At 45.8% G+C, this 144,179-nt stretch overlaps 1 long non-coding RNA gene across 1 annotated transcript; it reads left to right on the top strand.

The window, feature by feature from the left end:
- The first annotated feature begins 124,980 nt into the window (after positions 1-124,980).
- LOC140399720 (uncharacterized) lies at positions 124,981-128,437 on the top strand. The gene is made up of 2 exons (XR_011937813.1): positions 124,981-125,365; positions 128,115-128,437. It is a non-coding gene; the product is annotated as an uncharacterized lncRNA (long non-coding RNA).
- Positions 128,438-144,179: the final 15,742 nt, after the last annotated feature.

Below are 144,179 nucleotides of genomic sequence, written 5' to 3' on the forward strand. Positions count from 1 at the left end.
CCTTCTTAACAACCCTATCAACCTGGGTGGCAACTTTCAGGGATCTATGCACATGGCCACCGAGATCTCTCTGCTCATTCACACTGCCAACAATCTTACCATTAGCCCAGTACTCTGTATTCCCGTTACTCCTTCCAAAATGAATCACCTCACACTTTTCTGCATTAAACTCCATGTGCCACCTCTCAGCCCAGCTCTGCAGCATATCTATTTCCCTCTGTAACCTGCAACATCCTTCCGCACTGTCCACAACTCACCGACTTTAGTGTAATCAGCAAATTTACTCACCCATCCTTCTACGCCCTCCTCCAGGTCATTTATAAAAATGACAAACAGCATGGTCCCCAAAACACATCCTTGTGGTACACCACTAGTAACTGAACTCCAGGCTGAACATTTCCCATCAACCACCAACCTCTGACAATATGCCGCTAACAGATTTGAGTTGGGCTGAAACCGCATCTCGATTGCCGAGCACATGTTGCACTAATGGACCTCTTGACATTTTGTCTTTCTGAACGCACAGTTTGCACACGGTACACATTTTGTCCAAGTATTTCACACAGAGATCGGGGATGATGTCTTTAACTCTCCATCAATTTGTCAAGCAATTTTGTATGCCAAAGAATGAACTAAACTTTCACATTCGCTCGAAGCCAAGGATGTGTTCTGTCCTCGGGAAGAATCACTCAAGATAGCAGAATGGAAAATCAATATGACTTCCAGTCTAAACTCTAAAGGGTGAGTTTCTCCACCTTATCACATGTGGCCCTTGAAACCGCTCAACAGGATTTCCCTTTGATTGCACCATTCCATTCTGAGTGAGCTGCTGATGTTAAATGTGGTGCGTGACCTCCAGTATCACCGGCATTTGACTGGATGCCTCCTCCCCAACCGCTAGCTAGCAGGCGACCTGTATTCTCACATTTGACGCTGCAGAACCATTCTGCAAAGGCCTGACACCGTCATTGATTACATAATGGAGCGTGGGTAGATGAGTCAGGAGCGTGCGCCCCTCAAAACTACAGAGATGATTCTTTCCTGCATATTGGTGCATCCGAGTTCCTCCAGGCCCGTGCAATGGTTGGAGAGTTTTCTCAGCCCCCTGTGAATAATGTTTAGGTTCGCAAGATTCTTGGAAAGTAGTTGGGCACAATTATAACACCGGCCGGTTGACGCTAGTCCTGGTCTGGTCGGTAGCGCGGGATGTGTCCTGTTTGTGGGTTCACCATGTCTCTTATCTGGAACGGGTCTCTCGTGATAAGGAGGGGAATGTAGTTTTATTCGTATCTCTCTGTGCCCACCGTCATTTTCCCAGATTGCCCAGTATCCCTGAGTTGAAGCAACACAATATTGCCATTTTGGGGGTCCCCGTGGCCTGAGTTTCCCTTCGCCGTGCTCGGGTTAAACGGTGGAGGATCCATGTCGCAGGGTGTGTTGAATCGGGAGGATCAACAGATTCCCAAGCTTTCTGGCCATTTCGGGCTGCATGTGAGACAAACGTATTAGTCAATCTGGTATCATTTGTGGTGCGCGTGTCTTGTCAGAACAAATAATTTTGTTCCGAGTTTTGATCTCTCGAAACTCACCCACAGCTTTTATTACAGAGATTGCTACAATGATTATCACTCTCTCCTTTCGTATTCATCTTGTTCAATGTACAAACCTCAATTCCTCGGCGTCACTGTGATATCCATGGCTGATTGTTAGATTTTAGTCAATGTCTGATGCAAGTCCTGTCTCATTGAAAATAGTTAACTGCACCTGCTTTTTCACTGCTCAGTTTGTTATTATTCCCTGAAGGACATTAGTGAACCAGCTGGGTTTTTACGACAATCGAAAATGGTTTTATATTCACCATTCGGAATTTAATTCTTTATATTTACTGGATTCAGTCCCTCCAAATGCCCTGATTGCATTCAAAACCAGGACCACAGAGCATTACCCTGGGTCCCTGAATTACGACTAACTGCGTTTTTCAGATAATGGAAATCGGATCAGCCTCCTTGGAGCCAAATTGTTTCCCTTGGGGGATTCAACTTTCTTTAAAACGAGACTCCTTTCAAGGTGTTCTCCCATTGCCTCTTCGGCAGCATCGCTTTGGCAACTGAGAGAGATCAGCGGCTCCAGAGGGTGCGAGGGGAGAGATTGAAATCTGACATTCACAACCTGGCATGTTACAACAATGGCTGTGAATGTGAGAACAATGGATTGGAATAATGCAACAATGTTTCAGAATCTGACAACAGTGGGTAGGAATGTTCCATCAATGGATGAGAATCTGAAAACAGTAATGGTTGATCATAATCTGAGAACAAAAGACTGGAATGTTCCAACAGCAAACAAGGGTTTTTTGGCTGCGCTTTACCAACTTTCTACATTTTATAAATGGATGTCATTGGAAAAACGGATCTATTGGACACTCCAAGTTATTCAGGCGGGTTACTATCCCTTCCTTGCTGGTTTCGGTGTCCCTGGTAAGAAACTTTATGTCTTTAATGCTCCAATCCATTGTTAACCACGGTATTTTGCTGTCATTTATATTTGGATGTGAAAATGCATTTTGTGAAGTTCAATCTGAAACACCTTTACCTCTCCATCAATGTAATGTCACTGATCTGTCCAATGTCTGAGCCTTAAGAAAAGACAGTTCACAATCTCTGCAATTGCTTTCACGTTGAGGTGATTTCCGTTCCCACATCATCTCCAGTACCAAACCTGTCTTCTATCACCTCCAAAATATCACTTCCCCAATTCTGCCGTCGAAAACTCCTCAACCATTGTCAAAATGTAAACTCAAGAGCTCCAATGTCATCAGCGAAACACTTCAGATTACCAAACTTTGTAACGCACAGAACATCCATATCTCTGTAATCTGAACTGCATATCACAGAAGATCAGTTCAATCACCATTCTGATGCATGATTTGGACTGGGGTGGGCACAGTAAGGAATCTTACAGCACCAGGGTAAAGTCCAACAGGTTTGTCTCGAATCACTAGCTTTCGGAGCGCAGCTCCTTCCTCTGGTCCTTCCTCACCTGATGAAGGAGCTGTGGGCCGAAAGATAGTGATTCGAAACAAACCGGTTGGACTTTAATCTGGTGTCGTAAGATTTCATTCTGATGCAAGCAGACGCACATGTATTCCCTTTCGCGCTGCTCATTGACTTTTTCCATATTTCTGTAACATCTATCCACTTACGGCTGTTCCCAATCCCTTTTTGAAGTTAATTTACTTTTATATATATATCTTCTTTGTCGCAATCTCCGGCGCTCTCTGTCACCAAGAGAATGCGCTGAGACTGTTACGTGGCTGGACGTGAGTGCTTTCGAGCTGGGTAAAAAACAGCGAGTTCAAGTGGTGAGTTCTAACGGGTTATAAGGGGGTAATTAGTAATTAAACTGATCTTTAATTGAAAGCTAAATCAGCCCTCGAATCGGGTAATAGAAAATTAATCGTTTGGCGAGTTGTATTCCTGAACAGGATGCAGCTGAGTTACACTCAACTGTATCTATTGGAATGTGCAACTGGTTTAATTCTGTTTCCAGAGCATTGGATTTTGAGGCCGCTGAACAGGGAAGACAGTCGGTATTGTTTGTCTGCACTGTTTGTCAGTACTGTTTTTCTGCACTGTGAGAGCTACTTTCAAGACAGGAGTGCTTGACAGTTGGGTGGAAAACACGGAGTTGGGTGAAATTGGCAGACGGTGAAACGGAAGGATCGGACGCAGAGCTGAGCAGGAGATTATCCAACAGATCCAGGGAATGTAAAGCGGTTTCATGATTCACTGACACAGTCTTCCGACTTGGGGGACGATGAAGTGTGCCATCACAGGAAGATGTGATTTTCTTGGCGAATAAGGAATCTGTTCAAATTTGAAAATCCATTTTAAATTTCCTGTTATAAATTGCGTTCATGTTGAAGTAGTGGGGGAATATTAAAAATGTTTTAAAAGTTAAAAAAAATAAAATCTAATTCAAAAAACTAGAGATTGAGGGACGCGTGGTGTGTGCTTCCGGCATGATGTAAGAGCTGATGGGCCCCATTGAGGTTCCTAGTGACCACATCTGTAGTAAGTGTTGGTTGCTTGAGGAACTCCGGCTCAGATGTGATGAGTTGGATTCTGAGCTTCGGACGTTGCGGCAGATCAGGGACGGGGAGAGGTACCCAGACACTGTGTTCCAGAAGGTAGTCACACCACTTAGGCTCACTACCTTGAATTGAACCAGTGGTCAGGGACAGACAGGAGCGTGTGGCTGCTATTGTGGCAGGTCGAGAGTTACTAACTTCAGTCATGGAAGTGTCTCAGCTCTTGACCATTTCCAACAGATACGAGGTACTTGCTCAATTGTTGATGGGGACAAGGACTGTAGGGAGGATGAGTTAGCTGACCACTGTGCCGTGGTACTGGAGGTCATTCAAGCGTGTAAGCAAAACGACAAGTGGTAGCAGCAGTGGATTCAATGATTAGGGAGACAAAGAGCATCCTTTATAAGCAGGACCAACAGTGCCACATGGTAAGTTGGCTGCCCGGTGCCAAGGTGACGGACATCTCTAACTGGCGTGAAGTTATATTGGAGTGGGAGGGGGAGGATCCAGTTTTAGTGGCCCACATTGATACGGACAACATAGTAAAGACAAGGAAAGAGGACCTGTTTGTGAATTATCATGAACTAGGAACAAAAGAATCGAACAGGTCCTCAAGGGTTATATTCTCTGGATTACTGCCCGAGGCATCTGCAAATGGGCACAGGAATGAGAAAATTCGGGAGATAAACAGGCAGCTAAACGAGCGGTGCAGGTGGCGTTCCATTTCATGCGGAACTGGTATCAGTATGTTGACAAGATGGATATGTTCCGTTGGATGGCGTCCACCTTAATTGGACTGGGAACATTGTTCCAGCGGGAAGGAGTAAATAAAGTGGTCACAGGACTTTAAACTAGCAAATAGGGGGAAGGGAATGGTAAAACTACAAGATGTATAATGGTTAATGGGAACCAGAACAGCAGGTCAGCATGTGAAGAGAAGGTAGAAATTAATAGAAATAACAGTCAGGGCTCGTCTATCCGCTGGGAAGGCGGAAGGACACGGGAACAAATGTTAGGTGACTGGGGGAGCGAATGCTGTGGATGAAGCACATTGTTACCAGAGATTAATGAAGGAGGTCAGAATGTGTGAAAAGCAGAGTGCGCAATAAAATCGTCCAAGCGAAAGACAAACCAGTCGGACATATTTGGACAACGTCCCCTGACAACGCGTTCCAGGCACTCACCACCTTCTGCGTAAAAAACCTGCTTCGCACATATCCTCTGCACGTTGCCCCACGGAACTTAAACCTATATCCCATGGTGCCTGACCCGTCCATCATGGGAAAGAGTGCCAGCCCATCTACGCTATCTCTGCCCCCCATAATATTGTCGACCTCCATCAGGTCATCCCTAAACCTCCGTCTTTATAATAAAAACATCTATTCAGCATCTCCGCATAGCTAAGACCCCCAGACCAGGAAAAATCCTGGCAAACCTCCTCTGCACCCTGTCCAAAATCTCCATACCCTTCTGTAATGTGGCATCCAGAATTGTGTGCAATATTCCAATTGCAGCCTTACCAAGGTTCTATCCATGACTTGCTAATTTTTATACTAAATGCCACGTCCAATTAAGGCAAGCATTCTGTATGATTTCCTCACTACGTTGTCCACCTGTGTTGCCATTTTCAAAGATCTCTGGATGTATGCCCAGTTCTCTCTGATTTTCTATATTCCTAAGTTTTGCTATTTACGGCATATTTCCACTCTATGTTAGACCAACCAAAATGCATTAATTCGCATTTATCCTGAATAAAACCCATTTACCATTTCCCTATCCAAATCACCAATCTATATCTGTCCTGCTATGTCCTCTGACAATCCTCAACACTATCTGCCACTTCACCAAACTTGGTGTCATCCACAAACTTACTAATCAGACCAGCTACATTTTCCCCCAAATCGTTCATATATACTCCAAACAACAGAGGTCCCAGCACAATTCCCTGTGGAACACCGCGGGTCATTGCCTTCCAGACAGAAAAAAAACCCTTTCACTGCTACCCTCTGTCATCCGTGACCGAGCCAGTTTTGTATCCATCTTACCACCAGACCTCAGATCCCGTGTGACTTCACCTTTTGTACCAGCCTGCCATGAGGCACTTTGTCAAATGTTTTTTTTAAATAAATTTAAAACACGAATACATTTTTTTCCAATTACGCGGCAATTTAGCATGGCCAATTCATCTACTCTGCAATCTTTTGGTTTGGGGGGCAAAACCCACGCAAACACGGGATGTATGTGCGAACTGCACACAGAGAGCGTCCGAGAGCCGGGATCGAACCTGGGACCTCGGCATCGTGAGCCGGTAATGCTAATCACTGTGCCACGTGCTGTCCTTTGTCAAATATTTTACTGAAATTCATGAAAACAACATTCACCGCCCTCCCCTCATGAATCATCTTTGTCTCCTCCTCAAAAACTCGATCAAATTAGTGAGGCGCGACCTCTCCTTCACAAAACCATGCTGTCTATCGCAAATGAGCCAATTTCTTTCCAAATGGGGGTCAATCCTGTCCCGGAACGTACTGTCCAATAATTTATCCCCTGCCTTTGCGAGGCTCAACGTATAATTTCCTTCATTATCGCTGCTGCTTTTCTTAAATAGAGGTACCACGTCAGCTATTCTCCACTGCTGTGGTATCTAACCTGTGGTCAATGAGGAGACAAAGATGTCAGTTAATGCCCTAGCTATTTGCTCCCTTGCTTCCCTCAGTATTCTGGGGTAAGCCCATCCGGCCAAGGAGACTGGGATCAACTTTAATATATTTTAAAATACCCAATACTTCCTCCTTTTAGATTTCAACATGGCCCAGATTATCCACACACCCTACCCAAGAATCGGCTTCCACAAAGTTATTTTCTTTGGTGAACCCTAATGAAAAGTATTCACTTAGTACCCTTCACCTCCTCTGATTCAACATATAGATACCCCCACTCACCTTAACTGGTCCAATTCTTTCGCTGGTCACCCTTTTGTTGTTTTACGTACGAATAAGATGCTTTGGGATTCACCTTAATCTTCCTTGCCAAGGAGATTTATTGGTCATTCCCAGACCTCTTAATTTCCATCTTGATCACCTTCCCACTTTCTTTATACTCTTCTATAAAGTATCGAGGTTTTCATCATAAAGGATTCCCACCAGCCAATAGCATCTGTGTCCTTTCCGAAGCAATCACCTAAGAATGTGACTGGATTCGGTGACATATAGAACATAGAGCATAAAACAGTAGAGCACAGAACAGGCCCATCGGCCCTCGATGTTGTGCGGAGCCGTTGTCCGAAAACAAGATCAAGCTATCCTACTCCCTTTCATTCTTGTGTGCTCCATGTGCCTATCCAATAATCGCTTGAAAATTCCTAAAGTGCCCGACTCCACTATCACAGCAGGCAGTTCATTCCACACCCTAACCACTCTCTGAGTATAGAACCTACCTCAGAAATCCCTCCTATATCCCCCACCCTGAGCCTTATAGTTCCGCACCCTTGTAACAGCTACATCTACCCGAGGAAATAGTCTCTGAACGTCCACTCTATCTATTCCCCTCATCATCTATACACCAAAGAAAAAAGCCCGAGCTCCCTCAACCTTTCCTCATAAGACCTATCCTGCAAACGAGGCAGCGTCCTGGTAAATCTCGTTTGCACCCTTGCAATGCTTCCACGTCCTTCCTATAGCGAGGTGACCAGAACTGCACACAATACTCCAAATGTGGTCTCACCACGGCCATGTACAGTTGTAGCATAACCCCGCGGCTCTTAAACTAAAGCTCCCTGTTAATAAACGCTTACACACTATAGGCCTTCTTCACGGCTCTATCCACTTGAGTGGCAACATTCGGAGATCTGTGGACACGAACCCCAAGATCTATCTGTTGCTCCACATTCCTCATAATCCTGACGTTGACCCTGTAATCCGCATTCACATTTTTTCTACCAAAATGAATCACCTCGCACTTATCAGGGTTAAACTCTATCTGCCATTTTTCTGCCCAGCTCTGCATCCTATCAATGTATCATTGCAGCCAACAACAGCCCTCCACCTCATCTACTACTCCATCAATCTTGGTGTCATCAGCAAATATACTGACCTACCCTTCAGCCCCCTCATCCAAGTCATTGATAAAATCACAAATAGCAGAGGACCCAGCACCTGTGTACCTGTGGTGCACCTCTGATAACTGGTCTTCTGTCTGACAATTTTCCATTAACCACCACCATCTGTCTTCTATGTGATAGCCAGAGACTTATCCAATTGGCCACATTTCCTCTATCCCACACCTCCTTACGTTCTTCATAAGCCGACCATGGGGAACCTTATCAAACGCCTTACTAAAATGCATGTATACGACATCAAATGCACTACCTTCATCTACGCACTTAGTTACCTCATCAAAGAATTCAATCAAATTTGTGAGGCAGGCCTTCCCTTCACGAATCCGTGTTGACTATCCCGGATTAAGCTGAATCTTTCCAAATGGTCATAAATCCTATCCTTCAGGGCCTTTTCCATTAACTTACCGGCAATCGAAGTAAGGCTAACCGACCTATAATTACCATTTTCTTGAACAGAGGAACAACATTCGCCACTCTCCAGGCCTTTGGCACTATCTCCGTGGACAGTGAGGACCCAATGACCAAAGCAAAGGCTCTGAAATCTCACCCCCTGTCTCCCAAAGAATTCCCTCACACGGTCATTCCTCCCTGCCGGACAGGGACATACATATCAAGGACACACAGTATTTGTTCCTTGAACAACCTCCAGTTTTCATTTGTGTCTTTCCTTGACAATGTCTTTCCCATCTTATGCTCCCTAATTCTTGCATAATCGCATCATAATTACCCCTCCCCCAATTATAAACCTTGCCTTGCCGTATGTCCCTATCCCTCTCCATTGCAATAGTGAAAGTCACCGAATTTTGGTCACTATATCCAAAGTGCTCTCCCACAAACAAATGTAACACTTGGCCCGGTTCATTACCCAGTACCAAATCCAATGTACCCCCCTCCCCCTCTTGTCGGCCTATCCACTTATTGTGCCAGGAAACCATCCTGCACACAATGTACAAACACTTGCCCATCCGAACTGTTCGACCTATAGAGGTTCCAATCAATATTTGGAAAGATAAAGTCACCCATGACAACTACCCTGAGACCTCCACCCCTATCCATTATCTGTTTTGCAATTTCTTCCTCCACAACTCTATTACTATTTCGGGGCATATAGAAAACTGCTGACAACGTGACCGCTCCTTTCCTGTTTCGAACTTCGGCCCATGTTAAGTCAGTAGGCAGATCACCTTCGAACTGCATTTCTGCAGCCGTTAAATTATCCTTGATTAACAATGCTAGTCCTCCACCTCTTTTACCACCTTCCCTACTCTTACTGAAACTTCTATACACCGGAACTTCCAACAACCATTCCTGTCCCTGTTCTAACCATGTCTCCGTAATGGCTACAACATCGTAGTCACACGTACCAATCCACGCTCCATGTTGACCCAGCTTATTCTGGATGCTCCTTGCATTGAAGTAGACACACTTCAACCCACCTTTCTGTCATGCGCTCGTGATACCCTCCTCAGTACCTCACTACTCTTAACACTGGCTTCTGGACTACAGCTCGTTTCCCTTCTCCTTGACAAATTAGTTTAAACCCCCCGAAGAGCCGTTATTCATACAATCAAAGAATTCACTGTGCAGAAGGAGGCCATTCAGTCCATCACTCTGCACCGGCCTTGGAAAGAGCACGCTACCCGGGCCCACGCCTTCACCCTATCCCCGTAACCCAGTAACCCCACAAAACCATTTTGGACATTATGGGGAACTTAGAATGGCCAATACACCGAACCTGCACGTCTTTGAACTGTGGGAGGAACGCGCAGCACACGGAGAAAAGACCCATGCTGACACGGAGAGAACATCAAGACTCCGCACAGACAGTGACCCAAACCGGGAATCGAACCTGGGCCTGGAGCTGTGAAAGAACAGCAACAACCACTGTATACCGTGCCGACCTAATATATGAAACGGATCAATAATCATTCTGTCAAACTAACAGTTTTCTCTCCATCCAGATGCAGAATTTCACTGTTTATTTTGCTTCCCTCCAGCTAATGTAGCTACGATTGTGACCCTGACTCTTCGGAATTGTGGACTCTCCAGATGTGTCACTCGCTACCTGCTGGCCATGGCAGCAGCAGATCTACTGGTCATTATTATCGATCTAATATTCAGACACATCCCGATTGTTTACTGTGGGCGGTTTTATTTCCTGTGGTTTATCCCTGTGTGTAATATCCATGCTGTCTTTCTTTATGCAGCTACGGACTGTTCTGTCTGGTTTACTGTGTCTTTCACCATTGATCGATTTGTGGCCATTTGTTGCCAGAAGCTGAGCAATAGACATTGCACTGAGAAAGTGGCTGCTGTGGTTCTCGGAACCGTGGCTGTGCTGAGCTGTTTCAAAAACATTTTTTGGTACTTCATGTTGTCAGACTCGTACTCGATTCGTAACAAACCCTTCTTTTGTATTCTAACATTCGCCAAACAAGTATCTCCTGTTTGGATATCCATCGAGTTCCTGCATCATATTGTGACCCCGTGTGTCCCATTCGTCCTGATTCTGTTGCTTAATGTTGCAACCATCAGACACATAGTGGTGAGCAGTAAAGCCCGCAGCCGACTTCGGGCAAACAATGCTGCGAAGAGTTCCAGAGACCCAGAGATGGAGAGTCGAACAAAATCAATCATATTGCTGTTCGTTATCTCGTTGAATTTCATCCTGTTCTGGACAGTTTTAATGGTGTATTCTATATGGAGACGGACATATTTTTTGATAGATGATTCTGCATTGATGAGTGATGTTGTTCTGGAAATTGGCTTCATGTTGCAGCTTCTGAGCTGCTGCACAAACACTTGTATTTATGCCGTGACCCAAACTATTTTCAGGGTGCAGTTGATGAATGTACTGAAATATCCATTTGTTTCGATTTTTCGATGCATTCAGAGATGTACAGAAATGAGTAATTGACAATTTGGAGAAATTAATTGCTTGTTTCAATTTTCCCATCGCTGTCGTTGGGAGAGAGCGGACCAGAAGTACTCCCATGGGAAAAAAGTCGGGGGACCCACTGTCACTGTCGCAACATTAGCAGGTGTTGCTCTCTTTGGTTGGCTCTGAATTTGACGGTCAATATGGTCGCCTTCCTTAATCCTAATTATGTTTGCTCTAGAGTATCCAGGTATCTTTCGATACCGCCACAACTTTCAAACCCGAATACTGATCAAAGAGTCGGTACACCAGTTAGTTAATTCAACGTCAATATTATTTATTTACACACACAGTAATATCTACTCATGCAGGAAATACTACAGACTGAACCAACACTACTGCTAAACCCTATAATTAGCTTCGGACGCCCACTAAGTCAGAGGAACAATGGCCGTTAGTGTCCAAAATTGCCCTTAGTGTTGGGTGGGGTTACTGGGTTATGGCGATAGGGTGGAGGTGTTGACCTTGGGCAGGGTGCTCTTTCCAAGAGCCGGTGCAGACTCGATGGGCCGAATGGCCTCCTTCTGCACTGTAAATTCTCTGATAATCTATGATGTTCTATGATCTATACATTAATCAGGAAGAGAAAATGGGATTGCAGATGCTGCATCACGAATCTGATATGGAGAAGATTGGAATGTTCGAAGGAGGAGAACAAAGACTGAAATTGAGATACTCATGTTTAACTTGCATGCTTAAATGTAATATACGCACCTTAACGAGCATTAGTTGTGTTAAGTAATGGGAAATATATACAGTTGAAAGACTTTAAAAAATGACGTCAACGTTGTCTATTGCTAGATCATTGTTCAGGGAAGGTGTGATGAACGTGGACATTTCACCTACATTGTATTATAGGCATTTGGTGCAGTAAGGGGTAAATGTCTGGGTTAGTGTTTGCTTGATTGCTGCAGTAGTGTTTTAAACACCCTGGATGCATGGCAGCTAAGCTTGTTGCTCCGAGAGTCTAATTAAAACATTGTATAGGTTTGGGCTAATGGGTTTTATGTATTTTAAAAGCGTTCCGGTGGAGCAGTTAATTAGAGACAAGGTGTTCACTTTAATAATATTATAAAGTTCAACCCAAGAGTTGAAGCAGTCAGTTGTTACCGGCTTCAAGAAAGTTACTTTTAGCTGGAAGGTTTCTGAACATTTGAATATTTGAACATCTAGATATTCTGCATTATTCTGGCAGGGTGTCAGATCATTTCTTTGCACAGTCTCAAAAGATCTCTTCAAAGTGGAGTGTTCGATATATCTCAACACAACAATATTCCTGAACGCTAACAGCAGTTTAATGTCCTTTGGAATCTGAGATAATCTTGCTGCTTGAGTGAAAATAAAGATCATAGTTCAGGATTATTGTGTCACTGTATTAATTAGCAATGTTGAAACGGGAATTGTACTTTATTTTCTTTTGTTATATGAAAGAAATTGTGTTGGTAATACATTTTATTCCTTTTTTATTCATTCATGGGATCTGGACTTCGCTGGTTGGACCAGTATTGATTTACCATCGCGAATTGCCCTTTCACTGAGTAATCTGCTCGTCCATTTCAAAGAGTATTGTCAGAGTCAACCACATTGCTGTAACTCTGGAGTCACATGTCGGCCAGGCCATGTGAGGACGGCAGATTTCCATCCCTAAAGGACATTAGTGGACCAAATGGGGGTTTCGCGACAATCGTCAATGGTTTTATTGTCGTCATTAGACTTTTAATGGCAGATTATTATTGAAATCAAATATCACAATCTGCCGTGGTGGGATTCGCACTTGGGCCCCAGAGAACTGCCCTCGGTTTCTGGATTATTATTCCAATGTGCCACGTCCTCCGTTTGCTGAGATAGCCCCCGAGGACAGGTAGACTTTCCTTACAGTCTTAGAAAATTAAAACAAATTATTGGCGTTCGTGTCCAGTATCTTAGCCATTGTTTGTGTCTAATCCATGATCGTAATGGAAGGTCTGATGAAGGAGCTATGCTATGAAAGCTACTGATTCCAAACAAACCTGTTGGACTTTAACCTGGTGTTGTCAGACTTCTCACTGTGTTCACCCCAGCCCAACACCTGCATCTGCACATCATGATCGTAATAAATGGCACGATTGTCCCAGTCAGAATTTAATGAACATCTCCCGGGCTCCAATTGACCAAAGGCTTCATTGGACCAGCCGTATCAACACTGTGGTTGAAAAAAAGCAGGCCAGATATGATAAATATCACAGATCCTCCTTCCGCACATTCTGATCCCACACCAGGCCCCAGCAGTGGCGAACACACTGCAGAGAAACCCCAGTATTGGATTTCAATTTCGTAAGACTGTGAGTAAAGGATACCTCACTCCGGTAATAAATGCATCAATAAATAGAGATATGGTATATGAAAACAAACTTTATTACAACACAGCATCAAAATGTCTTTAACACGACAGAATAATATAACTTGTAATTTTCGCTTAAGCAATGCGAACCAATACAGTGAATAAAATATCTTCAACTGCCATCATTATTCTCAATTAAACAACACAAAAAAGAAAAAGAATTGATTGATGACACTTGAGCCAAGGTGAGATTACATGTTGATGATCCACTGTTCGAAAGCATCGTCATTTCATGATTAAACTGTACAGCTTATTTCAACCTTTAGCACTGCACCACAAGATTTAACACAACTCAAACTTTCTTTCTGTGGCTTCAACAGAGCAAGTGCATGAACATAATAGTTTGGTTCTAAACTATCTGAGTTATGCAATATGGTTTATTTTCAATTTTCTCCAGAAATCCCCTTTTCACAATGTAAGCCTACTTGTGACAATTAAAGATTATACTCATTTTATATTCCTTAGTTAAATGTTCCCTCGTTCTTCTAAACTCTCGAGAGTGTACGTCTAAACTGTTTAACCTTCAGCTTGATTACGCTGAGCTGCTTTAACAGCTTATTGCGGCCTACTGAGTATGTTTAAACTAATTTAATTCGTACTTCCAGAATATAAAATGATCTCTGAAAGCCGTTATTGGAGGATTTACAGATTCCAGGAATCAAACTCTGCATCCAATTAAACATGTTTTATAGTTTCTTCCGTTATGATCATAAAACTATCAGCTGCACTCAAACAATTAACTCTACCTGCATTTCCGGAACTAGATGTCAATATAAGGATCATGAGCTTTTTTTAAGCTCCGATATGGCTTTTTTCTCAGTAAAACATTCCCCTGACAGGACTGAAACATGTTTCATTTACAAAGCGACCAGTACTATTTCGATTTTTTACCACGTGTTCTGACGAACTAATGTGGACCTCATCCTCCAGAATGATTACAGTGACCATTTTAAAACATATATTTTATTGCAAACACAAACAAGATTGTGTTGCAAAAAACACCCACAAAAACAATCATTAATAATAACAATAATTTATTGTCACAAGTAGGCTTCAATGACGTTACTATAAAAGCCCCGAGTCGCGACATTCCGTCACCTGCTCGGGGAGGCCGTGTGCGGGAATTGAACTCGCGCTGCTGGCCTTGTTCTGCATTACAAGCCAGCTATGTATCCCACTGTGCTAACCCAGCCATTGCGCATCGTCTGGAACATATTACCCCTTAATCTCCATTTTCTCACACCTCAGACAAGTTGGGCGTGGTTCGCCGGAATCCGCCCACACTGCTCATTGGGATGTTCAATCCCTGGAAAGATCATCCTCATTAGAGCATATGTCATATGTTCCCTATGCACCCCCTTAGATTGAACATCATAGAATAGAAGAGACTCGCTGCAGTCCAGAAGGAGGCCATTCGGAACATCGAGTGTGCATGGATCATTTCAAAGTGCACGCTGCCTAAGACCCCTATCCCCGCAACCCAATATCCCCACGTAAGCATATTAGAGACCAAGCGAGATTTAACATGGCCAATCCACCTAACCTGCAAATCTATGGACTGTGGTAAGAAACCGTGAACCCGGAGGAAAGCCACGCAGACACGGGGAGAACGTGCAGACTCCGCACAGTCAGTGACCGGAAGTGTGAATTGAATTTGATTCCTTGGCGCTGTGCGGAAGCAATGCTTACCACCGTGCCACCGTGCGGCCTCGCAAATGAGGACTGTGCATTAACGCAGTACTATATCTTACTCTATCCCCTAAAACTACCTCGGTCCCCACTTCTTCTCCCCTCCTGCCCTTGAACCTTTGCACTCACATCGCCCCTTCCTCTCACAACCAGGTATAAATATCACAGATCCTCCTTCCGCACCATGTCTGGCGCTAACAGCTTATCCAGCAGTATTTGGAGAAAGTAGGCAGCTCCTACCGCGCCAAACCCGAAACTGCAGATATCGGAACTCGCCCCCCTGCGGTAACTCAAACTTCTTCAGCACCGCCAAACCTGCAAACTGTTCCCCTAAAAATAGATCCCTCACCCGCCATACTCCTGCTTCTCCCACCTCTCATAGATTGCGTTCATCCATCCGGGAACAAACCTATGATTCTCACACAAAGGTGTCAGTAGCGACTGCAGTCACCTTGATATGTGGCGTCACAGCTCCAGGGCCCAAAGTTCGATTCCCGGCTTGGGTCACTGTCTGCATGTTCTCCTCGTGTCTGCGTTGGTTTCTTCCAGATGCTCGGATTTCATCCCACTGTCCAAAGATGTGCAACTTAGGTGGATTGGCCATGATAAATTGCTCTTAGTGTCCAAAACGGTTTAGGGGCTAATGAGTTACGGGTGTAAGGTGGATGAGTGGGTATAAGCAGGGTGCTCTTTCCAAGGGCCTGTGCAGATTAGATGGGCCGAATGGCCTCCCTCTGCACTGTAAGTTCTATGGTTCTATGAGACAGCACTTTAAAAGCGGAGACATCTTCCAGCAGCTGTTATAAAGCACTCAGAAACAAATGCTTAAATTGCACACACTTGCAACATGCCCTATGCAGAAGCCACTCTTGAAACAGCGAATTAACCAAGTGATATAAGTACTGATTTGTCCCTGTTGCAAAACACCGCAGAGCCTCTTGTGTTCAATGGTATCCTTCCTGGAGGCAATAACAAAACATGAATTCACTGTGTTAGAATATTACAATTGAGATGAGCAAGGTGTTTTCCTGTCCTGTGTAACTTTTCCGCACATTCTGAATGTGTCCTCTGAATGAGGAGCACGTCTCGCTCATCTTCCGGGGTTTTGCCAAACCCCGTTCTCGGAGGCGAAAAATGATCCTGAACTTCTTCATAGAAAGTGTCATACAGATTGACATAAACATACACTGAAGCACGCACACACACGAATGCACACATTTACACGCAGAAACACCCACACATATACACAAACATATGTGCAGACAAAAAAACGTACATGCACGCACACAAACATACGCACGCACACATGGCACACACACACACACAAACACACGTATACATCTACACACACATTCACACACATATTTAACACGCACATCTACGCACAAAACCATGTACACATACCCACACAGAACATACACCTCACACCTGTGCACGCAAATATAGCAAACACATAGACACATACAACGTGCTCATACGCATACGTACCCATGTACGCAACACACACACACAGAACAGACACACACATGTATATATTTATAATATATGTGTGTACATACATATGTTGATGGATACACACGCAAATAGAACCAATACTTGAAGGGAGCGTTTTGAAAACCTGAGCACTGGGTAAACGTAATGACAAGGTGCTGAACTACCCAATTGCGATTGAACAGGAAATAGAGTGGACATTTAAAAAAAGGAAAACAGGTTTCATGTAAATGGTACAGGTCGGCCTTCCAACTTGGAATGCGCAAGACATTCAACATCATCAGGATTTCAACTACGTCTGCTATTGGGAAAATGAGAATGGAGATAAGGGAAATGCATCACTGGACAATCCGGCTCATCATAAAACATGTGACCTGGAGGACAATGTCATTTCATACAATCTGGAAAGTGACTTGCCATATTGAAAGCGGACCTTCACTATTCTGCCCCTCACCAACATTCGGCGTAGTGCATTACAGTTAAATAAAAGCTAATCCTAATCTAAATCCTGCAGTCAGTTTGACAGCAACGTTGTTCTGACATTACAGGAAATGCAGGTGTTCAACATTGCGGTTCAACCCCACTTTTCGCATGGGCAACTTGATTGGTCAATAGATTGTCGCCGAGACTATCACACCTGTATTCCCTGACGTATATGCCGCTTGGGTCATTGAATGTTCCCTCATCTCGTACCTGAATGGTCGACACACATTCTGAGATATTGGGCATTAGTTATTAGCCTCATCATCCGTTCGGAAACTGCCTTTGCCATGTCTGTTGGTAAGCCCTATAGGAATCAAGTTAGGCATCTACTCGCTGGCGCTCATCAGAATAACAGAGAGCCGATGGAGGTCTACAAAAATTAGGAGGGATGAATTAACTCAATGTCGTCAAATTGTTCCCCCTTGGGGGAAATCTGCAACGCGGGGTCACAGATATAGGTTGAGAGGTGGTAGATTTATAGTTAGAAGAGGAGGAATAACGTCTCGCAGAGGATGGGAATTTGTGGAACTCGTTGCTCATAGTGCGGTGTAGTCTGTGTTATTAAATAGTTTCTAGATGGATGTCGATATATTCCTGATTGAAAGCACACAGGGTTAAGTGGATGTGGAGAACCAGGAGGGAGGGTGATTTGAGACCAAGAACTTATGACTTGCATTGCTAGCACACGACCTGTCAATTTCTGACAACGATCCCGGGTATGGAGTGGTTTCCCATAAGGAGAGGGCCTGTATTCAATGGAGGGAAGAAGAATGAGAGGCGACCTTATTGCGACATATTGGATTATCAGGAGGTTTGACAGGGTATCTGCTGAGAGAATATTTGCTCTTGTGTGACTGACGAAGACTTGATGGCATAATCTCTGAGTAACTTGGCGCCCAATTGGAACAGAGATGAGCAGCAATATCTTCTCACAGAGGGCAGTGAATCTGTGGAGTTCTTTACCACAGAGAGCTGTAGAGGCTGGGTAGTTAACTGTGTTCAACGCTGAGATCGGCACATTTTTAATCTGAAAGGGAATCGTGGATAATGGAGATAAGGCGGAAACGTGGAGTTGAGGATAATAAATTCTGGGCAACCATTATCTCAATAAGTGGTGGAGCTATCTCGGTGGGCCCTACGGCCTACCTCTGGTCCGACGTCTCATGGCCTTATTTTGAATCAAAACACAATTTGTAAATTCAGTGATGAAAAGAATTTGGGTGAAATGGCATCATTTGAAAGGATGATTGCATTTGTTGAATCATAATCCATAAGAGCTATTTAATAATTGGCATGGAAATAAAATATTGAACAGATACTGTTGAATAGTAAAATAGAATTCAAATGACATGACAATTTAAAAAAGGAACAAGGAAAGATGGAATTCCGGAGCAAGGATACAAAAACAACTGACTGGTCCAATTCAGTGAGATCCAGAAGGCACAATAAATTAATTAACAAACTTTGGTTTCAGTTTCGATGGAGTGCATTGAAACGCACAGAAATAATAGACAAATTATATGGAAGCCAGGTGGAGCCACACTTTTGGCATTTTCAGTTCGCATGTTACATAAATAGGGACTGGCCTTATCCAAAGTGTAGGAGAAAGAGTCTCATTGAAGAATTGGAAGTCTATGCCAAACATGAAAAGATGAACAGACTGAAATAATTGCCTTTCAAAGCAATTGAGAAATTTCTTGAGAGCCCATTACTATTCCAATAGTAGAACCAGAGGAATAGGTTTGCATTCAGGAGAGAATGAGCGGCACATTCGCAAATTGGGTTAGTCCCGCTGCCTCACTTTGCTAGGTTCAATTCCCACTCTGGGTGACCTTGTGGATTTTGCGCTTCGGCCCGTGTCTTCGCGGGTTGCCTCCGGGTGTCCGGTTACAGGCAACAGTCCACACCTGTGCAGGTAAGGTGGACTTGCCATTTCTTTTTATTAAAACAGGAAAAAAATGTATACAAGGCCAAACGGTACAAACACTAATGTTGTATTGGAGAAAGAGGGTACACTCCCCTCTGTACCAACGCACGAAGAGGAGAGGGTGTAGGATACTCTGATTATTAAAACAGTTCACAATACAGATGTACAAAAAAAATCCGTACAAGCACTAAACTTTGCGCTGGAGAGACGAGATACCTCGCCCTGTACCAACAGAAGGGAAATACAGGGTTCTGGTGGGGGGGGGGGGGGAGAGGGGCAAGGAGGGTGGTGGAGAGCCCCCAATGGGCCATTGCCTGAACTATCTACGGAGGCAGAAAAACAAAATAATTTATGATGTGCCAAATTCCGGGAGTCCCCCAGCTGAATAGCCACTTAGTGTCCAAAGATGTGCAGGTTAGTTGGATTGGCCATGCTAAATTGACACTTAGTGTTCCACGCTGTGCAGGTGAGTTGGATTGGCGGTATCTTTTCATTAAAACAGTAAAAAATATATGCAAGGCCAAACGGTACAAACACTAATTTTGTATTGGAGAAAGAGGGAACGTTCCCCTCAGTACCAACGTACGGTGGGGGGGGGGGGGGTATGATAATCTGATTATTAAAACAGTCCACACACATATCTACAAAAACAAATGGAACACGCACTAAACTTTGCGCTGGAGACCAGATACCCTCGCCTCTGGACGAATAGAAGGTAAATGAAGGGGGTGTAGTGGGGAGAGAGGAGAAAGGACGGTCCTTCGGGAGGGAGGGTGTCGGGGTATTGGCGCCGGCAGAGGGTGTGTGTGAAAAAGACACTGCCAGAATTATCTGCGGCCGCAGAAAAATAAAATAATCTTGAATTAAGATGTGTCAGATTCCGGGAGTCCCCTGGAGGGTAATTGGATTGCCCATGCTAAATTGCCCCTAACGGCACCAGGATGTGCAGGTTAGGTAGATTGGCCATTCTAAATTGCCCCTGAGGGTCCCAGGATGTGCAAGTTAGGTGGACTGGCCATGCTAATATGCCCCTTATCGTCGGGCGATGTGCAGGTTAGGTGGATGGGTTATGCTAAATTGTCCCTTAGTGTCCCGGGGCGTGCACGTTAGGCGGATGCGCTGGGGAAGTTTGTCTTGGTAGTTGCTCTTTCAGAATGTCGGTGCACACTCGGTGGTAAGAATAGCCTCAATATGCACGGTAGGTGCAGGTTCCACCCCTGAACCAGAGAAGAAGGATAGCAGGGCATTAAGTTGGGTGGCCGGCTGACCGTCTGTGTTGTACATTCTGCATGACTGAATGCTATTGAGTATTTGAATAGACATTACTGATTTTGTAGAGGGCAGCAGAATAACTTCATAGTCGTATCTTTTTGTGATAAGTCGTTTACTTTGTGTTCAACGACGATTAGCACCATGCCAACGAGCAACAAGACACTCAGGCAATGCCTCACCAAGGGCACCGAGGTGGGAGGGATGTCTATGAAAGGATAATAAAAAGGGTTTAGTTTCTTTTGCCCCAGCCATCCCCGGACAATGGGAGTAACGCTGACACATCGATTCCCTCATCTATTTCAGGCATTGTAAAGCTACTGACAGTTCAACTGTATGAAAAACAAGAGGTGTACCGAATTGATTGTGTCATACTCAGCGTGGTTGAACGCTCGATTCAATGGTGCAGGGTTATTTGCTGGATGTCAGTATCGGGAAGCACCTGGAAGTGACCACTGACTATCTGACAGAATGAAATCTGGGCAACGGAATGCTCTGGAACGTTGGTATTATATTGATCGGCGCTTAGAAGAGTGATGGTGGATATTCTAGAAACAGAAAATACTGAAGATTAGATAGGGTAGAATCGGAATCAATGGTTCCAGTTGTGGGGCAGCCCAAAACTGGTGGGCCATAGTTTGAGCATACAGATTTATGTCTGAGATGAGCAGAAATGTCTTTACCGAGAGCATGATCAATCTGTGGAATATTTGAGGCGAAAACGTTGTCTAACTTCAAGAAGGAACATATACGAAAGAGCTCTTGGGACAAAAAGGATCAAGGATTCTGGAAGGAAGGTAGGACCAGGACACGCCATTTATGATCAGCCATGATCGCAGTGCAAGATGGAGCAGTTTCAAATGGCCGAAAGGCCTCCAACTGCATCTGTTTGCTATGCATCGTTCGGTGTATACTTATAGGCTCTCTCCAGCCCTCTTCTGATATTGTGCACAGAAGTCAAGTCTCCTCTTGGACAGTTTTCTCAAAATCAGCCTCCAATCTAACCTCATAACTGACGTTTCTTGTCCCTCGTACCATTCTTGTGAATCCCTTCTGCAGTCCCTGTACTACAGCAAACAGAACTGAACAGAGTATTCCACCTGAGGTCAAACTCGAGTCTTATATACGTTCCGCATAACTCACTTGCGCTTGAACTCTGTGCCATTCGTAATAAAGCCCAGAACACCAGACTCTAAATTATACTTTCTCTCAACCTTTCCTGCTAACCTCAATGATCAGAACACTTATGCACCCAAGTCAATTTGCTCCTGCACAGCCTCAAACATTGCAGCTCTTAGCTTATGTCGTCTGCCCATATTTTGGCAACTTAAATACACGACTCTGCATTGGAATTCGCCCGCCACCTATCTGTTCACGAGACTACGTTGTCAGTGTACATTTCAGCCTCTGGTCAGTCCTCCTCCCAATTTTCAATGATTCACTGTTCTGCAAAATTCAGTTAGCTTAGAAATCATTCCCCCTGAACAGTAATAAAGTCAGTCATAATACATAAGTAAAGCAATTCTTCCAGAAACTTTATCTACAACCTGCAGCTTTTCCAGATCACTGTGTTCGTCGAATATTTGAACATCCCTGTTTAAATGCTCATTTTCTGACTGTCACCCATATTGTGAATCGAGGGCTACCATTTTCCAGAAGTTGAAAGAGATAGCTCAGGGTAAATTTCTCTGGATTGGGATGTTCCCCTTCGATCCGATTCATCTATTTTTAAAAATCTAATCTACAGTACAAAGCCCTGCTAAACGGGCAAAGGTTCAATCGTTTATATACTTGCGGGGGCGCACCTCATTCCACCATCTCCAAAGTTTCAACAGAGTACAATTATTTTTACTATTGTTTTGTGAGGGATAAATCGCTTCTTCGATGGAAACTGTGCCGAACTCCGATTGAATTCAAAATAATAGTTGTTTATATATTGTGGCCGATTCACCGAATGTATTCAATGCTGGAAATGAAATGGCAAGTTTCATCTCTCCCCGTTGAGCAGCGTCGAATGGCTTCATCCAGTCATTACCTGCTATGAACTCTACCTTCAAAACAATGATGCGGCGATTCAAGTACGGACAGCGAAGGAAGTTGAATTCAGGAATTCCCTGAAAGCTAGCGGCATATAAATTGAATACTACAATACACGTTCCAACGTTTGCTATTAGGTGGCCATACTACCTAGTTGGTAGCCATGCATGTGACTTGTAGTTGAACTCATTTCCCCCCCCCCCCCTTATTAACTATGCCATCATTATTTGAAGATGACGGATGAGGGAGTCAAATTGCTACTGGCAATTAGATATGCATGCAAATGATAAGGCAACACAGTCGCCCACCCGCAATTGTTCCTTGCAGATATTCACTACAAGTTAAATAATTTTAAAACTAAATCAATCTTCTATTTGACTACAGTTGAAACAATGGGAAAGACATTGATATAAAGAAACGTACCTGGCATTGCCATATGCAGTTCCTGATCATTCTCAGTCACCACAACATCTTTGCTCCATAGAGAATCCGCCCAATTTCCGAAAACATCTGTTTGATACCGGCAGCCATAACTTCCCAGAGAATCACTTCCCGTAACGTTGACGTTGAAGGTCGCAGTTCGCTGATCGCCATTCATTTGATGAGATTGTACAGGTTCCAGGCTCCGGTTTCTGTACAAGTGGAACATGCCCCCGGAGGAGCGAATGTCCCCATTGCAGGAAATAAGAACAATTTCGCCGCTTGAAGTAAGTGCGAAATTTTTGAATTTGTTGATAGCCGGTTGAGAAAGTCGATCTGCAACAGGGGAAAAAAAAATCTGGAACGTTTTGAAGCACAATGACAAATAAAGAATCTTGCGTGCAAAAAATGTTGATGAATGTTGGAATTTCAGATACATTGTAGTCTATGTGGTTAGTGCAGTAAGGCGTCAAGGTATAGGTTAGTGTGTGTTTCACTGTTGCAGTCGTGTTTTTAAAACTCCTGATTTGAAATACAGCATAGGCGTTTTTGGAGAGAGAGGATTAAAGCATCGTAAACGCTGGTAAATGGACCTGCATTTTATTAAGAGGGTTCCTTTCAGGGTTGTGAATTAGAGATATTGTGATCAGATGAGTAAGATGAAGTAGCTAATGGGGGGAGCCAGGGCTCCAAGTAGTCAGCTGTTGAAGTTTCCAGCGTTAGTCATTGGCAGGAAAGGGAACTGATCATGTTTCTGAAGAAACTCAGCCGGAATATCTGCATCACTCTCACAATGTGCCAGGTCTCTCTCTTTCAAACAGTCTCAAAATATCTCTCTTTCTCAAAGTAGAGTATTCAAGACATCTCTATGCAGCAAATACTTGTGAGTCTGCGAACTGTATTTAAACGTGGATTGTGACCTGAGATAGCTTTGCTGTTTGAGTGGAAGTGAAGGTACAGGTTAAGGGTTATTGTGTCACTACATTGATTAGAATTGTTTAAGGAGTAGTTGTAAGCTATTTTCTTTTGTAATGCCAATTACATTTTAATACTGTGTTCGCAATAACGTTTGTTTTAATGTACCGTACCCTTACTCTTCGTGAAATTCCCCCTGGAGCGAAATATCCTTTCCTCACTGCCTTACCAATTAATAGAACAATCCTTATGGTATCGCAGATACCGTTGTGGTCTGTCCAGAGGCGTAATAAAATATTTTTGCGCTCGAACGCATGCCCTATCCCTAAACAATAGCAATGTCGTCTAATGGCTCAGATAAATTATTTTGATAAGCTACCTCCAATATTTATCGAAATGGGATTGCTCAGATTTGACCTCCTCCAGCGCTTTTCGCTCCAATCCAAGCATTCACAACTGTAGATTCCTCCAATGACCACGGTGTCGTTATATTCAAGGTGCATCTTGCACTGTCCTTCGTCATAATCCCTTCGATTTGTAGGATTCCGGTTGTGATAATATTGGATGCTTACGGCAGGACATTGGCAACGACAACTCAAAGTTATCTTCTCTCCGGTAAAAAAGTGTCCGTAAGGCGGGAACGAAGTTAAGTCTGGCATCGGTAAATCAACTGAAGTCAAACAGATCACACATTGAATACATTTCTCCAATCGGCGTGCCAATCAGACAGCAGACCTCATTATTGGTTAACCATTAAGTAGTCTCACATTGAAATAACACAACGGTTGCAATGTTGCTTGATCACAGCTTTTAACATTGCAATGAATATACTTTGCTGTAATAAATGTACTATGTTTTATTAACGATGGAGAGTAAAGCTTCGTAAACGGTCTTAAAACAGAACTGGTTTCAAAATCAGAAGATACTTGGCAATCCCAACATCTTGAGAATGACATGAGCTAACGTTTCTAGTCTGGATGGCTTTGCCAAAGCTGGAGAGAGCTGGAAATAGCGCCAAATGTGTAAAGATGTGGGCGGGGGAATTGGAGCAGCGCTTCTGGACAGGAAGCGTGCTTTGTGTGTAAATTTACAAAGATATCCTGGTCAGAAAGACAAAAGCAATGTAAATGCGGGTGATTGTGCACCTCAGCAAGATCCACCACCACTTTAGCCGGCTGGTGGGACGGGTAATCCTGCTGCTGTCTGGCATGCGGAGTACCAGGAAACTGGTGCAGCGGGACGGAGAACCCCGCCCCCTGGCGAACCGGCCGTTTGCATGTTTGTCATAGGCGGTGTGGGGTGGCTACAATGGAAAAATCTCAGTTACTGGCGGCGGGACGAGAGAATCCTCTAGCGAACGGTGCGCCACCGTGAAACACAGGTCTGGGGAAGCAGATATCCCCTGTGTGCGTTAACGACGCTGCAAATCTTTAAAATGTACTTGTACTAAATATGGATCTACCAATCAGGTTGCGTTTTTAACTCAAGGACATTTCATTAAATAGATGAAAAATAATGCGGATCAATTTTGAGTTGATGCACAACTGTAGCTTATAGACATGCCCCTCAATCCAATGGGCACTGTACATATATGTATGCCGAGTGTGGCGATACCAAATGCTTATTTAAAACAATATCTGTTACATTAAATCTCAGATGTCATTGGGTCTTCCTGGAAGAATAATTGCAATTCCACCACTTTGAATTTTCTCTCAAACCCGTGATTTTACTCTGATCCACACTATCCCGGGAAAGCTTTGTCCTGTCACTTTCTTGGAAACCTACTCGCCTTTCCTCTGGTTCCCGAGATGAGCATAGCCGATGAGGTCTTTAAGGCAGCAGGCATTTTCATTGTGTTCTTGATTGGACAGCACTCTCACAGTTAGGTGCCAGCCTTGCGCTCACTCGATATAGAAAAACTTACATGTTGTTGGATGATGCATTTAGTGCAGAGCAAAATTGGGTTGTCGTGCTGTTAGACCTTAACTTGATATATAACGTTTCATTCCAATACCTCACTTCCTTACCAGGAATCTGATGGGATTGCGCATCTGCAATCGGTGTCATTTCTGCCTCACACACTGACGTGCCTGCAGTGGTCTAGCTGCTATGTTACAGCATCACATAATTTTTCCGGCATTATTGAAGACCATTTTGCCCAATGATTCACTGTTCTGCAAAATTCAGTTAGCTTGTGCATCCTTCTCGACCGAGGGGTGTCGAATTTTGGAAGCATGGAGGGTGCTAGAGAAGAATGCTACTGGCCTGCCCGCCTGGTTGAGTGTGGTGGCCAGTGCGACGTCTGACGCATCGCTCTCTACCTGAAAGGGGATGGACTCATCCACCGCATGCATTGCGCCCTTGGTGATATCGGCCTTGATGCGGCTGAAGGCCGAGCGGGCTCATCTGTTGGGGGAAACTGGTGGTTTGAATCAGTTGGCGGGCTTTGTCCGCATAGTTGGGGACCAACTGGGCGTAGCATGAGAACAGCCCCAGGCATCGTTTTAGGGCCTTGAGGCTGTGGGGAGGGACGAGTTATGTGAGTCGGGTTCGGGCCCTAGGACTTCATTCGCCATGACGTAGCCGAGGATGGCCAGTCGGATAGTACGGAAGACACACTTTTCTTTGTTGTTTGTAAGGTTGAGGGATTGGGCGATTTCGAGGAACCTCTGAAGGTTGGCGTCATGGACGTGCTGGTTATGGCCGCAGATGGTCACATTGTCCAAGTACGGGTATGTCTCCGGCAAACCGTACTGGTCCACCATTCGGTCCATCGCTCTCTGAAATTCCGAGACCCCATTAGTGACGCCGAAGGGGAGTCTGAGGAGGTGGAAGAGTCGGCCGGCTGCTTAAAAAGCAGTGTAGTGGCGCTATTCCGGCCGGATTAGGAGCTGGTGGTAGGCTGCCTTCAGGTCGACCGTGGAGAATGCACAGTACTGTGGGGGAAGGATACGCATCCAGTTGCGTGTACCAGTCAATTGTCTGGATGTAGTCCACAACCATCCGGCTCTTTTCCCCGGTCTGGACGACCACCACTTGCGCTCTCCACGGGCTGTTATTGGCCTCTATGATCCCTCACTCAACAGTCGCCTGACCTCTGACTTGCTAAATATCATGTCTAGCGAGTTGTACCGCCTGCTCCTGATGGCAATGGGCTTACAGTCCGGAGTGAGGTTGGCAAATAATGAAGGGTGGAAACCTTGAGGGTCGCGAGGCTGCAGACTGCGAGGGGGTGGCAAGGGTCCGCCGAACTGTAAGGTCAGGCTTCGGTGATTACACTGAAAATCCAATCCAACAGTAGGAGGGAGCAGAGGTGGGGGAAGACGAGGAGCTTGAAAGGGGTATACTCTGCGCCCTATATTGCGACGTTGACGATGCAGTACCCCGGATCTGGACCGAATGAGACCCGGAGGCAAGGGAGATTTTTTTTGTGAGGGGGGGGGGGGGGAGGGGGGGGCGTGTAGGTGTGGAGGGAGCAGCACCTTTCCGTGTCGGAAAAAGACAAAGCTCTCCTTGCTCCCGTAGTCGAAGAGGCAGAGGGGCTCGTGCCCGTTCACCTGGACGACCATCATGGAGTTCCTCTGTGATTTTAGCTGCGACTGGTCGAGGGTCACCGCGCCCAGCTGTGGGTTAGTCTGCGTGGTCGGTGGCGTCGCAAGATGGCGCCCCCCATGTGTCGCACGTGTCGGACGGTATCGAAGATGGCGACCAAGATGGCCGGCCCCATCGGTCGCACGTGTTGGTCGCTGCTGGGGTCGGCGGCCAAGATGGCGGCTCCCACGACTCGCATGATGCCGATGACGCATCCGGGCAGGCACGCAGGCACATTGTGGGTCTGTGGGGTCTGTGGGGCTGTCAGTCGGGCCAGGTGCTTTTTCGATTTCTGGGCCTTAGATCGCCACAGACAGACTCTCGCGTAGATCCCCTTTATTCCGCAGTCGCTGCACATCGCCGTGCGTGCTGGGCAGCGCTTCCAGGGGTGTTGGCCCTGGCCACAGAAGTAGCATTGCGGTTCTCAGGGCTGGGCTGGTAGACGCGCAACGCAGGCCTGCGGCATAGGTGGGTCGGATGGGGGCCGTGATGATAGTGTCCAGGAGTGAGTCGTCGGGCCCGCGCCCACGGGGAATGCGCTGAGGTTCTGGTAGGCCACCTCGAGCGAGGTCGCTAGCTTTACCGTGTCCCACAGGTCGGAGGTCCCGTTTTCCAGCAGGCGCTGCCTGATTACACTTCGAGCGGTCCCCCGCCACGTAAGTGTCCCGGATCTGTGAGTTAATGTGCTCCTACGCCGTCACATCTCAGTATCTGCAGTTGCTTGCGAGTCGGGTCAGGTTTTCCAGACACTCGTCTAACGATTCTCCGGCCCGTTGACAGCGAGTAGTGAGGAGGTGCCTAGCGAAAACTTCGTTCATGGGCTTCACGATGTGTGCCTTGAGGTTTGCGACCGCTTCCTCATACGTGGCCACTTTCTCAATCATTACTGATTACCCGAGCATGGAGGATTCGCAGTTTGAGGGTCTCCGAGGGAGCCGTTGCTGCGGAGACGATGTAGTCCTCGAAGTATCGAAGTATCGAAGCTAATGTTCAAATATTTCCTTTGCTTCGGACACGCGTGCGTCGAGTTCGAACCTGTCTGGCTTTAGAGCGACTTCCATGGTGCTGTCTATGACTAATAAAATGATGTACCAAAGAGAGGTTGCGAGAGCGAGTGAACATAAGGCTTTATTAGTCATGACCTTGCCTAGCCAGAGTCAGTAGTACAAATGAATGCCGCCCACAAGATGTGGCCTATATAAGCCCTGGTGTGGGCGGAGCCAGAGGCGGAGCCATACCGGGGTTACAGTACAGTACCTGGAAGCAGTTCATATCACCGCTTCCAGGTCATAGGTCACAGGTTATGGTATTATGCATGCATTACGGTGAGTACATTCACCACACCTGGTAAGAGAAGAAACAGAACAGCAGGTAATACAGCTGACCATCCAATGTTCCGATCTAAAAGCAGCTTTGAGAGCGCTCCACAGCTCCACGAAGGAAGAGAGGCAGAGTGCCGTCGACCATGCGAAATGCCGACAAAAGTTAGAGAAGTTAAATTCACTACTCTCAAGTGTAGAATGGCTTCAGGTACACTTTTGAGTAGGATTTGGATCAGGTAGATGCTCCCGATTGGGAAGAATTAAACGAAAGCGCCCAAAGATGCGTAGCGGACACGGGAAATCCAAATCGCCCCCCCCCTCCACGCACCAAAAAGGAAAGCACCACAACACCGACTGCACAGGCAGCACACACCCCCACTCAAAATTCGACCCCCATGAATCCAGTTGCCACCCAACGCAAGTCATCGGATCAGGATGAGCCTGATATAGTTTACACTAACCCACTGTCCATAACACTATTAAGAGACGCTTGCACCGAAATTAGTCCATTCCAGCCCACCGCAGACCCGCACAGCTTCTCTGAGGAGGTGCGCCAACAAAACGTTATGTACGGTCTAGACGAGAGAGAGGAAGTCAAGTTCACAGTTGTGAGCCTTAGCCAGTCCGTCACATCTGCTTTGCTAGAACCCAAAAATGTAGCAGGAGGAACCCTATAGGAAATGAAAACAGCCATATTAGATGCCATCGGGTATAACAAAGGAGATCCAGTCGAGGGTTTAAATCACTGCAGGCAAAAGAAGGGAGACCATCCGACTGCATTTATTGGTCGCCTATGGATTCATTTCATGGCAGTTTACGGACAATTGAACTGCGCACACGTAAATGAGGAAGACACCACTGAATGGGCCCACACCTTAGTTCGCACGCCACAGAGGCAGGCCAAAAGGCTTGTGTAAACTACGACCCCGCAGACCACACACACAATGAAGTTTGGGTATTGAAACGACTTTCCAGGGCAGGGGAACAATCCCTACAACGGCAGACAGATCAGGACGAGATAGAAGGAAACATGCACCCAGTTAGGATTAGCCAGGGCCCAGCATGGATAAACTAGGGTAGACACGAGGGACAGCACCCCAGGCAGCACGAGGTTGTTACAATTGTGGCCACATGGGACATTACGCCCGCGAATGCCGACAACCCCCCCCCCCCCCCCCCCCACCCCGAACCAGCACCGTTACCAACAACCGAATCCCCCACCTGGGAACAATGTTAGGCCCATGCATAATGGTAGCGTCCGTTCAGACGACTGAACGGTCAATTCCACAGATTGACTGTGTTCGGACTCCCCAACTTGGGTCTGCGACACACTCTGGAACAAGTCAGGCAGACCAATAGTCACAGGCACATTCCAGGGACATCCAGTAGAATTTATTAGGGACACAGGAGGATCCCGCACACTTTAAGCTCCTCCACCGTGTTACAACGTGACAAATGGCCCAGCACAGACACCATCCCCTGAGTGGATTTACCGGCCACCTACAGCAAAGATACATCACAGCTCCCGTGCCCATTCAGATAGGGAACATTAGCACCAGGCACCCCGTTGTTTTAGTCGACTTGCCAAACAGCCGAGCACATTCTAGGCATTGATTTTATGAGCTCCCATAACCTTTCGTTCGCCCCAGTCAAGCAATGTGTATGGCGAATGGCCAGAGCAGCAAGGGCTCCCGCTACGCTCACAGTAGAGGATTATGAATGCAGGATTTGCTCAGTCGGAGACAATTGGTTTAATCCGCAAACAATTAGTGCAGACCAGACGATTAGAGAGGCCCTCATAAAACACTAACGATCGACTACCGAGAACTTAATAAGATAACCCCTTTATCAGCCCCCACTGTTCCCTATCCCGAGACCATGCCACGAGTCCCGAGACCATGCTCAAGAAGGGAGTACAGGCAAAGTACTTCACAGTGCTGTACATCAGCAATGGCTTTTGGTCCATTCCGTTAGACCCTTCTTATTCCTTATCTCTACCCATATAGCCTCACTGCCCTCTGAGGTGCCCTCCCGTAGTACTGCTGTGATATCCTCCCGAACCAGTCGCGCAACACCGTCGCCCCTTTTACATCCCCCTCTATCCCGCCTGAAACATCTAAATCCTGGAACGTTTAGCTGCCAATCCTGCCCTTCCCTCAACCAGGTCTCTCTAATGGCAACAACATCATAGGTCCAAGTACTAATCCAAGCTCTAAGTTCATCTGCCTTACCCGTAATACTTCTTGCATTAAAACATATGCACTTCAGGCCACCAGCCCCGCTGTGTTCAGCAACTTCTCCCTGTCTGCTCTGCCTCAGAGCTACACTGTTCCTATGCCCTCGTTCTCCCTCAATGCTCTCACCTTCTGACCTATTCCTACCGTGCCCACCCCCGGCAATACTAGTTTAAACCCTCCGATCTGCTCTCGCAAACAGACGATCTGCTCTCGCAAACAGGCACAAAAGTGGAATACGTGGCGTTCCTATCGGAATTACTAGGCCTACTGCAAACCATCGGATGCAAGGTCAACCCCAAAATGGCACAGATTTGAAAGGAAACAGTTTTTTATTCAGGAACCGTCATCACCCACGGGATGAGAGAAATTGAACAGAAACGAATCGAGTCGATCATTAAATTGTCCCTGCCCCAAAATGCCACTGCACTCCGGTCATTCCTGGGTTTGGTAGGATATTGCAGGAATCATAGAGATGGTTTTGCCACTAAAGCAGCCCCACTCTCAGAGCACCTTGACAAGAACGCCCCATGCTTCCGAAGCACACAGACGTCATTGGTGATTTAAAACGCGCCGTAAGAACAGCCCCCGCTTTACAAGTTACGAACCCAGACTCGCCCTATGGCATCGAAGTACCAACCACCGACGGAACCCTATCAGCAGTGCTCCTGCAAAAACTACATGATCGCCTAGGACCCGTAGTCTTTGCCTCAAGAGTATTAGACCCCGTAGAGCAATGCGTCTCAGCCTGCGAACGGCACTTGCTTGCAGTCTTTTGGGCAGTACAGGCCTCCACCCAGTAGTGATCTTGACCGAGCACGCCCCCACGCAACAATTAAAGGACGGTTCAGTCAGCCAAATCAGAGCAGCTCGCTGGACACGACTGTTACAAGGCAGGGACATTACAGTGAAACGCACCAGGACCGGCACATTTCTAGCTGATAATCTCCAATATGCAGGTTATGCAGGACCCGGCATGAGTGCCAGATCATAGCAGCCCAATACCACACAGGACCCTTTATCTCGAAGTCACTACACCCACGAGCAGGCAGTAAAACACAGAATTTCCAAACCACAAGAAATGCTTTAAAAATTTATGTCGACGGTTCCTCCACAATCGACAATGGAGTTACGATAAATGGTTGTGCAATTTACGTAGAAGACGTGCAGGGATGCCCACCGGAAGAGATCTGTTTAAAATTGTCCGGCCACCTAGGTTCACAAGCAGCAGAACTCGCAGCCATAGCCTATGTAGTTCAGCACTCCGACTCTTTTCCAACCCCCGCAGACATACACTCAGGCAGCCTGTATCTGTGCAACAGTTTAACAGAATTCCTGCCCCTATGGGAATCTCGAGGCTTTGTTTCAGCCGATAGAAAACCCCTACCCTCTGCCCCGTTGTTAAAGCACATTCTCAAGACAGCCTCAGACCGCACATACGGTATCATTAAAGTAAGAAGCCATTATCGCTCCTCCACACCCGATAATGTAAAGGCAGACGCCAGAGCCAAAGCAGAATCACACCATGGTCACTTCTGACAGCCATCCGAAAGCGAACCGATACACTCAGTCAAGTTTTCCCAGACCAATATTGAGAATCAATTTCAAGCCTAAAAAGCAGACAACACTCTCAAACAGGTTTTAGACGGCAACTTCCCAGCCCCCTATGATAAATGGAAGGACGCACTGACTGCACAGGACGGCATCGTTTTAAAAAACGGAATTTATGTGGTCCCCACCCAGGACAGAAACCAGCTCATTTACCAATTTCATGACGGCCACGGACATCAGGGGATAGACAATACCATTGCCCATTTGTGTTGGTGGCCCGATTGAAAAAGCGATGGAACCCATTATGTCGAGAATTGCCTTAACTGTTCTCAGAACAATCCCGAACACCCCTGGACAAATTTGCAAATTGACTACATTGGCCCCATTCCCCCTTGCAGTAACGGGTTCAAGTACATGCTGGTTGTAATCGACACCTTTACTAAATGAGAAGGAGCATTTCCCTCACGGACCAACAGAGCCAAGGCCACCGCTAAGGTTTTGACCGAACAGATATTCACACCCTGGTGTCTTCCCCGCAGCATTGACTTAGACCAAGGGTCCCACTTCACTGGCAGAGTCATGCGAGACGTTTTAACATTTTTTGGGATCAGGCAGAAATTCCATATAGCATGTCACCCCCACTCGAGTGGCATTGCCGAGAGAATGAATCGAACTTTAAAAGGGACCATTAGGAAGATGGTGCAACAGGACAATACCACATTGCTCTCATGTTTATTCGTTTCCAGTTCCACAAGTTTCACCCCCCGCACTTTCATGGCCCGGCGGCCCATGCAGCATATTGCATATTTATTAGGCTTCGATCTTCAAATCCCCACAGTAACCGCCCTCACCCACGGAAAAAACAGTCCAACAGGTTACAGCTAACATTAAAGCGGCACAACTCGCTGCAGCTGTCCGATTAAGCGCGAGAAGGAAGCAGAGTAAAGCCTGCTTTGACAAAAGCGTTCACCCCGTAGAGTACACAGTCGGTCAGCGAGTAATTGTTTCACTCCAGTTATTTCCTCTCCTCCAAATCTGCAGGACCCTACTCCATTTCCGACAAAGTGAGCCCCTCCGTGTAAAAGATAACGTACCCCAATGGTAGAACCGGTTGGTTCCGTAAACAAACTCAAAGTCTACGGATCACAATGTAACCACTCCCACCACATCTCTCTGGCAATAGGAGACGATCACGCCCCGCCCATCGACAGCCCAGTCCGACCCCTATGCAAACACTCCCTCAGCCATGCCGGCATTGATCCCTTGTCCACGCCCACAGGCCCGAACCTGTTTCCGCCCTCAGGCACGGACTTTCACTTTGAACTTGACTCCAACGACAACGAGAGCCTCCCGGATTTGAACACCATCCCTGAACACCGGCGTGATCTCCTGCCCCCAGTCACCCCAGCTTCCGGGATGACGACTTAGATATATTTGAACCCTTTTTGCCCTGCCCCTGCCAACATCACAGTCACCGCCCAACCACAGTAACTTGCCCTCCACTGCCACCGCCCCTACGCCTCACGACAAAAAAACCCTCTTTGGCACCGCGACAACTCATGCAGACTAGTAATGCACGACGATTCGAACCATCCGACGGCCCACGCGGCCAAGGCACAGAAACGGCAGACAGGAGTCTGGCAAACGGGAGATGGTGATGTTTCAGATCCTGACTCTCGTTTCGGTAACGCATTTACAACACTGTTTGGTACAGAACCCTAAGGTGTCCAGATGATGAGAAAGAGCCACCACCTTAATTTTAAGGTGTCCAAATTTCTGATGGAGCCTGCCAGCATTTTCCTTCTTTTTTCCACTACATGGTTTTAATTCATGTCGCCCGACACACAATCACTCTTCTGATTCGCGGGTATGATACGCAATGTCAGTTAAAGGCACAGTTTGTTGGGAAACAAATCACTGTTCTCCCAGTCTTCATGACAACTTTCCACACGACTACAAACTCTTACCGTCCACCATGGTCACCCAGGTAGGGAGTAACGACACTGACTCCCTACCTGAGCATCCAAAATTCATCTAGTCAGTTAAGCTCGGGTAGTGGTGTAACGGCACTAACCCAGCACTACCCCAGGATTCCACCCATTCCGACCCTGCAGTGGCCCACATGCACCTCATTTCCCCGTCACGTCATACGCTCTGGAATGGTTCTCTACACTCTGCACTGATTTTGGCAGGCCTCAGTTCCACCTTTTCTACTCTCCCTTTGGTTGTGGTATAAAGAATGCATTTTGCCACGTTCTGCACGCTCACCCCTGCTTTCCTTTACCTCCCACGCCCCCCTGGTCGCTCCCCACCTACTATTTACACATATTCCTGGAGCAGGCCACAGGCTGCAGGGTTGCTGGGAGAGGTGAGTGCATATTTAAAAGAGACTTCAGTTCCTGGAACAGGCCACAGGCTGCAGGGTTGCTGGGAGAGGTGAGTGCATATTTAAAAGTGCTTCGTTTACAGGTCGAGTGGCAGTTGGAGACTTCAGTTCCTGGAGCGGGCCTATTGGCTCATTGGAAATCTGGCAGGGTACTAAAGGTGTGGCAGGAGTGCCCTTAGACATGGAGTGCTGATTGGAACAGAGTGCATCTGAGTTTAGGTGAGTGACTGAGTTCGGGTGAGTGCCGAGAGAGGGCTGTGTTTTTGTTGGTGTTCGGGTTTATCCTTGTGGTTCTATAAATAAAAATGTTTTATTTAAAGTAATTAACAAGTTGAATATGGTTTGACAGGTGATGTGCTGTTGCTGTATGATGATGGAACTGGTGGATCCCATTGAGGCCGTCAGTGACCACATCTGCAGCAAGTGTTGGCTGCTCGAGGAACTTCGGCTCAGAATTGATGAGCTGGAGACCGAGCTGCACACAATGCGGCACATCAGGGAGGGGGAACATTACCTGGACGCTTTGTTTCAGGAGGCAGTCAGACCCGGTAGAATAAGTACTGTTAATTCGGTCAGGGACAGAGTGGTGCGACTGCAAGGGAGGCAGGTAGGGGGATCCAGAGTTTAGGAGTTGAGGAGCCTCAGCCCTTGACCTTGTCCAACAGGTATGAGCTACTTGCTCCCTGTGTGGATGAGGAAGAGGGCTGTAGGGAGGATGCGTTGACTGACGACTGCATCGTGCCTCCAGGAAGCCATTCAAGAGGGGGGAGCAAAAAGACAAGTGTGGCTGTAGGGGATTCTATAATCAGGGGGATTGATGGGCATCCTTTGTAAGCCAGATCGTGAGTCCCGCATGGTATGTTGCCTGCCCGGTGCCAGGGTGAGGGACATCTCTGATCGGCTTGAAAGAATTTTGGAGAGGGAGGGGGAGTATCCAGTTGTTGTGGTCCACGTTGGGACAACAACATAGGTAAGACTAGGAAAGAGGACATGTTTGGGGATTATCAAACACTAGGGACTAAAAAAAAGAACAGGTCCTCCAGGGTTATAATCTCTGGATTACTACCCGAGCCACTTGCCAATTGGCATAGGGTTGAGAAAATTAGGGAAGTTAACACGTGGCTAAAGGAGTGGTGCGGGAAAGAGGGATTCCATTTCATGGGGCATTGGCATCAGTACTGGGGCAGGAGGGACCTATAGCCTTGGGACGGTCTTCACCTGAACCATTCTGGGACCAGTGTTCTAGCGAATAGGATAAACAGGTTGGTCACAAGGACTTTAAACTAGTAAGTTGGAGGGAAGGGAAGGGCAAAGCTATGGACAGTATAATGGTTAATGGAGAGCAAGGCAGCAGGTTACGTGACAGGTTATTATGCAGAGATATGGGTTCAAAGACAAGGAAAATTAGGAGAAAGGGGAAGAGGAAAAATAATTTGCGAAAAGTTACTGATCAAGGTGTTAGTATTCATAACAAAGACATTAAAAAAGCATAAGTGTACTTTACCTGAATGCTCGTAGTCTTCGGAATAAGGTGAATGAGTTGATGGCGCAAATCATCGTGAATGACTATTATTTAGTGGCCATTAGTGAAACATGCTTAAAAGATGGTCACGACTGGGAGTTAAATATCCAAGGGTATCAGACTATACGAAAGGATAGAATGGACGGTAAGGGCGGTGGTGTAGCTTTGTTGTTTAAGGATGGTATCCGGGCAATAGTAAGGGATGATATTAGTGCTATGGAGGACAAGGTTGAATCAATTTGGGTGGAAATCAGGAATAGTATGGCGAAAAGGTCACTGATAGGAGTAGTCTATAGGCCACCAAATAGTAACAGGATGGTAGGACAGGCAATAAGCAAAGAAATAACGGATGCATGTAGAAATGGTACAGCGGTTATCATGGGCGATTTTAATCTGCATGTCGATTGGTTTAACCAGGTTGGTAAACGCAGCCTTGAGGAGGAGTTTATAGAATGTGTCCGGGATAATTTCCTGGAACAGTATGTAATGGAACCTACAAGGGAACAAGCGGTCCGAGATCTGGTCCTGTGTAATGAGGCAGGATTGATTAATGATCTCATAGTTCGGGATCCTCTTGGAAGGAGCGACCACAATATGGTGGAATTTAAAATACAGTTGGAGGATGACAAGGTAAAATCAAACACTAGTGTTTTGTGCTTAAAGAAAGGCGATTACAATGGGATGAGAGAAGAACTAGCTAAGGTAGACTGGGAGAAAAGACTTCATGGTGAAGCAGTTGAGGAACAGTGGAGAACCTTCCGAGCGATCTTTCACAGTGTTCAGGAAAGGTTCATACCGACAAAAAAGAAAGACGGTAGAAAGGGGAAAAATCGACGGTGTATATCTAAGGATGGGAGGGAGAGTATCAAATTGAAGGAAAAAAAATACAAAGTGGCAAAAATTAGAGGGAGACTAGAGGACTGGGAAGTCTTTAGGGGACAACAGAAAGCGAATAAAAAAGCTAGAAAGAAGAGTACGGTAGACTACGAAAGTAAACTTGCTCAGAGCATGAAAGCAGATAGTAAAAGCTTCTACAAATATATAAGACAAAAAAGAGTGGCTAAGGTAAATATTGGTCCTTTGGAAGATGAGAAGGGAGCTTTAATAATTGGAGACGGGGAAATGGCTGAGGAGCTGAACAGGTTTTTTGGGTCAGTCTTCACAGTGGAAGACACAAATAACATGCCAGTGACTGATGGAAATAAAGATATGATAGGTGAGAACCTTGAGATGATTGTAATCACTAAGGAGGCAGTATTGGGCAAACTAATGGGGCTAAAGGTAGACAAGTCTCCTGGCCGTGATGGGATGCATCCCAGAGTGCTAAAAGAGATGGCTAGGGAAATTGTAAACGCACTGGTGATAATTTATCAAAATTCACTAGACTCTGGGGTGTCCCAGAGGATTGGAAAGTAGCAAACGTGACACCACTGTTTAAAAAAGGAGGTTGGCAGAAAGCAGGTAATTATAGGCCGGTAATCTTAACTTCTGTTGTCGGGAAAATGCTGGAATCACTCATTAAGGTGGAAATAGCGGGGCACCTGGAGGGAATTTGTCCCATTGGGCAGACGCAGCATGGGTTCATGACAGGTAGGTCGTGTCTGACTAATTTGGTAGAATTTTTTGAGGACGTTACCAGTGCAGTAGATAACGAGGAGCCAATGGATGTGGTATATCTTGATTTCCAGAAAGCTTTTGACAAGGTGCCACACAAAAGGTTGCTGCATAAACTAAAGATGCATGGCATTGAGGGTAAAGTGGGAGCATGGGTAGAGGATTGGTTAACTAACAGAAAGCAGAGAGTGGGGATAAATGGGTGTCGTGGGGTCCCTCAAGGATCAGTGTTGGGCCCGCAGTTGTTCACAATTTACATAGATAATTTGGAGTTGGGGACCAAGTGCAATGTGGCAAAGTTTGCAGACGACACTAAGATGAGTGGTAAAGCAAAAAGTGCAGAGGATACTGGAAGTCTGCAGAAGGATTTGGATAGGTTAGGTGAATGGCAGATGGAATTCAATGTTGCCAAGTGTGAGGCTATCCATTTTGGGAGGAATAACAGCAGAATGGATTATTATTTAAACGGTAAGATGTTAAAACATGCTGCTGTGCAGAGGGACCTGGGTGTGCTGGTGCACGAGTCCAAAAAGTTGGTCTGCAGGTGCAACAGGTGATTCAGAAGGCTAATCGAGTTTTGTCTTTCATTGCTAGAGGGATGGAGTTCAAGACTAGGGAGGTTATGCTGCAATTGTATAAGATTGGTGTGGCCACATCTGGAGTATTGTGTTCAGTTTTGGTCTCCTTACCTGAGAAAGGACATATTGGCACTGGAGGGAGTGCAGAGGAGATTCACTCGGTTGATCCCAGAGTTGAGGGGATTAGATTATGACGAGAGGTTGAGGGACTGTACTCATTGGAGCTTAGAAGGATGCGGGGGGGGGGGGGGGTATCTTATTGAAACATATAACATTATGAAGGGAATTAATAGGATAGATGCGGGCAGGTTGTATCCACTGGTCGGGGAAAGCAGAACTAGGGGAAGTAGATTTAGGACCGAGTTTAGGAGGAACTTCTTCACCCAAAGGGTTGTGAATCTCTGGAATCCCTTGCCCAGTGAAGCAGTTGAGGCTCCTTCTTTAAACGTTTTGAAGAAAAAGATAGATACCTTTCTAAAGAATAAAAGATTCGGGGATATGGTCTACGGACCGGAGAGTGGAGCTGAGTCCACAAAGATCAGCCATGATCTCATTGAATGGCGGAGCAGGCTCGAGGGGTCAGATGGCCTACTCCTGTTCCGAGTTCTTATGTTCTTATGACACAATTGGTCGCTATACACGCTGCTAAACGCGAATTACCTCTGAACCCTGGGACGAAACTCTATAACACAGGCCGCCCTGCAATTCGGCTGGTTAAGATAAGCCTCAACAACCATTGGTTGCAAGTAAAGAAACGGCTGGTCGAATACGTTGTCCGCCCACTTCCCGCATCGACCACAAGCTGCGAGAATCTCTGTATTTTAACAATTTGCATTTCTTGTCTCTCGGCATGGTATTTAAAAAAAACTGAGGGAGTCACACATGGTGACAGTCATAACGGGCAATTGGAGTAAGGAGAGAGGGACTAATCAAATGAGATATCAACCGAATATAATAACTGATGCTCTGCTTGCTCCCCCAGGATTACTGGGAAAAGAGAAGACACAGGTTGAAGCAAGGACTGCTGACATGCGTTTGGATCATCGCTGCACCTCTGCAACTGTGCGCGCAAAGGACTGTATTAGCAAACCTCACACCAGCCCCGAACAGTACCACACAATGTTCTATCTGCTGCAACAAGCCACCACCAGCCCCGCCACTACACCACACAGAAAGACAGACATTGATACCCCCACTCGGCGCGAAAAGATTGCCAAATGGAACCCCCTTTCACACATAGTAGAGGCCCTTCCAGTAATTGCAATAATTGGCAGTGTCATTCAGGCACTCCGACTCCGTAAATGGCGAGCAGAAGCTTTCCACTTCCCGCAGGAGCTGTGAGTCAGAGCGGAGATTTTAAAAGATCGCGGCCTAGTTTTGGGAGCCGTTTGGAGGAGGAGGAGCAGTCTCTGTCAGGAAGAGAACCTGAGAACATCTAAGACACTCAGAAGGTAAGAAGGTAAGTCAGTGAGTTTTACTCATTTTTACTTTTATACCTTTTTCAAATTGTGTGTGTCGGGGGGGAAACTGAAATGACATCACAGAAAAGCTGTGACCTGAGTGGCTGGTTGGGAATCTACACTAAATTAAAAAAATTAAGCATTGGTAACTAATTAAACAGAATTACGTAACTATAATTTAGAGGGGTATCTAAGCCAGAGATCGGAGAGTACTATATTTAGCTTTCGCATTTATATTAGAAATCTAGTGCTAGGAAACAGATAGTTAACAGTAACTTTGAAAACATTAAAAAAATGTCTAATTTAAAAAAAAAAAACTTTTAATTTTAATTAATTGACGCAATGTCAGTTAGAGGGGTGCAGTGCTCTGACTGAGATGTGGCAGGTCCGGGAGGCTTCCAGCGTCCCAGATGGCTTCATCTGCAGAAAGTGCACCCAACTGGAGCTCCTCAAAAACCGCATGGTTCGGTTGGAGCAGCAATTGGATGCACGTAGGAGCATGCAGGTGGCGGAAAGCGTCATAGATCGCAGTTACATAAATGTGGTCACACCCAAGGTGCAGGCAGAGAAATGGATGACCACCAGAAAGGGCAGGCAGTCAGTGCAGGAATCCCCTGTGGTTGTCCCCCTCTCGAACAGGTATACCCCTTTGGATACTGTCGGGGGGGGCGGGGGGCGGGGATAGGCTCTCAGGGGAAAACAGCAACAGCCAGAGCAGTGGCACCACGGCTGGCTCTGATGTTCAGAAGGGAGGGTCAAAGCGTAGAAGAGTAATAGTAATAGGGGACTCTAGAGTCAGGGGCACAGATAGGCGCTTCTGTGGACATGAAAGAGACTCCAGGATGGTATGTTGCCTCCCTGGTCCGGTCTCCCAAGATGTCTCCGAACGGGTAGAGTGCATCCTGAAGGGGGAGGGCAAACAGGCAAAGGTCGTTGTACATATTGGTACTAACGACATAGGCAGGAAGGGGCATGAGGTCCTGCAGCAGGAGTTCAGGGAGCTAGGCAGAAAGTTAAAAGACAGGACCTCGAGGGTTGTAATCTCGGGATTACTCCCTCTGCCACGTGCCAGTGAGGCTAGAAATAGGAAGATAGTGCAGCTAAACACGTGGCTAAACAGCTGGTGTAGGAGGGAGGATTTCCGTCACCTGGACCACTGAGAGCTCTTCCAGGGCAGGTGTGACCTAAAAAAGAAGGACGGGTTGCATCAAAACCGGAGAGGCATAAATATCCTGGCAGCGAGGTTTACTAGTGTCACACGGGAGGGTTTAAACTAGTATGGCAGGGGGGTGGGCACGGGAGCAATAGGTCAGAAGGTGAGAGAATTGAGGGAGAGCTAGGGAATAGGGACAGTGGGGCTCTGAGGCAGAGCAGACAGGGAGAAGTTGCTGAACACAGCGGGTCTGGTGGCCTGAAGTGCATATGTTTTAATGCAAGAAGTATTACGGGTAAGGTAGATGAACTTAGAGCTTGGATTAGTACTTGGAACTATGATGTTGTTGCCATTACAGAGACCTGGTTGAGGGAAGGGCAGGATTGGCAGCTAAACGTTCCAGGATTTAGATGTTTCAGGCGGGATAGAGGGGATGTAAAAGGCGAGGCGGAGTTGCGCTACTGGTTAGGGAGAATATCACAGCTGTACTGCGGGAGGACACCTCAGAGGGCAGTGAGGCTATATGGGTAGAGATCAGGAATAAGAAGGGTGCAGTCACAATGTTGGGGGTTTACTACAGGCCTCCCAACAGCCAGCAGGAGATAGAGGAGCAGATAGATAGACAGATATTGGAAAAGAGTAAAAACAACTGGGTTGTGGTGATGGGAGACTTCAACTTCCCCAATATTGACTGGGACTCACTTAGTGCCAGGGGCTTAGACGGGGCGGAGTATGTAAGGAGCATCCAGGAGGGCTTCTTAAAACAATATGTAGACGGTCCAACTAGGGAAGGGGCGGTACTGGACCTGGTATTGGGGAATGAGCCCGGCCAGGTGGTAGATGTTTCAGTAAGGGAGTATTTCGGTAACAGTGACCACAATTCAGTAAGTTTTAAAGTATTGGTGGACAAGGATAAGAGTCGTCCTAGGATGAATGTGCTAAATTGGGGGAAGGCTATTTATAACAATATTAGGCGGGAACTGAAGAACATAGATTGGGGGCGGATGTTTGAGGGCAAATCAACATCTGACATGTGGGAGGCTTTCAAGTGTCAGTTGAAAGGAATTCAGGACCGGCATGTTCCTGTGAGGAAAAAGGATAAATACGGCAATTTTAGGGAACCTTGGATAACGAGAGATAGTGTAGGCCTCGCTGAAAGAAAAAGGAGGCATTTGTCAGGGCTAAAATGCTGGGAACAGACGAAGCCTGTGTGGAATATAAGGAAAGTAGGAAGGAACTTAAGTAAGGAGTCAGGAGGATTAGAAGTGGTCACGAAAAGTCATTGGCAAATAGAGTTATGGAAAATCCCAAGTCTTTTTACACGTACATAAAAATCAAGAGGGTAGCCAGGGAAAGGGTTCCCCACTGAAGGATAGGCAAGGGAATCTATGTGTGGAGCCAGAGGAAACGGACGAGGTACTAAATTAATACTTTGCATCAGTATTCACCAAAGAGAAGGAATTGGTAGATGTTGAGTCTGGAGAAGGGTGTGTAGATAGCATGGGTCACATTGACATCCAAAAAGACGAGGTGTTGGGTGTCTTAAAAAATATTGAGGTAGATAGGTCCACAAGGAATGATGGGATCTACCCCAGAATACTGAAGGAGGCTGGAGAGGAAATTGCTGAGGCCTTGACAGAAATCTTTGGATCCTCACTGTCTTCAGGGGATGTCCCGGAGGACTGGAGAATAGCCAATGTTGTTCCTCTGTTTAAGAAGGGTAGCAAGGATGATCCAGGGAACTTCAGGCCGGTGAGCCTTACTTCAGTGATAGGGAAATTACTGGAGAGAATTCTTCGAGACAGGATGCGAGCTGCAGCGACCACATCTGCAGTAAGTGTTGGCTGCTCGAAGAGCTCCGGCTCAGAGTTGATGAGCTGGAGTCTGAGCTTCAAACACTGAGGCACATCCGGGAGCGGGCCACTTACCTGGACACTGTGTTTCAGGAGGCAGTCACACCTGTCAGAGTAAGTAGTTTAAATCCTGCCAGTGGCAAGGGACAGCAGGGTATGACTGCAAGTCAGGCAGGTAAAGGGAACCAGCAGTCAGGAACTCAGGAGCCTCAGCCCTTGACTCTGTCCAACAGGTATGAGGCACTTGCTCCCTGTGTGGATGGCGAACAGGGCTGCAGGAAGGACGAGTCAGCTGACCAAGGCACCATGGCTCAGCAGGCCATTCAAGGGGAGGGAGTAAATAGGCAAGTTGTAGTTGCATGGGGATTCTATTATCAGGGGGATAGATAGTATCCTTTGTGAGCAGGATAAAGAGTCCGGCATGGTATGTTGCCTGCCCGGTGCTAGGGTGCGGGACATCTCAGACTGGCTTGAAAGGATACTGGAGAGGGAGGGGGACGATTCAGTTGTTGTGGTCAATGTCGGTACCAACAACATAGGCAAGTCTAGGAAAGAGGATCTGTTTAGAGATTATAAAGAGATAGTATTCAAATTAAAAAACAGGTCCTCAAGGGTCATAATCTCCGGATTACTGCCCGAGCCACGTGCAAATTGGCATAGGGAGGCAAGAATCAGGGAAGTTAACACGTGGCTGAAAGAGTGGTGTGGAAAAGAGTGGTTCCTTTTCATGGGACACTGGCATCAGTTTTGGGACAGGGGGACCTATACCGTTGGGATGGTCTCCACCTGAACCGAGCTGGGACCAGTATTCTGGCGAAAATAATAAATAGGGTGGCCAATAGGACTTCAAACTAAAGATTGGGGGGAGGGAAGGGAAAGTCAGGGAACCAAGAGGTGAAGTAATCAGTGGGAAGCGTAGCTGCTTAGGTATACAAAAAAAGCACGAAGAGACAAAACTCAGGAGAGGTTGCGATAGTCCCCATCCCACAAAATATGACACAGTGTATGGAAAGGATCAGTAAACCAAGGTCCACCACACTAAGAAAACAAAAAGGGACGGTCAATAGAGAATTAAAGGTGCTATATTTAAATGCGTGCAGTGTACGGAACAAGGTAGATGAGCTTGTGGCCCAGATTGTGACTGGCAGGTATGATGTGGTAGGCATCACAGAGACATGGTTGCAGGGGGTTCAGGACTGGCATTTAAACATCCAGGGATTCACAACCTATCGAAAAGACAGGGAGGTGGGCAGAGGGGGCGGGGTTGCCTTGTTAATTAGGAATGAAATTAAATCAATAGCACTAAATGACATAGGGTCAGATGATGTGGATTCTGTGTGGGTAGAGTTGAGGAACCACAAAGGCAAAAAAACCATAATGGGAGTTATGTACAGGCCGCCTAACAGTGGCCAGGACCGGGGGCACAAAATGCAGCACGAAATAGAAAGTGCATGTCAGAAAGGCAAGGTCACAGTGATCATGGGGGACTTCAATATGCAGGTGGACTGGGTAAATAATGCTGCCAGAGGAGCCAAGGAAAGGGAATTCATTGAATGTTTACAGGAGGGCTTTTTGGAACAGCTTGTGATGGAGCCCACGAGGGAACAGGCCATTCTGGACTTAGTGTTATGTAATGAGCCAGACTTGATTAAAGATCTTAAAGTAAGGGAGCACTTAGGAGGCAGTGATCATAATATGGTCGAATTCAATCTCCAATTTCAAAGAAAGAAGGTAGAATCAGATGTAAAGGTGTTACAGTTAAATAAAGGTAACTACAGGGGCATGAGGGAGGAACTGACGAAAATCGACTGGGAGCAGAGCCTAGTGGGAAAGATAGTAGAACAGCAATGGCAGGAGTTTCTGGGAGTAATTGAGGACACAGTACAGAGGTTCATCCCAAAGAAAAGAAAGGTTATTAGAGGGGGGATTAGGCAGCCATGGCTGACAAAGGAAGTTAGGGAATGCATCAAAGCAAAAGAGAAAGCCTATAATGTGGCAAGGAGTAGTGGGAAGTCAGAAGATTGGGAAGGCTACAAAAACAAACAGAGGATAACAAAGAGAGAAATAAGGAAAGAGAGGATCAAATATGAAGGTAGGCTAGCCAGTAACATTAGGAATGATAGTAAAAGTTTCTTTAAATACATTAAAAACAAACGGGAGGCAAAAGTACATTGGGCCCTTAATTTTGTGATGGGAGACAAGGAAATAGCTGAGGAACTAAATAAGTACTTTGTGTCAGTCTTCACAGTAGAAGACATGAGTAACATCCCAACAATTCCGGAGAGTCAGGGGGCAGAGTTGAATATGGTAGCCATCACAAAGGAGAAAGTGCTAGAGAAAATAAGAGGTCTAATAATTGATAAATCTCCGGGCCCAGATGGACTACATCCTAGAGTTCTAAAGAAACTTACAAGATAATGAATGGATTAGATAGGGTGGATGTAGGGAAGTTGTTTCCATTAGCAGGGGAGACTAGGACCCGGGGGCACAGCCCTAGAATAAAAGGGAGTCACTTTAGAACAGAGATGAGGAGAAATTTCTTCAGCCAGAGAGTGGTGGGTCTGTGGAATTCATTGCCACAGAGGGCGATGGAGGCCAGGACGTTGAGTGTCTTTAAGACAGAAGTTGATAAATTCTTGATTTCTCGAGGAATTAAGGGCAATGGAGAGAGAGCGGGTAAATGGAGTTGAAATCAGCCATGATCTAATGGTGGAGTGGACTCGATGGGCCGAATGGCCTTACTTCCGCTCATATGTTTTATGGTCTTATGGTCTTATAGGATCTACTCCCATTTGGAAGCAAATGGACGTATTAGTGAGAGGCAGCATGGGTTTGTGAAGGGGAGGTCGTGTCTCACTAACTTGATAGAGTTTTTCGAGGAGGTCACTAAGATGATTGATGCAGGTAGGGCAGTGGATGTTGTCTCTGGACTTCAGTAAGGCGTTTGACAAGGCCCCTCATGGTAGACTAGTGCAAATGGTGAAGTCACACGGGATCAGGGGTGAGCTGGCAAGGTGGATACAGAACTGGCTAGGTCATAGAAGGCAGAGACTAGCAATGGAAGGATGCTTTTCTAATTGGAGGGCTGTGACCAGTGGTGTTCCACAGGGATCAGTGCTGGGACCTTTGCTGTTTGTAGTATATATAAATGATTTGGAGGAAAATATAACTGGTCTGATTAGTCAGTTTGCAGACGACACAAAGGTTGGTGGAATTGCGGATAGCGATGAGGACTGTCAGAGGATACAGCAGGATTTAGATTGTTTGGAGACTTGGGCGGAGAGATGGCAGATGGAGTTTAATCCGGACAACTGTGAGGTAATGCATTTTGGAAGGTCTAATACAGGTAGGGAATATACAGTGAATGGGAGAACCCTCAAGAGTATTGCATGTCAAAGAGATCTAGGAGTACAGGTCCACAGGTCACTGAAAGGGGCAACACAGGTGGAAAAGGTAGTCAAGAAGGCATCCGGCATGCTTGCCTTCATTGGCCGTGGCATTGAGTATAAGAATTGGCAAGTCATGTTGCAGCTGTATAGAACCTTAGTTAGGCCACACTTGGAGTATAGTGTTCAATTCTGGTCGCCACTCTCGCAGAAGGATGTGGAGGCTTTAGAGAGGGTGCAGAAGAGATTTACCAGAATGTTGCCTGGTATGGAGGGCATTAGCTATGAGGAGCGGTTGAATAAACTCAGTTTGTTCTCACTGGAACGAAGGAGGTTGAGGGGCAACCTGATAGAGGTCTACAAAATTATGAGGGGCATGGAAAGAGTGGATAGTCAGAGGCTTTTTCCCGGGGTAGAGGGTTCAATTACTAGGGGGCATAGGTTTAAGGTGAGAGGGGCAAGGTTTAGAGTAGATATACGAGGCAAGTTTTTTACGCAGAGGGTAGGGGGTGCCTGGAACTCGGAGGTGGTGGAAGCAGGGAGGATAGTGACTTTTAAGGGGCATCTTGACAAATACATGAAGAGGATGGGAATAGAGGTATACGGATCCAGGATGTGTAGAAGATTGCAGTTTAGTCGGGCAGCATGGTCGGCACGGGCTTGGAGGGCCGAAGGGCCTGTTCCTGTGCTGTACATTTCTTTGTTCTTTATTCTTTGTTTACCTGCTCCTCCTGATACATATGAGTAAACGTTACCCACACAAGTAAATTCTTTGAAGACATCTGACACCTTCTTAACAATTATTTCTTGAACAGGCTGTGCAATCGTTTGCGCCTCCTTCGCTTCCCGTGGGCCTTCCTTTACCACTCCAACATACCCCACTGTTTTATGACATCAGCCTTCCCCGTGCTTTTCTTCAACCACCAACACTAGTTTATTACAGTGAAAACACTTGAAATGGCTTATTTCTTTTCCACCCTCCTGGAGTTATTTTTTCATCTGAGGTGAACTCTCTTTATTGTCTCCCATCAGATCACCTTTATCTTTACCACTTGAGTATTTGCCTCACAAACCTTATCGAGTTCTTTGAGAAGGTGACTGAACAGGTAGACGAGGGTAGAGCAATTGATGTGGTGTATATGGATTTCAGCAAAGCGTTTGATAAGGTTCCCCACGGTAGGCTATTGTAGAAAATACGGAGGCTGGGGATTGAGGGTGATTTAGAGATGTGGATCAGAAATCGGCTAGCTGAAAGAAGACAGCGGGTGGACGTTGATGGGAAATGTTCAGAATGGAGTTCAGTTACAAGTGGAGTACCACAAGGATCTGTTCTGGGGCCGTTGCTGTTTGTCATTTTTATCAATGACCTAGAGGAAGGCGCAGAAGGGTGGGTGAGTAAATTTGCAGACGATACTAAAGTCGGTGGTGTTGTCGACAGTGTGGAAGGATGTAGCAGGTTACAGAGGGATATAGATAAGCTGCAGAGCTAGGCTGAGAGGCGGCAAATGGAGTTTAATGTAGAGAAGTGTGAGGTGATTCACTTTGGAAGGAATAACAGGAATATGGAATATTTGGCTAATGGTAAAGTTCTTGGAAGTGTGGATGAGCAGAGGGATCTAGGTGTCCATGTACATAGATCCCAGAAAGTTGCCACCCAGGTTGATAGGGTTGTGAAGAAGGCCTATGGAGTGTTGGCCTTTATTGGTAGAGGGATTGAGTTCTGGAGTCAGGAGGTCATGTTGCAGCTGTACAAAACTCTGGTAAGGCCGCATTTGGAGTATTGCATACAGTTCTGGTCACCGCATTATAGGAAGGACGTGGAGACTTTGGAGCGGGTGCAGAGGAGATTTACCAGGATGTTGCCTGGTATGGAGGGGAAATCTTATGAGGAAAGGCTGATGGACTTGAGGTTGTTTTCGTTAGAGAGAAGAAGGTTAAGAGGAGACTTAATAGAGGCATACAACATGATCAGGGGGTTAGATAGGGTGGACAGTGAGAGCCTTCTCCCGCGGATGGAAATGGCTGGCAAGAGGGGACATAGCTTTAAACTGAGGGGTAATAGATATAGGACAGAGGTCAGAGGTAGGTTCTTTACGCAAAGAGTAGTGAGGCCGTGGAATGCCCTACCTGCAACATTAGTGAACTCGCCAACATTGAGGGCATTTAAAAGTTTATTGGATAAACATATGGATGATAATGGCATAGTGTAGGTTAGATGGCTTTTGTTTCGGTGCAACATCGTGGGCCGAAGGGCCTGTACTGCGCTGTATCGTTATAAAAATAAAAAAAAAATAAAAATTCTCATGTCCGCAGTTTCTATCCCTTACCGGCTGAAACTGATGTCAAAAACCAATCTTTGATGTATGAGCTAATTTATAATTATCTGCCATTTCCGCTGCTAATCTCGCAGTTTTAACCCTCTCTCCGTCCATATGAGTTCTCAGTACCTCAGGAATTGAATTTTTAAACTCCTGCAAAAGTATAATTTCTCTGAAAGCTTCCTCCGTTTGGTCTATTTTCAAAGCCCTTATCCACCTATCAAAATTACTCTGTTTGAGCCTTTCAAACTCCATGTATGTTTGACCAAATTATTTCCTTAAATTTGTAAACCGTTATCTGTAAAGTTCAGGCACTAGCTCATCTGCACTTAAGATGGATTTCTTCACCTCTTCATACGTTCCAGATACCCCCTCCGTGCAATCACTTCACTCGCTCTACCTACCAGTTTTGTTTGAATCAGTAACATCCACATGTCCTGTGGCCATTTCATTTGTTTAGCTATCTTCTCAAATGAAATGAAAAAGGCTTCCACTTCCTTCTCCTCAAACCTTGGCAATGCTTAGACATATTTAAATAGATTCCCACCAAGCCTTCGACCATGACGCTCTTTCTCACTATCCTCATCACTATCATCCAACTGTACGTTTCCCTTTACATCTGGCAATTTTAACTGATGGTCATATTTCATGGCCATTTTCTGAAGTTCAAACTCCCTCTCTTTATCTTTTTACCTGATCTGTATCTCACTTTCTTTTTCTTTTTGTTCTGCGAGGGCTATTCTTTCTTTTCTCCTTTCTTCTCTCTCCTTTTCTTTTTCCTCACTCTCTTTCTCTTTCTTTGTCCTCTCTCTTTCTCTTTCTCTTTCTTTTTTCTCTCTCTTTCTCTTTCTTTTTCCTCTCTCTCTCTCTTTCCCTTTTCCCCCTCTCACTCACTCTCGTATTCCAGCTGCTTTAATTCTTTCTCATGTTCCATTTGTTTAATTTGCAACTGAATTTTTGCCATTTCCAATGAGTCAAACTCTATCTCAGGCAACTTTAAATGCTTAACCACCGCCATAATTACCTCACCTTTTCGCATTTTGTCAGGTAATGTTAACTGCAATGTTCTTGCCAAATCTAACAGTTTGCTTTTCGTTTCTGTCCGTAAAGTACTACGTGTAACATTCTCCACCCCAAAAAACTTCTCAGCCTCTGAAAGAGCCATTGTTCACAACACTCTCCCCACTTAAACTAAAATACCATACTGGAAAAGCAACAATCCTTCACTGTCTTTAAGTTCACAAAAGCCAATCCAATAGATAGACGTTTATCCCCCTCGAGCTCCCAATTGTTATGTGAGAGGCTTTTTCAGAACCCAAAATGTATCATGGAGTTCAACCAACCTCTCCCTTTAATGGATTTGTTGCTTTTCCTGGCACACGGCATTTTTCTAAGAGTGGGATTACAATTATGGATACGTGAGTTTTTAAACACAAAACACTGTTTATTCTATGAACTCAACTTAACATCTGAAATTAACATTGGATCTATTAACACCCATTACTTCAAAGATAACTCAGAAAATATTGCAACAGTAAATAATTCCTGAAAATGTTCCTTTAAAGCTCCAAGAGACTTAACACCTTTAAACAAAATCACATCAGGTTAACGGCTTTACTTTAAAACACCCAAATTATCCAGAGCTAGTCTTTGATGGCAGAGATCCAGCTCATTGCAAAACACAGGCACACACCCAGCTCTTTTCAAAACTGAAACTAAAAACCTGCAAATCTAAACTGCAAAATGGCTGATCTGACCTCAGACCCACCCACTCGCTGACATCACTGTTTTCTTAATGATACATTGCTTAAACATCCATATCTTAAAAGTATTCTCACGTGACAATATGTATATATATATATATATATATAATGTGCATCCCTCTCAGCGTGTATCTACATCTCTCCATTTCTCCCAAGTGTATCTCTCTGTATCTGTCCCCCGCTATATCTCTGTCTCTGTATCTCTCTCTATCCACTGTGTCTCTCTTTCTGACTCTCTATACCTCTCTCTATGTACATGTATCTCCCTCTGTCCCTCCCCCTCTCTCTCTGTATTTCTCTGCATTTTTATCTCTGTCTCGCTCTGCTTGGAATCTGTCTCTCGGTATTTCTGTCTGTATCGCTCTCTGAATCATGCTCCCTGTACCTCCCTCTTTGTATCATTCTCTTTGCATGTCTGTCTCAGGATGTCTCTGCATCTTTCTGTGTATCCCTATCTACATCTCAATATCGCTTTCCATAGCTCTTGCTGTATCTCGCACTCTCTGTATCACCCTCTCTCTGCATCGTTCTCCGTATCTCTCGCGCTGCACCTCTCTAATTGGTTCACTCTCCGCATCAATCTCTCTCTGGATGTTTCTGTATTCCTCACTCTATCTCTTTGTCGCTCACTCTCCCCCTTCCACCCCTCTCTGTCAATCCTTCTCTATATCACTCTACGTCTGTATGTCTCTCTCTGTAACTGTCTCTGTATATCTATGTCTCTATCTCTTACTATATATATCTCTGTGCATCTCTCTCTGTATCTATTCCTCTCTATCTCTTCCACTGTATCGCTCGCTATCTCTCTCTTCGTATATCTCTCTGTATATCTCTCGCTGTTCCTCTGTCACGCTCTTTTTGTCTCTATCTCACTGTATCTTTTACTCTGCATCTCAATCTCGGTATCTCTCTGTGTATAGCTCTATTTATCTCTCTCCTCCCTGTATTTATCTCTATATCCCCGGAGCTCTCTCATTGTATATCTCTGTATGCCTCTCTCTCTCTCTCTGTATCTCGCCCTCTGTACCTCTCTCTTTATCTTTCTGTATCTCTCACTGTATCTCTCTGCTTGGCATCTCTCTCTCGGAACCTCTCTCTGTATCGCTCTCCGTATGTCACTCCCTCAATCTCTCTCTCTGTATTACTGTCAGTGAATCTCTCTCTGAAACTCTCTCTCCGCATGTCTCTCTATGCATGACTCTATATCTTTCTCTGTATTTCTCGCTGTATCTCTGTATCTCTCTCGCTACCTGTCTCTCTGTATCTCGCGTTCTCTGTATTTTTCTGCATGTTTCTCTCTGTATCCGTCTCTGTCTCGCTCTCGCTCTCTGTATATCTCTATCTGTATCTCTATATCTCTCTCTCTACATCTCTCTCACGCGCTCTCTGCATCTCAGTCTTTATGTATCTCTCTACTTCGCTCTATATATATACATATATATCTGCATCACTCTCTGTGTGTATCTATATCTCTGCACCTCTCCCAAAGCATCTCTCTGCTTTTCTCTCTCCCCCCCCCACCCCCCCCCCCATATCTCTTTCCCTGTATCTCTGCTTATCCACTGCCTCTCTCTCTTTCTGACTCTCTATATCTCTCTCCATATATATGTATCTCCCTTTGTACCTTCCCCTCTCTCTCTGTATTTCTCTGTATATATCTCTGTCTCACTCTGCTTGATGTCTATGTCTCGGTACCTCTCCCTGTGTCGCTCTCTGAATCTCGCTCCCTGTGCCTCTCACTTGTATCATTCTCTTTGCGTGTCTGTCTCAAGCCCTCAGTGTGCCTCTCTCTGTATTTCTCACACTCTATTTCTCTCTCATTCTCTCCCTCCCACCCCTCTCTGAATCCTCCTCTATATCTCTCTGCGTCGGTATATATTTCTCTGTGTCTATCTCTGTGTATATCTATGTCTCTATCTCTTACTGTATATATCTCTGCGCATCTCTCTTTGAATCCATTCCTCGCTATCTCTCTCACTGCATCTCTCGCTGCATCTCTCTCTCTCCGTCTATCTCTCTGTGTGTATCTCGCTGTTTTTCTGTCACGCTCTCTTTGTGTCTATCTCTCTGCATCTTTTACTCTGCATCTCAATCGCTGTATCTCTCTGTGCAGCTCTATTTATCTCTCTCGATGTCTGTATCTATCTCTATATATTCCTTTCTATATCTCTCTCTGTACATCTCTCTCCATTTCTCTATCTGTACCTCTATCTCTGTATCTCTCTCTCTCTGTATATATATATATAAATACATATGTCCCTCTATCTTTGTCTGTACTTCTTTCTATATTTATCGCTACATCTCTCTCTCTCTGTATCTCGCTCTCTCTGTATCTATATCTCTGTATCTCTCTCTCTGTATCTCTTTGCTTGGTATTTCTATCTCGGCACCTCTCTCTGCATCGCTCTCCGTATCTCACTCCCTGAATCTCTCTCTCTGTATTTCTATCTGTGTATCTCTCTCTGTATCGGTATATCTCTCTCTATATCTCTCTCTCTGTATCACGCGTTCTCTGTATCTCGCTCTCTATATCGTTCTCCCTTTCTCTCTCGCTGTATCTCTAGCTCGTTGTCTCCCTGTATCAAGCTCTCTCTGTATATCTCTCTTTGTATATCTCTCTCTAACTCTCTCTCTCTCTATATATATACATATATATATATATCTGTCTGTGTATCTCCCTGTATCTATCTCACTATATCGCTCGATGTATCTCTCTCTCTCTCTGTATCTCTCTGTGTATCTCTCGCTGCTCCGCTGTCTCACTTTCTGTCTCTCTGCATCTCTCTCTTTATCTCTTTCTCTGTATCTCAATCTCTGTATCTCTCTATCTGCAGCTCAATTTCTCTCTCGCTCTCGGTATATATATGTCTGTATCCCTCACTATATTTCCCTGTATGTCTCTCTCTATACCTCTCTCTGTACATCCATCTCTGTATCGCTCTCTCCATATATATATATATATACATATATATGTCTCCATGCATCTCTCTCTCTATGTCTCTCAGTATCTATTTTTCTCTATGTGTCTCTCTGTATCCGTCTCTGTCTCGCTCTCGCTCTCTGTATCTCTCTCTCTGTAGCTCTGTCTCTGTAGCTCTCTTTCTCTCTTTATACCTCCATTTATCTCTCTCACTGGATCCCCCTCTCTCTCTGTGTAACTCTCTCCATCTCTCTCGGTATCTATCTCTACCTCCCTCTCTCTTTCGCTCTCTCCATCTAAACCCCCTTTCTTTCCCTCTCTAAATATATATACTTATATATTTATTTTATGTATATATATATATATATATATATATGCATCGCTTTCTCTCTGTACCTATATCTCTGTTTCCCCCTCAATGTATCATTCTCTCTGCATCTCTCTCCTCCGCTGTATCTCTCCCGCCACTCTATGTATCCTCTCTCTCTCTTTCCGTTCCTCTGTATATCTCCCTCTTTATCTCTGTCTCTCTGTCTCTCCGTCTCTCTCTCTCTGTCTCGCCCTCTGTACTTTTCTTTCCCCCTCTCTCTGTATAACTCTGTGTATCTCGCACGTTATCTCTCTGCTTGGTATCTCACTCTCTCGGCGCCTCTCTCTGTCTCGCCCTCTGTACTTTTCTTTCCCTCTCTCTCTGTATAACTCTATGTATCTCGCACTGTATCTCTATGCTTGGTATCTCACTCTCTCGGTGCCTCTCTGTGTATCGCTTTCTGTATCTCGCTCCCTCTATCTTTCTCCCTCTATCTCTGTATGTGTATCTCTCTCTTTGCATGTCTCTCAATGCATGACTCTATATTTTTATCTGTATCTCTCTCTGTAACTCTCTCTCTCTCTATCTCTCTTTATCTCTCTCTATATATAGCTGCATCTCTCTCTCCCTGTATCTATTTCTCTGTATCTCTCTCAATGTATCTCTCTCTGTATCTCTCTCCCCCTGCTGTTTCTCTCGCTCTACACTGTCTTTCTCTTTCTGTCTGTGCCTCTCTCTTTCTGTCCCAGTCACGCACTCTCTCGATGTATATATCTCTCCCTCTGTGCCCCTCTCTCTCTGTATATCTCTCTTTGAATCGCTCTGCTTTGTATCTCTCTCTCGCTACCTCTCCCGGTATCGCTCTGTATCTCACTCCCTGTATATATCTCTCTGCATGTCTCTCTCCGTATGGCTCTATCTCAGCATCTCGCTCTGTATGTCTCCGTCCCTCTCTATATCTCACTCTCTGTATTACGCTGTCTGTGTCTCGCTCTCTCTGTATCGTTCTCCTTATCATCCTCGCTGCAACTCTCTATCTGGTTATCTCTCCGTAACAAGCTCTCTCCGTATATCTCTCTCTATCTCTCGCTCTCTATTTCTCTCTCTTTCTGTCTCTCTCTCTGGCTCGTTTTCTCTTTCTCTCGCTCTCTTTCTCTCTCTCTCTGTCTCTTTCTATACATATTTGCGTCTCTCTTTCTCTCTTTATCTATATCTCTCTCTATTTTCTGTCTCTCTGCATCTGTCTCTCTCTATCTCTCTCTCTCTATCACACCCGCTGTACCTTTCTCTCTCTCTCTCTTTCTGTACATCTCTGTATATCTCTCTCTGTATCTCTCTGCTTTTATCTCTCTCTCTGTACCTCTCTCTATATCGCTGTCAGTATCTCGCTCCCTGTATCTCTCTCTGTATCTCTGTCTGTGCATCTCTCTCTCTGTATCTCTCTCTGCCTGTCTCTATGTCTTTCTCTGTATCTCTCTGGAAATATCTCTCTCTCTCGATATATATCTCTGTACCTCGCTCTCTCTGTATCTCACTCTATATGTGTATAACTCTCTCTGTATCTCTCTACATGTGTCTCTCTCTATCTATCTCACTCACTCTTTCTCTTTTTCTGTATCTCTCTCTTTCTCTTGCTCGCTCTCTGTGTATCGCTATCTATCTTTCTCTCTATAAATCTTCATCTCTCTATCTCTCTGTATCTATATCTCTGTATCTCTCAATGTATCTCTCTCTATATATATCACTTCCCCAGCCCCACGCTGTGTCTCTCTCTCTGTATCTCTCTCCCTCCCTCTGTATCTCTCCCTCTGCACATCTCCCTCTCCCTTTTCGTATCTCTCTGCTTGGCATCTCTCTCGGTACCACTCTCTGTATCTATCCCTCTATCACGCCCGCTGTACCTCTCTCTCTGCATATCTCTATATCGCTCTCTCTTTCTCTCTCTGTTTGGTATCTCTCTCTCGGCACCTCCCTTTACATCTCACCCCTTGTATCTCTCTGTATCTCTTTCTGTGTATCTCCCTCTCTCTGTATCACTCTCTGTCTCTCTCCAGCTCGCTCTCTCGCTGTATCTCTAATTCTCTCTCTCTCTCTCCCTGTCTGTGTCTCTCTTTCCCTCCCTCTCTTTCTCTCTCTCTCGCTATATATATATATATCTATATATATATAGATATATATATATATATATGCATCTCTCTCTCTGTATCTATATTTCTGTATTTCTCTCAATGTATCTCTCTCTCTGTATCTCTCGTCACCGCTGTCTCTCTCTCTCTCTCTCTCTCTCTCTGTATCTTTCTCTCCACTGCCTCTCTCTTTCTCTATCTCTGTATCTCTCACTGTCTATCACTTTCTCGCTCTGTATCACTCCATCTGTACCTCTCTCATTCTCTGTGTACCTCTGTACCTCTCTCTCTCTGTATCTCTCTGTTTGGGATATCTCTCTCTCGTACCTCTCTCTCTATCGCTCTCCGTATCTCGCTCCCTGTATGTCTCTGTCGGTGTATCTCTATCTATTTATGCATCTCTTTCTTTGCATGCCTCTCTCTGTGCATGTCTCTATGTCTTTCTCTGTATCTCTATACCTCTCTATACCTCACTCTCTCTCTATCTCGCTGTCTGCGGAACATGGCTATAAGTTTCTGCTCCGCGATTCTGCGTAGTCCCGCGTGCTGAAGGCCGCTTTGGAGAATGCTTGCCCGAAGATAAGAGACTGATTGCCCGAAACGGCAGTAAGAAGTCTTACAACACCAGGTTAAAGTCCAACAGGTTTGTTTAGAATCACGACCTTTCGGAGCACTGCTCCTTCCTCAGGTGAATGGAGAGGTAGGTTCCAGAAACATATATATAGACAAAGTCAAAAATGCAAGGCGCTTTAAATAGACTATTTAAACAGTCCAACAGAAAAACATCTATTTAAACTGAAGCCTGCTGTAAACCCAGTCTATTTAAACAGTCCTCCAGTAAACTGAGTCTATTTAAACAAAGCCCCACAGTCGGCCAACGTTGTCTACCACATACGCTGCAGGAAAGGATGTCCCGAAGCGTGGGACATTGGCGAGACCATGCAGACGCTGCGACAACGGATGAACGGACATCGCGCAACAATTGCCAGGCAGGAATGTTCCCTTCCAGTCAGGGAACACGTCAGCAGTCGAGGTTATTCAGCCTCTTATCTTCGGGTAATCGTTCTCCAAGGCTAGATAGTACTCTAGACAGAGTTTAAATAAACTCGGATTACTCCAGGACAATATTTAAATAGACACGCTTTGTTCTACGACACTGTTTAAGGAGACTCGCTTTACTGTCGGACACTGTTTAAATTGGCCCTGTTTACAGTAACGTTCTGTTTGATTTGGCTCTTTACTGTAGGCCACTGTGTAATAGACTCGGTTTACTGTAAGACACTGTTTAAATGGACTCGGTTTTCTGTAGGACTGTTTAGTAATGAAGATTTCTGTGATAGCTAGGAAGTACGAAATGAATCTCAAATGAATATCCTGAGATAGTCCCTTTAAAAGTGGAATGAGCTGACAGTCAGCCCACACATGCAAAACTCCATAGAATATAACCTGCTATTATGCTGCACTGCCATAGGTCAGAATTACAATTCATTAGAAAATATTTGATCCGAAATTCGAAAAGATAAATGCCGCTAGTTTGAAAGTGCTTTGAAAGTACATTTCTGGCATGGGTGTGTGGCTAGGGGAAGAGTTTGAGATTGTGATTCAGTTCACTTAGCCGGTTTAGAGCTCCAGTGGAAACCGGCAGACTAAGTCTTTACATGAGAACTCCTTGCGTGTTTCCATGTGAGAGTAGTGATGTGCTGAAGATTCAGGCTTGAGAGAGTCTGCCCGCGATTACCTAATGCTGCTAGGTCATTTTTCTAGGGAGAGTCGACAGGGTGCGTGTTGGTCGAGGATACAAACTTTTTCTGAGACTTCTATCACAGATTACCATCAAATACATTTTCATTTTTACATGTATTAAGATGAATGCTCCATTAGTTAAATAATTTTGCGGTTGCACGACTTTCATTTTACATGATAGGAGTTAAGAGTTTATGTTTGTTGAGAGACAAAAGCTTCTAAAATAATTGTATTTATTTTACCTACCTACACCTGAGTCCACATCACCTACGCACGGCCGGTTTGACTGAGGGGGTTTTCACAACAGAGGTTTCAGATTCTGCATCTCAGTAAGATGTCCACAAATGCAGGGATACAAAATTGGTGTCGCCAGCATTTTATTGTCTACTTTCCCAATCTTTCAATGTGCAAATTCCAATGCTTTATTCCACCGTATCGTCGATGTCTTTTATCCATGCACAATTCTAAAGCATAAAGTGAAATTCTGTTGCAAAAATAAAGATAGGAATCCCGACCGTTTTCATTCTACCACCGAGACGAGTTGATTGAAAACGGATATTGAAAATAATATATTCTGCTTCGAGCCTGGATCATGAGTGTCAACAACAACGTCCTCAGCTCCCGACTGCGATCAGGTTGAGGTCTATAACGGATTCAATATAACCAATCCAACCGTTACTATCGCAACAGTAGCAGACTTCAATTCAGCTGACAATTCCTGAGGAACCTGACTCAATTTTGAAATTTGTCGTTTTACCTTGTGTTCTGCTCTGTTATATAAGTTCGCTCCATGATTTTGGTTTTAATCCTGGATTCGGGCGTCACTGACGAAGCATTAACAACTGCACAACTGCGCCTGAACAGGTGGGGAGAGCCGACCTCTTGAACCGCTGCTGTCCATGTGATGCACATACATCTCTCGAGCTGTTAGCGGGGGCACGTCGAGTATCTTGACACCGAAAGAATAGCCTAGTCGCTGGTCAGGAAGTTGGGACGTCTTTCTGGGTAGGGGTGAATGAGGTTGAAATATGTTTGCCCTATGTGCTCTCGGTGTTTATGCGATTTGACATTTGACGAATTTGGTTTTCCGAAGCTTTAAATTATATTTAACGTACCCAATTCTTACTTTTCGAATTAAGGGGCATTTAGCGTGGCCAATACTCCTACCCTGCACATCTTCGGGTAGAGCGGGTGGAACACACGCAAACACGAGGAAAATGTTCAAACTCCACATGGACATTGACCCAGGGCCACGATCAAACCCGATTCTCAGCGCCGTCTGGCTCTCAGATTTAGAGCGTCCTTTATTTCGACTGGGGTGATGGAGTTAGACACTCCTTGTCACGATAAGATTTCCTTGCAGCAATGTCCCTTATGATATTTAAATCTGCTTTCATCGATTTCTCCCTCTGCAAAATAAGGGAGCTTTGATGTGCAACACCTCATTGCTAAGGGAGGAACGACGGAGAAACTCATGGGATACGGTATTTTATTTTACCACAGCCTTCCGTGCTGTAACCCATCTGAGGCCTTAACTGCGAGTTGGTGTCAGTCCGTCTATGATTGCCTGTCTCTGGTCATAGTACAGGAACTTAACATCTTTCATCAATCCTGTTTTGCTCTGCCAATGGTAAACATGTTCCTGTGAGTTTGCGATCATTTATTTTCAAAACAATTTGAAGCCTGTGGTTCGAACTGCTCTCACGCGCAATGCGAAAAAGCAAGTGTGCTCCTGGGAAAGAACACAATGTTCCCCTTCTATAGACATACCAGCAGAGAGCAGAAGGTCAGAACATCATTTGCGACAAATGCCTAATGCTGGAAATGTATCTCTGTTTCTCATCTCTTAGCTTTTAGAATTAGTTTAACGGGATACTGCACCACAATTTTAAACTCTTCCCTGAACTTACTTTGTGTCACAGCGTAAATGCATGTGTTTGTGCAGCAACTTAGGAGCTGGAGCATGAATCCAATTTCTTGTACAATAGGAGATATAGACTCAGACATATATCCCAACAGCCGCATTCGTTCTGATATGGAATATACCATGAGCATTGACCATAAGAGTATGAAATTCCCAGAGATAAGAAACAAAAAAATAATTGATTTCCGGCGACTCTCCATCTCTGGGTCCTTTGCACTCTCTGTAATGCTGTGACCCTGGAGTGCCTTGCGAACTCTGCTGGCGACTAAAACATGTCTGATAGTTAAGGCATTGAACAACAGAATCAGAACAAATGGGACACCAGGAGTGAAAATGTGATGAAGCAATTCCATTGCAACCCAGAGCCGTGACGCTAAAACACCCCATGTTATACCACAAAACCAAGGTCTGTTTGACAGCCAGTACCTGTCTGTTAGCATAAAATACCAGAAAATATTCTTTACAAAGCTAAACAGAGACACTGTCCCCAAAACTACAGCCACGGTTTTCTCTGTGCAATATCTGGTTTTAAACTCCTTACAGCAAATGGCCACAAATCGATCAAAGCTGAAAGCGACGGTGAACCAGACAGAACAGTCTGTGGCAGCAAATAGGAATACTGCGTGGATATTACATGTGCGGATATACCACAGGAAAATGAAATATTTTGCGTAAACAATTGGAATGTGCCTCAATATCAGGTCGATAATAACGACCAGTAGATCTGCAGCTGCCATTGCGATCAGGTAGCGGTTAACACATTTGGTGACACCACACTTTCCCTGCAACAGGACCACAATCGTCACGACGTTAACTGCAAGGAAGGAAAACAAATCGGGAATTTATACAAGTGATATTGCAAATTTATAGCGGAAAGAGATTTGATCAGAATTCGCTCTGCCCAAATACATATTCAAGCATATATAATTGTGATTTTGTCCACGAGACGGACAGCCCATCATTACCTGGAAAGAGCGCTTGACGTGAAACCCTATATGAAATATCAGATGAATTGGTTGAATATGAAGATTGTAAATGTCATGTTGTAGTCCAAATTCTGAGTGTTTCCTGCTTTATTACATCCCTCAGTCATTAAGCTTCCAGTTGGATTAGTCGTACTGAGTTTAGTGACTGTGGCTTCGTTTGGGCGAATCTTGATGTTTGAATTAGTGATCCTCTGACAAGGTTAAATGCAATGTTAACATACAAGAGGCCAATTACGGGTACAGGAATCTTAACTGCGTAAATGCAGAGAAACCAGGATCACAGCCAGTTCAGAAGTAACAATTGTGAGAGATATCGTGGACAATATCCAGCTCAAAACTACAATATGTAGCATCTGATTAATTCTAGTTTGCAGCGCTTCACAAACTTCGTTATTTTCCCATTCACCGGTACCCTCTGTTTGTCTCTCCACAGATGCTTTGCCACTTACTGTATTTTTTTGCTCCCAAGTATTTTCTGTTTTTACGTATAATCACCGGCATGCGCAATATTTTGCTTTTATTACATAAAATAGTAATTTTTCACCAACTCGATCAATCCGTCCAATTCTGAGCACCAGGCATTAGTGCACCAATACAGCGCGTTTGCAGAAGGTACAGAAGAGATTCACCTGATTTATCCCGCATAAACGGCGTTTCAGAATTATTTAGTTAGCATGGAAAAGCTTTGATTGTTCGTAGTGAGGGAGAGTAATGACGGGAAATTGAATGTAACTGTGTCATATCATGAACGGTTTATCTAGAGTAAAAAAATAGAAAGTGGCCGATTAACTGTTCTCGCCGGCAGCGTATCCACACCGCGAGCTACGGCGGCGGGACGTACTTTAATGGGAAATATAATTGGGAAGAGTGAATCCCGCCATCCAGAGTGAATCCCGCCGCGGAGACACCCGATGCTTGAAAACAGGGCAAATTCTCCATGCTCTGTGACAGCGGAGCGCCCTGGACCAGTGCAGAATTAATGTGATTGCCAATAACAAAGTGGCGATGTGTGGAAGAATATTGTTTAGCTGCAAACGATTGGGATTTAGAATTCACTCCCTGATATGGTACGGATACAATAACCGTATGCATAAGTGAATTGGAGAACTATGTGAATGGTTAGCAAATGGAATATGACTACAAAATGACGAATTAAGTGGATTATTCTCAGAAAAATATAACTCGGACTTGATGTGAACACTGACCTTATTATCTGCAATAACATTTGATAATTCACAAATGCTCTAGTGAATCGCAACACAACCTGGTCATGTTCTCATTAGTCACTTTGCTGCCCTCGGAAAAGTACAGTGAGATTAATTACTTCAGACTGTAACCTTTGCTTTCCTTGTTGACTTTTAACTATTCAAAACAGTTTTGTCCCGACTTAGCCCCACGCCCCTCCCCCAGACCTTCCGTCATCGTGAGATCTGTCAGTTGTTCTTCAGATTTGATTTCACTCAGCACTGATCTTTGCCCACCTGTTATCACATTCTGCTTTCTAACTTTGAAGATACATTGATCACTACTCAGAATGCAGCTTACTGCTATTAGCACTTCAACTGCCGTGTGACACGCAAATCTGTGCTGCAATCTCTACCTTACCTACTCCCGCTCTTAAAAAAATATATTCATCACATTCTCCTGGATTTTCTTTCCAGCTTATTAGCATTATACAAACGTTTTTTTTTGTTTTATTTCGATATTATTCCTGTCACTACCATTATCATACTTAACAATATCCAGATTCATTCAAAAACATTAAACAAATGCTAATTAGCACAACAACAACGTCGGGCTGGAAGGGGACATTTGCAGCCTGGTTTGATATTGACTGAGAGACAAGAGGCAGAATATACTGTCCACAGACCTGTTTCCAGATTTGAAGGGGAAAACTCAGACGTTTTTCCTGGCGTTATTGGGGTCACTGGTCTTTGTTGCCTGTCAGCCAGGGCATTGACTTGTTTATTCTGGAAGGAATTTGTGATGTGAACTGAAGACAAAACTTTAATTTGCCGCATGCCTGTAAATGCCAGGAACAGAAACACAGTGGGAGATGACCGACTGATCTAAATTCTGAAGATAGAAACTTACCAGGGACCGCAACAATCGCCAGGGCAGGGAAGAAAATCGAGTGAACAAACAAAACTCCGTAACGGATCCGAGTTTCTGATGAAATTCTATCATAATTTGCATTAAGATAGTCCAAAGCCCAAGAGAAACTTCGGACCAACGTCGTATCATTGCAATCTACTGTTCTGAGATTCTGAGCCATTATTTTACTGTTCCAATCTATAATTATTTGGTTCTGATCCTTTGTTGTAACATTCCAATCTAATGTTCTTTGGTCCTGATTCTTTGGGGTGACATTCTAATCTACTTTTCTGCGATTCTGATCTCTCCATGTACTCTCTCCTCCGCGATATTACCACAGATGACACTCTCGCTGACACAATACAATAACGCATTGCGAGGGGTTGTATATTAATTGAAAAGGGAAACCCCCAGAGACACAATTAGGTTCCGTAGAGAGTCTCTAATCTTGCCGAACTTTAACTGTTCCCTGAAATTAACCCTATTCATGTCATCACTTTTTGCATCGTAATGGATTGAATCTGAGGGAAGCTGATGATGGAAGTAAAATGGAAATAGTGAAGAAACTGGCCTTGCTGATACTTCGAGTTGATGGTTGCCTGAAAGCTAGCATAAGGTGAATGGGACATCCTGCTTAAAAGGGAAAGAGGGATCACAGCAGGAACGTCAGGCATGTAGCCTAACGTCAGTTATCATGCCACTTGTCATTTGGGAGCATTTGGGGCCAGCACGGTATGACTGTAGTGAAAGCTGTTGCTTCACAGCTCCAGGGTCCCAGGTTCGATTCCCGGCTTGTGTCTCTGCTTGTGCGGAGTCTGCACGTTCTCCCCGTGTCTGCGTGCGTTTCCTCCGGGTGCTCCGGTTTCCTCCCACAAGTGCCGAAAGACTTGCTGTGAGTGAATTGGACACTCTGAATTCTCCCTCTGCGTACCCGAACAGGCGCCGGATTCTGACGACTCGGGGAGTTTTACAGTAACTTCATTGCAGTTTTAATGTAAGCCTACTTGTGACAGGAAAGATTACTCTTATTATGTTATATTATATAATGGCTCAGGGAAGGTTTTCTTTGGGAGAAAAAATACATTTTGGTTGAGGAAATGGGACCCGAATTACTCATGTTCTTGTTGTCGCATCGGAAAGTGCTAAACTTGTAATCGAAGCAGAAACTATGATGGACTGGGCAACGACAGCTCGATATTTGTGCTGGCTCAGGGAAATAAAGTAGAAATAAGTGATAGAATGTTCTTCCTTTCACGGTTATGATATCCCCGTTTATTTACGGACGAAATTCTTCTGAACTTAAAATCTAAGTTTGGATTGTGTTTGAAGCCTGTTCTCTAAACAGCTCCATGAAACCACGCGGAATATCGCCGAGGGAAACTGAAGGAAAGTTTAATGCGCATTCCCAAAGAAGCAGACACCTCGTTTTCTTCATGGATTTTCCACCAAACAAAAACACCTCACTGATATGCCAATGTACGGTGTGAAAATCGTGGCCCAAATCATCACTGCAGGGACAAAGAGTCTTCCGATAATAATACTGGGATTGTCCCTTGCGTTATATTTAAAGAGACTAGACAGTCTTGCCCATATCACACGGGGTGATGCTGAGCACCTTGCCATGTCAGCAATAATCAGTGCGATGGCAGGAGCTGGGGAAATCCACAAAGGCCGATGTTGACAAAGTGTGACCTCAGAGAGGAATAGAGAGAACTGCGTCGAGAAACAGCCACGGCAGCTGCTGTTAGTAATCAGCGAGTTTTAAAATGCCATTGTTGCAGAGTCAGAGCGAAGCAACTTTCTCTCCTCCCTGTGACCCTGAACTCGCTCACTAAGCTCAGGTGGTAAAACATCCTCAGACAATTCAACAGTTAAAGCCATTGCAGCTGCACAGATAATCCTAAAACTTGAAAACCTTTACTTCAGACAAGAAAACTTCTAAAATATCAGGCACTGGAGGGTATGAAAATAAATCCATTTTTGGAAGTGTTATTTTATATTCATTCATAACTGGGCTTTGTCAGCAACCGGATGTGCCGATTGGCGAATAAAATAACAATAGTGTAAAATAAACTAACCTTGTATTGATTAGAAACATAACATGGCGTTTATTTTTATATAAATTTTGACTCCCCATTTCATTTTTCCCAATTAAGGGGCAATTTGGCGTGGCCAATCCACCTAACCTGCACAATGCGAAACTCCACATGGACAGTGACCCAGAGCCGGGATCGAACCTGCGACTTTGGCGCTGCGCCACGTGCTGCCGCTGTGTTTGTTTAATCCATTTACTCCCTCCATGACTGATATATCTGCACAAACAGATACACGCACACACGTACACATACAAGTCGCAGCGACCACCGTCATTAAACTGATGAATGTGCATACCTCCATATGAAACGTCACTGAAACAATCTCTGAGCACAGCAAAGGCGCATATATTTTTCTGGTGGGGCTGTATGCCACCTTCATTAAGGCTTCAGCAGCAACAATAGTGAACGAGGGTATGCAACATGGGGTCAGTTCAGAAGACAAAGAAAATCTCCATTGTCGCACGATAGCAGCACGGTGCTATATGGATATGTTACAGAGCAGCAACCACCAAACGCTCATTAAACAGCACTTTGGAATCCCACGATCTCCACCATATAGAGGAAAAAGAGCAGCAGGCCAATGGGGATATAGCCATTAACTGTTCGCCCACAAATCAGAGAATATCCTGATTGGAATTAATACATAGCGATCGTCAATCTGAACTGCTTGGTCACAATCCTAGAATACACTCAGTCGCGTTGTTGTGGGTACGCCTCCAGAACACGGACTGTAGATATGCAAGATGAAGGCTCGCCACATTCTTCTGAAGATCAATGAGAAAGAAAATATTAAACATCTAGGATGATCACAGAGATATTGCAGATATTTGTATGTTCTGCTCAAGAAACAAATGCACACATTGTTTAAAAATATGCTTGTAATTAATCCGATTATTCAAGTACTCAATTGTTACGATTCTGAGTATTGCCCCTGGAGACTCACAGCGAGCGAGCTTCAGGTTTATACTCAGGGTAAACTCATCGGTCGCCATTCCTATAAAGATGGCAGACAGATTGGCGACTGGTGACCCAACAGCTCCATATCAGAAGAAAATGGAGGCACGATTGGAGAAGTGGCTGAATGGGGATATGTATACAGAGATAGAGAAATAGAGAGAGGGTGAAAGAAAATGATTGCGAGTGAGGGAAAATGAGGTACAAGGAGACCTAGAATGCAAGAGAGAGGGAGAGAGCTAGAAAGAGAGATACAGATGTGCAGAGAGAGAGAAAGACAGAGCGGGGACAGTGAGACAGAGAGCGGGAGATGACGGAATGTATCCTGAACAAATGAAAGGTGCTTCGAAAGTGCGTTGCAAGTTCTAGAACATCCCAGAATTTTGTCCAGACAACCGATTACAGTCGAATTGTTGAAACTGTTGCAATTTTGGTAAAATGGATACCAATTGGTGCACAACAAGCTCTAACAGTCTCTTGTAACATGCTCGTACATGTCTCAGTGAATAATCGTTCAGGAACACGAAGTACACCCATCCCATTTTCCTTCAGCTCGTGGCAGCGGGATATCTTCGAAAGAGCGGGTTTGGAAACTCATTTGAAACAAATTGAATAGGATTTTAAAAATAAATGAAATCAATGGAAGACGGGGATAATTCAGGAGATACAACAATTAGTGTGATCTTGAATAAACTGCCTGAAAGGACAGCGGAATCGTACTCAACCAGGAATTTTAACAAGGAATTGGGAAAAGAGAGCAGACCGAGGAGGCAGGCATTGGTACATCTTTCAATGAGACAGCAGATATAAAAAGGGCCAGATCGTCCTTTCTCTGCACAATAATGCGCACTATACATAGAGACAATAATTCATTTAACTCTTGACCATTTTAGAGTCAGCTCTGTCTCTGCTAGTCATTAAAATCAAAATAAGCTTGGGCGAAACATTCTGTCTTTCATTCAAGTCATTGATGGTCTCATTTAATGAATTGTTGCTTCATTATTTTCATGTTACAGCCATCCTCACCATGTGTTTGTGTGATTAGCAACTACCGAATAATGCGATTTATATATCAAATTAAATTAAAAAACACCGTGCTCCAGTCATCACAATCTGAGTGTGGGCATATCAGCAGATGATAAGGAGAGCAGTGCACTGAAGCCTTGATTCCATATGCATAAGGAGCCTTTCCGTGAGTATAGAGGAGTGAGTGGAACAAGTATTGTTGGACGATACCTCCTCTTAAACTGGTGCGATGTATCAATTAGATAATGGACAATAATAAAGAACAAACAACAAAGAAAAGTACAGCACAGAAACAGGCCCTTCGGCCCTCCAAGCCTGTGCCGACCATGCTGCCCGTCTAAACTAAAATCTTCTCTACTTCCTAGGTCCATATCCCTCTAGTCCCACCCTATTCATGTATTTGTCAAGATACCCCTTAAATGCCACTATCGTCCCTGCTTCCAGCACCTCCTCCGGCAGCGAGTTCCAGCACCGACTACCCTCTGTGTAAAAAACTTGCCTCGTCCACCTCCTCTAAACCTTGCCCCTCGCACCTTAAACATGCCTAGTAATTGGCCTGGCTACCCTTTTTCTGTGGGGAAAAAGCCTCTGACTATCCACTCTGTCTATGCCCCTCATAATTTTGTAGACATCTATCAGGTCGCCCCTCAACCTCCGTCGTTCCAGTGAGAACAACCCGAGTTTATTCAACGGCTCCTCTTAGCTAATGCCCTCCATACCAGGCAACATATTGGTAAATCTCTTCTGCACCCTCTCTAAAGCCTCCACATCCTTCTGGTAGTGTGGCGACCAGAATTGAACACTATACCCCAAATGTGGCCGAACTCAGGTTCTCTACAGCTGCAACATGACTTGCCAATTCTTATACTCAATGCCCCGGCCAATGAAGGCAAGCATGCCGTCTGCCTCCTTGACGACCTTCTCCACCTGTGTTGCCCCTTTCAGTGACCTGTGGGCCGGTACAGCGAATCGCTCTGACTGTCAGTACTCTTGAGGGTTCTACCATTCACTGTATATTCCTTACCTGCATTAGATCTTCCAAAATGCATTACCTCACATTTGTCCGGATTAAACTCCATCTGCCATCTGTAATGTAATGCCATCAGTTGACAATCTTTCAAAAGAGCAATGTATGCAAAGAAGTTTGGCATTGTTTCAGAAGTGAAGTACATTTTATTGAAATGAAAATCGCTTATTGTCACAAGTAGGCTTCAAATGAAATTACTGTGAAAAGCCCATAGTCGCCACATTCCGGCGCCTGTTGCTTAATTATCAGATCTTCACAACTGGGGCGACGTTCTCCGACCCCCCGCCGAATCGGAGAATCGCCGGGGGCTGTTGTGAATACCACCCCCACCAGTTGCCGGAGTCTCCGGCACCGGATATTCGGCGGGGGCAGGAATCGCCCAGCGCCGGTTGGCGCCCCCCCCCCCGCTCTATTCTCCGGCCCGGATGTGCCGAAATCCCACCGATAAACTGACTGTCCCGCCGGCGTAAATTAAATCACCTACCTTACCGGCGGGACAAGGCGGCGTGGGCGGGCTCCGGGGTCCTGGGGGGGGGGGGGGCCGCGGAGCGATCTGGCCCCGGGGGTGCCCTCACGGTGGCCTGGCCTGTTATCGGGGCTCACCGATCCGTGGGCGGGCCTGTGCCCTGGGGGCACTCGTTCCCATCCGCTTCCGCCACGGTCTCCACCATGGCGGAGGTGGATGTGACTCCCTCCACTGCGCATGCGTGGGAAACTGTCAGCGGCCGGTGACGCTCCTGCACATGCGCCGACCTGAGATGTCATTTCCGCGCCAGCTGGCGGGGCAACAAAGGCCATTTCCGCCAGCTGGCGGTGCGGAAATTCCTCCGGCGTCGCCCTAGCCCCTCAATGTTGGGGCTCGGCCCCCAAAGATGTGGAGCATTCCACACCTTTGGGGCGGCGCGATGCCCGTCTGATTAGCGCCGTTTTGGGCACCAGTCGGTGGACATCGCGCCATTTCCGGAGAATTTCGCCCCATATCTGGAAACAGTCTCACAGAGAAAGGGAACATTCCATATCAGCAAAACAATCAGCATAGATAATAAGCTGGGGTTGCGGCAAAGTGGGTAGCGGATTGAATGACAGCCAAGCCCATCAAGATAAGTCATCACCGATGTCAGCGCATTCGGCTGGATTCCGTTAATTTAACGGCGAGATCCATCCTAAAGGCATTGGCGATCTTTTATCCACGTACAAATATTATAAAAGCCAAAATAAGGAAAATAAAGGAAATAAACAGGGATATACTGACAACAGAGGACGTTGTTATAGCGACACACCCCGTCGCAGATATCATACTGCGTTGACAGTCTCCTCCACCCTTTGGAAATATGAAGTAAAGTGAGAAAACTCTGGAAAAACTCAATTCCTCAAATAATTTAATTAATTGAAGAATTTGAGTGATGGGATATTTCAGCACATTCTTCAACTGTTCTCGGAACCTCGCCCGGGTGACGGCATAAAATAACAGTGTTTGTGCAGCAACTCAGTACCTGCAGCATGAAGCCCAATTCTACCACAAAATAAGCGATGAAAAAATGTCTCTCGCCCATATACCACATCTTGGTCCACATTGAATAAACAATTGACAATGACCGAAGCAGGATAAAATTGGCAGAGATAACAAATAACAAAATAATTGAATTCCTTCTACTCTCCATCTCCAGGTCTCTTGAATTATCACCACTGCATTGAACACGGAGTCTCCTGCGGGCTCTGCTCATCACTAAAATGTGCGTAATGGTGAAAACGTTAAACATCAGACTCAAGACAAATGGAACAGATGGATTTAGAATGTTGTGAAGGAACCCGATTGTACCCAGGGTGGTGAGAAAACAATATCGAGAGATACATCACAAAACCAGTGGTCCATCATCTGATAATAGTAGCCCGGGAACATAAAATACCAGAAAACGTTCTTCAAACAGCTCAGCACAGTCACTGTTCCCAGAACCACAGCCGCCGTTTTCTCGCTGCAATATTTACTTTTAAGCCTCTGGCAGCAAATAGCAACACATCTATCAAAGGTGAAAGTGACGGTGAACCAGACAGAACAGTCAGTGGCTGCATAAAGCAGGACGGCGTGGATATTACACACGGGGATGGAGAGCAGGGAAGCAAACTGTTCATCGCAAACAATGGGAATGCGTCTCCATATGAGATCCAAGATAATGACGAGTAAATCTGCCGCTGCCATGGCCACCAGGTAACGAGTGACGCATTTGGAGAGACCACATTTTTTTTCGAGACAGTACTACAATCGTCACTAAGTTAACTGTTGGGCAAGCAAATAAAGTGACGCAGTTAAACACCTTGCCGGGGAAAAATAGCTGTTAGGAAAGGAAATAAGGTGATGCAGTTAAACATCTTCCTGGGCGGGGCGGGGGGGGGGCAGCTGTTTAATTGAATACGTACTGAGGTTTCCAAAATTGGTTCGTCCGTCCACTGATGCATTGAAATATTTGGACGTCAGAGAGCAGACGGAAATATCTGTAATGCAGCGGCAGGAATGATTAACAAGAAAAGGCTGGATGTGAACAGGCGGGTGGGTTTACGCACAGTGATCTGCAAGGCCACAGGTGGTGTGTGGGGCGCGGGGAGAAAGTGGGGGGGGGGGGAGCTCTGGCGGATAGGATGGGTGAATCCAGCCCTGCTGGTGGAGCGGGGCTGGTAAGGGAGTGTCAGTGATGGACGTTCGATTTGATGTGCGGACGGAGGTGTACCAGGGGATCCGAAGGTAATAGCGGTTTCTTGGGGAGATGATATTCTCATGGACGGGTGATGTCTTTTCACATCCTCTCTACTCTATTCAAGTCTCTGGATTTCTGGGCAGGAGAGTGGAAAGCCTTCACTGATAAAACTCTGCAGAGCAGAGAGAAATTGGACTTTTCTGCACATTACGTAAACTCTCCTGACACAAAGGCGTCAGATATCCCTTCTCGACATATAAATATTCCAGGCCACGGGTGGGGTTGCGATGCGAGGGGAGAGGGGGGAGCCTCAGAATGTCTGCGTGCATCTCCGACCTCCCAATGCGTCTGATGTGAGCCAATCCGCGGTGCCATGGGTGGGCGGGAGGGGGGGGGCCGGTGATTGCAGGATCCTTGATTAACAAGCTGGTGCCAGGAGACTGCTTGACACGAGCTGAACCCCACTTCCAAGCACATAGACAAATCGAAAGTACCACTCATGTCCTGTCTATATTGTCACAGAGGAGAGATGGAAATTTATACACCGCTCCTACTTTCTGCCGACACAAATAAACTACGCATACACACCTACAAACAAGCTACGGGTTTCCCGGAGGCGGGTTTAGTTGCTTCCCCCGCTTGCCAACCGGGTTCTAGATTCTCAGGTTCCCCAGCCGCCAGCCACGTGTTCCTCGGCGGCGCACAGGTCGCTGGCGGCGCAATTCGGTCTTCTACCGCCTGTCAATCCCAGGATGCTATGCCTTGATGCTCTCTGTACTTATCCAGCATTCTTAACGTTTAAAAAGACGATAAATAATGGGCTACAGTCAAGGCCCAAAAATACAAGAACAGCTGTTTAAAGCACGAATGTTACACTCGCTTGGAAATTGGCTTACGGACAGAAAGCGGAGGTCACAGGTGAAAGCTTGCTGCTTCACTTCATAACGACGTAAACAGTGGTTTACCCCAGGCATACTGCAGGTCCAACTCCTATTTGCATGTATGCTGAAGATATACGGGGCGGGACTTTCCGAAGGCCGGCGCCAAAATGGGGTTCGGCCATCGGCCGGAAAATGTGTTCCGACTCCGAAATCGGGGCGGTGCAGATTTCGCGATGCTCTCCCCAATCAAAAACTGGTCCTGAGGCCCTTTACTGATTCTCTGCCCCCCGATTGGCCGAGTCCCGGATGGCGTCACTCACGTGTGGTCTGAGCCGGACTCAGTCCACCGCCTGCACAGTCGGTGGGGGTGGGGAGCCGCTCCACGGGCAGTGGAGGCTTCTGCGGTGGTTGGCGAGAATGGTGGGCGGGTGGGCGGTCCGCGATTGAAATGAAAAAATGAAAATCGCTTCTTGTCACAAGTAGGCTTCAAACGACGTTACTGTGAAAAGCCCCTAGTCGCCACATTCCGGCGCCTGTTCGGGGAGGCTGTGACGAGAATTGAACCGTGCTGCTGGCCTGCGTTGGTCTGCTTTCAAAGCCAGCGATTTAGCCCTGTGCTAAACAGCCCCTGGCGCGGGTAATGGGCGGGGGACACTATCTGGCAGGCCGTACCTGCACGCTGCCAGTGCCGTGTTGTACGCCGCTGCCCACCGCCATCCGCATGCGCAGCTGCGGGCCCGCCAATTCTCACCCCGTATCAGCAGGAAAAGCCGGTGGGTTACGCTGCGCCACTGCTAGCCCCCCCTCCCCCGCTCCCCCACCTGCCCACTCCCAGGGCGGAGTATCGGCGCGAGGGTGGCTCCGACTTTCTGGTGCTAAGATCAGGCGGATGCTTCGGAAATTGCCGCAGCATCGGAGAATCCAGCCCACGGTTTATGCGCACTGCCATAACACCAAAGACTATAGGTCACGTTCTCCATTCGGGAGACTAAGTGTTGACGCTGGCTCAAGGTTCATGGACTTACACTAGAACAAAACTGGCGCTGCACCCGGACCGATTCAGTGACTGTTCAGGGGCGAGCTCCGGCCAATACAATCGATTCGAATGAGAAACGCTGCCGGATTCGCCGGATTCTCGATCGACACTGGGGAGACTGACATGTTGCAGCCGCAGATACATTCTTCATCCTCCACACTCACCACACTCACCTTCCCAGTCAACAAGATGGCAGCGGGGAGAGTGGCGCTCCGTTTCATGGACGTCGAGGAGCTCGAAGCGGTGGAGGAGAGTTGGGGCACCCTGTACCCCGGCCCAGAAAGGATGTTGCCAGTCGCCACTGTTCGCAATGCCTGGATGTCGGCGAAGAAGCAGTAAGGGCACCAATTATAATCATCCGGACACGCCAGCAGTGCCAGAAGAAAGTGGACAACCTCCTCAGTGACCAGGGTGAGTGTGCAGCAGAGTGCCCCTGGCACCAAGCGCCGTGCGACACACCCGTCACCCTACCTCCTCGACATACCCGGAGGACGGGCAGACCCTGTCCTTGCACTGCATGCAAGCGCCCATACCGCCCACCGTGAGTGAGCAGATGTCCCAAGATGTGGTCGGCGGCCCAGGGGAAAGGACGGTCGTCGGCTTGGATATCGGCTGCGGACGAAGAAGTGAGAACCTGCAGAGTTGCCGTTCTCCATGTCACATGTGTTCACCTTCCCTGAACATCATCCCAACACCACACTCACCCTCAGTCCCACTCTCATAGGCACACCACACTCACATTCATCCCATCCACACCCCAACACCACTCTCACCCTCGCCCTTACACCACCCTCACCCTCACGCCGAACACTCCCACTACCCCACACCGGCCTGCACCTTATCTTGTAACTTGCAGGACCAACTGGTAATAAGGTGAGTCCATCTGGTTTCCCCGCCCTCGGCAGTGCAGCAGCCGGACGCGCCAGTGTGCCGGGCAGTCATGAGGATATCAGCACGGAGGGGAGCCATAATCCTGTGACACAAGACATAATGGAGATCGAGTTCAAGGATGACACAGATCTCCCTTCATAGCTGTCACCAACAACATCCGCTGTGTCAGAGACACCCACCTCGGTTGGGCACTTCAGTAAACATCCTCCTGGGACACTATGTGGTGCGCACCACACAGCCGATCCCATACAGCAGGGGGAGGTATGAGCACCCGAGAAGGGGGGCGGTCGGAGGGCGGCCCGACCCCAGGAGCTTGCTGCTGTCCAGATGGGTCTCAAGCTCCTTTACAAACAGTCCCATCCATAGTGGAATGCAGTCGCAGAGTTTGGATGGAGAGGGTAGGTGGATGTTGTGGGGGTTTCCAGCTGAATCCGGTCGGAGTGAGGACAGAGTGACTGCTGGGTAAACAGTAAAGATTGAAATTGTTTGCGCTGGCCCATAACAGTTGATTGCTGTCCTCGTGTGGGGCGCAGTGGTTGCTGGTTATGTGTTTTATTTTTTTACCTGTATTTAAGTTGAGCAGTTTCTAAACACCGGACACTACACATGTAGTGTCCTCCACCCTTCCATCTGCTGAAACCAAAGGGGTAGAGTCAATAACAGGTAAGCTCTTTCTTTCTTTTTCCTTTCTTATCTAGAGGGGATGGCAGGGAAGGCAGTGCAATGATCCTCCAGCAGAATGTTAGAGGTGAGGGACGCCGTCAGTATCCCTGCTGATTTCACCTGTGGGAAGTGCACCCATCTCCAGCTCCTCAGGAACCGCGTTTGGGGACTGGAGCTGGAGCTGGATGAACTTCGGATCATTCGGGAGGCAGAGATGGTCATAGATAGTAGCTTCAGGGATGTAGTTACTCCGAAGAATCAAGGTAGATGCGTGACGGTGAGAGGGGCTGAGAGGAAGCAGTCAGTGCAGGGATTCTCTGTGGTCGTTCCCCTCAGTAACAAGTATACCGTTTTGGATACAGTTGAGGGGGACGAAGTACCAGGGGTAAGCCACGATGACCGGATCTCCAGCACTGAGTCTGTCCCTGTGGCTCAGAAGGGAAGGAGGGAGAGCAGGAGAGCAATAGATATTGGGGACTCGATAGTTAGATGGACAGATAGACGGTTCTGTGGCAGCGAAAGAGACTCACGGATGGTATGTTGCCTCCCGGGTGCCAGGGTTCGTGACGTCTCAGACCGTGTTTTCAGAATTCTTAAAGGGGAGGGGGAGCAGTCACAAGTTGTGGTACACATCGGTACCAACGACACAGGTAAGAGAAGGGACAGGGATTTAAAACAGGAATTTAGGGAGCTACTGTGAAAGCTGAGAGCCAGGACAAACCATGTTGTCATGTCTGTTTTTTTGCCGGTGCCACGTGCTCGTGAGGTGAGGAACAGGGAGAGAGTGCTGAGAAATGGATAACCTCACATTTGGCAACATTGTATTCCAGCTGCCAGACCCAAGCCCATCCACTTAAACTGCCCAAATCCCTCTGCAGTCTTCCGGTATCCTGTGCACTTTTTGCTTTATCACACATCTTAGTGTCATCTCGGAAACATTGCCCTTGGTCCCCAACTCCAAATCATCTATGTAAATTGTGAACAATTGTAGGCCCAACACTGATTCCTGATGGACAACACTAGCTACCGATTGCGAACCAGAGACCCACCCATTAATCCCCACTCTTTGCTTTCTATTAATTAACCAATCCTCTATCCATGCAATTACTTTACCCTTAATGCCATGCATCCTTATCTCATGCCGCAAACGTTTATGTGGCAACTTGTCAAAAGCTTTCTGGAAATCCAGATATACCACATCCATTGGCTTCCCGTTATCTACCGGACTGGTAATGTCCCCAAAAAATTCCACTAAATTAGTCAGGGACGGCCTGCCCTTTATGAATCCATGCTGCGTCTGCCCAATGGGACAATTGTGACAATAAGCGATTTTCATTTCATTCATTTTTCAGATGCCTCGCTATTTCTTCCTTGATGATAGATTCCAGCATCTTCCCCATTCAGGAAGTTAAGCTAACTGGTCTATAATTACCCGATTTCTTCCTACCTCCTTTATTAAACAGTGGTGTCACGTTTGCTAATTTCCAATCCGCCGGGACCACCCCAGAGTCTAGTGAATTTTGGTAAATTATCACTAGTGCATTTGCAATTCCCCAAGCAATCTCTTTTAGCACTCTGGGATGCATTCCATCATTGCCGGGGACTTGTCTACCTTTACAGTGAATGGTAGAACCCTCAAGAGTATTGAAAGTCAAAGAGATCTAGGAGTACAGGTCCACAGGTCACTGAAAGGGGCAACACAGGTGGAGAAGGTAGTCAAGAAGGCATACGGCATGCTTGCCTTCATTGGCCGGGGCGTTGAGTATAAGAATTGGCAAGTCATGTTGCAGCTGTATAGAACCTTAGTTAGGCCGCACTTGGAGTATTGTGTTCAATTCTGGTCGCCACACTACCAGAAGGATGTGGAAGCTTTAGAGAGTGTGCAGAAGAGATTTACCAGAATGTTGCCTGGTATGGAGGGCATTAGCTATGAGAAGCGATTGAATAAACTCGGTTTGTTCTCACTGGAACGAAGGAGGTTGAGAGGCGACCTGATACAGGTCTACAAAATTATGAGGGGCATAGACAGAGTGGATAGTCAGAGGCGTTTCCCAGGGGTAGAGGGGTCAATTACTAGGGGGCATAGGTTTAAGGTGAGAGGGGCAAGGTTTAGAGTAGATGTACGAGGCAAGTTTTTTACGCAGAGGGTAGTGGGTGCCTGGTATTCGCTACCGGAGGAGGTGGTGGAAGCAAGGACGATAGTGACATTTAAGGGGCATCTTGACAAATATATGAATAGGATGGGAATAGAGGGATACGGACCCAGGAAGCGTAGTAGATTGTAGTTTAGTCGGGCAGCATGGTCGGCACGGGCTTGGAGGGCCGAAGGGCCTGTTCCTGTGCTGTACATTTCTTTGTTCTGTGTTTGTTATTTTGCCCCATTAGCTTGCCCATCACTACCTCCTTAGTGATAACAATTATCTCAAGATCCACACCTGTCATAGCCTCATTTTATCAGTCTCTGTCAAGTTATTTGTGTCTTCCACTGTGAAGGCCGACCCAAAAAACCTGTTCAATTTCCTCATCTCCCATTATTAAATTTCCCTTCTCATCCTCTAAAGGACTAATATTTACCTTAGCCACTCTTTTTGGTTTTATGTATTTGTAGAAACTTTTACTATCTGATTTTACATTCTGAGCAATTTTACTCTCATAATCTATCTTCCTCTTCTTTATAGCTTTTTTAGTAGCTTTCTGTTGCCCCCTAAAGATTTCCCAGTCCTCTAGTCTCCGACTAATTTTGCCACTTTGCGTGCTTTTTTCTTCAATTTGATACTCTCCCTTATTTCCTTAGATATCCACGGTCGATTTTCGCTCTTTCTACCGTCCTTCCTTTTTGTTGGTATAAACCTTTGCTGGGCACTGTGAAAAATCACTTGGAAGGTTCTCCAATGTTCCTCAACTGTTTCACCATAAAGTCTTTGCTCCCAGTCTACCTTAGCTTCCTCTTCTCTCATCCCATTGTAATCGCCTTGCTTTGAGCACAAAACACTAGTGTTTGATTTTACCTTCTTACCCTCCATCTGTACTTTCAATTCCACCATATTATGATCGCTCCTTCCGAGAGCATCCCTAACTATGAGATCATAACCAACCCTGTCTCATTACACAGGACCAGATCAAGGACCGCTTGTTCCCTCGTAGTTACCATTTTTACTGTTCTGGGAAATTATCGCGGAGACATTCTATAAACTCCTCCTCAAGGCTGCCTTGACCGACCTGGTTAAACCAATCGACATGTAGATTAAAATCCCTCATGATAACTGCTGTATCATTTCTACATGCATCCGTTATTTCTTTGTTTCTTGCCTGCCCCACTATAATGTTACTATTTGGTCGCCTATAGACTCCCCCTATCAATGACTCTTTCGCCTTACTTTCCTGATATCCACCCAAATCGATTCAACCTTATCCTCCATAGCACCGATGTCATCCCTTACTATTGCCCGGATGTCATCCTTAAATAACAGAGCTACACCACCTCCCTTTCCATCCACTCTGTCCTTCCATATAGTTTGATACCCTTGGATATTTAACTCCCAGTCGTGTCCATCCTTTACCCATGTTCGAATAATGGCCACTAAATCATACTCATTTATGATGATTTGCGCCAACAACTCAGTCACCTTATTCGGAATACTACGATCATTCAGGTAAAGTACACTTATGTTGTCTTTTATACCTCTGTTTTGAATCTTAACACCGTGATCAGTAACCTCTCGTAACTTATTTTTCCTCTTAACATTTCTCCTAATTTTCCTAGTCGTTGAACATATATCTTCATGGTACAGCCTGCCACTTTCAATTTTTGTTTTATTCCCGTTTTATTCCTTCCTGCAAACTGCAAAACACAGACACACACCCAGCTCTTTTCAAAACTGGCTTCTCCCTTCAGGCAACTCACAGCAAACCAGAACTTCTCAAGCTGCTGTCTCAAACTGGCTTTCTCCTTTTAATCAGCTCACAGCAAAACAGTCAGACACTTTGAAGCTGCTCTCAGCAAAACCAGCCAGGCACTTTTTAAAACTGAAACTTCAAAACCAAACTGCAAAACCAACCTGCTAAATGGCTGAACTGAGCTGAGCTCCACCCACTCTCTGACATCACTATTTTCTTAAAGGTACATTGCTTACACATCCATTTCTTAATGGGACTTTCACATGACAGTTTGGTCAGAAAGCGAAGGAGTGAGTGCAGCCTATAACACATAGACACGGTTAATGGACTCCACATTGCCGCAACAATGGCAGAGTTCCGGGGAGTCGGAGAACATGTACAATCAATGGCTGTACAACACTGCCGCATGCAACACCCTCCACCCCAGGATCCGTACGATGTGTGAGAGTAAGGAGGTGAAGTTCTTGCAGCAGCAGCCGGTCCATGAAACCACTTCGTGCAGGCCAGAAACCATGGAGGGCATTTCCGCGAGACAGCCAGGATTGTGGAGCACCAGCCCCGAGGGAGGAGGGTAGTGGTATTCCCTACTATCCACCCAGAATAGTTAGCGGAGTAGCGAGGAAAGAGAGGGCAGACAGAGCAAGGAACACGGCGCGAGGAGGAGGATGGCTCACAGGAGGGTGGGACATGTGGCTGGGATAGAGCCGGTGACTGGAGACTCCTGTCCAGCTGGTGGACGGAAGGATAGGGGAGCGAAAGTAGATCTTCAGCAAGGAAGGGGCCCAGCAAATAGACGGTCCGGACTTCCTCTCTAGGACGACTACACCAATGAAAAGCAGAGGCCATCACTTTGCAAAGAAGCACCTGGTGTGCGAGGTCCTCAGCTCGGGAGGGGTTCAGCAAACACACTGTCTACCAGATCCCCACCAGTGAGCAAGCACATCTGACAGAATAACAACAAATGCTTCCTCCTCGCTGCAACGCATTGATTGTTCGGGGGTGGAGGGCGTGCCGTGCAGGACCATCAGCTGGGAGGTTCTCGTCAAATACGCAGTCGTGAGGGCTTGCTCCCTTCACGGCCTCGAAAGTAGTCTCTTCTCCTTCTCTCTTTCCTTCTCTCCTCCCCCCCCACTCTGCAGTCAGGCAGTCAGCTCAGCACCAAACATGCTCGGGGAACAGGCACCACCAATATGAGCCGCAGCAGTCAGAGAGAGAGTGAGGGAGAGAGAGAAAGGGAGAGAGAACGCGAGAGAGAGCGCGAGAGTGAGAGAAGCATCAATAGAGGGAGAGCGAGAGAGAGAGACAGAGAAACAGTAACAGAGGGAGAGAGAGAGAGAGACAGTAACAGAGGGAGAGAGAGAGACAGAGAGAGAGGGGGGAAGCAGTAACAGAGGGACAAATAGAGACACAAAGAGAGAGAGATAACTGGTAACCAGTGGGCAGCACGGTAGCACAGTGGTTAGCACAGTTGCTTCACAGCTCAAGGGTCCAGCGTTTGATTTCCGGCTTGGGTCACTGTCTGTGTGGAGTCTGCATGTTCTCCCCGTGTGTGCGTGGGTTTCCTCCGGGTGCTCCGGTTTCCTCCCACAGTCCAAAGCTGTGCAGGTTAGGTGAATTGGCTCTGCAAAAATTGCCCTTATTGTCCAAAAAAGGTTAGGTGTGGTTACAGGGTTAGGGTGGAGGTTTAGGGATAAGGAGAAGGTATGGGCTTAGGTAGGGTGCTCTTTCAAAGGACAAGTGCAGACTCTATGGGCCGAATGGCCTCCTTCTGTACTGTAAATTCTATGGTAACGTAGAGAGAGGAACAGAGAAAGAGACAGAGAAAGAGATGGTGAGTTCTTATATTTATCAGAGTAGTAAATTGCACGATGCATGTTTTGTAAATTTAGCCGTTCTGCCAATACCCAGTTGAAGGGTGGCTTTTATTTTGCTCACTGCTGAGTTAGAATTAGCGTTTGCTACGTTTATATTGTGGAACAATGTGACATAATGCAGAGAAAAAGAAGACAGACGCACCAATAGGACGTGCTTGCATGTGTCCGTCATTTGCTACCAGAAACCTCGTCCATTATTCAATGGCAATATGTGGGGCCTAGTTCATAAGTTCAGCTACCTGCTCAATCAGATATCTGTTATTCCTCTCTATTAAATAAAAATAATTATCAATCGAAGATTTGAAAATGGCAATCATCCTCGCGTCAAGAGCCAGTGAGGAAATAATTTCCAATCCTCCACCACCCATTCTGTGTAAAAGCTTTATTGTAGCTTCATTTATGGAAGATCCAACTCAACAATATTAGTATGTTCATCTCGTCCAATTGGAGAAACTGCGGTAGTTCTCCTGAGAGCCGAGATAGTTAAGGGTGGATTTGATGGTGGAGTCGAATATCAGGAAGTGTTTGAATAGAGAAAATAATTAAAGTCTGTCCTCAGTCGCTGAATGTTTCTGAGTTACTAGCGGGCATTGATTTATTTAAATTTAATTAAGGGGCAATTTAGCGTGGTCAATCCACCGACCCTGCACACCTTTGGGGTGTGGGGGCGAAACCTATGTAGACACGGGGAGAATGTGCAAACTCCACACGGGTAGTGATTCAGAGCCGGGATCGATCCTGGGACCTTGGTGCAGTGAGTCAGCAGTGCTATCCACTGGGCCACCGTGCCGGCCTATATGACACTGAATTCAGGATTTGTGAAGGATCGAATTCAATGTTTCACAGGTTGCAGTAATGTGGACCGCTCTCTGATATGCAAGTGGGAGCAGCTTAAATTGCAATTTTCTATTTGATTTGGATAAATGCTTGTTTGGGGGTGAACAGAGGACATCTGAAATAGTTATGATGGACCGGAAGGTCTCTGCTCTGCATTATTCTACAACACAATAAATTATATCAAGGCCTATATGTGTACAATTATCGAATTCACATGTTCTTTTCTCAGTGGTTTTTGAGTTCGACAAAGCATTTCACAAGTTCAGAACTGATACTTCTCTGGCCCTGTGTAAATTAATGAATTCGGATAGGCAATAATGTAAGCTATTAAATCAATTAGTTTAATGTTATGAACATTAATATGATTTATTTAACCCGTCGTGCTGTGACATTGATCGGTGCAATGCAGTTTTATATCCGAGTCTGGTGAACATATGACATTTAGTTTATATTTTGTAATTGTGTCCACTTCAAATCACTGTTGAGGCTTTTGAAGGTACATTCGGTTTTAAAGGTAGCCCCGAACCAATTGTCGATTCAGTGGCACAATTTATTTTCTTTCATGGGATTAGCTGTTAGCCCTTCTTGACTGCCCGCATGTTCCCAGGAACTGCAATTGTAATGGCCAATGCGATGCCAATTAAAATTGTGTGGACATGGAGTCACTGGTAGAACACAGCAAACAAACATGGCAGAATCCACCTCCATTCTGCGGCTAATCCTCCCCCCCCACCCTCCCCCGCCATCTGGAAAATCGCTATCTGAGGACAAACGATGCCCGTTGCCATCGTAACTCTTATTGAGACTCGCTTTCAATTCCACATTTATTAATTTAATGTATATTGCACAGGCTTCCATATTCCCCATAGCATAAACCTGGGCCGCTGGATCTGTGTGATATTTTCCCCACTGCACCATCTAGACGTGTAGACATCTGTATTTTTGTTTCCGACACAAGCTCACTGTGGCACATACGCCATTCGATTTAAATATGGCTGACTGTTCTCTATCTTCACCCCATTGATACAAATTGTATCATATATTTTAACACAGTTTTGATGGTGGAGGTGGAGCGTGGATGAACGGGATAGAAGCGTATGAGATAGAGGTGGGATGGAGGGGATGGAATTGGATAGAATCGAAGGGGATAGGATGGGAAGTGTCACTCCTCTGTCAGCATCGAGTGTGGATGTTCGCAGTGACATCACCACTGACAGTTTCTCGCTCTCTAGCCTGAGTAATTGTTCAGTGCGAGTCTCATTGTGAATCTGTGTGTCATGCGCGCCACAGCCAACATATCCGTCTTGAGCTGCATTTACCCGCATTGTTTTCAGAGTCACAATCATCCAGGCAAGCGGTGAATATTCCTCAAACACTTGGTGTGTGTCCATGAAGCTGATCGACAGGGTTTGGCGAGCCAAAAAATGTGAAACTCCCTCCAGATTTCATTATATCTGGCCTGCTTTTTTTCAACTACAGTGTTGATACGGCTGGTCCAATGAAGCCTTTGGTCAATTGGAGCCCGGGGGATGTTCATGAAATTCTGACTGGGACAATCGTGCCATTTATTACGATCATGATGTGCAGATGCAGGTGTTGGACTGGGGTGAACACAGTGAGAAGTCTGACAACACCAGGTTATAGTCCAACAGGTTTGTTTGGCATCAGTAGCTTTCATAGCATAGCTCCTTCATCAGACCTTCCATTACGATCATGGACTAGACACAAACAATGGCTAAGATACTGGACACGAACGCCAATAATTTGTTTTAATTTTCTAAGACTGTAAGGAAAGTCTACCTGTCCTCGGGGGCTTTCTCAGCAACCGGAGGACGTGGCACATTGGAATAATAATCCAGAAACCGAGGGTAGTTCTCTGGGGCCCAAGTGCGAATCCCACCACGGCAGATGGTGATATTTGATTTCAATAATAATCTGCCATTAAAAGTCTAATGATGACAATGAAACCATTGACGATTGTCGCAAAACCCCCATTTGCTTCACAAATGTATTTTAGGGAAGAAATCTGCCGTCCTCACATGGTCTGGCCTACATGTGACTCCAGAGTAACAGCAATGTGGTTGACTCTGTCGTCTTTTAAAATCTTTCCTACTTCAAGACTGCGAAGAAAACAACTTTACAACTCTGTTTCGAAATAAATAACTTTGTCTTTATTGACCAAAGTCTGCATGCAGATGGCTACAGGTTAGAGAGAGAGAGAGTTGTTCAGGTAAACCTGCTCACTCTTTCTCAAGCTCGCAAAGACATGGAGAAAACGTTCAATATTTATACACAAGCTGTATCATTTTACAAAAACAGATCTTGTTCAAAAATGTTAATACAGTCATAACTTCTGATCGAACATGTTGTCATGGAAAGACCCTGACTCGGCTTATTTGCAGTAGTTTGTCTTTGGAAGATTTAAGACGTGGTCCTATTTTGTTTTTACCTCTGCCCTCATGATGCCTTGACGCAGATGGACCTAGGTCATGAGGAAGTTGTGTTATTAGGACATTCCTAGATCGTGGCTTTGTTATCAGGTTTTAATAAGGTCAGGCACTATCTTCCCTCTTCTGGCCTTGTATGATACAATTATGTGGATTCTTAGCTTTGTCTAGTTTGTCAGGGTCTGATCTTGGCCCTTAGCTGACACAGCTGTCTCACACTTGGTTACATAAGTTGGCTATTTTTCCCATCATGCTATTGCTGAGTTTGTACACTTTCACATTCCCTCCTGTTGTCCCATCAGGACAACCACTCAATTTGTTCAAGTAGGGATATTCAGGAGACGGGTGTAAATACATTGGCACAAGCATCCAAGCAATCCTATTGCTAACAGTAATAATCTGAAGGCCTTAAAGGTCCAATCGAACAATCCGTGTCCCAGCCAACCTAACCAACCTGGTGGGTTATAATTGTGAAATTCTTGGCCAATTTCTTGAAGTTGATCCGCCTGCCTTCTTATATGGTCAGCTAGGTTGGTAATATTTTCAGGGGAATCTGGGATATCAGTACAGCATTCCTGACCTATAATGGCACACGTTCCTCCCTGCGAGGCTAACAGATAATCCAGAGCCATTCGATTTTGTAATGCCACAGTCCGGACAGCCACCAGCTCAGCCGAGACCTCGGCTAGTGCCCGTCCGGTTGCCCTGGATTCTGCTGCCGTTATGTTCGACAGTTGTTCCAATGCCGATGCCATAAGGATCAGTTCGTTTGCTGCCTTGCCTGTTCCGTATTGTGGAAAGGCGATCATAAAGAACTCCTCGGTTTTACTAATGGTCCTCTTGATTCGTGAGGAGTGTTGTTTAAGGGAGAGTAGGTGGTGCATGCAGGGTACGACCTATCCTAGATAACAGGACCCTGTCCAATTTCTGGGAAGCCAGGAGTATGCTTTAGTGCCACATATGAAATAGGTCCCGTTATAGGCCGTAAAATTCTCAGCCATTGTCATCCAGGGTACCTGGGAATTTTGCGTCCATGAGCTATTTGATGTTTTATTCCACACCCTGGACCAATCAAGAACAAACATACCCTTGTTCGAGATGTTTGGCATCGGTCCCTGCCATTCAGTTGTAAGATTACACCTACTCTGCCCCATTGATGGTCCTTCTCCTGATTTACTAAAACATAGGGATCCTTGCGCAGTGCTCGATGGGATGGTAAGGGCAGGGGGATTCGAGACATGGGGATATCCAGGTTGATACCAGGCTGAAAATCTAGTCATCCCATAGCCAGCCGATTTCCAAATTTTCATATCTCCACCGAACCCCTGTGTTCGGTTTTGACACAGTATCCACTCAACTGTTTCTGCTCAGTGGAATGGGAGTGATTGGAGAGGTAGCCCCTCCTTGGAATGGATGGGTATACGGGTACAAACGCAACAGTTACTTACATTCAATCTGTCAGCATAAATATATGACATATATAGAAAGCTATTAGCACGCAGCTCTTTGTCAGTTTGTTCGCCTACTGTCGAATGGCCATTAAGACCAATTAGTCCAAATAGTCCAAATGTGATCATGAAGATCCTCATTCTGCGTCCTCGTTGGGGCTGAAACCAATCTTCTTACAATCCGATAGGTGTACCCAACTCGAACGTCCTTCGAGTTTAACGGCAGTCGCTGTAGTCAGCAATACTTGAAAAGGGCCGCTCCAGCGTTGCCCTAACTTCTCTCTGTCCCAATTCTTTATCAGCACGTAGTGTCCTGGTTTGACTACTGGGTATCGAGGGATCTTTGTTCCGGCTGCTGCTGGGAGATGGGCCTGTTTTACCTGCGAGTGGAGAAACTTTAAAGAAAATGTTAATTGCTTCAAATAACTCAGCATTTTATCTCCCATAACGTGGAGGTCTACTCCCTCTAGGGGTTCTTCATGGGCATCCCAGGGAGTCATCATTGGCCGACCGTAGACTATCTCTGCAGCTGACAGTCCGGACCGCGATTGTGGAATAACCCTCATGTGAAACAGTGCCAAAGGCAATACCTTTAGCCAATTTAATCCAGTTTCTTCGGTCAATTTAGATAATTTTTCTTTTAAGGTCCCATTTGCTCTCTCTACAATTCCTGCTGCCTGTGGATGATACGCGCAGTGCAGTTGTTGTTTAATTTTGAGTGCTTCGCATAATTCAGAATTGATTCGAGCCACAAAATGTGTTCCATTATCTGAGCTCATCATTCTGGGAATCCCAAATCGGGGAATAATTTCTGGCAATAGTAATTTTACCACCGTATGTGCAGTACAGGTGGTGGTGGGGAAGGCTTCAATCCATTTACTAAATACATCAATGATCACTAAACAATATTTATAGCATTGTACTTTAGGTAATTCAATAAAATCAAGCTGTATGCAGGCAAAAGGACCATCTGGCAAGGGGGTTGTTCCGGGAGGGCATTTAATGCCTTTACCCTTATTATTTTTCATGCAAATAAGACATCGATCCAGCCGCATTTGTGCTGCTGTATTCAGATCTGGGTGCCACCAAGTTTTCAAAAGTAGCTGTACCATTCCCTCCTTGCCAAGATGTGTACAAGAATGCAAATAATCAATAAGTATCGGCAATAACGAATCTGGAACACAAACTTGACCTACTGGGGTAAGCCAGAGATTTTGTGTCAACGAGTGCGAACACCCCATTGACTTCCATAGTGTGCGCTCCGAATCAGAGGCGTCCCTCTGTAACCTTTGAATTTCAGCTAACTCTGGCATGCCCTTTTTTGCTAGAATAGGTAGCTGATTTAAAGCCTGTGTACCCCCTGCGGGAACAATCATAGGGGCTGATGCAGACGCTGCCTTAGCGGCTGAATCAGCACGGGCGTTTCCTAATTGCACAGGAGTGTCCCCGGAAGAGTGCGCAGCACATTTAATGATAGCCAATTGACGAGGAAGTTGAATAGCAACGAGGAGATTTTTAACCCAAAGAGCATTTAGAATGGGAGAGCTTGCAGAGGTAAGGAATCCACGTTGCTGCCAGAGGCGGCCAAAATCGTGGGTGACACCAAAAGCATACCTAGAGTCTGTGTACACGTTCGCACTTTGGTCCTTGGCCAGAACACAAGCTCTAGTAAGGGCGAATAGCTCAGCTTTCTGCGCTGAGACTGGAATCTGGAAAGCAGCTGCTTCCAGAATGTCAGTGTCTGTAACAATGGCATATCCCGATTGCGGGACACCCATTTGGGAAATAGAAGAACTGCCATCAACATAAAAAGTGAGATCAGGATTATCAAGAGGGTGGTCAGTTAAATCGGGACGAGGTGCGGTAAGGAAGTGATTCCTAAGCAAACAATCATGTGGTGGATCAACAAGTACATCAGGGGGATGTTCGAGGAATGCTGCGGGATTTAACGTGGAACAGTAATGGAAAGACAGATATGGGTTCTGTAATAGTGAGACCTCATATCGGCTCAAGCGGGCCTGTGTCAGATGCTGGGTCTGCTGAGATGTAAGGAGAGCCACAACAGAGTGTGAGGTATACACATGCACGGGCTGATTAAGGGTTATATTAGAGGCTGCCTGAGCTAACACATGTACAGCAGTGAGAATTCGAGTGCAGGGGGGCAAACCACAAGCTACTGGATCCAATTTAGTAGAATAATAGGCAACCGGACGGCGTTGGTCACCATGTTCCTGTGTCAAGACACCCGTGGCACATAGGTCAAGGACATTGACATACAACTGGAAGGGCCTGTCATAAAGTGGTCGTCCTACAACCGGGGTGGAAGCCAGCGGAGTAACAAAAGATTGCTGTGCTAAATCGGGTAGTTCAAACTTAAGGGGTGAATTCTGGGAGGAATAAGGAGTAAGCTCCTTGGTATGAGCAGTAACATTCGGAATCCATTGTCTGCAAAAGTTCACTAAACCTAAAAAGGCTCTCATCTGCTTTGGCGAGGGAGGAAGTGCGGTTTGCAAAATGGGAGTAATACGATCCTGCGTAAGGGAACGTTCAGTAGCGCTTATCAGAACGCCCAGAAATTTAACCTGCCTCTGTCCTTTGTGTACTTTATTAGGTGGTATTACATATCCCCAGGAATGGAGACGGGTGAGCAGATAAATGGAGTCGCATTCGTTAGAAGCGAAGTCAGGGCTAGCAAGGAGTAAGTCATCGACATACTGTATAATAGTAGATCCCCCCGGGGGTGTCAAAGTAGCTAATTGGGAGTGCAGTGCCTGTGAGAAGAGTGTCGGTGAATGAATGAAACCTTGAGGTAGCCTAGTCCAAGTGTACTGGTGCCCTTTGAATGGGAAGGCAAACAAATACTGGGATTCAGCAGCAAGGGGTATCGCAAAAAAGGCGTGTTGTAAGTCCACAAGGGTAAAGACAGCTGCCTCAGGCGGGATATTACTGAGGATTGTAGCCGGGTTAGGGACCAGGGGATGCAAGGGTTCAACGATCTGATTGATGCGGCGGAGGTCCTGGACCAAACGCCATTCAGACGGCCGCCCAACCTTAGGAACCGGAAGAATAGGGGTGTTACAGGGCGATTGGCACGGAACCAAAATTCCCTGTTGAAGGAAGGACTGTATCATGCTGGAGATTCCTTCCTCAGCGTCAGGGCGAATAGGGCACTGAGAAATGGAGGGCAGGGGCACACCGGACTTAACCTTAATGAGAACTGGAGGCACATTGGTAAGACCAACGTCGTGTTTGGATGCAGCCCATAAGTCTGTTCGAATCTCTGGGGATGGGGAACGGTTGGTCCGATGGTGGTTCAATGTACCATCAACACAAAAGGGCTGTGAAAAATACTGTAACGTGCCTTCAGGGAAGGTCTGTCGTCCAGTATAAAAAGGATCACATTTTCCTTGGAGGGTAGCAACCAGAAAGCCCAGTGACCTGGCACTGTAGCCTGCATTGACAGTGAGGGTAACGTGAGGTGCCACTAGTCCAGACTATTTCCAGAATCCGAGGGGCACTTCAACAAGAAATGCAGAGCCCTCTTTTCCCTCAGCATGAGCGATGAAAGTAACCGCCACCGTGGACCCGAGGGAGTCCTGGTAGATGGTCTCCAAATCGGGCGAGCACCCCGTGTGGTCATAGCAAAGGGTCACGTGTGGATGAGGAACATGCAAGGGAGGTGAAAAATTGGTGGGATCAAAATCAACGGACCACCATTGGGGAGTGAAAAAAGGGGTAAATTTCGAGGCTGGACTTGTTGAGCCGTGGAGATCGTGACGCCATCGTCAAGGCAAACAATCTCAACTTGTAAGGGACATAACAGATCACGGCCAGCAAGATTAACACCGAGGGTACGCGTGACAGTGAAGGGAATACAACATTGACGGTCATTAAATTGAACCAGAAGGGGTTTCGTGAGTTGGTATGTAGCCCTCTCACCCATAAAACCAGAAAGTTCCGCATATTCGTCTGAGAGAGGAAAACAATACTGTTTGACTAACGTCAAATTCAACGTAGAAGCAGTTGCCCCTGTATCAATGAGGAAGGGGACGGGAATACCCTCAATGTGAATTGTAGCTGTGGGTTCCTCAGAGTGGTCGCCAGAGAGAACCGGGAAATTGGAGCGGGCCAGTCAATAGGGGTGGGAGTCAGTGAAGGGAGCATACCGCCGTGGAGGGGGTGCCCTGTCTCTGCGTGATGCAAGGCAATCCCTAGCGTAGTGACCCGTCCGTCTGCAATTAAAGCAAGTGACACTGTCTCGGGTTGGAGGACAAGGCCGGGGAAGGCCTTGGTGACGTTCATAAGGTGGGGGGTTCCTGCGAGGGGGTCGCTGGTCAAACTCCGACTTTATTTTGGGTGTAGGAGGGTCCCTTCCGAAAGCTTCTCTGTCACGGCCATTGCTCCAGTAATAAGAGATAGCACGTCGCATGTGGGATTTGGAGCTATCAGAACAATCCATATTATTAGTTTTAATACTGGCCGCTATGCGGTCAGGCACGACCTGCATAAGCAGCACATTGAACTGGGGAGATTTCAAGCCCGCATTAAAAGTCTCATCACCGGAATAAAGAGTGTAAATTCCACAAAAGCGGTCAGAAAATTCAGGACCCTCCTCCTTAGGAGTGGGTGTACAATCAAGAATTTTGGAGATATCTACAGGTTTACGGAGAACACGCTTAAGTGCTGGGAACATTAAAGCGAGTTGAGCCTCACCTGATGGATTGTTGGTTTTAAATGCATCCCATGTGGTTCCATGATCCCCTAATTCTCGTTTCCATTTCTCACCTAAATCTGGGGGAAGGGATGAAAAAATAAGGGAATACTGATCCCTAGGGGTAGCACCATACACAGTCGCAGTTCTCCTCAGATATTCAGTAAAGCCCTCTGGGTCCGTTTTATGTGACGGACAGTGAGCCATGATCAAACAGAGCTCCTGAGGTTTAAAAGCCTGCCATGTCTCAATAAATTGGTCGTCGTCATCAGTCGCTCGAGGGTTAACGAGACGTCGGATTGGAAAATTTGCAGGGGGAGGCGGTGGTGGAAAAGGCTCCTCTACCGGTGCGGTACTGATAGTTAATTCTTGGAAAGCCTGATTAACAGAGGTAACGGGCTGATCGAGGAAGGTGGTTGCTGCTTTTGAGCGAGTGCGTGTTGCAATGGGAGTAATAGGAGCAGGGAGATTATCGGCAGCAAGATTGTTACAAGGGGGAGGGTGAGAACGGGGCTGCCGCACCGTGGAGCTGGGAAGAGGTGGCCATGGGGGCATCGTGGGATTTAATTCCTCCTCCTCCTCCTCTGTATCAATCAAATAGGGAAACAACGGCATGCCAGAGGTAGTGGGAGGATCCTCCTGATTTTTAATCTGATGGACTATTCCGACCTGCTTAACACCCGGTGCAGTATTATCCCCCCCCCCCCCCCCCTTGATTCTTAGGATCTTTCCTGTCCCATAGTTCACATTCGAATTTCAACGTTTCCCAGTCTTTGGTTTCTCCGTCTTTATAATCAGCAATCCCTCTCCTACGTGCATTGTCCCTCCAACTCATTAACAAGGACAGTTTGTGTCGTCTGTCTGATTCTTTTTGCCATTTGGTAATTAATTTCTTCCATTTGGCTCCGGCATTCCGAGACCAAATGGCTGTCTCTGCCGCGGTGCAGTTTTCTAAATTCCAGGTACCACCTAGTGGCCAAATTTCAGATCCGAATTTCTTATTTAAAGCTGAAGACAAGAGGCGTAAATTGCGTTCCTTATCAGGGAACATGGTGCACATAAAAAGCAAGGGAGAATTGTCCTCCGTTTTGTCCAGGCTCTAGCCCATGACTTTTAAGGAGTGGAAAAAAAATTAAAAGAGAGAGAGAAGAGAAATAAAATGGGGAAAAACTGCCTTGTAAATTTAAAAGTCAAAAATTCAAATCTGGTCCCTGACCTAGCCAAGCCTGTGTATCCCTGTCCTGGGAAAAAAAACAAGAGCAGGTGGTCCCTGACCTTAGGCTTTGAACGACAACCGGGTCCCAGACCCTAAGAACATTACTCACAGTCAAATTTAGATTCGGACACCGTCACCTGTCAGCGTTATCCGTCAGGGACGAGGGGTCACAGCACCGATCCGAGAGAGAGACCAAGGTTAAAGCTTACCTTGTTGCGCCGTCCGTCTCCGCTCTCCGGGTTCGTGCTCGATCACTTGTTCGGTCCCCCACGGAAGCCACTCAGGGTATTGGTGAGGGCTCGCAGCACCACTGTCGTCTTTTAAAATCTTTCCTACTTCAAAACTGTGAAGAAAACAACTTTACAACTCTGTTTCGAAATAAATAACTTTGTCTTTATTGACCAAAGTCTGCATGCAGATGGCTACAGGTTAGAGAGAGAGCTGTTAAGGTAAACCTGTTCACACTTTCTCAAGCTCGCAAAGACATGGAGAAAACGTTCAATATTTATACACAATCTGTATCATTTTACAAAAACAGACCTTGTTCAAAAATGTCAAAACAGTCATAACTTCTGATCCAACATGTTGTCATGGAAAGACCCTGACTCGGCTTATTTGCAGTAGTTTGTCTTTAGATGATTTAAGACGTGGTCCTATTTTGTTTTTACCTCTGCCCTCATGATGCCTTGACGCAGATGGACCTAGGTCATGAGGAAGTTGTGTTATTAGGACATTCCTAGATCGTGGCTTTGTTATCAGGTTTTAATAAGGTCAGGCACTATCTTCCCTCTTCTGGCCTTGTATGATACAATTATGTGGATTCTTCGCTTTGTCTAGTTTGTCAGGGTCTGATCTTGGCCCTTAGCTGACACAGCTGTCTCACACTTGGTTACATAAGTTGGCTATTTTTCCCATCATGCTATTGCTGAGTTTGTACACTTTCACAACTCTGACAAACTCTTTGAAATGGCCGAGCAGATTACTCAGTGAAAGGGCAATTTGCGATGGTCAATCAATACTGGTCCAACCAGCGAAGTCCAGATCCCATGCATGAATAAATAAAGAATAAAATGCATTACGAACACAATTTCTTTCATATAATACAAGAAAATAAAGTACAATTCCCGTTTAAACATTGCTAATTAATACAGTGTCACAGTAATCCTGAACTATGATCTTTATTTTCACTCAAGCAGCAAGAGCATCTCAGATTCCAAAGGACATTAAACTGCAGTTAGCGTTCAGGAATATTGTTGTGTTGAGATATATCGAACACTCCACTTTGAAGAGATCTTTTGAGACTGTGGAAAGGAATGATCTGACACACTGCCAGAATAATGCAGAATATGCAGCTGTTCAAATATTCAGAAACCTTACCAGCTCACCTTCCAACTAAAAGTAACTTTCTTGAAGCCGGGAACAACTGACTGCTTCAACTCTTGGGTTGAACTATATAATATTATTAAAGTCAACACCTTGTCTCTAATTAACTGCTCCACGGGGAACCCTTTTAAAATACATAAAACCCATTAGCCCAAACCTATACAATGTTTTAATTAGACTTCCGGATCAACAAGCTTAGCTGCCATGCATCCAGGATGTTTAAAACACTACTGCAGCAATCAAGCAAACACTAACCCAGACATTTACCCCTTACTGCACCAAATGCCTATCATACAATATGGGTGAAATGTCTACGTTCATCACACCTTCCCTTAACAATGATCTAGAAATATAAAACGTTGACTTCATTTTTTAAAGTCTTTCAACTGTATATATTTCCCATTACTTAACACAACTAATGCTAGTTAAGGTGCATATATTACATTTAAGCATGCAAGTTAAACATGAGTATCTCAATTTCAGTCTTTGTTCTCCTCCTTCGAACATTCCAATCTTCTCCATATCAAATCCGTGATGCAGCATCTACAGTCCCATTTTCTCTTCCTGATTAATGTATAGAACATAGAACATCATTGATTATCATAGAATTTACAGCGCAAAAGGAGGCCATTCGGCCCATCGAGTCTGCACCGGCTCTTGGAAAGAGCACCCTGCCCAAGGTCAACACCTCCACCCTATCCCCATAACCCAGTAACCCCACCCAACACTAAGGGCAATTTTGGACATTAAGGGCAACTTAGCATGGCCAATCCACCACACCTGCACGTCTTTGGAATGTGGGAGGAAACCGGAGCACCCGGAGGAAACCCACGCAGACACGGGGAGAACGTGCAGACTCCGCACAGACTGTGACCGAGCGGGGTATCGAATCTGGGGCCCTGGCGTTGTGAAGTCACAGTGCTAACCACTTGTGCTACCGTGCTGCCCGTTTCAAGTGTTAAAATATAATTTGTCAGTTGAATGATTGCAGCAATAATCTCTATCTAAACAGTATTGGATTTCTGAGTGCTGAATTTGGTGCATTTTGAGTGCTATAGTAAGAGTTTGGTGACCGAGGGAGTACAAGGCTTCATTTTTATCTAAAGTTTAGTCTTTCTTTTATTAGTTAATTAACTTAAAAGTTGCTGTTTTGTTTAGAAGAAGGTGAATTTTCAATCAGCTTTAAACAAGCTTCGACTTGTAGGCACTTGCAGCTGGAGCTTGTTAATTAGTTAATTGGATTAGGCCAGTTTTCAGAGGGGAGATTCACAGTATAAAAGTGATCCCCTACAGTGCAGACTTTGTTTGCAATGAGTGCTGAATTTGGTGCATTTTGAGTGCTATAGTAAGAGTTTGGTGACCGAGGGAGTGCTGAATTTGGTGCATTTTGAGTGCTATAGTAAGAGTTTGGTGACCGAGGGAGTGCTGAATTTGGTGCATTTTGAGTGCTATAGTAAGAGTTTGGTGACCGAGGGAGTTCGGTGAGGAGGGAGTAAGGTGCTCCTTTCATTTTGTTTCCGACATTTCCGCAAATAGTGAGAAGAGAGCCAGGAGTTTACAGAAAGTGTAGCTGACTGGGAGCAGAGTCGGAGGGCGGAGATCTAGTTAGTCCACAGTGCAGCTATATTCTGTCAGGTAAGAGGGGATGGAGGCTAGACCAGTTGCATGCTCCTCCTGTAGGCTGTGGGTGGTGAGGGATACCACCGGTGTCCCCGCTGACTATACCTGCGGGAAGTGCACCCAACTTCAGCTCCTCAAAGACCGTGTTAGGGAACTGGAGCTAAAGATGGATGAACTTCGGATCATCCGGGAGGCAGAGGGGGTGATTGAGAAGAGTTACAGGGAGGTAACCACACCCAAGGTACAGGACAAGAATAGCTGGGTTACAGTCAGGGGGAAAAAAACAAACAGGCAGACAGTGCAGGGATCCCTCGTGGCCGTTCCCCTTCAAAACAAGTATACCGTTTTGGATGCTGTTGGGGGGGGGGGGGATGACTTACCGGGAGAAGGCCCTAGCGGCCAAGTCTCTGGCACTGAGTCTGGCTCTGGGGCTCAGAAGGGAAGGGGGGAGAATAGAAAAACAATAATTGTAGGCGATTCAATGGTTAGGGGAATAGATAGGAGATTCTGTGGTCGCGAGCAAGACTCCCGGAAGATATGTTGCCTCCCGGGTGCCAGGGCCAGGGATGTCTCGGATCGTGTCTTCAGGATCCTTAAGGGGGAGGAGGAGCAGTCAAAAGTCGTGGTGCACATTGGTACCAACGACATAGGTAGGAAAAGGGGTGTGGAGGTAATAAACAAGTTTAGGGAGTTAGGCTGGAAGTTAAAAGCCAGGACAGACAGAGTTGTCATCTCTGGTTTGTTGCCGGTGCCACGTGATAGCGAGGCGAGGAATAGAGAGAGAGTGCAGTTGAACACGTGGCTGCAGGAATGGTGAAGGAGGGAGGGCTTCAGGTATTTGGATAATTGGAGCGCATTCTGGGGAAGGTGGGACCTGTACAAGCAGGACGGGTTGCATCTGAACCAGAGGGGCACCAATATCCTGGGAGGGAGGTTTTCTAGTACTCTTCGGGAGGGTTTAAACTAATTTGGCAGGGGAATGGGAACCGGATTTGTAGTCCAGCAACGAAGGTAGCCGATATTCAGGACGCCAAAGCATGTAATGAGGCAGTGGGAAAGGGAACACTGACAAAGGAGAGTACTTGCAGGCACGGAGAGGGGTTGAAGTGCGTATACTTCAACGCAAGAAACATCAGGAATAAGGTGGGTGAACTTAAGGCATGGATCGGTACTTGGGACTACGATGTGGTGGCCATCACGGAAACTTGGATAGAAGAGGGGCAGAAATGGTTGTTGGAGGTCCCTGGTTATAGATGTTTCAATAAGATTAGGGAGGGTGGTAAAAGAGGTGGGGGGTGGGTGGCATTATTAATTAGAGATAGTATAACAGCTGCAGAAAGGCAGTTCGTGGAGTATCACCCTATTGAGGTAGTATGGGTTGAAGTCAGAATAGGAAAGGAGCAGTCAGCTTGTTAGGAGTTTTCTATAGGCCCCCCAATAGAAGGAGAGATGTGGAGGAACAGATTGGGAAACAGGTTTTGGAAAGGTGCAGAAGTCATAGGGTAGTAGTCATGGGTGACATTAACTTCCCAAATATTGAGTGGAAACTCTTTAGATCAAATAGTTTGGATGGGGTGATGTTTGTGCAGTGTGTCCAGGAAGCTTTTCTAACACAGTATGTAGATTGTCCGACCAGAGGAGGGGCAATATTGGATTTAGTACTGGGTAATGAACCAGGGCAAGTGATAGATTTGTTAGTGGGGGAGCATTTTGGAGATAGTGACCACAATCTGTGACTTTCACTTTAGTAATAGAGAGGGCTAGATACGTGCAACAGGGCAAGGTTTACAATTGGGGGAAGGGTAAATACGATGTTGTCAGACAAGAATTGAAGTGCATAAGTTGGGAACATAGGCTGGCAGGGAAGGACACAAGTGAAATGTGGAACTTGTTCAAGGAACAGGTGCTACGTGTCCTTGATATGTATGTCCCTGTCAGGCAGGGAAGAGATGGTCGAGTGAGAGAACCATGGTTGACAAGAGAGGTTGAATGTCTTGTTAAGAGGAAAAAGGTGACTTATGTAAGTCTGAGGAAACAAGGTTCAGACAGGGCATTGGAGGGATACAAGATAGCCAGGAGGGAACTGAAGAAAGGGATTAGGAGAGCTAAGAGAGGGCATGAACAATCTTTGGCGGGTAGGATTAAGGAAAACCCCAGGGCCTTTTACACATATGTGAGAAATATGAGAATGACTAGAGCGAGGGTAGGTCCGATCAAGGACAGTAGCGGGAGATTGTGTATTGAGTCTGACGAGATAGGAGAGGTCTTGAACGAGTACTTTTCTTCTGTATTTACAAATGAGAGGGGCGATATTGTTGGAGAGGACAGTGTGAAACAGATTGGTAAGCTCGAGGAAATACTTGTAAGGAAGGAAGATGTGTTGGGCATTTTGAAAAACTTGAGGATAAACAAGATTCCCGGGCCTGACGGAATATATCCAAGGATTCTATGGGAAGCAAGAGATGAAATTGCAGAGCCGTTGGCAATGATCTTTTCGTCCTCACTGTCAACAGGGGTGGTACCAGGGGATTGGAGAGTGGCGAATGTCGTGCCCTTGTTCAAAAAAGGGACTATGGATAACCCTGGGAATTACAGGCCAGTTAGTCTTACTTCGGTGGTAGGCAAAGTAATGCAAAGGGTACTGAAGGATAGGATTTCTGAGCATCTGGAAAGACACTGCTTGATTAGGGATAGTCAGCACGGATTTGTGAGGGGTAGGTCTTGCCTTACAAGTCTTATTGAATTATTTGAGGAGGTGACCAAGCATGTGGATGAAGGTAAAGCAGTGGATGTAGTGTACATGGATTTTAGTAAGGCATTTGATAAATTTCCCCATGGTAGGCTTATGCAGAAAGTAAGGAGGCATGGGATAGTGGGAAATTTGGCCAGTTGGATAACAAACTGGCTAACCGATAGAAGTCAGAGAGTGGTGGTGGATGGCAAATATTCAGCCTGGATCCCAGTTACCAGTGGCGTACCGCAGGGGTCAGTTCTGGGCCCTCTGCTGTTTGTGATTTTCATTAATGACTTGGATGAGGGAGTTGAAGGGTGGGTCAGTAAATTTGCAGACGATACGAAAATTGGTGGAGTTGTGCATACTAAGGAGGGCTGTTGTCGGCTGCAAAGAGACATAGGTAGTATGCAGAGCTGTGCTGAGAAGTGGCAGATGGAGTTTAACCCTGAAAAGTGTGAGGTTGTCCATTTTGGAAGGACAAATATGAATGCGGAATACAGGGTTAACGGTAGAGTTCTTGGCAATGTGGAGGAGCAAAGAGATCTTTGGGTCTATGTTCATACATCTTTGAAAGTTGCCACTCAAGTGGATAGAGCTGTGAAGAAGGCCTATGGTGTGCTCGCGTTCATTAACAGAGTGATTGAATTTAAGAGCCGTGAGGTGATGATGCAGCTGTACAAAACTTTGGTAAGACCACATTTGGAGTACTGTGTACAGTTTTGGTCGCCTCATTTTAGGAAGGATGTGGAAGCTTTGGAAAAGGTGCAAAGAAGATTTACCAGGATATTGCCTGGAATGGAGAGTAGGTCTTACGAGGAAAGGTTGAGGGTGCTAGGCCTTTTCTCATTAGAACGGAGAAGGATGAGGGGCGACTTGATAGAGGTTTATAAGATGATCAGGGGAATAGATAGAGTAGACAGTCAGAGACTTTTTCCCCGGGTGGAACAAACCATTACAAGGGGCCATAAATTTAAGGTGAAAGGTGGAAGATATAGGAGGGATATCAGAGGTAGGTTCTTTACCCAGAGAAAAGTGGGGGCATGGAATGCACTGCCTGTGGAAGTAGTTGAGTCGGAAACATTAGGGACCTTCAAGCAGCTATTGGATAGGTACATGGATTACGGTAAAATGATATAGTGTAGATTTATTTGTTCTCAAGGGCACCACGGTAGCATTGTGGATAGCACAATTGCTTCACAGCTCCAGGGTCCCAGGTTCGATTCCGGCTTGGGTCACTGTCTGTGTGGAGTCTGCACATCCTCCCCGTGTCTGCGTGGGTTTCCTCCGGGTGCTCCGGTTTACTCCCACAGTCCAAAGATGTGCGGGTTAGGTGAATTGGCCAATGATGAATTGCCCTTAATGTCCAAATTGCCCTTTGTGTTGGGTGGAGGTGTTGAGTTTGGGTGGGGTGCGCTTTCCGAGGGCCGGTGCGGACTCGAAGGGCCGGGTGGCCTCCTTCTGCACTGTAAATTCAATGATAATCTATGATTAATCTAGGACAAAGGTTCGGCACAACATCGTGGGCCGAAGGGCCTGTTCTGTGCTGTATTTTCTATGTTCTATGTTACTGGCAGGTAGCTTTATTCGAATGGGCTTTCATGATTCCAGATGTTATAAACCAATTCAAAGTTATGCCATTTGGCATGAAAGACGCCCCAGTCACATTTCAATGGTTAACGAACAGTCATTTCAGGATTACCCAATTGTGCAGCATACATCAACAATCTGGTAATTTTCAGTCTGACATGGAAAGAACATATAAAGCATCTGATGAGTTATTCAAGCGACTTCAGGAGGCGGATTTGGAGGTAAACCTAACCAAAAGTGAATTTGGAAAAACCCAAGTCACTTTCCTTGGCCATACAATCGGACAGGGTCAAATGGTCCCACGGGATGTGAAAGCAAACGTTATTGGGGAGTTTTCAATACCCTCGACACGAAGGGAAATAATGCGATTTCTTTGCGTGAGTGGATTTTATCGGAAATTTGTGTCGAATTATAGCAGTGTGGTCGCTCTACTAACGGACTTTCTAAAGAAGCGTCGCACATTTCAGTGGACATCGGTGTGTCAATAGGCATTTGATGGCCTGAAGCTGTTTTAACCAATGCACCTGTGTTGATAATTACAAGGGGCCTTCTGATCGGATTGAACTAAAGTATCTGACCTTATAGAGGAATGCTGAGGCGCAGAGAAATGCATGGATCGTGCAGAGACCTTCTTGTCCAAAAAGACTGTCAATCAAGAGGAATTTCAGTTGGAGGAAGAACAACTGTGGATTTATAAAACTGTTTACTGGATTCATAGAATAAACATTGTTTTGTTTTAAAAGTACTTTAAATCTCTGTTGTATCACACCTGTAAAGTGGGCCCTTGTGCTCCCCACACCAGAATCTATTAAAAGTTGTGGGTCAGGGGAACTCCATGATATACTTTGGTGTTCTCTAAGCCCTGGCCCAGAACAGGATGGAGACATTCAATCTATTTCTCATGCTCTGTGTGTTTGTGTAAAGAACATTAATAACGCCATAAGCTGTGCACTGTCCTTCTGCATTATTTTGTTTATTACCCAAACGATAACTATTCGTATTTCAGTGACTTGTCCGTACATGGAATATTGAGCACAACTGTAGTCTCCAGAAGGATGGGGAGGCTTTGGAGATGGTGCAGAGACGGTTTACCAGGGTGTTGCCTGGTCTGCAGGGTGTTAGCTATGCGAAAAGGCTGAATAGACCCGCAATGTTTTTATCAGAACAGGGAGGTTGATGAATAAGGCTGATGAATATCGTACAAAACGTCATCCTCCATTTGCTTGGAAGCACTGTTAGGCCTAAACGATGATGAGGGGCGTGCACAGAGTGGATGAGCAGGCAAACTACACTTGAGTTGAGGAGTCAGCCACCAAGGGGTATTGGTTTAAGGTCAGTGGGGAAACGTTTAGTGGAGATGTGCGAGGCAAGTTTTATTACACAGGATGGTGAGTGGCTGGAACGTGTTATCAGTTGTGGTTGTGAAAGCAGATATATTAACGACGCTCAAAAGGGATCTCGACAAATACATGGATAAGGTGGATATAGAGGGATTACGGCACTACGAAGTGCTGAGGGTTTTGGCTACGTGTGGTATCATGGCCGTGATAAGCTTGGAGGAGAAGGTCCTCTTCGTGTTCATTGTTTCCAAGTGAGCTTCTGTGGAACAATGAGACATGGTTACAAATCAAGGGTCATGTATCAAAGCTAGCTGGAGAACAAGGAGACACAGTTACAGAATACAGATCATTAAGATAAGCTTGCTGGGGAACTTGGAGAAACTTCCAGAATTAGGTAATGTAAATACGCGAGCTGGAGAACCAGGAGACACAGGTGCAGAATAAGTCTCAAGTATAAAAAGTAACTATGGACCTAGTAGAGACGGTTAAGAAGGAAGTTTGACGAGATAAGTTAAAAGGGGAACTCGGAGGAACAGGGACAGAATCACGGTCATGTGCACAGATTAGATGAAGAAGTAGGCGGCACAAGACCTGAATAAGGGACAGGTAGATAATTGAGTTGGGGAACAGAGACATGTGCAGGGTCAGGTTGATGTGTATTAGCCAACTGAGAAGCTGAGAGGCCCATCCTTTCCTTTGAGATATTTTCTGATCTGTTCTTCCCATACGGGACACTCTCCTACTCTTCTGGTCGCTGCGACCTCGAATTCTTATGGGTTCATAAGGCGTTCCATTGCCTTCGTTGCCATTTTATTTCTATCTCTGGGTTTCTCTACTGAACTTGGAACAGGGGGTGATTAAAGTGGTGATGTAAACACGGGTACTGCTTACACTATTTTCCGGCCTACAAAGTTCCCGACAGTTTAACGCAACAAAATCTCTCAGGTTTACCTTATATCGCTATTAGTACGCATGCATTAACACACTTCCGAATCTCGGAGGTTTGATCAGTATCGTTCTCACACTTGTGGTTTTTCTATTTGCAATTGGAATCCAATTCAAATTTGGGTTCTCTCGGAGTGACTAGGCCACTTCTAGGTCGAGTCCCGGCGGAGTCGCCAGTAAATGTTGCTAAATGTTTTCTATCTTTCGTTGGCTCTGAATATGGCGGTCAATATGGTCGCCTTCCTTAATTCTAATTACGTTGACTTGAGAGACGCCAGGTATCGATTGAAACCACCACACAGTTCAAACCGAATAGTGATCAAAGACTCCGTATACCAGTTAGTTAGTTCAATGTCAAATGCTTATTTATTTACACACACAGTTAAATCTACTCATGCACAAATACTACAGACTAAACTATCACTACTGCTAAAGCCTATAGTTAGCTTCGGGCGCCCACTCAGTCAGAGGAACAATGGCCGTTGTTCGGTTCTGAGGCTGCCGGGGTCGAAGTGGTGAAGGGAAACAGCTAAGGTCGCCCGTCTGGTAGCGAGCGTTGAACTTGGACAAACTTGTTCTGGTGCAGCTGTTGGATAGGTCTCTCCTCGGTGAGAGCCGGAGCCAAGAGAAAGATTCTCTCTTGGGGGCTCTTTCTTATCCCCAAAGGGGCTGCACACTTTTTTGTGCGAGCGTTGAACTTGGCCCCAATCAATTGGGCCGTTTCTCGATCGTTCCTATCGATTTCATCCAATAAAGGGGTGGGTGCCCTGATTGCTGGGCGTGTCCTAGGTGGCCGTTGGCCTGCTTTGTTCTGGTCTCCTCTGGCGCCGGGGTGTCTACCTTAAGGTTACTCAAATGTCACTCGTTTGATCCCGGAGATGGGCCATTAGTATGCTAATGGACGTACAGTTTTTGGTCTTGTCTGGGAGCTGCGGCTCAAATCAACAGACAAACACTGAACCTGTTTGTTTTCTCAGTTTTGTCCATTTTCCCTGCAATCCTTGCAAAGTGTCCATGTTGTAATCGGAAAGTGGCCATCCCAGATGGCGACAATGCCACACTTAGCACTTCCTGGCGCCTTATCCCTCTATATCCATCTTATCCATGTATTTGTCGTTAACCCTTTTGAACGCCGTTAATATATCTGCTTCGACAAACTCATCTGATAATGCGTTCCTGGCAATCACCACCCAATCTAATAAAACCTGACTCGCACATCTCCTCTAAACATTTCCCCACTGGCCATAATTCCTCCTGATGGCTGACTCCTCCACCCAACAGTAGAGTGCCTGCTCATCTACTCTCTGCACGTACCTCAAAATATTTTATGCCTTACATCGGTTCCAAATAAAATGAAAGATGACTTTTTATACTGATATTCTCCAGCCTTATTCATCAACCTCCGGCGTTCTGATAAAAACAGTCCGGGTGTTTTCAGCCTTTTCGCATAGCTAACACCCTGCAGACCAGACAAAATGCTGGTAAACCTCCTCTGCACCCTCTCTCAAAGCCTCCCCATCCTTCTGTGGACAAAAATCGTGCTCAATGATTCAAGTGCGGCCACACATAGGTTCGAAACAACTGCAGCATGAATTGGCAGTTCCGATGCTGACATACAACAGCGTTAGTCTTTAAGTTGGCTCGCCACTTACCCAGAGAGCTTATATTCATGGCCCTTTTCTGTAACTGTGTCTCCCAGTTCACCAGCGAGCTTATATACCTGAGCTATAATTCTGTAACTGTGTGCCCCATTTCCGCAGCTAGCTCTTATTAATCTCATGTGTTCTTTTGCAGTGTCTCCAAGATCTATGGCTATGTATTTTTATGGAAGTATTATATTTATTTTCAATTATTTCATAACTTTGGTTATATCGTTTCCTCTAAGTTGTCATCCAAAATTAGGTCCAAAAATTATATTTCTTAACGTTATTTAAACTTAGTCTGAACTTCGCTCACCCTGACCCCGATGTCCAATAGGGAAATACACTCAGAAAATCACCAGAAACTCTTGCAAATAATTCAAATCTAGAAGGTATATTTGCAAGTTGACACAGCAGCCTCATTCACAGAGACAGCCTTTTAAAGATAATATCCTCTGCAGCTGAAAATTCACAGCGTTCTGGGGTAGAGAATTCAGAACATCCCAAAACCTCTGAAATAAATAATATGCCCCTTTTTACAGACGTCAGTTGCTGCCAATTATTTCGAGACTGTATCTTCCAGGACCCGGGATAGTGTCTGCACAAAAACGTGGATAAGTCACTGAAATAGCAATAGTTAACAAACAAAATTAGAGCAGAAAGACTGTGTCTAGCTTCCGGCATTATTAATCTTGTTTGTACATATCCTGAGTATAAATAATAGATTAAATGACTCCAGCCACAAAATCTAGCTTGCGGGTTACAAGATGGCAGCCATGACAGAATCATGAATGCAAGATTGTCACAGTTGTAAATGGTGACAAAGCAAGAGTAAAATACAAATAAATGGAGCATGAAAATAAACTCGCAATACTAAAATCATCACAGGGAGCTTTTGCAATTAATTATGAAAATGAGAGTGGTTACATGGAAGGTCGTCCCTTGTTAACAGTTGATGGTGCATTTGTCAATTAAAATAAGGAAACGACAAACGTGCTTTTTAATGACTGTGTTTCAGTATTTACAAGAGAGGAAGAGTTCAAAATGCCAGCGATACGAGGCGACATATTATTGAAACAGGAGCAGGGTCTGGGCAAAATTCAGATATCTAGGAACCCCACTACCGGGTGATTTCCCTCCAAGTCACTCACCACCCTGACTTGGAAATATAGCCACAGTCTGTAACTGTTTCTACTATTTCCCAACAAGCTTCACTTAATGAACCGTGCTGTGGCTGTGTCTCCAAGTTAAAAAGCTTGCGTATTCACATTGCCCACACGATATAACTGTGTCTCCTATTTTCATAGCCAGCCTAGAGACATGGCTCTTCATTCAGTAATGGTATCTCTATGTCCCCATATAACTTAAGTACCTGAACATCATTCGATAACTGAGTCTCCTAGTTCCCAAGCTAGCTGAGATACATGAACATTATTCTGTATCCGTACCTCCTTGTTTCCCAGGGAGCATATATAGGGCAAAAAACAATATAGCACAGGAACAGGACATTTGGCCCTGCAAGCTTGTACCGGTAATGATACCATTCTTGGCCAAAATCCATCGCACTCCCTAGTGCTGAATCGTTCTATACCCAACCTAGCCATGTTTTGTCGACATGTCCTTTGAACGCCATGAAAGTACCTGCTTCTACGACCTCACCATGCTAAACCCGCCTCGCAGATCTCCTCTACACTTTTCCCCACTGACCTTAAATACATGACCCCTGGTGACAGACACCAACTTGGAATAGTGTTCCGGCCCATCCACTATGCCCCTCATAATCTTGTAGACCTCTATCAGTTCGCCCCTCAACCTCCGGGGTTCTAATGAAAACAGTCCTTGCCTATTCATCCTCTCCACAGAACTAACATCCTCCTGACCAGGCAACATCCTGATAACCGTCCTCTTCACACGCTACATCATTCTGGCAGTGGTCGGCCAGAATTGTGCGCAATAATCCAAGTGCGGCATTACAACTGTTCCATACAAATGAAGGATGACTTGCCAATTTGTATACTGATATTCATCAGCCTTATTCATAACGTTGGTCCGTCACTTCGTCAGAGAGCTGGTATACATGACCCTTATTCTGTTACAATGCCTCCTAGTTCACCAGCTAGCTGATATTCATGACCTTATTCAATAACCGTCACTCCTCGGTGCCCTGCGAGGTTACATACATGACCCGTATTCTGTGTGTCCAATTTCCGCAGCTAGCTCATATTAATGATATGTCTTCTATTGCAGTGTCTCCAAGTTCTCTGGTTATGTACTTTTCAAAGAGTATTATATTTAATTTCAATGATTTCGAACCTTTGTTTACATCGTTTCCTCGAAGCGAGCTCCTGTAGAACAATGAACACGAAGATGACCTTCGGTCCTCCAATGCTTTCACGGTCATGATACCACACTTAGCACTGCCTCGTGCCGCATCCACCTATATCCATCTTATCCATGTATTTGTTGTTGACTATTTTGAACGCCGTTAATATATCTGATTCCACAACCTCATCTGATAATGCTTTCCAGCACTCACCACCCTGTGCAATAAAACCTGCCTCGCACATCTCGAAACTTTGCCTCACTGACCTTAAACCTATGCCCCCTGGTGGCTGACATCCACTCAAGAGTAAAGTGCCTGCTCACCCACTCTATGCATGCTCCTCATAATCCTTTAGGCCTTACAGCGGTTCCAAACACATGAAGGATGACTTTTTGTACTGATATTCATCGGACTTAGTCATCATCCTCCGGGGTTCTGATAAAAACAGTCCGGGTCTATTGAGACTCTTTGCATAGCTAGCACCCTGCAGACCAGGCAACATCCTGGTAACCCTACTCTGAACCCTCTCCCAAAGCCTCTCCATCCTTCTGGGGACTACAGTCGTGCTCAATATTCCAAGTGCGGCCTAACATAGCTTCGAAACAACAGTAGCACGAAGTGCCAGTTTGTATGCTGACATACATCAGCGTTATTCTTTAAGTTGGCTCGCCACTTACCCAGCGAGCTGATATAATGGCCCTTATTCTCTAACTGTGTCTCCCAGTTCACCTGCGAGCTTATATACATGAACTTTATTCTGGAACTGTGTGCCCCATTTCCGCAGCTAGCTCTTATTAATGTCATGTTTTCTATTGCAGTGTCTCCAAGTTCTATGGCTATGTATTTTAATGGAAGTATTGTATGTATTTTCAATTATTTCATAGCTTTGGTTATACTGTTTCCTCTAAGTTGTCATCCAAAATTAGGTCCAAAAAATTATATTTCTTAACGTTATTTAAACTTAGTCTGAGCTTCCCTCACCCTGACATCGATGTCCAATAGGGAAATACACTCAGAAGATCACCAGCAACTCTTGCAAATAATTCAAATCTAGAAGGTATATTTGCAAGTTGACACAGCAGCCTTAGTTACAGAGACAGCCTTTTCGAGATAATATCCTCTGCAGATGAGAATTCGCAGCGTTCAGGGGTAGAGAATTCAGAACATCCCAAAACCTCTGAATGAAATAATATGCCCCTTTTTACAGACTTCAGTGGCTGCCCCTTGTTCCGAGTCTGTATCTTGCAGTCTCCGTCTCCCGGGTTAGTGTCTGTACAGAAACGTGGATAAGTCGCTGAAATAGCAACAGTGACCGCCTTTGGGTAAAACAAAATTAGAGCAGAATGACTGTGTCTAGCTTACGATATTATTAATTTTGTTTGTCCAGACACACACAAAACGTTTGAAGAATAGATTAAATGACGCCAGCCACAAATTGAACTTCCGTGTGACAACATGGCAGCCATGATAGAATCGTGGATGCAGGATTGTCACAGTTGTAAACAGTGACAAAGCAAGAGTAATGTACAAATAAATAGAGCATGGAACTAAAATCGCAAGGAATCATCACAGGGAGCGTTTGAAATTAATTATGAAAAGGAGAGCCGTCACATGTAATGTCGTCCTTTTTTAACTGTTGATGGTGTATTTGCCAATTAAAATAAGGACATGACAAACATGCATTTAATGACTTGGTTTCAGTATTTACAAGAGAGGGAGAGTTCAAAATGCCAGCGATACAAGGAGACAAATAATTGAATCCGGAGCAGGGACTGGGCAAAATTCAGATATCGAGGAAACCCACTACTTGGTGATTTCCCCTCCAGGTCACTCACCACCCTGACTTGGAAATATAGCCACAGTCTGTAACAGTTTCTACTATTTCCCAACAAGCTTCACTTAATGACCCGTGCTGCACCTGAGTCTCCAAGTTAAAAATCTTGTGTATTGACATTGCCCACACGATGTAACTGTGTCTCCCATTTCCCTAGCCAGCCTATAGACATGGCTCTTCATTCAGTAATGGTATCTCCATATGCCCATATAACGTAAATACCTGAACGTCATTCGGGAACTGAGTCTCCATGTTCCAAAGCTAGCTTAGATACATGAACCTTATTCTGTAATCGTATCGCCTTGTTTCCCAGCGAGCTTATATAGAACAAAAAACAATATAGCACAGGAACAGGACATTTGGCCCTGCAAGCTTGTACCGGTGATGATACCATACTTGGCCTATATCCATAGCCCTTCCTCGTGCTGTATCGCTTCATACCCAACTGATCCATGTATTTGCGACATGCCTTTTCAACGCCGCAAAAGTACGTGTTTCTACAACCTCCCCTGGCAACATGTTCCAGCCACTCTATAAGCTGTGTGTAATAAACCTGCCTCGCAGATCTCCTCTAAAAATTTCCCGTCTGACCTTAGGTCCATGACCCCTGGTGGTAGACACCACCTTGGGATAGGGTGCCTGCCCATCCATTCTATCCATGCCCCTCATAATCTTGTAGACCTCTATCAGTTCGCCCCTCAACCTCCGGGATTCTAATGAAAACAGTCCGAGTCTATTCATCCTCTCCACATAACTAACATCCTCCTAACCGGGCACCATCCTGATAACTGTCCTCTTCACACTCTACATCATTCTGGCAGTGTGGCGACCAGAATTGTGCACAATAATCCAAGTGCGGCTTTACAACTGTTCCATATAAATGAAGGATGACTTGCCAATTTGTATACTGCTATTCATCAGCCTTATTCATAATGTTGGTCCGTCACTTCACCAGCGAGCTTATATACATGACCCTTATTCTGGTACTGTACCTCCCAGTTCACTAGCTAGCTGATATGCACGACCTTATTCAATAACCGTGTCTCCTCGCTCCCCATAGAGGTTACATACATGACTCGTATTCTGTAACTGTGTGCCCAATTTCCCCAGCTAGCTCATATTAATGTATGTCTTCTATTGCAGTGTCTCCAGGTTCTTTGGTTATGTATTTTCCAAAGAGTATTATATTTAATTTCAATTACTTCGGAACTTTGGTTACATAGGTTACTCCATGTTTTCATGTAAAATTAGGTCTAAAAACATATTTCGTCACGTTATTAAAACTTACTCTGAGCCTCCCGGACCCCAGGGATGAATGTCCAAAAGGGAAATACACTCTGAAGATCAAAGAACAAAGAACAAAGAACAAAGAAATGTACAGCACAGGAACAGGCCCTTCGGCCCTCCAAGCCCGTGCCGACCATACTGCCCGACTAAACTACAATCTTCTACACTTCCTGGGTCCGTATCCTTCTATTCCCATCCTATTCATATATTTGTCAAGATGCCCCTTAAATGTCCCTATCGTCCCTGCTTCCACTACCTCCTCCGGTAGCGAGTTCCAGGCACCCACTACCCTCTGCGTAAAAAACTTGCCTCGTACATCTACTCAAAACCTTGCCCCTCTCACCTTAAACCTATGCCCCCTAGTAATTGACCCCTCTACCCTGGGGAAAAGCCTCTGACTATCCACTCTGTCTATGCCCCTCATAATTTTGTATACCTCTATCAGGTCGCCCCTCAACCTCCTTCGTTCCAGTGAGAACAAACCGAGTTTATTCAATCGCTCCTCATAGCTTATGCCCTCCATACCAGGCAACATTCTGGTAAATCCCTTCTGCACCCTCTCTAAAGCATCCACATCCTTCTGGTAGTGTGGCGACCAGAATTGAACACTATACTCCAAGTGTGGCCTAACTAAGGTTCTATACAGCTGCAACATGACTTGCCAATTCTTATACTCAATGCCCCGGCCAATGAAGGCAAGCATGCCGTATGCCTTCTTGACTACCTTCTCCACCTGTGTTGCCCCTTTCAATGACCTGTGGACCTGTACTCCTAGATCTCTTTGACTTTCAATACTCTTGAGGGTTCTACCATTCACTGTATATTCCCTACCTGCATTAGCCCTTCCAAAATGCATTACCTCACATTTGTCCGGATTAAACTCCATCTGCCATCTCTCCGCCCAAGTCTCCAGACAATCTAAATCCTGCTGTATCCTCAGACAGTCCTCATCGCTATCCGCAATTCCACCAACCTTTGTGTCGTCTGCAAACTTACTAATCAGACCAGTTACATTTTCCTCCAAATCATTTATATATACTACAAAGAGCAAAGGTCCCAGCACTGATCCCTGTGGAACACCACTGGTCACAGCCCTCCAATTAGAAAAGCATCCCTCCATTGCTACCCTCTGCCTTCTATGGCCTAGCCAGTTCTGTATCCACCTTGCCAGTTCACCCCTGATCCCGTGTGACTTCACCTTTTGTACTAGTCTACCATGAGGGACCTTGTCAAAGGCCTTACTGAAGTCCATATAGACAACATCTACTGCCCGACCTGCATCAATCATCTTAGTGACCTCCTCGAAAAACTCTATCAAGTTAGTGAGACACGACCTCCCCTTCACAAAACCGTGCTGCCTCTCACTAATACGTCCATTTGCTTCCAAATGGGAGTAGATCCTGTCTCGAAGAATTCTCTCCAGTAATTTCCCTACCACTGAAGTAAGGCTCACCGGCCTGTAGTTCCCGGGATTATCCTTGCTACCCTTCTTAAACAGAGGAACAACATTGGCTATTCTCCAGTCCTCCGGGACATCCCCTGAAGACAGCGAGGATCCAAAGATTTCTGTCAAGGCCTCAGAAATTTCCTCTCCAGCCTCCTTCAGTATTCTGGGGTAGATCCCATCAGGCCCTGGGGACTTATCTACCTTAATATTTTTTAAGACACCCAACACCTCGTCTTTTTGGATCACAATGTGACCCAGGCTATCTACACCCCCTTCTCCAGATTCAACATCTACCAATTCCTTCTCTTTGGTGAATACTGATGCAAAGTATTCATTTAGTACCTCGCCCATTTCCTCTGGCTCCGCACATAGATTCCCTTGCCGATCCTTCAGTGGGCCAACCCTTTCCCTGGCTACCCTCTTGCTTTTTATGTACGTGTAAAAAGCCTTGGAATTCTCCTTAACCCTATTTGCCAATGACTTTTCATGACCCTTTCTAGCCCTCCTGACTCCTTGCTTAAGTTCCTTCCTACTTTCCTTATATGCCACACAGGCTTCGTCTTTTCCCAGCCTTTTAGCCCTGACAAATGCCTCCTTTTTCTTTTGACGAGGCCTACAATATCACTCGTCATCCAAGGTTCCCAAAAATTGCCGTATTTATCTTTCTTCCTCACAGGAACATGCCTGGCCTGTATTCCTTTCAACTGACACTTGAAAGCCTCCCACATGTCAGATGTTGATATGCCCTCAAACATCCGCCCCCAATCTATGTTCTTCAGTTCTCGCCTAATATTGTTATAATTAGCGTTCCCCCAATTTAGCACATTCATCCTCGGACCACTCTTATCCTTGTCCACCAGTACTTTAAAACTTACTGAATTGTGGTCACTGTTACCAAAATGCTCCCCTACTGAAACATCTACCACCTGGCCGGGCTCATTCCCCAATACCAGGTCCAGTACCGCCCCTTCCCTAGTTGGACTGTTTACATATTGTTTTAAGAAGCCCTCCTGGATGCTCCTTACAAACTCCGCCCCGTCTAAGCCCCTGGCACTAAGTGAGTCCCAGTCAATATTGGGGAAGTTGAAGTCTCCCATCACCACAACCCTGTTGTTTTTACTCTTTTCCAAAATCTGTCTACCTGTCTGCTCCTCTATCTCCCGCTGGCTGTTGGCAGGCCTGTAGTATACCCCCAACATTGTGACTGCACCCTTCTTATTCCTGATCTCTACCCATATAGCCTCACTGCCCTCTGAGGTGTCCTCTCGCAGGAGAGCTGTGATATTCTCCCGAACAAGTAGCGCAACTCCGCCTCCCCTTTTACATCCCCCTCTATCCCGCCTGAAACATCTAAATCCTGGAACGTTTAGCTGCCAATCCTGCCCTTCCCTCAACCAGGTCTCTGTAATGGCAACAACATCATAGTTCCAAGTAGTAATCCAGGCTCTAAGTTCATCTGCCTTACCCGTAATGCTCCTTGCATTAAAACATATGCACTTCAGGCCACCAGACCCGCTGTGTTCAGCAACTTCTCCCCGTCTGCTCTGCCTCAGAGCCACACTGTCCCCATTCCCTAGTTCTCCCTCAATGCTCTCACCTTCTGACCTATTGATCCCGTGCCCACCCCCCCTGCCATACTAGTTTAAACCCTCCCGTGTGACACTAGCAAACCTCGCGGCCAGGATATTTATGCCTCTCCGGTTTAGATGCAACCCGTCCATCTTATACAGGTCACACCTGCCCCGGAAGAGCTCCCAGTGGTCCAGATAACGGAAACCCTCCCTCCTACACCAGCTGTTTAGCCACGTGTTTGTCTGCTCTATCTTCCTATTTCTAGCCTCACTGGCACGTGGCACAGGGAGTAATCCCGAGATTACAACCCTCGAGGTCCTGTCTTTTAACTTTCTGCCTAGCTCCCTGAACTCCTGCTGCAGGACCTCATGCCCCTTCCTGCCTATGTCGTTAGTACCAATATGATGTCGTTAGTACCAATATCAGCAGAAACAATTGCAAATTATTCAAATCTATAAGATATATTTGAAATTTGACACAGAAGCCTCAGTCACAGAGACAGCCTGTTAAAGGTAATATCCTCTGCTGCAGAAAATTCACAGAGTTCTGGGGTAGAAAATTCAAAAGATACCAAATCCTCTGAAATAAGTAATATGCCCCTTTTTACAGACTTTACTGGCTGCCCCTTATTCCGAGACTGTACCTCCCAGGAACCTGATTATCTAGTTTCCAGACATGACCCTAAATGTGTAAATGCATTTCCCAGTTCCCAGCTAGCTTATATATAAGGCCTTGATTCTGTAATTTTTTTTCTGCTACTTCTCCAGTCAGCGATACACATTATCCTTATTCTGTAACCGTTTGCATGCATGACTCTTATTCTGAACATAGGCCTCTCAGCTTCTCAGTTGGCTAATAAACATCAACCTGACCCTGCGCATGTCTCTGTTCCCCAACTCAATTATCTACCTGTCCCTTATTCTGATCTTGTGCCTCATAATTCTTCATCTAATCTGTACACATGACAGTGATTCTGTCTCTACACCTCCGAGTTCCCCTTTGAACTTATCTCGCCAACCTTCGTTCTTAACCGTCTTTACTCGGTCCATCGTTACTTTTGAAACTTGAGACTTATTCTGCACCCGTGCCTCCTGGTTCTCCAGCTAGCGTATTTACATTACCTAATTCTGGAAGTTTCTCCAAGTTCCCCAGCAAGCTTATCTTAATGATCCATATTCTGTAACGGTGTCTCCTTGTTCCCCAGCTAGCTGTGATACATGACCCTTGATTTGTCACCATGTCTCATTGTTCCACAGAAGCTCACTTGGAAACAATGAACACGAAGAGGACCTTCTCCTCCAAGCCTTTCACGGCCATGATACCACACTTAACCAAAACCCTCGGGCACTTCCTAGTGCCGTATCCATCTATATCCACCTTATCCATGCAGTTGTCGAGATCCCTTTTGATCGTCGTTAATAGATCTGCTTTCACAACCTCATCTGATAACACGTTCCAGCCACTCATCATCCTGTATAATAAAACTTGCCTCGCACATCTCCACTAAACTTTTCCCCACTGACCTTAAACCTATGGCCTCTGGTCGCTGACTTCTCAACCCAAGGGTAGTTTGCCTGATCCTAATTGTACATAATATGGGCCATATGCCAGCTGGCATATATACACAAACCTTATTCGTCACTGCACCTCCTCTTCCACAGTGCGATTATTTACATGGCCCCTATTTCCGAGTCAGTCTAAGTGACGAGAATGAAGATCGTTCTTTCGACCTAATTTTGGTGAACAATTTAGAGGAAAATTTGGAAGCACTGCTCTGAACTAATTGAAGATAAATCAAATAATCATGGCAAAATACATAGCCGGAGAACTTGGAAACACAAGATTGGAACAAAGTCATTGATCTGAGCTAGCTACGGAACTACGAGTACAGTTACAAATAAGGGTCAGGTGTATAAGCTCACTGAGGACCAAGGAAACACAGTTACAGAGGAAGAATCATGTTTCCAACTAACTGGAACTAAGAGACACTGTTACAGAATAAGGATTATGGATGTATCCTCGCTGGCTAACCAGGAGGTACAACTAGGGAATAATATACCGAGCTAGCTGGGGAACTAGGAGACATAGGTACATACAGAGGGTAATGTATATAAACTTGCTCAGGAACTGGCTGACACATTACTGAAAATGGTTCATGTATATAAGCTACCTTGGGAAGCAGGAGATGCAGTTACACAATAGACCTCATGTATATAAGTTAGTTGGAGAAGTACGAGTCGCAGTTCCAGAATATAGATCATGTGTATAAGCTTTTGGGGAACCAAGACAGACAGTTGCAGAATAAGGGTCATTTATTTAGAACTAGGAGACAAAATTACACAATGAGGCTCATGTATGTTAGCGAGCTGTGCAAGTGCGAGACACGGTTGAAGAATAACGGTCATGTATAGAATGTCGCGGAGGATCTGGGAGTCAATAACAGAATCATATTTATTAATTTAATGTCGCTGGAGAACTCTGAGACACCGTTAGATAATGAGGGTCACAATATAAGGCTCTCAGTGAACTGGGATAAAGTTGCAGAATAAGAGAAATGCACAAAATCTAGCTGGGGAACTGGGAGATACAATTACATAATAAGGGTCATGTGTATCACAAGCGGGGAAATTGGAAGTGGCAGGTGGAGAATAACTGTTAGGTATACAAGCCAGCTGGGAAATGGGAGACACAGTTACAGAATCGTGATCATGCGTGTAGGTTAGATGTTGAACTAAAAGACACCGTTACAGAGTAATGGTCATGTACATAAGCTCGCTGGAGAACTCGGAGGCACAGTTCCAGAATGAGTTTTATACATGTTTGTTACCTGGGGAACTGTGAGACACTATTACAGAATAAGAGTATGCATGTACGTTGGCTGGGGAACAGGGTGACAGTTGCAGTGAGAGTCATGTATACATTCGCGCTGGAGAAGGCGGAGACACAGTAACAGAATACTGGCCATGTAGAGAAGCTACCTGCAGAACGAGGAGACAAAGTTACAGAATTAGAGTTATGTATGGTAACTAGCTGTGAAACTAGGAGACACAGTTACGGAAATGGGACATGTATATTAGCTCGCTGATGAACAGGAAGAGACAGTTAGAGAATAAGGGTCATGTGTACCTAGCTATCTGGGGAACTAGGAGACACAGATACACAATGAGGGTCGTATAAAATCGCCCTCAGCAACTGTCTGGACAGTTACAAAATAAGGACCATGGATATCACTAGCTGGGGAACCAGGATATATAGTTACAGAATAAGGGTCATGTATATGAGCTATCTGGGCAGCGGGAGACACAGTTACAAAATCAGCGTCATATATATAAGCTAGCCGGAGAACTCAGGGTCGCAGTTATAGAACATGTGTAAGGCGTATAAGCACAATGGTGAATTGGGAGACACCGTTACACAATAAGAGTTATGCATATTCACTTGCTGTAGAACCGAACTGGGGGGTCAGCGAGCAGGTTATTACTGAGAGTAAGTGTCACTTGGTCGCACTGTCAGTGGGTGGCACAGGAGCACATTGGTTAGCACTGTTTCTTCACACGCCAGGGTCACAGGGTCGATTCCTGGCTTCGGTCACTGTCTGTTCGGAGTCTGCATGTTCTCCCAACGTCTGCGTGGGTTTCCTCCGGGAGCTTCGGCTTTCTCCCACGGTCCGGGGATGTGCAGGTTAGTGGCCATGCTAAATTGCCCATTATGTCCACAAAAGCTTGGGTGGGGTTACTGGGTTGCGGGGATAAGGTGGACTTGAAGTAGGGTGATTTTTCTAACCGCCTGTGCAGGCTCGAAGGGCCAAATGGTCTCCCTCTGCACTGTGAATTCTATGAACTTGGAGGCACAGTTAACATCGCGTGTTTCATCTCTATCAGCTGGCTGGGGGACTGTGAGACACAGTTGCAGAATAAGAGTATGTATGTAAGTTCGCTGGGGAACGGGGTGACAGTTTCAGACTAAGGGCCACGTATTCATGGTCGCTGGAGAACATAGAGACATTAGGGGACATTGGTACACACTAAGGGTCATGTATATATGCAAGTGGGGAAATTGGGAGTCACGGGTACATAATAAGGGTTAGTTAAACATGCTAACTGGGGAATGGGATACACGAGTACAAAATGAGGGTCCTGTATATAAACTAGCTGGGAAACGAGGCACGACAGGCACAGAATAAGGGTATTGTATAAAAGTTAGATGGGAACTAGCAGACACAGTTACAGAGTAATCCTTACCTATGTAAGTTAACTGGGGAACTAGGCGATACAGGTACAGAGTAAGGGTCATGTACGTAAGTTAGCTGGGGAACTAGGAGACAAAGTTACAGAATGACAAGGAGCCAGCTATAGAATAAGGGCCATGTATATAAGCCAGGTGGTTATAGAAGATACAGTTACAGAAAACATGTATATACTCTACCTGGAGAACAAGCAGACAATGTTGCAGAATAAGAATCCTGTACAAAAATTAGTTGGGGTACAAAGAGGCAAATGTACAGATGATCGAGCTGGGGAAAGTCTATACACGTTACAGGATGGGTGTCATATTTATTAGCGAGGTGGGAAACGAGGAGACAGATTTTTAATAATATAATCATGCATATTACCTAACTGTTACCAGAATACACAGTTGCAGAAACTGGGTCATTTGAATAACCTAGTTGGGGACCTCTTAAACAGTTACAGAATAAGGGTTATTGTATAAGTCATACAGCGAGCCAGGCGACATAGTTACAAAATAAGGGACAGGTATACTATGTGTATGTGGAACTAGGAGCCACATTTCAGAATGAGGGTCATGCATATAATTCAGCTGGGGAATTAGAAGACACAATTATAGAACAATGGTCTGTATCTCAGGTATCTGGGTTCTACTGATTTCAGGAATCTGCAGTGTTTGTATCTCCCCCCTTGAAGACCCTGAAATGGGAACGGTCTGTTGGTGGGGAGTTTTCACGTTCGAACACTATTAATTTCACCATTAGTGACACCCCGACTGAATTTTTTTCAGTCCCTGCTCCTGTTCAATAATAGTTTCTTAGGCTCCCTGACATGGAAACCGCGCCCTCAATGGTGAAAACTGTAACACATTCATCCTGCAACATGTTTTTCATCACTTTATTTTCATTGAGAACAGAACCATTTTCAATTTACAAGGAGCCACATTCTCTCCGACCACTCTCCTTTTCCACATAAAACTACAAATTTTCTGTGAATGTTTTGTTTTCCCTTGCGAGTTTATTTTAATACTCCATTTTTACGGATTATACTATCTACTTTGTCACCCTTTACAGTTCCAACCATCTTCAAACATGTCTCTGTTCTGGCTGCCATGTTGCAACCCCAAGTTGAATTTGAGGCTGGATTCATTAAAAGTTTTCTTCGTACTCCATCAGTTTATATCAGGAACAGTGTTGATACTGTAAACTGCAAAGTGTTCATCTCTAATACATTACCCAAATGTTTAATATTCATCTTAAAGTGGCATATCCACCCGTTTCTGTACACTATGCGGGGAGACCGATATGAGGTGATACAATCTCAGTGTAAGGGGCAGGCACTAAAGACTGAACCGAGGGGAATATTATTTATTTCAGATGATTTTGGATCTTTTAAATGTTCTACCCCATATGTCTGTGCATGTCCAGCCGCAGAGACTATAACCTTTGACAGGCTGTCTCTGTAACTGAGGCTGATGTGTCAACTTGCAAATGTATCGGGTGTATTTGAATAGTTTGCAAGTGTTTCTGCTGATCTGCTGAGAGTATTTCACTGTTCGACATAAGAACACAATAAAAACATAAGACCCAGAGAGAGGAGTAGGCCATCTGGCCGCTCGAGCAGCTCCGCCATTCAATTAGATCGTGGGTGATCTTTTTGTGGACTCATCTCCACTTACCCTCCCGCTCACCATAAACCTTAATTCCTTTACTGTTCAAAGATATATCTATCTTTGTCTTCAAAAAAGATTCAATGAGGCAGCAACAACTGCTTGAGTGGGCAGGGAATTCCACAGATTCACAACACTTTGGGTGAAGACGTTCCTCCTAAACTCAGTCTTAAATCTGCTGACCCATATTTTGAGGCTATGCCTTCTAGTTCTAGGTTCACTCAGCAGTGAAAACAACCTCCCTGCTTCTATCCTATATTCCCGTCATATGTTTCAACAAGGTCCCACCTCATTCTTCTAAATTTCAATGAGTATAGTCACAGTCTACTCAGTCTCTCGTCATAAGACAAACGTCTCAACTCCAGAATAAACCTGCTGAATCTCCTCTGCACCCCTCCAATGTCAGCACATCCTTTCTCAAGGAAGGACACCAAAACTGTGCAGATTACTCCAGGTGTTGTCTCACCAGCACCTTGTACAGCTGCAGCATTACCTCCCTGTTCTTTAAATTCCATCCCTCTGGAAATGAATGACAGCATATAATTTGCCGCCTTAATCACCTGCTCACCCTGCAAGCTAACATTTTGCGATGCATGCACATGGCAACCCAGGTCCCTCTGCACAGCAGCATGCTGCATTTTTTTTACCATTTAAATCATAGTCCATTTTGCTTTATTCCTACCAAAATAGATTGACTTACATTTACCAAATATGTACTCCACCTGCCAGATCCTTACCTACTGACTTAAACTATCTACAACCTTCTGCAGGCTATCAGTGTCCTCTGTAAACTTTGCTACAACACTCATCTTAGTGACATCTGCGAACTTTGACGCATTACAATTGGTCCTAAACTCCAAATTATCTATGTAAATTATAAACAATTGCGATCTCAACACTGATCCACGGGGAACACAACTAGCCAATGATCACCAACAAGAAAAAAACTGTTTTCCCCAATCTTTGCTTTCTTTCAGTTAACCAATCCTCTATCCAGGCTAATATATTAGCCGTAACACCGTACACCTTTAACTGATGTAGCAGCCTTTCGTGCGGTACCTTGTCGAATGCCTTCTGGAAATTCAGATCGCCACATCCGCCAGTACCCCGTTGTCTACCGAGCTAGTAATGTCCTCATAGAATTCCAGACAACTAGTGAAGCATGACCGGCCTTTCATGAACCCATGCTGCGTCTGCCTATTGGGACAAATTCGATCTCCAGATGTTTCTGTATTTCTTCCTTGATGATAGATTCAAGCATTTCCCCCACTACAGAAGTTAAACTAACTGGTCTTTTGTCTACCTCCTTTTTAAATCAGTGGCGTCATATTTGCTGTTTTCCAATCTGCCAGAATCGCCCCAGAGTTCAGCGACATTTGGTAAACTACCACAAAGGCATTTGCTATTTCCCCGCCAGGAGACGTGTGTACCTGTAGCCCCAATAGCTTACCCAACACTATCTCATTAGTGATAATGATCGTTTCTACGTCCTTACCTGCCATAGCCTCCTTGCCTTTAATTATTGGCATGCTGTTTGTGGCTTATACTGTGAAGACCGACACAACATATTCGTTCACTCCATCGCCATTTCCTCAATTCCCATTATTAAATCCCGTTCTCATACTCGAAAGGACCAATGTTGACCCTAGCCACTCCTTTTCATTTATATTCTCAGCTACTTTAGCCTCTTAATCTATCTTCCTTTTCTTTATTTCTTTTTTCGTGGCTTTCTATTGACTTGCAAAGGTTTCCAAATGATCTAGTTTCCCACTAATCTTTGCCACTTTGTTTAGATTTTTATTCACGTTTTCCCTTCGATATCCATGGCTGATTATCCCTTTTCCTCCACTCCTTCACTTTCACTGCAACATACCTTTGCGGAGCACTATGAATAAACTCTGAATGTACTCCACGTTTCGTCAATTGTCCAACCATGAAGTCTTTGCTCCCAGTCTACATTAGCCAACTCCTCCCTCAGTGTCGTCTCCTTTGCTTAAGCAGATGAAGCTGCAATAGGATTTTAGCTTCTTACCCTCCATCTGTATTTTAAATTCAACCATACTGTGACCGCTCCTTCCGAAAGGATGTCTACCTGTGAGATCTTTAATTATTCACCAGATCCGTCGGTGAGGCAAAATCCGAGTCAGTTTAAATAACGTGAAGGAAGATCATTATTGAGGCCAAAGTTTGCAAGAAAATTTAGACGAAAATATAGAAGCAAAGGTCGGAAAAAATTGTACATGAATATAAAAACCATTGAAAATGTCATAGGCAGCGACCTAGGAGAAACAGCAATAGAACAAGTGACATTTAAATGATGTCGCTATAGAACTGGGAGACAACGTTGCAGAATAACGATCATTTTTACAAACTACCTGTTAACTGGGAGACACAGTTACAGAGTAAGGATCATGTGTACAAACTGCCTGTTAACTCGGAGATACAGTTACTGAACAAACGTCATGTGTGTCAGCTCCCTGTGGAACTGGCGGGCCCAGTTACAGAACAAGAGTACTGTAAGGAAGCTTGCTTGAGAATTTGGCGACAGTTACATGAAATATATTACGTGCATACACCTCTGGGTGGCTGAGAAACACGGTTACAGATTAATGGCCATGTACATAAGCTCGCTGGAGAACTAAGACTCACATTTACAGCATTGATTATGCATACGAGCTCACTAGTTGAACTCGGAGACACAGTTCCAGAATAAGGGTCATGTTCATTGCTAGCACGGGTACTCGTCATTTCAGGCATCTGCAATGTTCCCAACTCCTTCCTTAAAACCCCTGGAATGGGAAGGGCCTATTCCTTGGTATCTGTCACATTCCAACACTAGTAATTTCTCCATTAGTGATGCGCAGACTGTGTGAATTTTAATCAATCCCTGCTCCTGTTTAATAATATTGTCCTTGAGACCTCTGGCATGCCAATCTCTTCCTCTATTGTAAATATTGAAAGCAATCCATTCTTCAGCATATCTGTCACCACCTTCTTTTAATTGAAAACAGCCCCATTATAAGTTAAAAAGGGCCCACATATCTTCTAACTTTTCTCATTTTCCTTAAAAATTGTAAATGTTTCCTGTGATGCCGATGTTTTCACTTGAGAAGGTTGCTTTCAGGCACCGTTTTTGTGGATTTTATTAGCTGTTTGGTCAGCCTTTCTAGTTGTGAGCATCTTGCAGTCATGTCTCTGTAATGTCTGCCATGTTGCGACAGCCAAGTTGACTTTTTGGCTGAGATAATTCAATCTGTTCTTTACACTCTGTGTGCCTGTATAAGGAAGACTATTTATACCATAAACTGTACACTGTCCTTCTGCTCTCATGTCTCACTCAAATACCTACTCCGCATCGCGATATATCCACCCGTATCTGTAGACACTCACCAGTCAATCTGGATAGGGGAGACGCAGTCTCAGGGGCCGCCACTGAAGTCTGAAACGAGGTGAACAATATTTATCTCAGAGGATTTTGGACCTTTTGAATTCTGTTTTCCCAAACCCTGTGGATATTCAGCCGCTGAGGGTATTCTCTTTGACACTCTGGCTCTGTAACTGAGGCAGCTGTGTCAAATTGTAGACGTATCTTACAGATTTTAACATTTGGCAAATGTTGCTCGTGATATTCTGAGTGTATTCCCCTATTGGACATCGATCCCTGGAGTGAGGGAGGCTCCTAGTTAATGTAAACAATATGAAGAAAGATAATTTTTTAGACCTAATTTTGGAAGACAATTCAGTGGAGTATAGGTAATATAAGGTCATAAATAATTAAGACATAAATAAGAGTTCTGGAATACGAGATACGAGTCATGTATATATGATTACATATGGTTACAAAAAATGGGACATGAATATAACATAGCTGAGGAACTAAGAGACACGTAACATAAGAAGGGTGATGTGGGGAGAGGGATGAGATCCAGGTGGAGGAGTCCAGGAGGTAGAGTTACAGGATCCTCAGCCCATGTCCATCTCCAAAAAGTTCGACATTCTTTCCACCTGATTGGGAGGAATCGCGGACTGGAGAGAGGATGACCAAATTGACCATGGTACAGGGATCGGTTAAAGTGTGTGTGGGGGGCGGGGCAGCGGAGAAAGAAACGGAGGCGCCATCGGGGAGAGTACAGTTACCGGCATTGATATTATTTACTGTAACCAAGATCGATAATCTCGCAGGTTCTGGTGCTGTCTGGGGCAGGGGTTTGGCCATCTCATCTGGGGTGAAGACGAACAAAGAAAGGTTCAGCACATGAACAGGCCCTTCGGCTCCACAAGCCTGAGCTGACCAATGTACCCCACCCTTCCCCAGACACATCATTCCTCAAGTCGTTCTCTGTGGTGAATGCTGATGCAAAGTACTCATTCAGTACCTCTCCGATTTCCTCTGGTTCCAAGCAGATATTCCCTCCGCTGTCCTTGACTTGGCCAACCCTTTACCTGGCTCATCTCTTGCTCATTATATATGTCTAATAGACTTGGGCTTTTATTTAATCCTGTTTGCCGATGACGTTTTTCATGACCCTTTAAGCCCTGACTCCTTGCGTATGTTCCTTCCTGTTTTATTTAAATTCCTCACAGGCTTTGTGTGTTCCCAGCCATCTAGTCCTTACACATGCTTCATTTTACTTTGGACCTGGCTCACAATATCCCTCGTTATCCAAGGTTCCCAAAACTTGTCCTTCTTATTTTTCCTCACAGGATCATCCCGGTCCTGACTTCCTTTCAACTGACATTAGAAACCGTTCCACATGCTAGATGTTGATATACTCCCAAACATCCGCCTCCCCCCCACCCACCCCCCACGTCTCCCAATCTGGACTGTTCAGTTCCTGCCGAATATTGTTATAATCAGCCTTCCACCAAATTAGCACCTTCACCCGAGGACAACTCTTATCTTTGTCTAACAGTACCTTAAAACAAAATAGATTATGGTCACTCTTCATGAAATGTTCCCCAACAGAAATGTCAAAAGCCTGGCCATGGTCATTCCGCTGTGCCAGACCCAGTGCGTTCCCTTTCCTAGTTGGACTATCTACATATTGTTTTAAGATGCCCACATGGATGCTCCGTACAAGTTCTATAGATCCAAACCCCTGGAAATAAATGCGTCCCAGTCAACCGGGCAGCACGGTAGCATTGTGGATAGCACAATTGCTTCACAGCTCCAGGGCTCCAGGTTCGATTCCCGGCTTGGGTCACTGTCTGTGCGGAGGCTGCACATCCTCCCCGTGTGTGCGTGGGTTATCTCCGGGTGCTCCGGTTTCCTCCCACAGCCCAAAGATGTGCAGGTTAGGTGGATTGGCCATGTTAAATTGTCCTTAGTGTCCAGAATTGCCCTTAGTGTTGGGTGGGGTTACTGGGTTATGGGGATAGGGTGGAGGTGTTAACCTTGGGTAGGGTGCTTTTCAAGAGCCAGTGCAGACTCGATGGGCCGACTGGCCTACTGCACTGTAGATTCTATGAAATATATGGACAGTGAATATGACCCCCACAACAATCCTGTTCCTTTTATACCTTTCCAAAATCTGCCTGCATATCTGCTCCACTATCTGCCGCTGGCTGTTGGGAGTCCTATAGTAAAACTCAAAAATTGTGGCTGTACACTACCTGTTTCTGATCTCTACTCACATTGCCTCGCTACATGATCCCTCTCAGGTCTTCTCCCGCGGTACAGCTGTGCACTCGGAGTAGGAGGGTAATGATCCAGTTCTAGTGGTCTACGTAGGTACGACATAGCTAGAACTAGGACAGAGCTTCTGCTAAGAGAGTGTGAGAGCTAGAGCTGAATTTAAAAAAAGAGAGAACTGAAAAGGTAATAATCTCTGGATTGATATCTGAACCACGAGCTAATTGTGACATGGGCCAGCGTTCAGAGAACACCAAAGTATGTCATGGAGTTCACCTCGACCTACAACTTTTAATAGATTTTGGTTATGGGGAGCACAAGGGCCCACTTTACAGGTGTGATGCAACAAAGATTTAACGTATTTTTAAAACAAAACAATGTTTCTTCCATGAATTCAGTTAACATTTTATAAACCCACAGTAAACATCTTACCATCTACCAACACTGATAACCCACCAAAAAGATACAGTACTCTATAGGTAACCCTTAGTAACTTTCCAAACAACATCCATCAGCCAAAACACGTTTTAACAAAGGTAGAAGGTTTGAGTTCGATACAGAGAACAGCTATCACTTTTAAATTATCAAGTGATGTGAACATCTTGTTTATCATACAGAGAGAGAGACCAATATACACCTGCTTGGTTTGAACGCAGCTCTCCAACTGAAAGTGAAACTAAAGCACAGAGCCAGAAACAGCTTCCAGCTCAAAACGCAGGAAGTAAAACGCAGAATTCCATTCCAGCTCCACCCACAAATGACATCACTGTAGCCATTTGATAAAACACATTTTTCTGAAATGGACTCTCACATGACAGTTGGTACTGGTAAATAAGATAAAGGAGGTAAAGATTGCTTTTGGGAGAAATCGGTTTAAATTCATGTCACATTGGCACATTCATCTGAATCATATTTGCACCAGAGTCTTGGCGAATGGCACAACTCGGGCTGTAGGCGCGGCTTTTAACTAAATAGTGGCGCGGGCAGGGGTGAGGGGGGGGGGCTTCAGTTGTCTGAAGAATGAGAAACTCCAAGTTTTTATTTAAAAATATGTTTTGCTAAGAATTTTTCAACAAAATTTTCACCCATATAAACCCCCCCCCCCCACCCCCCCCCACCCCCGTAACAGAAAGAAAAGAAAGGTCGCCGAGCAAGACATAAACATATCAAATCGACATAATACAGAACTTTGTACATTGGATTCCTCCCGCACAGATTAACTTTCCTGAACATTTATGTATTTTCTTGCTCAAGTGCCCCCAGGAAAACCCCCCTTCCCCCCCCCCGCCTCCCCCGCCCCCCCCGAAAGAGACGTCCCCCCTCCCCCCGGGTTGCTGCTGCTGCTGCTAACCGATCTTCATCTAACACTCCGCGAGATAATCTAGGAATGGTTGCCACCGCCTGGAGAACCCCTGCACTGACCCTCTCAAGGCAAACTTTATCCTCTCCAACTTGATAAACCCTGCCATGCCATTTGTCCAGGCTTCCACACTGGGGGGCTTCGCATCTTTCCACACTAACAAGATCCTCCGCTGGGCTACCAGGGACGCAAAGGCCAGAATGCCGGCCTCTTTCGCCTCCTGCACATCTGGCTCGTCCGCCACTCCAAATAGTGCTCGCCCCCAACTTGGCTTGACCTGGACTTTCACCACCTTAGATATAGTTCTCGCAACCCCCCTCCAGAACCCATCCAGTGCCGGGCGCGACCCGAACATATGGGCGTGGTTTAGAAACTCCAAGTTAAAGGAGAAGGTAGAAGTGCAGGTCAATGGAGAGGACTTTAATTTAATTAAAGGGGCCGAGGCCTGCAGAAATGATAATAACGTTTCCAGAACACCTTGTACAACAGGAGAAGGTGGCAGGAATCCAACTTCAGCTAAAGCAAAAGAGGGGACAAATATGATAACAGAGTGGGGCGGTGGTGGCGGTCTATTCTGGAATGAGGGGGTTGCACCTAAATGGGTGCGTTATACGAAACAAGGTGAATAAGGTGGTCGCGCAAATTGAAATTTGGCCGATACGATGTTGGGGGCATCACAGAGTCGTGGCTGCAAGGGGATCAGGGCTGGGACTTAAGTAGCCAATGATCTCTGTCCTCCAGAAAGGACACGCAGCTGGGACGAGGGAGCGTGGTTGCATTGTTAGTAAGGAAATGAATTCAATTTATAGTCAGAAGCGATATTGTGTCGGAATGCATAGAATCTGCGTGGGTAGAGTTGAGGAGCAGAAAGGGGAAAAAGCCTGATGGGAGTTAAGTACAGACCCCCGAGCAGTAGTCGGTATGTGGGACAGAGATAAAGAAAGGAATATAAGAAAGGCATCATGAAATACACGAAGATGATGTTCCACTGTGAGTCAATGGGAATCAGGGGGAAAACTCTCCGCTGGTTGGAGTCATACCTGGCTGAAAGTACGATGGTTGGGCATCGCTGCAGGAGTTCCTCAGGATATTGCCGGGGGCCCAACCATCTACAGCTGTATTGTGCGGGTGGGTTTAAACTAATCTGGCAGGGGTGGGAATCAGGACAGTACGCGAGCAAGTGTAGAGACTGGGGATGAGCATGGTACCAGGGTCAGCCAGGATAACAGGAAGGGTAGGCTGAGGGAGGTCGAACTCAGTGGGCCTGGAGGTCTGGAGTGTATCTGCTTCAATGCACGGAGTACAACAAGTAAGACAGATACCATACAAGCAAGCCTCCCAGTCAGGATATTGGTGCCCCTCTAGTTCAGGTGTAACCTGCCCTTCTTGTAAGGCCTCGCCTTCCGTGGAAGACATCCCAGTGATCAAAAAAATTGAAGCCCTCCCTTCTGCACCAGTTCTTTAGTCACGTGTTCATCTGCACTATATCCCTGTTGCTAGCCTTGCGAGTACATGGCGCCTGGAGTATTCCTGAGATTACTACCCTAGAGGATTTGCTTTTTAATATTGTACCGAGCTGCGTAAATTGCAGTCACAGGACCTCGCTACTCCTTCTCCTATGTCATTGGTGCCAATGTGGGCAATGACCTCTGTCTGATTTCCTCCCGTTTGAAGATGCATTGTAGCCGCTCAGAGACATCCAGGGCTTTGGCATCAGGGAGGCAAACTACCAACCTGGAGTCCTTTCGCGGCCACAGAAGCGCCTTTCAGACGGGCAGCAAAGTGGCTGCAGTCTTGAAGGGCCGAAGGGCCTGCTCTTGTGCTGTAATTTACTTTGCTCTTCTTTTCCTTCATTGTGACGTGATGCATTTTAACAAAAGTGCTAGGGAGGGACGACACGGAAATAATGTCTCCGGTCTGAAGAGTGCTGGGCTACAGTGTCTGGACCTACATGTGGATAGGGATCTGAAGATGGCCTTACACAACGAGACAGGATCTAAGATACAGATGTGCTTCACAAAAAAGGACGTTCGTCCAAATTCAGGGGTTTTGATGAACATTTTTACAGGCACTGTGTCTGCATATGTAGTCTAAGCACAGCTTCATTTCGGAGGGAGAGGCTGTCAGCAAGAGGAACACATCATGTGGAACACTAGCGAGGTACACTGCTGTCCCCTTTAGATTTTTAAACTAAACAGCTGTGTGGATCTGGCTTTGCTCAAGGCGACATTCATGGAAATAAGGCAGCAATAAGGAAAACACAGTTTCCAATGATATCACCAGGAAGCAGACACGCCCGCTCGTGGGATTATAAAAGCAGCAACACTCCGCGATTAGATAGAGAAGAGATCTACACCAGCATTCTGACCGTAACTCTGACAGACCCCAGTGAAGATGCAGAAAGCGCTGTTCCTGGTGCTTGTACTTCTAGTGCTGACTCAGAGCAATCCTACTGGAGCGAGACCAGATATTATGGAAGGAAGTAAGAATCTCTTAACGTTCTCCAACACTAAAGCCGCAGGGGTTCATGCAGATTAATTTTAAATCGATTGTATTTGCTTTGAATGCAATGGTTTGATAGGTTAAGAGATGTGGATTGTGAGATTCTAAAACAAACTGAAGAATTCAGGATAAACAATCTCCATTGGCAAATCTCTGATATTTTAGTCACTATCGGAGTGCTTCGCGGGGCTTGTTGGTTTTGTGAGCTGGTCCACACGGATCAATAATGAAACCACAAGTTACTGAGCGGGGCACGTTGCTGGGTCTAAGTGGGATCATTGATCCGGAAACTCTGTCATTGTCCTTATTCATAGAATCATAGAAGTTTACAGCATGGAAACAGGCCCTTCGGCCCAACCAGTCCATGCCGCCCAGTTTTTACCATTAAGCTAGTCCCAGTTGCCCGCACTTGGCCCATAACCCTCTATACCCATCTTACCCATGTAACCATCTAAATGCTTTTTGAAAGACACAATTGTACCCGCCTCTACTACTACCTCTGGCAGCCCATTCCAGACACTCACTACCCTCTGAGTGAAGAAATTGCCCCTCTGGGGCTCTGGTCACTGACACTGCTACAGATTGTGAGAGTGTGGACTGTGTGTGAGGACAGGATCAGCATCTCCATCAGCCATTTCTCCCCATTTAATTTTCACTGTACTTCGGTACAGGAGGTAGAGGGAGGTAGTGAGTTTGTACAGACTAGGAGGAGGGAGGGAGTGTGTTGATGTAGACCAGGAGGTAGAGGGACGGAGTGACTTTGTGCAGACCAGGAGGTTGAGGGTGTGAATTTGTAAAGACCAGGAGGTGGAGGGAGTGAGTTTGTACAGACCAGGAGCTGGAGGGTGTGAGTTTGTACAGACCAGGAGGTGGAGGGAGTCAGTTTGTGCAGACCAGGAGTTGGAGGGAGGGAGTTTCTACAGACCAGGAGGTGGAGGGAGGGAGTTTGTACTGACCAGGAGGTGGAGGTAGGGAGTTTGTACAGACCAGGATGTGGAGGGACGGAGTGAATTTGTACAGAACAGGATGTGGAGGGATGGAGTGAATTTGTACAGACCAGGAGGTGGAGGGAGTGAGTTTGTACAGACCAGGAGGTAGAAGGAGTGAGTTTGCATAGACCAGGAGGTGGGGGCAGGGAGTGAGTTTGTACAGACCAGAAGGTGGAGGGAGGGAGTGAGTTTGTACAGACCAGGAGGTGGAGGGAGGGAGTTTGTACAGGCCAAGAGGTGGGGGGAGTGAGTTTGTACAGACCAGTAGGTGGAGGGAGTGAGTTTGTACAGACCAGGAGGTGGAGGGAGGGAGTTTGCACAGACCAGGAGGTGGAGGGAGTGAGTTTGTACAGACCAAGAGGAGGAGGGAGGGAGTGGGTTTGTACAGACCAGGAGGTGGAGGGAGAGAGTGAGTTTGTACAGACCAGGAGGTGGAGGGATTGAATTTGTACAGACCAGGAGGTGGAGGGAGTGAGTTTGTCAATACCAGGAGGTGGAGGGAGTGAGGGAGTTTGTACAGACCAGGAGGTGGAGGGAGTGAGTTTGTACAGACCAGGAGGTGGAGGGAGTTTGTACAGACCAGAAGTTGGAGGGGGTGTATTTGTACAGTCCAGGAGGTGGAGGGAGGGAGTTTCTACAGACCAGGAGGTGGAGGGAGGGAGGGAGTTTGTACAGACCAGCAGGTGGAGGGAGTTTGTGCAGACCAGGAGGTGGAGGGAGGGAGGGAGTTTGTACAGACCAGGAGGTGGAGGGAGACGGTGAGTTTGTACAGACTAGGAGGTAGAGGGAGTCTGTACAGACCAGGAGGTGGAGGGAGGGAGGGAGTTTGTACAGACCAGGAGTGGAGGGAGTCTGTACAGACCAGGAGGTGGAGGGAGGGAGGGAGTTTGTATAGACCAGGAGGTGGAGGGAGTGAGTTTGTACGGACCAGGAGTTGGAGGGAGACGGTGAGTTTGTACAGACCAGGAGGTAGAGGGAGTCTGTACAGACCAGGAGGTGGAGGGCGTGAGTTTGTACAGACCAGGAGGTGGAGTGAGTGAGTTTGTACAGACCAGGAGGTGGAGGGCGTGAGTTTGTACAGACCAGGAGGTGGAGTGAATGAGCTTGTACAGACCAGGAGGTGGAGGGCGTGAGTTTGTACAGACCAGGAGGTGGAGTGAGTGAGCTTGTACAGACCAGGAGGTGGAGGGCGTGAGTTTGTACAGACCAGAAGGTGGAGGGAGTGAGTTTGTACAGACCAGGAGGTGGAGGGAGTGAGTTTGTACAGACCAGGAGGTGGAGGGAGGGAGGGAGTTTGTACAGACCAGAAGGTGGAGGGAGTGAGTTTGTACAGACCAGGAGGTGGATTGAGTGAGTTTGTACAGACCAGGAGGTGGAGGGAGGGAGGGAGTTTGTACAGACCAGAAGGTGGAGGGAGTGAGTTTGTACAGACCAGGAGGTGGAGGGTGTGAGTTTGTACAGACCAGGAGGTGGAGGGAGTGAGTTTGTACAGACCAGGAGGTGGAGGGAGGGAGTTTGTACAGACCAGGAGATGGGGAGACGGAGTGGGCTTTTTCAAGTTCTCGAGTGGGAGGCTGTAAACTGTGGAATATTATTATATACAACAAACCTAATGTTGCTGCTTTGTGCCGAGTGTGTCCCTGTCCGGCTGAGAGATTCTGTTTTCTGTTTTCTCATTGTTCTCCATCAGGCTGAAGAACCCGTAATTACTTCCTTCATCATGTTTTCTTTTACTTTTAGGGGGTTATCGTTCAAAACATCCGCCGAGTGACGTGACCAGACTCAGTGATGTGCCAATCACTGAGAAGATGATACCTGACGTTCCCCTTTCCCGGAAAAAAAAAATTCTATCGAACGATGAATGGTCAAAACGGTATTGAAGGTAAAGATGAATGATCCAGTGAGGGGCGACCATCAACCCGGGATCTCCATGTTCTCACTGAAAGGAAGCTTCTTTCCTGGACAACAGGCTAATTTATTACTTCACTCCTCTAACACCTGACCTTGTATTCCTGCTGTCTGGATAATGGCCTGTAATCAGAAATAAAACTTACTGCATTGGTCACTGCTTCATGTCTTGTTAACCCTCAGGATCAGGCTGTCTGTAGCGAAGGTGTCCGGTTTGAATTGAGGCTGGGAACAGATGTGTACATTCCAGAGAAAGGGGAGGGGAGGTCGATGCAAATGGTCTGAGATAAGATAGGGGGCCACAATATCAGCTCTCTGACCACTTACATGTGAGGATGTCTCAAGTACTGGGCTATGGAGAACGAGCTGGGGGTCTGGAAGTGATAGAAGGTAACCATGGAAATGGTTCTGGAGCTCGGCAATTGATTCAGAAAATAGGGGAGGGATTTAGTGGGTGAGTAAGAGGATGGTGAAGTGATTCAGAGGATGGTGCAGGAGATCAGAGTGTGGAGGAAATGTTCAGTGGGTGCTGAGGTTTGCTTTCATTTTTCAGGGCACCCCGGATGTTTTCAGAACACCACAAAAGTTTTCCCGGAACCGTTAACGATTTCTCGGCGCCGCGAACTGCATTGAGGCGCCATGGAGGGGTTCAAGGCACGGTGAAGTGTTTCTGAACGCCATGGAGTGTTTCAGAACACAGTTACGGGTTTCTAGGTGCCATGGAACTGTTCGGAACACCGTGAAGCGTCTCCAGGCGCCATGGAGCGGTTCAGGGCACCTTGCAGGGTGTCTCGGCGCCATGGAGGGGGTCTGGGCACCGTGAAGCGTCTCCAGGCGCCATGGAGGGGTTCAGGGCACCTTGCAAGGTTTCTAGGCGCCATGGAGGGGGTCTGGGCACCGTGAAGGGTCTCTGGGCGCCATGGAGGGGGTCTGTGCACCATGAAGGGTCTCTAGGTGCCATGGAGGTGTTCAGGGCATCGGCACGGGTCTCTGGGCGCTTTGGAGGGGTGTAGCGCACCGTTAAGGGTTTCCAGGCGCCAAGGATGGGTGCAGGGCACCATTATGGGCCTCTTGGCGCCATGGAGGAGGGCTGAGCGCTAGGAAGGGTTCCAGGCGCTATGGGGGGTGGCAGGGCACCGTGAAGTGTCTCTAGGCGCCATGGGGGGGTTCAGGAAACGGTGAAGGTTCTCTCGGCGCCCTGGAGGGGCTCAGGGCACTGTGAAGAACCTCTCGGCGCCATGGAGGGCTTCAGGACACCGTGAAGGGTCTCTAGTCGCCATGGGGGAGGGGGGGGGGGCAGGGGGTTCCGAACACCATGCGTGGTTGTGGGTTACCGCAAAGGTAGAGGACTGGGAAAGGTTTTAGTGGACGGAACGATATTCGCTCTGGAGCGGAAGAGGTTTTCTGCGTCACAGTTGGATTGATCTTGCTACAAGATATTTTGAACGGTCGGAGGGAGAAGAATAGTGAGGGGAATTTCCAGTGAGTGCAGATGGTGCTGGGAAACGTTTCAGCGGAGAGAAAAGTGGTGGTGACAGGGGTCAAGGTAACTTTCAATGGGTGGGGAGGGAATGAGGAGCTAAGGACGATTTTCAGTGTGTTTAGAAATGATTCGGAGAGATGGGAATGACTGTCACTGGGTGCGGAAGGCAAAGAGAGGGTGGGGACGAGATTCGGTTACTGCCAAAAGGAATCAGGAATAGGTGTAGAGGGGAGGCGGTGGCATAGTGGTATTTTCATTGGACTAGTTAAGGAAAGACTCAGAGACCCTTAGTAATGCTCTGGGGACGCAGGTTCAAGTCCCACCATGGCAGATGGTGACATTTGAATTCACTGAAATCTGATGGCGACCATGAAACAATTGTCTGTTGTCGTAAAAACCCATCTGGTTCACAAATGTCCTTCCGGGAGGAAATCTGCCGCCTTTACCTGGTCCGGCCGACATGTGACATCAGACCCACAGCAATGTTGTTGACTATTAACTGCTGCAACATTGAGGATTGGCCGAAAATTATGGCACAGACTGCGGTGCCCACATCCCATGAACGAAGTTTTAAAAAGATCTTTGAATGAGTGTCCTACATGAAGCGGACATTAAAAAACTAACATTAAAAATATAGCCGTTTTAGAAATAGTTTATTTAACCAGTGTCCTGAATTTAACAGAGACTATTTAAGCCATGTACAATATTAAATACAAACTACTACAACAATGTGAGGTCATTTAAACAATGCCACACATTAAATAAATCAATTAAACAGTTTCCTACATTAAACTGCGTCTATTTAAATACAGTCCGACATTCAAAAGAGATGATTGAAAAAGTGTTCTCCACTCAACAGAGAAACTAAAATAGTGCCCTGCACTACATTAAAGGGAGAACATTTAAATAGTGACCTCCAGTCAGCACAGATTATTTAAAAGATTATTTAAAAGAAGTACTTTAAAGAGCCGATTTTAATAGTGCTTTCCCCGCAAAAATGGCCATTTAAACAGTTTCAAGAACAAAGAAATGTACAGCACAGGAACAGGCCCTTCGGCCCTCCATGCTGACCTTGCTGCCCGACTAAACTACAATCTTCTACACTTCCTGGGTCCGTATCCCCCTATTCCCATCCTATTCATGTATTTGTCAAGATGCCCCTCAAATGTCACTATCGTCCCTGCTTCCACCACCTCCTCCGGCAGCGAGTTCCAGGCACCCACTACCCTCTGCATAAAAAACTTGTCTCGTACATCTACTCTAAACCTTGCCCCTCTCACCTTAAACCTATGCCCCCTAGTAATTGACCCCTCTACCCTGGGGAAAAGCCTCTGACTATCCACTCTGTCTATGCCCCTCATAATTTCGTAGACCTCTATCAGGTCTCCCCTCAACCTCCTTCGTTCCAGTGAGAACAAACCGAGTTTATTCAACCGCTCCTCATAGCTAATGCCCTCCACACCAGGCAACATTCTGGTAAATCTCTTCTGCACCCTCTCTAAAGCCTCCACATCCTTCTGGTAGTGTGGCGACCAGAATTGAACACTATACTCCAAGTGTGGCCTAAATAAGGTTCTATACAGCTGCAACATGTCTTGCCAATTCTTATACTCAATGCCCCGGCCAATGAAGGCAAGCATGTCGTAAGCCTTCTTGACCACCTTCTCCACCTGTGTTGCCCCTTTCAATGACCTGTGGACCTGTACTCCTAGATCTCTTTGACTTTCAATACTCTTGAGGGTTCTACCATTCACTGTATATTCCCTACCTGCATTAGACCTTCCAAAATGCATTACCTCACATTTGTCCGGATTAAACTCCATCTGCCATCTCTCCGCCCAAGTCTCCAAACAATCTAAATCCTGCTGTATCCTCTGACAGTCCTCATCGCTATCCGCAATTCCACCAACCTTTGTGTCGTCTGCAAACTTACTAATCAGACCAGTTACATTTTCCTCCAAATCATTTATATATACTACAAAGAGCAAAGTTCCCAGCACTGATCCCTGTGGAACACCACTGGTCACAGCCCTCCAATTAGAAAAGCATCCTTCCATTGCTACTCTCTGCCTTCTCTGACCTAGCCAGTTCTGTATCCACCTTGCCAGCTCCACCATGATCCCGTGTGACTTCACCTTTTGTACTAGTCTACCATGAGAGACCTTGTCAAAGGCCTTACTGAAGTCCATATAGACAACATCCACTGCCCTACCTGCATCCATCATCTTAGTGACCTCCTCGAAAAACTCTATTAAGTTAGTGAGACACGACCTCCCCTTCACAATACCATGCTGCCTCTCACTAATACGTCCATTTGTGTCCAAATGGGAGTAGATCCTGTCTCGAAGAATTCTCTCCAGTAATTTCCCTACCACTGAAGTAAGGCTCACCGGCCTGTAGTTCCCTGGATTATCTTTGGTACCCTTCTTAAACAGAGGAACAACATTGGCTATTCTCCAGTCCTCCGGGGCATCTCCTGAAGACAGTGAGGGTCCAAAGATTTCTGTCAAGGCCTCAGCAATTTCCTCTCCAGTCTCCTTCAGTATTCTGGGGTAGATCCCATCAGGCCCTGGGGACTTATCTACCTTAATATTTTTTAAGACACCCAACACCTCGTCTTTTTGGATCTCAATGTGACCCAGGCTATCTACACACCCTTCTCCAGACTCAACATCTACCAATTTCTTCTCTTTGGTGAATACTGATGCAAAGTATTCATTTAGTACCTCGCCCATTTCCTCTGGCTCCACACATAGATTCCCTTGCCTATCCTTCAGTGGGCCAACCCTTTCCCTGGCTACCCTCTTGCTTTTTATGTACGTGTAAATAGCCTTGGGATTTTCCTTAACCCTATTTGCCAATGACTTTTCGTGACCCCCTTCGAGCCCTCCTGACTCCTTGCTTAAGTTCCTTTCTACTTTCCTTATATTCCACGCAGGCTTCGTCTGTTCCCAGCCTTTTAGCCCTGACAAATGCCTCCTTTTTCTTTTTGACGAGGCCTACAATATCTCTCGTTATCCAAGGTTCCCGAAAATTGCCGTATTTATCCTTCTTCCTCACAGGAACATGCCGGTCCTGAATTCCTTTCAACTGACACTTGAAAGCCTCCCACATGTCAGATGTTGATTTGCCCTCAAACATCCGCCCCCAATCTATGTTCTTCAGTTCCCGCCTAATATTGTTATAATTAGCCTTCCCCCAATTTAGCACATTCATCCTAGGACCACTCTTATCCTTGTCCACCTGTACTTTAAAACTTACTGAATTGTGGTCACTGTTACCGAAATGCTCCCCTACTGAAACATCTACCACCTGGCCGGGCTCATTCCCCAATACCAGGTCCAGTACCGCCCCTTCCCTAGTTGGACTGTCTACATATTGTTTTAAGAAGCCCTCCTGGATGCTCCTTACAAACTCTGCCCCGTCTAAGCCCCTGGCACTAAGTGAGTCCCAGTCAATATTGGGGAAGTTGAAGTCTCCCATCACCACAACCCTGTTGTGCTTACTCTTTTCCAAAATCTGTCTACCTATCTGCTCCTCTATCTCCCGCTGGCTGTTGGGAGGCCTGTAGTAAACCCCCAACATTGTGACTGCACCCTTCTTATTCCTGATCTCTACCCATATAGCCTCACTGCCCTCTGAGGTGTCCTCCCGCAGTACAGCTGTGACATTCTCCCTAGCCAGTAGCGCAACTCCGCCACCCCTTTTACATCCCCTCTATCCCGCCTGAAACATCTAAATCCTGGAACGTTTAGCTGCCAATCCTGCCCTACCCTCAACCAGGTCTCTGTAATGGCAACAACATCATAGTTCCAAGTACTAATCCAAGCTCTACCTCATCTGCCTTACCCGTAATACTTCTTGCTTTAAAACATATGCACTTCAGGCCACCAGACCCGCTGTGTTCAGCAACTTCTCCCTGTCTGCTCTGCCTCGGAGCCCCACTATCCCTATTCCCTAGTTCTCCCTCAATGCTCTCACCTTCTGACCTATTGCTCCCATGCCCACCCCCCTGCCATACTAGTTTAAACCCTCCCGTGTGACACTAGCAAACCTCGCGGCCAGGATATTTATGCCTCTCCGGTTTAGATGCAACCCGTCCTTCTTATATAGGTCACACCTGCCCTGGAAGAGCTCCCAGTGGTCCAGATAACGGAAACACTCCCTCCTACACCAGCTGTTTAGCCACGTGTTTAGCTGCTCTATCTTCCTGTTTCTAGCCTCACTGGCACGTGGCACAGGGAGTAATCCCGAGATTACAACCCTAGAGGTCCTGTCTTTTAACTTTCTGCCTAGCTCCCTGAACTCCTGCTGCAGGACCTCATGCCCCTTCCTGCCTATGTCGTTAGTACCAATATGTACAACGACCTCTGCCTGTTTACCCTCCCCCTTCAGGATGCCCTCTACCCATTCGGAGACATCCTGGACCCTGGCACCAGGGAGGCAACATACCATCCTGGAGTCTCTTTCACGTCCACAGAAGCGCCTATCTGTGCCCCTGACTGTAGAGTCCCCTATTACTATTGCTCTTCTGCGCTTTGACCCTCCCTTCTGAACATCAGAGCCAGCTGTGGTGCCACTGCTCTGGCTGCTGCTGTTTTCCCCTGATAGGCTATCCCCCCACCCCCCCCGACAGTATCCAAAGGGGTATACCTGTTCGAGAGGGGGACAACCACAGGGGATTCCTGCACTGACTGCCTGCCCTATCTGGTGGTCACCCATTTCTCTGCCTGCACCTTGGGTGTGACCCCATTTACATAACTGCGATCTATGACGCTTTCCGCCACCTGCATGCTCCTAAGTGCATCCAATTGCTGCTCCAACCGAACCATGCGGTCTGTGAGGAGCTCCAGTTGGGTGCACTTTCTGCAGATGAAGCCATCCGGGACGCTGGAAGCCTCCCGGACCTGCCACATCTCACAATCAGAGCACTGCACCCCTCTAACTGACATTGCGTCAATTAATTTAAATTTAATTTTTTATTTTAATATATATATTTTTTAAATTTCAAAGTTACTGCTAACTATCTGTTTCCTAGCACTAGATTTCTAATAGAAATGCAAAAACTAAATATAGTACTCTCCGATCTCTGGCTTAGATACCCCTCTAAATTATAATTTAGTAATTATGTTTAATTAGTTACCAATGCTTAATTTTTTAAATTAAGTGTAGATTCCCAACCAGCCACTCAGGTCACAGCTTTTCTGTGATGTCACTTCAATTTCCCCCGACACACACAATTTGAAAAAGTTATAAAAGTAAAAATGAGTAAAAATCACTTACTTACCTTCTGAGTGTCTTAGATGTTCTCAGGTTCTCTCCCTGACAGAGACTGCTCCTCCACCTCCGAACCTTGACCTGCACAATGCTAATAATATAATATAATAAAATATAATATGGCACTTACCTCACACCAATGGGTCTTATTATTAGGTTAGAGGAGGAGGGCGGGTGGGAGACACTACATGTGTAGTGTCTCGGATTTCCTCTCCAGCAGAATTTATTGGTTGGGGGGGGGGGGGGGGGGGGGGGGGGGAGAGAAGGGGGTTCTTCCCAGAAGTCCCCGGGTCGAAAAAATTAAACAGAAAAGAAGTGTTTTTTTTTTAAAGGATACACTTACCTCCCAGAAATCACTTGCGCACCGCTCCCGCTGAAATCGACTGGCCTGTTCCTGTGAAGGTAAGAGTTTTTAACGGATTCACTTACCTCCCAGAAATCACTTGCCCACCGCTCCCGCTGAAATCGACTGGCCTGTTCCTGTGAAGGTAAGAGTTTTTAACGGATACACTTACCTCCCAGAAATCACTTGCGCACCGCTCCCGCTGAAATCGACTGGCCTGTTCCTGTGAAGGTAAGAGTTTTTAACGGATTCACTTACCTCCCAGAAATCACTTGCCCACCGCTCCCGCTGAAATCGACTGGCCTGTTCCTGTGAAGGTAAGTGTTTTTAAAGGATACACTTACCTCCCAGAAATCACTTGCCCACCGCTCCCGCTGAAATCGATCTGTTTCTTATATTAAACAGAGACCATTTGAACAGTATACACACAAAAAAACAAAGATTATTGAAACAATGTCCAACATTAAACAGGGACCATTTAAACAATATACATTATCAAACAGATTATTAAAACAATGTCTGATATTAAACAGCGGCGAGTTAAAACAGTATACACAATAAAACAGATATTATTGAAACAATGTACGACATTAAACAAGGACCATGTCAACCATTTTCTCCATTAATAGGAGGCTAGAAAATGACTCCTTCCTCGAAAGAGACCATTTAATCATAGAATCACAGATTTTCAGTGCAGATATCTTTAAAGGCGTGGGTACACTTCCGTTCAAGTGTAAGGTCCTGTTGAGGACTGATGCAAAATCTTTGGTACATCGTCCTCGGAGAATTCCTGCTCCACTAAAAGAAAGACTAAAACTAGAATTGGGAAGGATCAAACAACAAGGAATGATTTCATGAGTCACTGAACCGGCTGACTGGGTCAGTTCGATCCTTTGTTTGAAGAAGCCGTCAGGTGATCTACGGATATGTATGGACCCCAAGGATCTCAACAAGAGCATCATGAGGGAACACTATCCCATTCCAAAACGAGAGGACATCACCAGCGAGGTGGAAAATACGCCTGTTAGTGTCCAAAACACACTTTTTCAATTTGAGCATTTCGACATTCTGTTGGTGTAATCGCAGTAGATGCATATGCAACAGGAACTAAAGACGAACTATCGTCTTTTTGCAACAGTACAGCTCCTATTCTGTCCTGACTCGCATCAGTAGAAATTTTCATCTTCCGATTTGGATCAAAAGAAGCTGTTATAGGTGCAGTCGTTAATTGCGATTTCAAATCAAGCCACTCTGATGATCACTTGTCCATTCGAAAGAGGTGTAGTTTTTGATCAAGTTTCTCAGAGCTGTTTTCTGGTTGATCAGAAAGGTATGAATTTGCCTAAGAAGTTGTCAACGCCTAAAAAATGTACAACTGCTAGACTGGTAGGGGTTCAAAGCAGGGGTGGAATTCGTCAGTGTAGCTGCTGCTTACAAGAATGGAAATTAGTCGGGGTAGGGGCTGTTCACTGGCAGGGAATTAGTCAGGTAGGGGCTGTTCACTGGCAGGGAATTAGTCAGGTAGGGGCTGTTCACTGGCAGGGGAATTAGTCAGGGTAGGGGTTGTTCACAGGGAGGGGAATTAGTCAGGGTAGGGGCTGTTCACTGGCAGGGCAATTAGTCAGGGTAGGGGTTCTTCACTGGCGAGGCAATTAGTCAGGGAAGGGGCTGTTCACTAGCAGGGCAATTAGTCAGGGTAGGGGTTCTTCACTGGCGAGGCAATTAGTCAGGGAAGGAGCTGCTCACAGGGAAATGATAATTAGCCAGTGAAGGGGCTGATCACAGGGGATTGGAATTAGTCATGGGATGCTAAGTTCACAGGCAGGAGGAATTAACTAAGGTAGGGGATGTTCACAGGGAGGGGGCATTAACCACAGTAGTGGTTAATTAGTCAGGGTAGCGGCTGGTAACTGGGTAGCAGAATTAGCCATGGTACCGTGTAGTCACAGACAGGGGGAATTGGTCAGTCTGGGATCTGTCACAGTGAGAAGGAAACTAGTCATGGAATTGTCTGCAATCAGTGATCATAGAATATAGAATTTACAGTGTAGAAGGAGGCCATTCGGCGCATCGAGTCTTGGAGAGAGCACCCTACTTAAACCCAGACCTCCACCATATCCCCATAACCCAGGTCCCCACCTAAACGACATAGGTTAAAAAAAGGGATGAAGCCCCAAAAGCAGAATACAGGGAATTAGGACGGGTTAAGAAATCGGGCCTGAAAGGTAGTGATCTCAGGATTACTACAGGTGCCACGTGCTAGTCAGAGTAGAAATGTCAGGATATATAGGATGAATACGTGACTGAAGAGATGGTTTCAGGGGGAGGCTTTCAGATTTCTGGGGCATTGGGACCGGTTCGGGGGGCGGTGGGACCTGCACAAACTGGACGGGGTACACCTGGGCAGGACTGGGACTGATATCCTCGGGGGATATTTGCCAGTGCGATTGGAGAGGGATTAAACTAATATGCCAGGGGGATGGGAACCTATGCAAGCAGACAGAGAAAGAGGGAGCGCGGACAAAACCAAAAGGTAGAAAAGTGAAGAAGAGAAGTGATAGGTGGAGAAACCGAGAGTAAAATTCAAACAGGGCAATAGAGAAAAATATTGGGAGCAAGAAAAACTCTGTGAAAAAGACAAACTGAAAGGCTCCGTGCCTTAATGCACCGAACATTTGCAACGAAATGGATTAACTAATCGCGCAGATAGAAATCAATGGATATGACATCATTGGGATTGCAGAGACATGGCTGCAGGGGGAACAGGGATGGGAACTGAATGTCCTAGGGTTTTCAATATTTAGGAAGGACAGGCATAATAGAAAAGATGGTGGCGTGCCGCTGCTGGTTAAAGACGAAATTGAGCAGTAGTGCGAAAGGATATTAGCTCTGACAATGTGGAATCTGTATGGGTACTGTTCAGAAATACCAAGGGACAAAATACATTAGTGGGTGTCACACATAGGCCTCCATACTGCAGTGGTGCGGTTGGGATTGGCATTAAACAAGAAATTAGAGATGCATGTAACAGGGGAAACTCTGTGATCATGGGTGATTTTAATCTTCACATAGATTGGGCAAATCAAATCAGCCACGATGCCGGAGAGGAGGAATTCCTGGAGTGTAGACGGGATGGTTTTCTTGACCTATATATGGAGGAACCCACTAGAGAGCAGGCCATCTTTGTCTGTGTACTCTGTAATGAGAAGGCAGTTTTTGCCAATCTGGCTGTCCGAGACCCCTTGGGGATGAGCGACCATAACCTGGGATAATTTTTTATCCAGGTTGAGAGTGAAGTAGTTGATTCGGAGACTAGGGTGCTGAATCTTGATAAAGGGAACTATGAAGATATGAGGCGTGAGGGAGAGATATTGGGAGAGTTACTTAAAGGGATGGAAGTGGATAGACCATGGCAAATATTCAAGGAACACATGGGAGGACTACAGCAACTGTTCATTCCTGTCTGGCACAAAACCAAAGGGGGTAAGCAGCCAATCCATGGCTTACAAAATGAAAATTAGAAATAGTACCCGATACAAGGAAGCAGCAGACAGATTGGCCAATAAATTAGTCTGTGGTTTAGGAGGAGTTTAGAATTCAGCAAAGAAGGACGAAGGGATTGATTAAGAAGCGGAAAGTTAAGTACGAAAGTAAACCTGCAGGAAGCATAAAGACTGACACAAAGAGTTACTATAGATATGTGACGAGGAAGAGATTGGTAAAGAGAAATGTGGGGCCCCTACAGACAGAAACAGGGGAATGCATAAAATGAGGGACAAAGAAATGGCTGAGCAATTGAATACATGCTTTGGTTCTGTCTTCACAAAAGAGCACAAAAATCAGATACCAAAAATGTTGGAGAATGAAAGGTTTAGTGAGAGGGAAGAACTGAGGGCGATCGACATGAGTAGAGAAATGGTGCTGGGAAAATTGATGGGAATAAAGGCGGATAAATCCTCAGGGCCTGAGAACCTGCATCTCAGAGTGTATTGAGGTGGATAGAAAACTGGTTGGCAGAGAGGAAACAAAGAGAAGGGATTAATGGGTCCTTTTCAAATTGTCAGGCAGTAACTAGTGGGGTTCCACAGGTGTCGGTGCTGGGACGCCAGCTATTCACAATATATATTAATTATTTGGATGAGGGAATAGAATGGAACATCTCAAAGTTTGCAGCTGATACCAAGTTATATGGGAGGGTGAATTGTGACGAGGATACAGGGATCCTACAGCATGATCTGGATAGGTTGGACGACTGGGCAATTCAATGGCAGATGTCGTATAATTTCGATTTGTGATGTTATTGACTTTAGAAACGAAAACAGGAAGGCAGATAACTACCTGAATGGTTGTAAATTGGGAGAGGGAGTGTGCAGCGGGACCTAGCTATCCGTGTGCACCATTCGCTGAACGTAAGCATGCAGGTGGTAAAAAAGGCTAATGGTATGTTGACCTCCAGCAGAGGGTAGTCGAGCAGAGCTGCTGATTGGCTGTTGCGAGGGAAATTTGCATACTTCCGTGTGCTCATCCTAACTTGAAGGTGGTTTGTCTAGGAGCTGTTGTCAAGTGGCACTTAAACCCGAAACACTTCTTCAGTGTTTCCCACCCTTCCCCCTCCTCTAAACAAAAAAACAACCGCTGTAAAGATCAAGAGGAAGGCTCGCGGGCAGGTAGAAGTAAAAAGAAGTTGAACCGTAACATTACTGCCTGCAGGTAACAGATTGGCTGGTGACTGGTAAGTAGTTTTTATTTTATTTTCCCTCAGGTGTTATCGTGCGGGGCGTGCTGAGTGAGTGCTTGCTGAGAAGGGGAGTGAATAACAGGTAAGCTCTTTCTTTTTTTTTATCTGGAGGGGATGGCAGGGAAGGTGGTGCAATGTTCCTCCTGCAGAATTTTTGAGGTGAGGGACGCCGACAGTGTCCCTGCTGATTTCACCTGTGGGAAGTGCACCCATCTCCAGCTCCTCAGAAACCGCGTTCGGGAACTGGAGCTGGAGCTGGATGAACCTCGGATCATTCGGGAGGCAGAGGTGGTCATAGATAGAAGCTTGAGTGATGTAGTTACTCCGAAGAATAAAGATAGTTCGGTGACGGTGAGAGGGGCTGGGAGGAAGCAGTCAGTACAGGGATCCGCTGTGGTTGTTCCCCTTAGTAACAACTATACCGCTTTGTACACTGTTGGGGGGGGGAGACTTACCATGGGTAGGGCATGGGCTCCAGGTCTCTGGCACAGAGTCTGTCCTTGTTGCTCAGAAGGGAAGGGGAGAGGAGTAGAGCATTAGTCATTGAAGCCCATAGTGAGGGAGATAGATAGGAGAATCTGTGGGAACGAGAGAGACTCGCGGTTGGTGTGTTGCCTCCCAGGTGCCAGGGTGCGTGATGTCTCGGATCGTGTTTTCGGGATCCTTAAGGGGGAGGGGGAGCAGCCCCAAGTCGTGGTCCACATAGGTACCAACGCCACAGGTAGGAAAAGGGATAGGGATGTAAGGCAGGAATTCAGGGAGCTAGGGTGGAGACATAGATCTAGGACAAACAGAGTTATTATCTCTGGGTTGTTACCCGTGCCATGTGATAGCGAGACGAGGAATAGGGACAGAGAGGAGTTCAACCCGTGTCTACAGGGATGGTGCAGGAGGGAGGGTTTCAGATTTCTGGCTAATTGGGGCTCATTCTGGGGTCGGTGGGACCTCTACAAACGGGATGGTCTACACCTGGACCAGAGGGGTACCAATATCCTGGGGGGGACATTTGCTAATGCTCTTCGGGAGGGTTTAAACTAGTTCAGCAGGGGCCTGGAAACCTGAATTGCAGCTCCAGTATACAGGAGGTTGAGAGTAGTGAGGTCATGAGTAAGGTTTCAAAGTTGCAGGAGTGTACTGGCAGGCAGGAAGGTGGTTTAAAATGTGTCTTCGTCAATGCCAGGAGCATCCGGAATAAGGTGGGTGAACTTGCGGCATGGGTTGGTATCTGGGACTTCGATGTTATGGCCATTTCGGAGACATGGATAGAGCAGGGACAGGAATGGTTGTTGCAGGTGCCGGGGTTTAGATATTTCAGTAAGCTCAGGGAAGGTGGTAAAAGAGGGGGAGGGGCGGCATTGTTAGTCAAGGACAGTATGACGGTGGCAGAAAGGACGTTTGATGAGGGCTCGTCTACTGTGGTAGTGTGGGCTGAGGTTAGAAACAGGAAAGGAGAGGTCACCCTTTTAGGGGTTTTCTATAGACCTCCGAAAAGTTCCAGAGATGTAGAGGAAAGAATTGCAAAGATGATTCTGGATAGGAGCGAAAGCAACAGGGTAGTTGTTGTGGGGGATTTTAACTTCCCAAATATTGACTGGAAACGCTGTAGTTCGAGTACTTTAGATGGGTCCGTTTTTGTCCAATGTGTGCTGGAGGGTTTCCTGACACAGTATGCAGATAGGCCAACGAGAGGCGAGGCCATATTGGATTTGGTACTGGGTAATGAACCAGGACAGGTGTTAGATTTGGAGGTAGGTGAGCACTTGGGTGATAATGACCACAATTCGATTACGTTTACTTTAGTCATGGAAAGGGATAGGTATATACCGCAGGGCAAGAGTTATATCTGGGGGAAAGGCAATTATGATGCGATGAGGCAAGACTTAGGATGCATCGGATGGAGAGGAAAACTGCAGGAGATGGGCACACTGGAAATGTGGCGGTTGTTCAAGGAACAGCTACTGCGTGTCCTTGATAGGTATGTACCTGTCAGGCAGGGAGGAAGTAGGCGGGCAAGGGAACCGTGGTTTACTAAAGAAGTCGAAACACTTGTCAAGAGGAAGAAGGAGGCGTATGTAAAGATGAGACATGAAGGTTCAGTTAGGGCGCTCGAGAGTTACAAGTTAGCAATGAAGGACCTAAGGAGAGAGCTAAGAATATCCAGGAGGGGACATGATGAGTCTTTGGCAGGTAGGATCAAGGATAACCCTAAAGCTTTCTATACATATGTCAGGAATAAATGAATGACTAGAGTAAGAGTAGGGCTAGTCAAGGGCAGTAGTGGGAAGTTGTGCTTGGAGTCCGAGGAGATAGGTGAGGTGCTAAATGAATATTTTTCGTCAGAATTCACACAGGAAAAAGACAATGTTGTCGAGGAGAATACTGAGATTCAGGCTACTAGACTAAAAGGGCTTGAGGTTCATAAGGAGGTGTTAGCAGTTCTGGAAAGTGTGAAAATAGAAATGCCCGATGGGCCGGGTGGGATTTATCCTAGGATTCTCTGGGAAGCTAGGGAGAAGATTGCTGAGCCTTTGGTTTTGATTTTAAAGTCATCTTTGCCTAGAGGAATAGTGCCAGAAGACTGGAGGATAGCAAATCTCCTCCCCTTGTTCAAGAAGGGTAGTCGAGACAACCCCGGTAACTATAGACCAGAGAGCCTTGTGGGCAAAGTCTTGGAAAGGTTTATAAGAGATAGGATGTATAATCATCTGGAAAGGAATAATTTGATTAGAGATAGTCAACACGGTTTTGTGACGGGTAGGTCGTGCCTCATAAACCTTATTGAGTTCTTTGAGAAGGTGACCAAACAGGTGGATGAGGATAAAGCAGTTGATATGGAGTATAGGGATTTCAGTAAAGCGTTTGGTAAGGTTCCCCACGATAGGCTACTGCAGAAAATACTGAGGCATGGGATTCAGGGTGATTTAGCAGTTTTGATCAGAAATTGGCTAACTGGAAGAAGACAAAGGGTGGTGGTTGATGGGAAATGTTCAGACTGGAGTCCAGTTTCTAGTGGTGTACCATAAGGATCTGATTTGGTGCCACTGCTGTTGGTCATTTTTGTAAATTACCTGGAGGAGGGCGTAGAAGGATGGGTGAGTAAATTTGCAGATGACACTAAAGTCGGTGGAGTTGTGGACAGTACGGAAGGATGTTACACGTTACAGAGGGACATAGATAAGCTGCAGAGTTGGGCAGAGAGGTGACAAATGGAGTTTAATGCCGAAAAGTGTGAGGTGATTCATTTTGGAAGGAATAACAGGAAGCCAGAGTACTGGGCTAATGGTAAGATTCTTGGCAGTGTGGATGAGCAGAGAGATCTCGTTGTCCATGTGCATAGATCCCTGAAAGTTGCCACCCAGGTTGAGAGGTTTGTCAAGAAGGCGTACGATGTGTTAGCTTTTATTGGTAGAGGGATTGAGTTTCGGAGCCATGATGTCATGTTGCAGCTGTACAAAACTCTGGTGCGGCTGAATTTGGAATATTGCGTGCAATTCTGGTCGCCACATTATAGGAAGGATATGAAAGCATTGCAAAGGGTGCAGAGGAGATTTACCAGAATGTTGCCTGGTATGGAGGGAAGATTTTATGAGGAAAGGCTGAGGGACATGAAGCTGTTTTCGTTAGAGAGAAGAAGGTTAAGAGGTGACTTTATTGAGGCATACAAGATGATCAGAGGATTGGATAGGGTGGACAGTGAGAGCCTTCTTCCTTTGATGGTGATGTCTAGCACGAGGGGACATAGCTTTGAGTTGAGGGGAGATAGATATAAGACAGATGTCAGATGTAGGTTCTTTACTCAGAGAGTAGTAAGGGTGTGGAATGCTCTGCCTGCAACAGTAGTGGACTCGCCAACATTAAGGGCATTCAAATGGTCATTGGATAGACATATGCACGATAAGGGAATAGTGTAGATGGGCTTTAGAGTGGTTTCACAGGTCGGCGCAACATTGAGTGCCGAAGGACCTAGACTGCACTGTAATGTTCTATGTTCAATGTTCATTGCGAGAGGTTTTGTGCATAAAAGCAGGGATGTGTTGCTGCAATGGTACAGGGCCT

Source organism: Scyliorhinus torazame, chromosome 23 (genome assembly GCF_047496885.1).
Source record: "Scyliorhinus torazame isolate Kashiwa2021f chromosome 23, sScyTor2.1, whole genome shotgun sequence".
Classification (NCBI taxonomy): domain Eukaryota; kingdom Metazoa; phylum Chordata; class Chondrichthyes; order Carcharhiniformes; family Scyliorhinidae; genus Scyliorhinus; species Scyliorhinus torazame.